The sequence below is a fragment of the Balaenoptera musculus genome, chromosome 16, assembly GCF_009873245.2.
Source record: "Balaenoptera musculus isolate JJ_BM4_2016_0621 chromosome 16, mBalMus1.pri.v3, whole genome shotgun sequence".
Lineage (NCBI taxonomy): Eukaryota > Metazoa > Chordata > Mammalia > Artiodactyla > Balaenopteridae > Balaenoptera > Balaenoptera musculus.
This window is the reverse complement of record NC_045800.1, coordinates 63,109,487-63,251,757: the sequence shown is the minus strand read 5'-3', so window position 1 is coordinate 63,251,757 and position 142,271 is coordinate 63,109,487. Positions and strand designations below refer to the sequence as shown.

Below are 142,271 nucleotides of genomic sequence, written 5' to 3'. Positions count from 1 at the left end.
ATGTTATAGCCTCCTGTGTTCATGGAACATCAGTGAGAAGGCATAGATATGACAGAAGGAGCCATCATTTTTAGATCTTTGGACACAGCAAAGTATCCCCAGAAGTTGGCTTTGAGAAGTCAGATTTATGTATCCCTCGCTACAGATGGATTACATGTCTAGTTAAGATTGTTGTAGCCCCTAGAATACCCAGGAAGTTCTTAAAGTTCAGAAACAAAAGCAAATACATAGCCCAAAGATGATATTTCAGAGAGGTCAGGGAAGCATAGATGTAATATTCTCGAGACTGTAGAGAACTCAGGAAAGTCTACAAGGTCACTGATGCCAATCTGAGGCCAGGAGATTGGAAGCCCAGCATTTGACCACAGCAGTGATTATGGTCAGGATAGAAGGAGTAATACCACCAGCAGTCGTTCTGCAAGTACAACTGCAGAAGTTAGAATTTCCCACTTTTATGTCTGTTCAAAATGTCTAAACTAAGTGTTAGAGTAGAAAAAGGGGTAATGTTCGACCTTGAGGGTAAGAAATCATTAATACCCAAATCACAAGTCATAATGGGATGAGACTAGAGAAGGACTGAGCAGAAATATTTAGGCTTGTTTTTTTCATATCAGAACTAGACTAGTGACTGGAAAAGAGATCAGCACTAGAAAGTGACAAGGGATATCTGTAAGACACAGAGAACTCCTACCAATGGGAGGAGAATGCCAATAGGAGATTAAATGCATCCATTGGTAGTTCAGGAAAGGGAGAGAATGATTTATACAGTTTTACTAACCAGAAATACAATGTTATAGTGATCATCTTTCACTATCAAGTTAAGTCTATGTTCTGATGGAGATGAGGTAGGAACACTGCCAGCTGTGAGGAGCAGTAGTACTTAGTAATGTGCAATGCACCTGTGTCCAGGGAGACCACCTAGACCCCAGACACGAGGCATTGAGAGGCCATTGGTTCTTCATAGCATAGACAAAGGTGTGATCAGCACTGGATGTCTGCTATGCCACTAGCACTGCCTCGACTCGCAGCAGGAGTGTGGCTAAGTCTCAGAAGTCTGACTGGGACAGGAGCGTAATGTCATTCACGTAGGTCAGCACACTAACCACCATTTCCCAGGGTAAGCTCCCTCTCCCTAGCATAGGAATTTCCCCCAGATGTGAGCTTCTAGTTCTATCCCCACCCTGCACCAGAATGGGGTGGGAATGCCTGCAGATCTCAAGTGCTGCTCCTGGGGTAGCCCATGAGCTAAACGCAAGCCAGACAGCCCTGCCCGGGGCCCACACCAGCCCCCCTCATCAACTCTGGGTAAGAGTTCTTCCAGGTTCACAGCACACACTGCAAACTCTGACCCAGCTTTCCAAAGCCACATGTTGTCTCAGATCAGTTTGGCATTTGATGTCCTTATGATGGCCACACATTCCTGAAGCTTCTATAGGAGTCTAGGAAGAGCTAGACATCAAGTTTTGACATAGCGGGACTAATCCAGATCAGGCCACTTAGTTTGTAGTAACAAGACCCCAAACCAAATTCATGTGTGCCACGGGCAAGAACTGGCCTTCTACATGTCCATGAACTCACCTGTCTATAAATTCAACTCGAGTCAGAGTCCCTGGAGTTACTAATTTGGTACCTTGCCTCATGTCTCGTCCAGAACTCAGGTAAACAGGGTCAGCAGGGAACACCAGGTCCTCTGAATAAATCGACCTGAGGCCAACTCTATCCAAGAGAGAGACGATCTTCCCTACACTGACCTGAGAGGTTTTAATCCCAAACAAAAGGTCATGGGCAAAAACATATCCAAAAGTTCTCTTAAAAGTAAGGGGAACAGGGCTTCCCTGGTGGCGCAGTGGTTGAGAGTCTGCCTGCTAATGCAGGGGACGCAGGTTCGAGCCCTGGTCTGGGAAGATCCCACATGCCACGGAGCGGCTGGGCCCGTGAGCCACAATTGCTGAGCCTGCGTGTCTGGATTCTGTGCTCCGCAACAGGAGAGGCCGCGATAGTGAGAGGCCCGCGCACAGCGGTGAGGAGTGGCCCCCGCTTGCCACAACTGGAGAAAGCCCTCGCACAGAGGCGAAGACCCAACATAGCCATAAATTAAAACTAAATAAATAAATAAAAATTAAAAAAAAAAAAAAAAGTAAGGGGAACAAAGGAGCCAGGTACTGTACAGAGTCAGGGTGGGGGAGGCTTTGGGGGGTGGACAGCTCGCCTACCCCAGTGGGGAGCCTCCACCTTAGGAACAAGCCAAGCACTGTTGGGGCTCCAATAGTCTTACTCTGGTGTTCCCAAGTTAGAGCCTGCAGTCTACACTGGGGCTGGGGAAGGAGGGAGCCCCACCTCTCCCGACTATCACACATACAATTACAGCTCTGTCTCAGGCTTGAAAGGGAGGCTCCACCCCCAAGAGGTCCAAAGACAGCCTGGAGCACTTAGGGTCCTTTATGCTACTTAAGGGTCCGTGCAATCCAGGGTGAGAACTGCAGCATGCAGGGATGTTCCATGACCAGCTGAAGAAAGTTATTCAGGTGAAAACCAGCTCTAGCATGTGAGGAGCTTAAGTCATTGCTTAACAGTCTGGAGAGAGAGAAAGCACCTGAATCAGATTCAGATTTTGGAATTACCAGATAGGAAATTTAAAATAACTAATTAATATGTCAAGGGCTCAAATGGAAAAAGGCAATATGCAGGAACAGAGGGGTAACATAAGATGGAAATTCTAGAAAGGTCTAAGAGGAAATGATAGAGATCAAACACACTAATAGAAGTTAAGAATGCCTTTGATGGGCTCATCAGTAGATCAGATACTGCTGAGGATAGGAATGAGAACTTGAAGAAATGTCAACATAAGCTTCTCAAATGCAAAGAGGAAAAAGAAAAATTGACTCAGATCCCTGACCAGCAGGTCTTCAGTTAGTCTTTTCCCCCATAGACCCAGAAGCAAGTATTCTGAGTAAGAAGCTTCCTGGACCAACTGTGCATCAGATTCTCTGTCCCTGAGGCATCCAAGTCCTGTCTGTGGACAATGGGCAGAACAGCAGAGCGTTCCCCTGTCCTCTAGAGATCACTACCTCTCTGGCTGCACCTGGGAACCAGCTGGGTTTACACTGCCAAGCCTTGGTTCTGGCTCAGGTCAGTGCTAGCCTCTTTGCCAGCCTTCTTTCTTGGCATAGGAGGTATGCAGGCCCTGGATCCCTGTCCTTGTCACTTTCCCCATAGTTGCAGCATGTTCTTGATTTCCTAGTGTCCTACGCTGCTGCCCAGTTTCCAGCATGTTCTGATACCCTAAGGGTTCTTGAAGGAGAGGAGCTGTGAGAAACACAGATCTGCTCCTCCCCCTCGTGAGAACTCTTACACGGGAGCATATTCTAGGTGGCCAGCCGCCCTAGCCTTGTCAGTCCCTTTTTGAATCTTCTTCCCCTGCAAGATGAAGTATGGAAGGCCCTGCTGCCTTTTAGAAAGCCATTCCAGTTACCCCCACATAAGCCAGGTAACTCTTCTGCTCCAAACCCTGCCTGTACAAGATGGACCCAGATAGACCTTATGCTACTACTTCCCATAGCCTCTTGTGGAAGCAAGAGCAGGCTAGACAGTCAAGAGTCACCAAGAGTGGTGCCAGAAGTCTTAGTTGGCAGAGTTTAACCTGGATTCCCTACCCAAATCAACACCCATGCTCCACGACAGGAATTTGCCCTTGTCAGTAGGGCAGCATCTTAGACTCATCTGTGATCTGACTTTTTTTTTTTTTTTTTTTGGTTACGCCAGGTGTTAGTTGTGGCAGGTGGGCTCCTTAGTTGCAGCATGCATGTGGGATCTAGTTCCCTGACCAGGTTGGAACCCGGACCCCCTGCATTGGGAGCTCGGAGTCTTAACCACTGCACCACCAGGGAAGTCCCTGATCTGACTTTAAAAGCTAGTAATCCTGAAGAGTCAGGAGAAACCAGGTGAGAATTCAGAATGAAAGTTTCAGCACCACTGGAAGTTAAAGCTCAGTCTTTTTACAAAAAACAAATGATTTTTCTCCCCCAGGCATTGAGAAGAGACAGAACTGGGAGAAGCTAAGGGACCAGGATCTGTTGAGTAGGCATCAAGATGCTGTGATGTGGGGTTCAGGAACAGGACCAGGAGGTCCAGGCAGTGCCTAGTATACATGTAAGCATGAGGGCTAGTGCCTAATGTAACCCGAGCCTAGAAGGGACTTGGGAATAGGAACATCTTCTGTGACAGGCACAGGTACCCACCAATAGGGACCAGGTATGTTCATACTGCTTGCAAACTTTTTCTATGAGTCTACCCTGACTTGATCTAGGATGTCTTTCTGATCTTATTCACTGATCATCTCTGCCCCCTTCCCCAGCAGCATCAGGAAAAAGCCCACAAGGTCTAGTTAAACTAGGCTTGACCTTCCTTCTCCATGGCAAGACTGACTCCTACTTGTTCCCTTGGAGTTGTTAGGTGGAGAAACAGGCAGATAGGGGATCAATCCTTCCATAGTCTCCAGAGACACTGGCACCTGCCCTAGACCCTACCCCTCTTCCTCCATGCTGTCCTACACTGGGAGACACCTGCTGGCTAACAGTCTCCTCCAATTCCCAAAGCAGCTCCCCCAGCTCACAGCCATGCTTCCTGTCTGTCCTCCCTAGTATTGTAGCCTCCAGCCCTGGAGGACATTGACCATCCTCCTTTCTCAGGGTAACAGGTTTAGCAAGATCCAGGGGTCATTAACTGCCTTCATGACTCAAGTCACTTCCTTTCATCCATATGGCAGGGACTTGTGGGATCGTGTCTAGCATAGTCAGACTCATGAGGAAGAGAGAAAGGGACAGCAGTTAAGGTGGCCAGGAATTTCCCAAATAAGACAAGCCCAGATATCTAAGAAGTACAAACTTCAAGCCAAGTAGATTAAGAATGTAGGCATGTCAATTTTGGCAATTGATATAAATCCCAAAAAAATCAGCCAAGAACCATACTGAGGATCATAGCTGACTTTCCCAGAGCAAGAAAAGCCAAGAGATAGTTGGAACATTTTGACAGTGTACAGGGCAGGAGTAAACCCAGAACTCTATACCTGGCAAAGACATCCTTCAAAACTTAAAGGTGAAATAAAGATATTAAGACAAAAGCTGGAAATGTCACCAGCAGACAGTAAATACTGAATTTGGCCAGAAGGCAAGTGGTTCCAGATGGAATCCCAAATACCTGGAAGGAGTGAAGTACCCAGGAAAGGTATAGTCAGAAAAGCCAAGATTCAGAGAAAGCAGTAGGAACATGTAAGCAAAGCTAGAAGAACCTAGTTGGAACACAGCAATCCCTGGGTGAGGTTAAGCTGCATATTCAAGTAGTCAGTTACTAGAACTACTTTCCACCCCAGGATTAAACACCATAACAAACCTCATGTCTTTTAACCCAGAGGACTGAAAGCCTGCCACAGCAGTAAAGGCAGTTTAGTCCTTTGGATCTCGCAAAAAGGACTTTGGATCTTCCAAAGAAGAGTTGTACAGGCAAGTCCATATACTGTGCTCTGGGTCTTGCCATTGGGCCATTACCTGTCATTGACCAGGAAATGATACCAGGAGTGGGTCTGGTTGTCCTCACAACTTCTCAAACACTCCAGTAACCTAAGACATCAGAAAAAGTAAAAAAAGAGAGCCAGGAAAAGACTGGCATTAAGATCAAGGGCAGAGAGCCTTCCCATTGAGGCAGGGAAAGCAAGCAGTACTTTCCAAAAACACCGTTAAGAGGGCAGTACAGGAAAACAAAGACCTAGGAACTCCACAGTGGACTTAGTACATTCATATTAATTATTTGTGTAGCTTCTATTTGCTAGGACTGCCAGAACCAGCGCAGTTAAATTCGTAATCAACTGATACCCTTTATTGAGCTCTTTGGGAAATACAGGGATTGGGTCAAGTTCCTGCTCTTACAGTGGTGTTCCCAGTGGCTAGCTCCCTCCATCAGGATCAGGCCCAGGAAGAATAAGCTAACTGAAGACCCGGGCAGCCACAGGGTGGGGGCTGATGTGACCTGGGGAGGGTGTGGCTCTTCCAGAATAGGAGGCAGCCTGGTGTCTGTGGAGGAGTTCGGAATCAAGGTAGTTGGAATCCTTTTCCTGCTTCTCCACTATTACTCTGGGAGGGAGCTTGCGTCATACCTGCAGCAACTCAATTTTCTAGGCCAGGTGTCTCCAGGAATAAAATCAGGACCTGGTAGAATCCATGGGCCAAGGAAGAATCGGTGGGGAACTGCTTGGCAAGGGACCATCCCCCCTCTGCTACTCTCTCCCCCATGGCTGGGGGTTTACAGTTTGACTGTTCTATTGCCCCTTATGCCTGGCGGGCAAGGGCAGGCTCTGCCCTAAGAAAGCCTTTTGTGGAGTCAAGAGTGATTAGCTGCTTTCTCAGCACCCAAGTGCTTCACCCTAGAGCTCATCTTCCCTCCCACCCTGAGCTCAGTGAGCCCTTTGAGGACTGGTGTCTGGCCTCCCTGCATAGGTATTGCTGGAAATAGCCAACACCCCCAGGGATAACGAGCTCAAGCCAAGTGAGACGTTAGGAATGCAGCTATTTCAAGACAGTTAACTGCATCAGACTGCAGAGATAGAAACAATACCCTTAAAGTCTTTGGTCTGTTCTATTAAGTATTCAACTAGGCATGAAGATAGTTAAAATGAAGAATATGTCTAAGAGACTGGACTTAGCTAAGGAACAAGCAAACTTATTTGGAGTCTGGATTGGAAAACCTCCCAGAAGGAAAGGTCAAAAGTAGGTTAAAAAAAAAGCCAAGATGTGGAAGCTGGACAAACCAATGGCTATGACGAAGGAGTCTTAGAGACAGTAATGTCTGAAGGGAACTCTCAAGGTCTAGAGATATTGAAGACAGAATGAAGAGGCCCATAGAGAAGGGAGAGGTAAGGAAACCAAGCTCTACGAGAGTCGGCTCTGATAGTCTTACACTTCAGAGTCTTCTTAGACTAGAGTCAGAAGCTAGAGGAAGCCATGTCACGTCAGACCAGAGTCACACTCACTCTACAGTGAGTGTGGGTAGAGGAGTGAGGCCAGGCTCTGAGGAGGTGGCCTTCCAGAGAAGGGAGCTAGGAGAGTGGCTCTCCAAGTACAGAGGGAAAGCTGGGGCCCCTGCCTCTGCAGCGGGGACAGCATCCAGACCCCTGAGCGAGGGCCCATCACAACCACACAATGGTCCGAGGAGCTTGTCCTGGGCTAAGATAGGAGCACCCCAGCTCCTTGTCACAGCTGCAGAGATGACAGGAGGTGGTGGCGCCAGAATTGCTTCCCTCCCGGCCCTCGGGGCCCTAGCTGCTGGCCGGAGACCTGGAAGGGACAGGGCAGCCCAACTGAGGCTGCTCCACAGCCAGCTGGGGAGGGGTGCCTGCACAACACCCCATGCTGTTTGACCAGCTGCTTCCACTTAGTTTGGTGGAAGCCCCGCTCCAGCCTGTCATGGTATCTTGTCCTTTACACGTATGGTCCACCCACTCTCGTAGCCCTTGGTTCTTGCTCAAGGGAGAGCGACTCCAGCCTCGTCAGCTTGACCTCAGCCCTCAGTCTCATATCTACCATGGCCTGACCTCTCCTCAAAGAGGGGGACAGTAACATCCTGCATTGCTGTGATGGAGAGAAGACCCTTTTCCCAGCTGCAGCCTGTATTCCTACTACTACCCACCTCCTCCCCACTTGGTGAGGCAGGGCCACATTGGCCCTCCCTCCCCCCAGGGATCAGCCAGTGTCTGGTCTCTCCTCACAGGAGCCTCTTATGCTAGGCTAAAGGCCTCAAGGCAGAGTAGGACCCATTCCGTCCATCCTTGGCACTGGCACCCGTCGTAGAGCCAGGATCCCACTACATGGATGAGGGAACCTTGGAGGCCCAGGTGGGTAGTGAGAAGGATGTGTTCCCCCCACACGGCTCACTGGTTGGAGGGGACCAGGTCACCTAAGTTCTGCTTAAGACCGTCAGCCCAGCTTGGGAGCTTTCCCAAGTCCTTTCCCACCCAGCCACAGCTGGTTCACATGTTATGCCCAGGGAATCTAGTAGCCATTTACAACTTCCCCAAAGTCAGAGGGCCTGCTCTGTGCTGAGACAATTGGGGTAGGGGACAGAGAACCCCACCTGGTGTTTGAGGGCTCTCCTGCCAAGGAGGCATGTACGAACAGCATGGCCCAGGGCAGTGACAGAACATTGCTAAGGCAACAGTAAGGCATCCGCAAGAGGGATCCTGTGGCCTGGCCTCCCCTCTACCAGGCCCTCTGGTTCTAGTTCCTTCACCGGGAGCCACAGCTTAATAACCTGTCTGAGCAGGTCTTGAGTGTATCCAGCTGAGGTGATGTTTCCTGGCTTCAGCCCAGACATAAGGAAATCCTCAGGCCACTAGTACAGGCTTCCAAGCTTCGGGGCCCCCCCTAGCCACAAGCTCGTTTTCCCCAGGTGGCACCTGAAGACAGAATAAGAAAGTTCTGCCTACCTGGATTTTGGAGTAGCAGGTTGTGCAAGACTGGGGGTCCTGCACAGGAGGCCTGCACTCAGGACCTGGGCCTCTGCAGGGCCCTTTGTGTCAAGCACACAGGCACCGAGCTTTCACCCGTTGGCTCCTTCCCGAGCCACAGACCAAGCCAGACTGATGCTAGGTTGAGATTCTCCCGACAGACCCCAGGGGTTCAGGTGAAACAGAGGCTGCTAGGGAATTTCACGGCCACCTGGCCATTGGCTCCCTAGCAAGGCAGGCAGTTATTTAGAGCCCCTTGTCTCCTTCCCAAAACCCAGCCCTGCTCAAAGAAGGCCCTCAGGTCTAACAGCCAGGCCCAAAGCATGTGCTCCAGGTGCGACAGTGTCCTCCTCTGGGATCCTGCCTGTTACATTACCTGGCCATCTGAAGCAGCAGCTCAAGGCAGCCCTCCCAAGAGCAGACATGCAGGACCTGGGGGCATCAGTCTCGTTTCACCCACTAAGGCAAAGACCCTGCCTCTTTCCCCAGCCCACCACCCAGGGTCTGCCCAGCTCAGGAACTCGACCCCAGGCCTCCGTAGGAGATTAGTCTTCCCCACACACCTGGAGTCCAGGGCTGACCAGGTACTGCACTCAGCAGCCACTCCCTCCGTCACGCGGGGTCTTTTCCAGCCACACTCCAATGCCAACATCAGGTTCCCGTCCAGCCCAGGCCACAGGTGCTGGCCCAAGCTTCAGCTTCCCTTCTCCTCCCGATTCCACTCTTCGTCAGGTGGGAACCCTGCACAGCTATGCCCCGAGGGCTTCTCATCCCACCAGTTCTTTCCACCTAAGTGTCAGGAGGCCCCTAACGAGGCTGCTGGGCTGAGCACCAGATCTGCGCTCTCTTCTCTAGTCAGGACTGCCCGGGAACTTCTTCCCCTGGGGAAGGTTGCCAGGCCCTGTCCAACTGAAGCAGGAAGGGGGTGGGGGCAGAGTGCTGGCAGAGGCAGGATCCAGGATGTATACCCAGGCCCGCAGCCTCCCACCCTGAGCACTGCCCACTAGATAACACCACGCTGAGGTCAGGCTGGCTCTGAGAGTTCCCACACAGCCCTTAACTCAAACCCAAGTCAGAGAGGCATAGCCAGTCACAGGCCAGTTACCTTCTCCCAGCCCAAAGCAAGCACATTACCTGGAGAGGCAACCTTCAGCCCTGCAGTCAGGATACCAAGTCCGGCGGTCCAAGCCTTCCATCAGACCTTCATCTTCGTCAGTCACCAGTGTGCATGTGTTCCCTAGATCACGGCTCTCCTAGAGTCAGGAGTCCCCTCCAGACCCCACCAGTTGTGGCCACCTCCCAGTCCAGGCAGTACCCTTTACCCATGGCCATGGGCCAAGGGGGTTACTAGCTCCACATAGATCTCTTTAACCCCTCACTGGAGGCCTGCTTTGGTCTGGAGTTGCGTGAGTGGAGATGTGTCCCCCAAGGGTTCTGCTAGGCCTTGAGGAAGCATGGCAGCAGTCAGCAGGCGCGTCTAGCAATCCAGCTAAGGCTCAGCGTGAAGGTTTTTATAGGGCCCTGATCTTGCTGCTGCTTCTAGAGCTGTGGTTCTCAAGCCTTTAACATACATTAGAATCACTTGGAAGGCTTGTTAAAACATGATTGCTGGACCCCATCCCCAGAGTTTCTGATTCAGTAGGTCTGGGGTAAGGCTGGAGAGTTTGCATTTTAAAGATGTTTCCAAGTGGTACCAATACTGCTAGTGTGAGGCCCACACATTGAGAACCACTGTTCTAGAGTTGTCAGAAATGAAAAGGGCCTGTGCCTCCCCCTTGAATGAAGACGCAGGTGGAGCTGGGTTTATCTGAATAGTTTTAGTGCTTTGGGGTTGATCCTCGGGATTGGATGAGGAGGGTGGCCTGCCTTGGTCTTGAAGGTCTTTGGGGCCCCTAGCGTTAGCAAACCTCAGGGTCCTGATGTCTCTTGGGAATGAACCTGTATCTTTCCTAATTCTGGGCTTCGTGGAGTGGATTCACAGCAGATGGGAGAAGATGGGGAGAAGAAGAGGGTATGGGGAGTGTGGGGAGCACGTCTGGGAATCAGAGCAGATGGGTCTCAGGCCCAGGTCTGCCACCAGCTCCCTCAAGGACACCGGTAAGTCACTTGCTGGGGTTGGACCACATCTGTCATTAGTTCAGCTTTATTGAGCGCCTGTTGTGTGGTGGGCACTTGCTGCGTGGTGGGAGGTGCAGTAAAAGATGCGACCTTTTGCCGGGAGGAGTTTGCAGCCTGGTGGGGGAATGACAGGAAAACAGGGGCGAACACTGGGAGCAGTAGGGAGGCCCCTCCTGTTGCCCACGGACCTGAAGAGAAGGAAAGGCAGCCAGAGGGGAAGGCCGGCCCAGTCATTTTGAGGCAAGCTGTCTCCCCATCTCTGGAAAACAAGCTCACCAGCTTTCAGGGTAAGAGGTGATACCTAAATTAGATGCAAAATCAAGCTTTTAAAACTTCCCCTCCCTGCCCTGGTGAGGTTCATTCTGAGGCAGATTGCGGGCGAAGTGTTTTATCGTTTATACAAACTTAGTTTACCAAGTGTCTTGGAGGTTAAGATACTGAGGCCCAGGCTCCATCCCAGACCAACTGAAGCGGACTCTCTGGGGGCAGGACCCAGGCATCAGGAGGTTTTCTGCTCAGAACCCTTGGTTGGTTGGAGAATCACTGGCCTAGATTAGGAGGAAAAGAGAGACCAGCAGGGACGGGGCAGTTCCGGTCAAGGGGAGGCAGTGCAGACAGGGGACCTGGAAAGGTGAGCCTCCCAGTATGACTACTGGAGTCGGGAGGAGGGAGAGAGGGTGGAAAGGTGGTTTTGCAAAGGGCCTTCCCTGAAAAACTGAAGGGTTCGGTGTTTACTTCGTGGCCAGTAGGGAGCCACTGAAAATCTCTGAGGAGGGGCACGATGTAATGAAAGCTGAGTAACCGGCCTCAGCTTCCTCCTGCCTCCTCTCTCCCCCCTAGACGTTACTGTTTCTATCATGTGAGAAAAAGGAAAGGGCTCGGGCCTCAGGAGCCTGTCCTGTTAGAGGATGCAGCTAACAGGATGCAGGGACACCCCACACCAAGAGATCAGAGGATGACAACCATCAGAGCTGACTCCTGCCCCTTCACCATCATTAAAGTTTTCTGTGTGGCCTTGGGCAAGTGGGTTAGCGTCTCTGAGCTTAGTGGTCAAAGATGGCTCTCCTGCCTGCCCGGAATATAAACAGCATGCAGAAGTGTGCTTTGAAAAGTTGAAAGCCGGGTCCAGAAGCAAGGTATCAATACATTTAGTATCCTTTGCTGAGCCCATCTGGGGCAGGGGGTGCTGGTGGGGGAGGGAGGGCAGGGAATCCAGATGACTGGGAGAACATTTGAACAAGATCACTTCCTGTTAAGGCCCAAACCTGGGAAAAAGCGGGTGGAGTGAACACATCTATTTTTCATGATCCCAAGCTCGAATATGAGAAGACAGTAGCAGGGGTGATATGGGATAGAAAGAAGATGAAACATTGATAAGAACCAGATGAATATTGCAGGAGGGGCCAGGCCGCAGGTGTGGAGACAGGACCCTAAGGTGCCCCTCTCAGACTCAGCTTACCTGGAAAAATACAATTGTACTTGTGGCTTTAAGAGGAACTAAGGGGCTGGGGCTGGAGCAGGGGGTTATGATGAAGAGTTTCATCTTCAGAATTCAAGCCTGTTTTGCTGTGTGACCTGGACACATGGTGTCACCTCTCTGGGCCTCATTAGAGCTACTTTACCTGTTCCCCTAATCTGGCTAGAACTGAGACCTTTGCTTGGGTTATTAACACATTACTTTGATCAAGTTGGCATCAATGTAGGTCTATGTGGTGTAAAGTGGGAAGATGAGTCTAAAATGAGTGATGAGAAATTAAAAAATTTTTTTTCCATTGCTTTTTTAAAATTGAGGTATAGTTGATGTACAGTATTATATGTTTCAGGTGTACAACATAGTGATTCACAATTTTTAAAGGTTATACTCCATTTATAGTTATTATAAAATATTGGCTATAGTCCCTGTGTTGTACAATACAGCCTTGTAGATTATTTATTTTATCTGTAGTAGTTTGTATCTCATAATCCCCTGCCCCTATCTTATCCCTCCCCCCTTTCCTCTCCCCAGTGGTAACTACTAGTTTGTTCTCTGTATCTGTGAGCCTGTTTCTTTTTTATTACATTCACTAGTTTGTTTTATTTTTTAGATTCTGCATATACGCGATATCATACAGTATTTCTTTCTCTGTCTGACTTATTTCACTTAGCATAATACACTCCAAGGTCATCCATGTTGTTGCAAATGGCAAAATTTCCTTCTTTTATATGGCTGAGTAGTATTCCATTGTGTGCGTGGTGTGTGCATGTGTGTGTATATATATATATATATATATATAAAATTTCACATCTTTATCCATTCATCTGTTGATGGACACTTAGGTTGCTTCTTGGCCATTATAAATAATACTGCTATAAACATTGGGGTGTGTATATCGTTTTGAATTTGTGCTTTTGTTGTTTTTTTCCCCTTCGGATACATAACCAGGAGTGGGATTGCTGGATCATATGGTAGTTCTATTTTCAGTTTTTTGAGGAACCTCCATACTGTTTTCCACAGTGGCTGCACCAATTTACATTCCCACCAACAGTGCACGAGGGTAACTTTTTCTCCACACCCTCTCCAGCATTCGTTATTTGTGTCCTTTTCGATGATAGCCATTTTGACAGGTATGAGGTGATATTTCATTGTAGTGTTTTAAAAAGAGCAATTTAAATAACCAGAGTCCTTCAAAGTGATTCATTTGACTCCCAGGCCCACTCAGCCTCAGGCCCTGAGACTCAGCCAGCAGGGCCCCTCCCCAGGCAGGCAGCCAGCCAGCCCCAGGGCAGCCCAGTTGCCTGTCCTGCCTGACTCTGGCTCCTGGTCTGGGTGAGTCATTTGAGCCCTAGCTCCAGGGACTGGCTGTCCCCAGAGAAAAGCCTGGTCCCGAGGATGGGCTCATGGTGACTGTACAGCCAGGGAGCAGGCCAGCAGCCCCACCAGAAGTGCCCTCCCCTGTAAGGCCTCAGTCTCCTCCAACCCTCCCCAACCCCACTGTTTCCCCACTGTCAATCCTACTGCTGAAGGTCTGGGAACCACAGTCTCACCTCAGATTTCTTTTTTCTTCTCTTTTCCTTTTCTTTTTTAAAAAATTGTGCTTTTAAACCAGTATGTCCCATCGAACAACCTAGTAGCATGCAGTGCAGGTCACCTTATTTTAAACACCACCATGTTTCTCTCCCCAACCAAGATACCAGGGAAATGGAAGAGTAAGTAAGATGTTTGCCTCCTCTTCCTATTTTCTTTTATACACAAATGCTTACTGAGTCCCTAATGTGAGCCAGGTGCCAGGTGCTTCCACATACGCCACTGGCGTATTCTCACAACACTGTGAATTCTCACAACAGTCCTCCCAAGGGTAGGGGGGGTGGCGGGGGGGCGGGGGAGGAAACCCCGGCTCTGAGAGTCACAGAGCTGGCAGATCTAGGATCCCAGTCCAGATTGACTACCCCCAGAGCTGTGCTCTTCCCCTGCAGTCTGACAGCTCTGCCACTATTAGGGCTAAGCTGCACTCTGGCCTCAACATCCCCCTCTGGTCAGTGGGTATGGTGTGCTCTGCTCTGCCCTGTCCCACTCCAGGCAACATGGGGAACCACATGCCAGAAACCTCAAACCTACTTGGGGGCAGAAAAATGTAGTGAGAGATTGAGATTTGCAACTGGACACACTTAAGTTTGAGTTAGGGTTCTCACATTCACTCTCTTTCACTGTGTGACCTTGGGTAAACTGCTTACCTTCTCTGGGCCTTAGTGGGTTTTTTGCATTTTTCTTTTTTTTTAATCTCTCCTAAATGGGGATCATGCTACCTCACAGGGTTGTTGTGAGGCTTTGGCATGATAGTGAAATAAGTTCAACAGGGAGAGGGCCCACCCCTGTTGTTACTGTTATCAGCAGCAATTTGCCAGAGACAGAATTCAGCTGTAGAGAGGTTGGCTTACACCCTACTTTGAGGGCCTAATTACCAAAGATCAAAGAGGCCCCATACCCAAGTGGTCTCACCTGTAAGGGACTTCCAAAGAGTGATCCAAGGGCTGTGGCCTGCAGACCCTGGTGAAGCCTGGGGGTGTGTGGTGTCACCCCCTCCTCTAGTCCTGGGGGCACCCCCAAGCCCTTTCCTCCCCCACCCCACACTGCCTGGCCTGTGACATCTGCTTAAAGGCAAGCCTCTAGACTCTGGCCACCCCACCTGGAAGTTTGGAACATTTCCACACTAGCCTTAGAGCTGGAAGGAGCCTCATCAACCATCCAGTCTGGCATTCTTTTATACAGAGGGGGAGACAAGGCTCAGAGAAGAAAAATCACACAATCCACGCAAGAGGCAGGGCCAGACCCAGGCTCCCTGACTCCCAGTCCGAAGCTCCTTCAGTTGCTCTGAACTGGCTGGAATTATTCTTTTGGTAGAAAAACACAGAGAATGCAACCAGTTTGTAGACCAAACTAGTAGCTGGGACTAGATTTGGTCCACTCGTGAATTTACTTTGCCGGTACCCCTCCTTTCAAATTTTCAACCCACATTTAAAACTCAGGAGATTTTTCATGAAAATCCACATTCCCAGTCCCCCTTGATAGGTAAGTGAACATGGTAACCCATGTGCCCACACGGCATTGTCTGCTGTTGCCGAGTAGTAGACACCTATTTTAGACAGGACGTGCATCTCCAATTCTCCACAGTCCCCGCCACTCCCTACAGCCTCACACCCAGCCAGCCGCATGCACTGTACATTACCTGCCTGTCCCCTCCAGGAAACACTCTGAGGGCAGGGTGTGTGTGCTTCTGTCTCACGCCGTTCCTATCCAGTCCCTGAATTGTCTGGACCAGGTGCTGCCTCCATGGCAATAATGACCACTTGAGGCATTCATCCCCTCAGTCTTGGCTTAGAAAGAGCTTTCCCAGATTTCCAAGGCGATATCATACCTGCTTCCCAAACCACTGTGAAGTGTGATGGGGAGAAGAGGGGAGAGAGGGTATTAGCAGCCTTATTTTACAGGTGAGAAAAGTGATTAGCAAGTGAGATTGTGGGATTAGAACTAAATAAACTGGTAGCTGCCTATGGGGGTGGGCTGTGGGGTGCTCCCTGCCTATTTGAGTATTAGAACTGAGAGGTAGGTCCTGCCTGGGATGAATGGAGGGGTGGGAGGCTGAGGCCTGGACTGACCACAGGACTTAGAACAGGCAGCTCTGGGAGGTGGGCAGAGCTGTCCTCCCAACCTGACACCCTCTTTCCTCTCCTCTGCCAGCCCGGCTCTTCTCATGAGCCCCTGGGGGTCCTGTTGGGGGAGGAACAGTGAGCAGGCTGAGGGCCAGGACCCAGCCCTGCATACATTAGGAGAAACACAATTGTGCAGAGAGCTGTAGAACATTATTGCCTGTGCATTATTGATAGTTATCGTAGCCTGCAAGCCATAAATTATTGACAGGACCGAGAGCATGGAGAGGAGGGGGCTGTGGCCTGGGCCAAGGGGAGAGGGCTGGGTGTGCAGGATGCAGGGACCAGGGAGAGGTGCAGCGGGTTTGGGCAGGAGGACCCAAGTGGGGAGAAAGGTACACCTATGCTCACCCCCAGGCAGGAGAGTGATACCAGTGTTTCTCTCTTTCTCTCGCTCCTCCTCCTCAATCTTTCCTTGAGATCCCCCTTCCAAGGGCCGTCATCTCTTCCCTCCTGCCCCTTCCTCCTCCTCCGCTTCCTCCTCCTGCTCTCTGACCCAGAAGAGGACCTCTGGTGGACTGGTTGACATTCAAAAGAGCTGTCAAGGACAACTCAAGTGCTGAACACCCAAGTGCTGGGGACACTATGTCCCGAGACAGGGCAAGCTAGGGGACAGACATTTGGGTGGGGTGGACCCAGCAGTCCTGCGTAAGTTTGAGAAAACTGTCAGCCATCCAAGTGGAGATGGGGAGGATGTTTGTTATCAAAACAGTGGCTAACACTTGGTGGGCACTCTCTGTGTGCCAAGAGCTTCAGGCATGTTCACATTGTCCTCACAGCAGTGCAAGGGGAGAACTACAGGGCAGTTAAGGCACTTGTCCAAGGTCACACAGCTAGTTTCATGGCAGAACCAGGATTCAAGCCCAGGTAGTTAGGCCCCAAACCTGGGCTCTTACCCATCACACTGGGTATGAGAGTGCCTGTCCCTGAATGGGGAGATTAGGAGGGGTTTTATTTGCTTTTTGCATTTATCTCTCTTTTCCAAATTTTCTACAATGAATATGCATTGCTTTTGTAATCAGAAAAAGCACACACAATAAATTACTTTTTTAATAGCATTTCTCCTCCTCCCAGGTCCCTAGATGCCTCTAACCTATCCCCCCCTTAGCAGCCCCAGAGCCATCCTCCAAGCTGGAGGGAGCAGGAGTGAGCAGACAGCCGACCCCACACATACATCCTCCTGCAGGTGCTGCCCCCGCCATCTATCTCGTCCACGTCCAGAGCTGTGACCACAGGCACTGGGTGTGGGGCTCCCTCCAGCCTCTATGCTCAGCCTGGCAGCTTCTCCTTTGGCCCCTCAGGGGCTGGGGGTCAACAGCAAACCACCCCCGCCGCAGCTCTATCTGCCCATAGCAGCTGGGCAGGCAGCTGGGCCCAGGGCCAGGCCAGCAGTGTGAAAGGGACCCTTCGTAAGCCATTCCCAGCCCTGCCTGTGCCCCCCAGAACACTGTCTCCACCTCTTGATAGCAAGTTCCCCTGGATTAATTAGCCTCCCAGACTGGGCCTGCAGGGACACTGCTTTACTTTCATCCTCACGGCTTCAGGTAACAGCTTCTCCCATGCCTCACCACTCCTGGCTCTCCCCTGCAAAGCCTGGGTGGGTCCAGGAGGGAGTCAGAGCCCATGATATGGGCAGAGTCTCAGGAGGAAGGCTGGGACGGCCGCCATTCTGCACACCCTGCCTTCCCACCTCCCCAGCAGTGGGCAGAAGGTGCTGCACCATCCACACTCCCACTCAGGCCCCCAGCGCCCCTGGGACTTAACAATATCCATTCACAGGGCTGGTGGCAGGGAAACCAAGTACAGCCAAGAGATGCCCATTCCTGTTTTGCGAGGTCAGTTGGCCTAGGTGGTCTTAAAGCATTGCTTTTTTAAAAAAATTTTATGTTATTGGAGTATAGTTGATTTACAATGGTTTTTTTAAAATAAATTTATTTATTTAATTAATTTATTTGGCTGCTTTGGGTCTTCGTTACGGTGTGCGGGCTTCTCACTGTGGTGACTTCTCTTGTTGCGGAGCACGGGCTCTAGGCACACAGGCTCAGGAATTGTGGCACACGGGCTAAGTAGTTGTGGCACATGGGCTCAGTAGTTGTGGCACATGGGCTTAGTTGCTCCACGGCATGTGGGATCTTCCCAAACTAGGGCTCGAACCCAAGTCCCCTGCAATGGCAGGCGGATTCTTAACCACTGTGCCACCAGGGAAGCCCCTACAATGTTGTGTTAATTTCTACTGTATAGCAAAATGATTCAGTTATACATATGTATACATTCTTTTTCATATTCTTTTCCATTACGGTTTATCACAGGATATTAAATATGGTTCCCTGTGCTATACAGTAGGACCTTGTTTTTAATCCATTCTATGTATAATAGTTTGCATCTGCTAATCCCAAACTCCCAGTCCTTCCCTTCCCCACCTCCCCTTCCCCTTGGCAACCACAAGTCTGTTCTCTCTATCTGTAAGTCTGTTTCTGTTTCATAAATAAGTTCATTTGTGTCATATTTTAGATTCCACATATAAGTAATATCATATGGTATTTGTCTTTCTCTTTCTGACTTACTTAGTATGATAATCTCTAGGTCCATCCATGTTGCTACAAATGGCATTATTTCATTCTTTTCTATGGCTGAGTAGTATTTCATGGTACATATGTACCACATCTTCTTTATCCATTCCTTTGTTGATGGACGTTTAGGTTGCTTCCATGTCTTGGCTATTGTGAATAGTGCTGCTATGAACATCGGGGTGCATGTCTTTTCGAATTATGGTTTTGTCTGAATATATGCCCTGGTATGGGATTGCAGGATGATATGGCAACTCTAGTTTTTTGAGAAACCTCCATACTGTTTTCCATAGTGGCTGCACCAATTTACATTCCCACCAACAGTGTAGGAGGGTTCCCTTTTCTCCACACCCTCTCCAGCATTTGTTATTTGTAGACTTTTAAAAAATTTTTATTTTATATTATAGTTGATTTACAGTGTTGGGTTAGTTTCAGGTGTACAGCAAAGTGATTCATCCATACCTATACATAAATCCATTCTTTTTCAGATTATTTTTCCTATATAGGTTATTACAGAATATTGAGTGGAGTTCCCTGTGCTATACAGTAGGTCACTGTTGACCATTTATTTCATATACAGTAGTGTGTATCTGTCAATCCCAAACTCCCAGTTTATCCTGCCTCCCACACACACACATTTCTCCTTGGGTAACAATAAGTTTGTTTTCAAAGTCTGTGAGTCTGTTTCTATTTTGTAAATAAGTTCATTTATGTCATTGTTTTTTAGATTCCACATATAAGTGATATCATATGATATTTGTCTTTCTCTGCCTGACTTACTTCACCTAGTATGGTAATCTCTAGGTCCATCCATGTTGTTGTAAATGGCATTATTTCATTCTTTTTTATGGCTGAGTAATTTTCCCTTGTATATATATACCACATCTTCTTTATCCACTCATCTGTCGATGGACATCTAGGTTGGTTGCATGTTTTGGCTATTGTAAGTAGTGCTGCTGTGTAGATTGGGGTGCATGTATCTTTTCAAATTATGGTTTTTTCCAAATATATACCCAGGAGTGGGATTGCTGGATCATATGGTACTTTTATTTTTAGTTTTTTAAGGAACCTCCATACTGTTCTCCATAATGGTTGTACGAATTTACATTCCCACCAACAGTGTAGGAGGTTTCCCTTTTCTCCACACCCTCTCCAGCATTTACTGTTTGTAGACTTTTTGATGTTGGCCATTCTGACCGGTGTGAAGTGATACCTCATTGTAGTTTTGATTTGCATTTCTCTGATAATTAGTAATGTTGAGCATCTTTTCATGTGCTTTTTGGCCATCTGTTTGTCTTCTTTGGAGAAGCGTTTCGTATGTACACACACACACACACACCTGAAAACAACTCTGTTGATGGATGGACAACTGGCCGACCAAATCATGATGCATCCATTCTATAAAACACCACGTAAACATTGAAAAGAGTGATGGAGATCTTTGTATGTTGACCTCCAATAACATCACTGTGACCATGTTAAGGGGAAAGGAAGTTGCACCCCAGTATAAAGCATATACCCATTTTTGCTTTTAAAATAGTTATTTTAATCATGCTGATATAAACTGACACGTCGTATAATCTTAGGACTTAATTGAGACATGCACCCGGAGACTGTTAACAGAGGTTAGGAGGCTGGTTGTCTGCAGTGACTGGATAAGGGCAGCCAGGAGGTAACAAACACATCTTGTTTTACATAGTCCAAAAATAGAAGTGATAATATACGGGTTATTTTTTCCTACCATGATAGATACAACTTTAAAAAGAACTAAGCATGTTGGGCCCATTCATGCCTCCAGACTCTAGCAAAAACTAGCAATCCCGTGGCTGGAGAATAAGTGCCCCAGTGTTCCTGCCTCAGAGCAGGGTCCCTCTCCAGGGAGTGTCAGGCACATCCTTGGTAACTGATGGCCAGCAGTCACCATGGACAAGTGACTCTGGGCTTCTTTGCAGAACTGGCCTTGGCTCTGGGAAGATCCAATCGTTTATTCAACAATTATGTCAGACACTTCCTATGTGCCCAGCTCCCTCCCTGGATCCTTGTATCACATTTCCACCCTGTGCCCTAAAGGATCCAGCTGACAAGAGGGACCTCTGACCCACTCATAGGGAACTAAGTCTATGTGTTCTTTCAACTCATCAAGGCCCTGAGATGTGCCAGGTATTATGCTAGGTGCCTCCATTTCCCTATCTTGACATGGTTGTGTAACTGTTGTCTGGGAAGAAGGATGGGACAGAGAAGAGAACAGCCAGGGATGCGGTGGACCCGTCCAGTTTGGAAATGCATATGTAACAAAACGACTGATTTTGTAAACCAACTGTAGAAAGTTAGATTCGAAGAAATCTTGGCTGGCAGGTGCCATGGGAGACAGAGGGAGAGTGTAAGTGCTTCCTTGAAAGGGTTGGAGACCCCAACCCATAGAATGTTTGGAGCTTGCAGGGCACCATCCAAGCTTATCGGCCAGAATGGGGCAAAAGGTCTCCCAAGGGGAAGAAACTAAGGGGCAGAGAGAGTTGGTCCTTTTTTGGATGCGTGTTGACAGGGGAAGAGCTGGTGGTGTTATGGGGGCCCATATGATGTAAGGCGGCCTCAGATCCCCTCTGGATTGAACGTGGCATCTATAGGAATAGGCCCAGGGAATGGCTGAGCAAAGCCTTGGGTGTTAATGGGGGCAGCCGCAGGTTTGTGCTGGATTTGGTGAGCCCACCCTGCTGTCCCCTCAGAGGTCACTGTCTTCAAAGAATGAGGAGATCCCATTGGGCAGAGGGAAAAACTGAGGCTCAGAGAGGCTGGGGGCCCACTTAGAATCAAGACAGGGGCTGCCCTGGGGTAACTACCCCTCCCTCTCTGGGTGAGCCTCAGTGTTCCCTGTGACCTCCTTCCCCAACATGCACTGCCCCTCTCCCTGTTCCCGAGTTCAGCCTTCTGAAGAAGGGGAGCAAGGCGGTGTGGGCCCTCTCCCTCCCCCAGGCAAGGCCTGGAAAGTCTCAGAGAAGGGAGTCAGTGAGGGCACAGAGCACCCGGCCTGTAGCCACCCCCCTGCAGGCCTGGGCCAGCTCCAGGAGGATGAGGGAGAACAGGCGTGGGAAGAGAGCTGGGGAAGGGGAAGGGCACGTCTCCGTCCCAGCCTTGCTGCCAGCTTTCCACAGGGTGACAGACGGCCCTCACAGGCTACGGGAACAGGGAAGGACAGGCCACAGTGAGAGTCAGGGTGAGGGTGCTCATCCCTGACACCCCCTGCGGGTGGGGGTGGACGAGGTGGGGTCTGGGGAAGGGGTGTGCGCAGGCGGAGAGGACCCCTGTGTGCAGGACAGAAAGGCGGGTAACCAGGTGTGTGCAGGAGAGGCTGGAGGGAAGGGGAGCATAAGCGTGAGGCTGGGGGAGAATTCAAGAGGTAGCCTGCATCTCTGCTGTCCAGTGTGGTAGCCACTGGCCACAAGTGCCTACTGAGCACTTGAAGTGTGGCTGGAGTGACTAAGAAACTGAAATTTCAGTTTTGATTTTTAAATTTTAATTCCTTTAAAAAGTTTTAATTTTAATTCCTTTAAATTTAAAATTGAAATTTTAATTTTAAAACTGGTACTTGAGGGACTTTCCTGGCTGTCCAGTGGTTAAGACTCTGCGCTTCCACTGCAGGGGGCACGGGTTCGATCCCTGGTCAGGGAACTAAGATCCCACATGCCGCATGGTGTGGCCAAAAAAACCCCAAAAAACTTATACTTGGTTCACTTACTGGAAAACTTTAGTATGTTTAGAACAACATGGATACTTTTCTGATGTAAATTTTATGAAATGTAAATACTGATCAAGTGTTTCTTTATATTTATTTATTTATTTATTTATTTATTTGGCTGCGTTGGGTCTTCGTTGCGGTGTGCGGGCTTCTCATTGCAGTGGCTTCTCTAGCTGCGGAGCACGGGCTCTAGGTGCGTGGGCTTCGGTAGTTGTGGCTCGCGGGCTCTAGAGCGCAGGCTCAGTAGTTGTGGCGCTCTGGCTTATTTGCTCCGTGGCATGTGGGATCTTCCCGGACCAGGGATCGAACCCATGTCCCCTGCATTGGCAGGTGGATTCTTAACCCCTCTGCCGCCAGGGAAGTCCTGATCGAGTGTTTCTGATGAAAATCTAGCACCCAAATTAGAGGAGCTTTAAGCATCAAATACACACCAGATTTTGAAGACTTAGTATTTTAAAAAAAGAATGTAATAACTATTAATAAATTTTATATTGATTACAGGGTTACATATTGAAATATTTGGGGCATATTCAGTTAAATATAGTATATCAAAATTAATTCCACTTTTTTTTTTTTACTTTTTTAATGTAGTCACTAGAAAATTTTAAATTACATATGTGACTTGAGTTATATTTCAACTAGACAGAGCTGAAGGTCTTGAATGCTGGCCTAAATTTAGCTTTAGAATATGCATTATCCATTAGGTGGCTCAGGTGGCCCTGGGAAGCCTTCCTTGCTGCCCAGGAGTGAGCAGGGCCCCTCTGTGTGCTTCCAGTGCACCCCGCGTTCATCTCAACGTAAAAAAATCACTGTGACTCTAAGGCTTTATAAGTGTATTTTATTCAAGATGCACCAACCCTGAGCTGTCAGCAGGCACGGGCCCAGAGTGTCCTAAATTCAGCCAGGCGTGAAAAGCAGGCATCACCAACCCCTCCCGCCTCCCTGCCCACGGCCTAATGGCAGAACAGACAGGCCCAGGGCAGGCATTGTCAGCCCAGGCCTCTGCGGGCTTCCTGTGGCCGGGTGCCGGCAGAGGGCTCCCAGAGGGAGCACATCGTGACACACGTCAGACCTGTCAGCTCTATGACCCCAGTTGCTGCCTTGCATTGTCAGGGCTTGGGCCACCAGCAAGCGGGGCCCTCCTAGGCTCCCAGGTCTGTCAGAAACTCCCTAGCGGGAAGGGAGAGGAGGCTAGGGCCATCCCCTCCCCAGGCCAAGGGAGGAACCAGATCAGCTGGCCTGGCCTGTTACTTTTCTCTCTCTCCTAAGTTTCTCTGGAACTTTTTCATAGGGCAGGTTTCACCCAGTCCTTGAAATCACCTTTGACCTGGTATTCGTCATAGGGAGAGAATTTGAGGCCAAGATTCTGGCCAAGGCAGTTTCTAGGGGCTGCTGTGCTAGACTGGAATTGCTGTGCTGCCTGGGGAGGGTCACTTTGCTTCTCTGTGCTTGTTTGCCCAAGTGGGAAGACTCTCCTGAAATTCCCTCTGATGTCCCACTTGTGACATCGACCAAACCTTTATGGAGGGACAGAAAGCTAGGATGAGTCCTGTGTGTGCAGGCATGCAGAGATAGGAGATCCAGTCACAGACCCAATACCCGAAAAGAAGTGGCTGCCCTTATGGAGAGCTGGCTTTGCAAGTCAGGTTGTTAAGTGCAGGCTGCAAACATCGTGCTTCCCATTTCTCTTTAAAGACTCCTCTCTCTCTGAACATTTAGGACACCTGCCTCTCTATACAGGAATAGGCCCATTTTGTTCATTTATTCAGTCAACAAACATCAATCTAATATCTCTTATGAAAAATGGCTGGCACAATGCCAAGAGCCCACTAAAATGTAGTATCATTATTATAATCACCCTCCTCATCTTCTTCTATGCCAGGTGCTGAGCATGCTCTTCCCCGTAGACCATGTTCTTCCCGGGGGACTATCACCTACTGAATATTCCCTCCCTGGACCAAACCATCCCAGGGATGATGCAGATGATGGCTGTACAATCTCACAAAGGGGTCATCCACTGCCTCCTCCATCTTTACAAACTCTCTACCCACTCATGCCCCTGGTTTCCAAACTGTTTTCTTTTAGTAGTTAAACCTTTTCTTTAAACAGACCCCAATGTGTAAACCAGCTACACTGAAGGAGGCGGGGGGGGGTTGTAGACTACTCCTACTCAGCCTCCCGTCCCTCCCAATCCCACTCTGTGGCAGCCTCTTAGATACCTATGCAGAACTCTGGGACTCCCTGGAACACAGATTGAAAATCACCAAGGTGGAGAAAAGACTGGGAGTCAGAAGAATTGGGCAATATAGCACAGGCGATTGTCTTGCCATGTGACTTCAGGCAAGTTACTACCCTCTCTGGGCTTCAGGTCCATTTTAGTTGAGAGAGAAGGGTGGGATGGGTGAGTCTGAAAAGATGGCCACAACCCTACGTGGGGAGAAGGGGGAGGGTTACCATGAGGATAGGTGAGGCAGTGCCTCACCCATCCTGAAACAGGCAACCTGGAAGCAGCCACATCTCTTCAGGTGGCAGTCCCCCTTTGCAGTGAGTCATGGCACACCAGGAAGGTTTTGAGATCCTGCAAAGACATGGCCCCAAAATATGTCACCTCTAGCCTTTCACAATGTCTAAAATTCCACCACTAGCACTGCATCCCTTTGTATCCCCAGTACTTTATGTTCCACTCAGATGTTGTGAAAGTACAGGGAGCTGTATGTGAGGGACCGAAGCAGCTCATCAGATAAGACCTTGGGGAAAATGAGCTGACATCTGGCAGAGTTGGGCTTGGGATGACAGTCAAGGAGGTCAGCCCAAGAACCAAAGATCAGCTTCACAAACGCCATCATTTTCACTAGCAGATACTCGGGCAGACAATCTCGAGATTTTAACCAGCCTCAGGACCAACCCAGCACAGGCAAGCTTCCCTGCAGACTCATCTCCCACGCTGCCCCATTCTTGCCTCCCAACCCAGCCACCATTATGTGCTGATTTAACTCCATCAGCAGCCACTGTCTGAGTGCCCAGTGTGCCCCAGGCAATGTTCTCTGTGCCAGGGATTCAGCCGTGAGAGGACAGACGAGGCCCTGCCCTCAGAGGAAGACACACAATAAACAAAAAGGTCCCCAGCAGATTGTGCAAGTGGTATGATCTGGTTTATGCTTTAAAGGATCACTGGGCTGCTGGATGGAGAAGGGATTTTTAAGGAGACAAGAATGGAGCCATTTGCCCAGGAAGCTGGAAAAGGGCCTAATAACCATCTGGTCCAACTGGGGAAACTGGGACCCAGAGAGGGAAGTGGCAGCAGTGTGGTGTAGTGAAGCCAATCTAGGCTGACTGGTCTCATCTTAAACCCCAGCCTTGACATTACTGTGGAGTTCCTCAGCCTCTCTGAGCCTCACCTCCCACATCTGGTAGTGCGGCCCCCATCCTGCCTCGTAAGGACCTATGAGTGTGGATGAGATGACTTGTGCAAAGAGCCCAGAGCATAGTAGGTGCTTAGTAAACAGTCATCATTATTGCCATCATCATCAGGGTGACCTGCCCCAGGTCACACAGGAAGCAAGCAGACAAGCCAAGACTGGACCCCAGGCCTCCCAGTGCCCTGTCCACCCCAACAGTCAGCTATCAATGAAGTTTCCAGGTCAGACGATGGAGGTTGGGAAAAAAATAATGGGATGTTATGCAACTGACTAAAATCAAGATAAGTGATTAAAAAAAAAGGGGGAAGGAAAGTGCCTAAGAGGACACACTGTCTTCACAAGCTGCTACTCTGTTTCCCAGCATGTTTTTTCCTGAAGTGAGCTCAGTGGGAGACACAGTAAGTTACTGTTGAACAGGGAAGATCATCCCAGCCTGGGGAAGCCCTCCCGCCCAACCAGAGCCATGAGGAAGGGAACTTGCTTGTCTAGCAAGAATCCCCAAAGACTGCAGGAGAGTCCTTCAGCCAGCCCAGGCTACGAGAGCCCCAGGGAGAATAGAGGCCCAGCGTGAGGCCAGCACACTGCACTGGAACCAGCCTGATGGTGGGGGTGAACGGGGTGGGGTCAGTAAACAGAGTCATTATTATAGCCGTCATCATCAGGGTGACCTGCCCCAGGTCACACAGGAAGCAAGCAGACAAGCCAAGACTGGACCCCAGGCAGTGCAAAGAGGAGGGCTTTGGAGTGACCACTGAGCCTGATTCCCGACATTCCCCTCCTGAGCCGGCTTTTTCCCAGTGGCTGTGAGCTTCAGTGTCTTCATAAAGCACTGGGCTGGCAGCATCTTTCTTGTGGGGGCAGGCCTGCAAGAATCCCAAGGGACCTCATGTTGCAGAGACCAGGAGCACAGGAGGGACTCAAGACTTGTTTGCCTCCCTGTGGGTGCAGGTCCCCGCTTTGGAGAGTGTGAGGGCAGAGGTGGTTTCTGGAAGGGAAGAGCAGGATGGAACTGGGGGAGCAGGGGCAAAAGGAGGAGGGTTGGGGGAACCAGTAGCTCCTTCTCTGCAGGGGCAGTGGCATCTCCACAGCCCCAACTAGGAGGGATTCGGGGAAGAAACTCAGATACTGAGGGAGCACAGAGAGGGGCATAAGGGACACACTTGGCTGTATATTAGGGTCAATAAAGTAACACTTTCTAAAGGGGCTTGTCTAGTTTCCTAGGGCTGCAACAACAAAGTGCCGCAAACAGGATGGCTTAAAACAATAGACATTTATTATCTCACAGTTCTGGAGGCTAGAGGTCTGAAATGAGGTGTCAGCAGGTCCGTGCTCCCTCTGAGACTGGGTAGAATCCCTCCTCGCCGCTTCTGAGCTTCTTGGTCGGCAGTCCTTGGAGTTTCTTGGCTTGCAGCTGCACCACTCCAGTCCTCCGTCTTCACGTGGCCTTCTCCCTGTGTGTCTTCATATCATCTTCTGTGCATGTCTCTGTCCAAATGTCCCTTTCTCGTAAGGACACCAGTCATACTGGATTAGGGCCCACCCATATCAAGCAATATTATTTTGGGTGATGGCTTGAGGAAGGACAGATAGCATCATGAGGGGACTAAAACCCCTGCCAGGCCCTGTTTGTTGTTGCCACTGGTAAGAGATGGAGCTAAAGTAGCCCCTCCAGGAGAGGTGAGTACTCTGACCTCAGACTGGAATAACTAACGCTGAAAAGGAGGGACTGGGCGTCAGGCACTGTACTAATACCACATAGCTCATCTCATTTCCTCCCAGTAACCCCATGAGGGCTCTTTCCCAGGAAGGAATCATGCCCATTTCCCAGGTAGGAAACTGAGGTTGAGACAAGCGAGGGGTCGTTCTCAAACACACACAACTGTCAAGGACAGGAGCTGAGATCCCAGTCCAAGCAGTCTGTCTCCACTGCCTTTGGGTTTCACCAGGAAGCTACGTTGCCTCTAACAGAGAGAATCACATGGTGCTATGCCTTCCTCTAGCCGTTGAATTCCAAGGTCCTGCCAGAATCAAATCCAAAGGTAAACCAAAAGACCATCTGAAACTGCAGCCAAACCCTTTCCCAGCTCAGTAACAAGACTGAAAAGCTGCTCACTGCACTTGAGGTTGCGGATAGAGCTAATCATAGGTGACCTGATCTAATTAAAGCTGAAGCCCAACACCAATCAACTCAACCCAGGAAGAATCTTATTGATCTGCTCCTCACCACAGACAGAGGAAAGTGTTTATACTCCCTGTGAAAGACATAAGCAAAGAAAGCAAAATTACATCTCAGTCCTCATATTTTTTCTAGATAGTATTCATTAAAAAAATTTTATACATATGAGGAAGTAAGAAAATATGCAGCGGTGTGCTGGAGCTAGCTCTGCTCATGAGAACCAAATGTGCACATCTTTTTATAACCTGTGTTCAGTTATGTTATTGGTATGTTGGTAACTTGAACTCAGCTTGAGTGGGAGTATTCACACAATGGAAATTGGCAAACACTACAAATCAGGGCCGCTGCTGTTGCTTCTTTTTCTTTCCCTTTCCCCTCCTCCTCTTCTTCCTCCTCTTCCTCCTTCTTCAGAGAGCTGGTTGTTAAACATTTATAACATATCACTGCAAATATGACCCATAACCGAGGAAAAAACAGTCACTAGAAGCAGATCCATAGATGACCTAGGTATTAGCATAAGCAGAATGGGATGTTAAAAAGAACTGTTATAGATGAACCAGTTTGCAAGGCAGAAATAGAGACACAGATGTAGAGAACAAATGTATGGACACCAAGGGGGGAAAGCGGGGTGTGGGGGGTGGTGGTGTGATGAATTGGGAAATTGGGATTGACATGTATACACTAATAAGTATAAAATAGATAACTAATAAAACCTGCTGTATAGCACAGGGAACTCTACTTCACTTTGCTGTACAGTAGAAACTAACACAACCTTGTAAAACAACTATACCCCATTAAAAAAAATATTAGAGGCTATATACAGGAAAAGATGTGCATCACGGGTGAATAGATGGCGTATTTCAGGAAAGAAATAGTAACTCTAAAACAAACTAAACAAATAATAGAAAAGAAAAAAGATTATATGAAATAAAGAATTCACTTATGGACTTAAACATTGCAAAAGAAGGGGTAAGTGAAACTTGAAGCTAGGTCAAGACAATTTTCCAAACAAGAGCAGAGAAATAAAATTGATATAAAAATAATGAATGGAGCATCAGTGACCTGTGGGATAATATTAAGCTGTCTGACATGTTTTTGGAGTCCCAGAAGGAAAGGATAGATAATGGGCCAAAAATTTTTTTTTGAAAAACTAATGATTAAATGATGAGAAATATTAACTCACAGGTCTAAGATGCTCAATGAATCCTAAGCAGAATAAGCAAACAAAACAAAAAACCAACCCAGCAAAAAAACTCACACAACCTAGATATATCATAGTCAAATTGATGAAAGTTAAAAATGAAAAGTACAGTAGTTTTATAACATGTCTACAAATTCTTTGATACCCTTCCCTTCAAGAGGTTATACCTAATTTCTCACCCCTTGAGTGTAAGCTGGACTTAGTGCCTCCCTTCTAATAAAGAATATGGCAGAAAGGACAGTGTGTCTGTCAAGACTAGGTCATAAGAGGTGGTGCTTACTCTTGAATCACTCACCCTGGGGGAAGTCAGATGCCATGCTCTGAGGACCAGAGCATGACCCATGGAGAGGTCCACATGTTTAGGAACTGGGGCCTCTTGCCAACAAGCAGCAAGGAACTGGCTCCTGATAGTGCCATGTGAGTGAAGCATCCTGGAAGTATATCCTATGATGTCAGTCAAACCTTTAGATGACTGTAGCTATAGCCTTGACTGCAATCTCATGAAAGATCTGAAGCAAAAAAACATGAAGTTGCTCCCAAATTCCTGGCCCACAGAAATTATGAAATAATTGATGTTCAATGTTGTAAAACACTAAGTTTTAGGGTAATTTGTTACATAGCAATAAATAACTAATGCAAAAAGAAAATCTTAAAGCAGATAGAGAAAAATGACACAGTATATTCAGAGGAACAGTAAGAACATTGACTTCTAAAAAGAAACAATGAAAGCTAGAGGATAATGGAACAAGATTTTTACCATGGTTGAAAAAAAAAGCCTGTCAACCTATAAGCCTATATTCAGCAAAAATAATCCTCAAAAATTACAACAAAATAAAGCATTTTTCAGATAAATAAAATCTTAAAGAATTTATAGTCATTATATGCACATTAAAGAAATAATAAGAGGATACTCTTCAGGTTAATGGAAATGATAGTAGAAGGAAAGGCATTTATATAAGAAATGCATCTATAAAAAGAAAGTTGTGAATAAATATAAAATACTGGTTTTCTTTTTTAATTAAAGAAATTAAGTCTGTAAATTCTATAAATTTATAAATTCATAAATTCTTTCTTAAGAGAAAATTGTAAATTCTACTCTTAGGATGAAGTAACAGGCGTTGCATATACCCTCCCATGTGAAATAACAATAAAAAAAGACAAAATACATGAAACATGGCTTTCAAGACACTGGACATGAAAATAATGAAGGACAGTGATTCTTTTTTTTTTTAAGTCATTATTTCTTTTATTTATTTATTTATTTATTTATTTATTTATTTATTTATTTATTTATTTATTTATTTATTTATTTATTTATTTATTTATGGCTGTGTTGGGTCTTAGTTCCTGTGCGAGGGCTTTCTCCAGTTTTGGCAAGCGGGGGCCACTCTTCATCGCAGTGCGCGGGCCTCTCACCATCGCAGCCTCTCCTGTTGCAGAGCACAGGCTCCAGACGCGCAGGCTCAGCAATTGTGGCTCACGGGCCCAGTTGCTCCGCGGCATGTGGGATCGTCCCAGACCAGGGCACGAACCCGTGTCCCCTGCATTGGCAGGCAGATTCTCAACCACTGTGCCACCAGGGAAGCCCAGGACAGTGATTCTTGAAATATGGGAAACAAATGAGGTATACCCAATGATTTCCCCAGCTTACTGCCTTGAAAAAATTTCTAGGCTACAGTGCAAGGAGGGGGATTTCAGGCAGAGCCTGGAAGATACCCTAAGTTGAGGACACAGAGCTGAGAGTCCAGGGAGATTGACTCATCTAGAATTCACAAGACCGAGCACTAGAAAGGAGAAGATGGTACAGAGAAAGAATTCCAGAGATCTGCAGAGATTGCCCCTTGAGTATTCAGCAGAGTACTGATCAGCAAATTCATTTGAGGAAACTACCTGAGGCCGGGGTTGGAACCAACCAACATGATTTGAAGGAACAGTGCCTAAATTTCACACAAGGCTGAGATCAGCAACAAGACAAGTGTGCTCACTCTCACCACTCTAATTCAACATAGTAGTGGAAGTCCTAACCAGAGCAATAAGGAAGACAGGGAGAAAGGGAGAAAGAAAGAAAGGGCATCCAAATCAGAAAGGAAGAAATAAAATTGTCTTTGTCTGCAGATAAATATGATCTTATATACAGAAAATCCTAAAGACTACACAAAAAAAACTGTTAAAAGTAAACAATGAATTCAGTAAAACTGCAGGTTATAAAATCAACATACAGAAAACAGTTGCATTTCTGTACACTAACAATGAAATATCTGAAAAAGAACTAAAGAAAACAATCCCATTCAACATAGCACCAAAATCAGTAAAATACTTAGGAATAAACTTAACCATGGAGTTAAAATCTGTACACTGGAAACTCCAAGACTTTGATGAAAGAAATTGAACAAGACACAAACAAATGGAAAGCTTTCCCATGTTCATGGTTTGGAAGAATTAATATTGTTAAAATGCCCATCTGTATATTTAATGCAATCCCTATCAAAATTCCAATAACATTTTTTCACAGAAATAAGGAAAAACAATCTAAAATTTGTATGAAATCACAAAAGACCCCAAATAGCCAAAGCAATCCTGAGAAAGAACAAAGCTGGAGGCATCACATTTCCTGATTTCAAAGAATACTACAAACCTCTAGTAATCAAAACAGTATAGGACAGACATAAAAATAGACACATAGACCAGTGGAACAGAACCCCAGAGACCAGAAATAAATCCTCACATATATGGTAAACTAAATCTGAAAAGGGAGCCAAGGATACTCAATGGGGAAAGGACAGTCTCTTCAATAAATGGTGTTGGGAAAACTAGATAACTGCGTGCAGAAGAATAAAATTGGACCCCTATTTATACCACTCACAAAAATTAACTCAAAATGGATTAAGACTTATACGTAAGAACCCAAACTGTAAAACTCCTAGAAGGAAACACAGGGGAAGAGCTCCTCGACATTGGTCTTGGCAATGATTTTTATGATATGAGACCAAAAGCACAAGCAACAAAAGCAAAAATTAATAAGTGAGACTACATTAGATACATCAAACTAAAAAGCTTCTGCATAGCAAAAGAAACAATCAACAAAATGAAAAGGCAACCTATGAGATGGGAGAAAATATTTGCAAATGATATATCTGACAAGGCGTTAATATCCAAAATTTTAAAAGAACTCATACAACTCAATAGCAAAAAAACAAACAAGCCAATTTTAAAATGGGCAGAGGAACTGAATAGACAGTTTTCTAAAGAAGACACACAAATGGCCAATAGGTACATAAAAAGGTGTTCAGCGTCACTAATTATCAAGGAAATGCAAATCAAAATCACAATGAGCTATCACCCTACACCTGTTAGAATGGCTATAACCAAAAAGGCAAGATAACAAGTGCTGGCAATGATGTGGAGAAAAGGGAACGCTTGTGCATATATATAATGTAATATTATTCAGTCATGAGAAAAAAAGGAAATCCTGCCATTTGTGACAATGTGGATGAGTCTTAAGGGTATTATGCTAAGTGAAATAAGTCAGACAAAGACAAATATTGTATGACCTCACTTATATGTGGAAATTAAAAAAGCCAAACTCACAGAAACAAAGTAGAGTGGTGGTTGCTAGGGGCTGCAGGGTGGAGGGAATGGAGAAATGTTGGTCAAAGGGTACAATCTTCCAATTATAAGATGAATAAGTTCTGGGGGTCTAATGTACAGCATGGTGATTACAGTTAATGATACAGTATTATATAATTGAAAATTGCTAAGTAGCTCTTAAATGTCCTCACTACAAAAAAGAAATGGTAATTATGTGACACGATGGAGGTGGTAATCATTTTGTAATATATAAGGGTATCAGATCAATATGTTGTATACCTTAAACTTATACAATGTTATATATCAATTATATCTCAATAAGGCTTGGGGGAAAAAAATATTATACAGGTTCTAACCAGTACAATTAGGCAAGAAGAAATAAAATGCAACCAAATCGGCAAGCAATAAACAAAACTGTTTATTTGCAGACAACATGATGGTCTATGTAAAAAATCTGATGGAATCTGCAAAAAAGCTAGAAGATTTAATGAGTTTAGCAAGGTTGCAGGATGTAAGGTCAATAATATATTTAGAAATCAGTTGTACTTCTATATATTGGCAATGAACAATTATAAATTGAAATTTTAAAAAATATTACTTACAATAGTATTAAAAAATAGTATAAAAATATAAAATACTCAGGGATAAATCTGATAAAATATGTGAACACCTGAACATTGAAAACTGTAAAATAATGCCAAGAGAAATTAAAGAAAGGCTAATATTGTTAAGTATAAATTCTCCCAAAATTGGTGTGTAGATTCAATGCAATTCTAATTAAAATCCCAGCAGGGTTTTTAGTTGAAATTCACAAGCTGATTCTAAAATTTATATGGAAATGCAAAGGAGTTAGAATAGTTAAAACTACTTTGAAAAAGAAGAACGAAGTTGAAGAGCTAACACTACCTGATTTCAAGACTTACTATAAAGCTAGGGCAATCAAAACAGTGTGGTATTGATATAAAGACAGACCAATAGATTAATGGAACAGAATAAAGAATCCAGAAATAAACCCACACATAGATGGTAACTGATATTTTACTAAGGTACAAAGGCAAATCAAGGGACACAAGTTAGTCTATTCAACAAATGGTGCTAGAAAAACTGGATGTCAATATGGAAAAAAAAAAAAGAAAAATGGAGTTGGATCCCTACCTTGTACCATGTACAAAAAAGTAACTCAAAATGAATCATAGACCTAAATGTAAAACCTAAAACTATAAAATTTCTAGAAGAAAACATAGAGAAAATTCTTTGCAAAAAAAAAAAAAGAGATATTTCTCAGATACACCACCGAAAACAATCCATAAATGAACAAATTGATAAACTGGATTTCATCAAGATGAAAAACTTCTGATCTTTAAAAGGCACTATTAAGAGACTGAAAAGTCAAGCCACAGACTGGGGGAAAAATTTTTCAAAGTTTATATCTGATAAAGGACTTAATACCCAGAATATCAAATCTCAATAATAAGAAAAGAAATAACCAACTGAAAAATGGACAAAAGATTTAAACAGATGCTTCATCAAAGAAGATGATACAAAAAGTACATGTAAAGATGCTCAACATCATTAGTCATTAGGGAAATACAAATTAAAACCACAATGACATATTACTACATACCTATTAGAATGGCTAAAATTCAAAAGACTGACCATGCCGATCATTGGCAAGAATGTGGAGGAACTGGAACCACCATGCACTACTGGTGGGAATGTAAAATGGTGCAACCACTTTGGAAAACTAACAGTTTGTCGGTATCTTAAAGGTTTAAATATACACCAATGGTATAATCCAGGTATTCCATTCCTAGATATTTACCCAAGAGAAACGAAAGCATATATCCATATGAAGACTTGGACACAAATGTTCATGGCAATTTTATTTGTAATAGCCCCAAACTGGAAACAACCCAAGTGCCCATCAACAGATGATTGGATAAATAAATTGTGGCAAATCCATACAACATATTACTACTCAGCAATAAAAAGGAATAAGCTATTGATATACTCAACAACATGGATGAATCTCAAAATAAGTGTGCAGAATGAAAGAAAACAGACAAAAGAAGAGTACATATTGTATGATTCCATGTTTATAAAGCTGTAGAAACTTCACACTAACGTGTAGTGACAGAAAGTAGATCAGTGTTTGCTTGGCAGGGATGGAGAGGACAGGGTGGGGAGGGTGGAAGAGATTACAAAGTCACAAGAGAAAACTTTTAGGAGTGATGGATATGGTCACAACCTTGATTGTAGTGAAGGTTTTACATATATATCTCCAAAATGAATGTTTTTACATGTTAAATATGTGCAGTTTTAAAAATGAAGTTTATTACTTGTCAATTATATTTCAATAAAGCTGTCTAAATTTTTTAGAGTATATGCTATGGTCCATATGTACAATGAATCTAAGTTCATATTGATTTATTTGATAGATTTGTTTGCCTTTTTTCTTATTGCTCAAATGTAACCATCTTTTTAATTATCAATTTTGTACTGTAAAATGTAAAACAAGCTTTTCTTAACGTATAAGAAAAAATTGTTGTTGCTATATTAATATCAGACAGTAGCCTTCAAAACAAAAACTATTACCAGCAATAAAGAGAGAGATTGCATCATGATAAATGGTCAATTCATCAAGAAGACATAATGCTACTAAATGTTTATGTTCTTAATAATGGAGCTTCAAGACACACGAAGCAAATATTCACAAAATTAAAGGAAGAAGTAAAGAATATTCCAACACTAGTCTTTCAGCATTTGATAGAATAAGTGGATTAAAAATTTTCTAAGGATAGATTGGAACAAAACTATCAATTTGTTAGTCGTTTTCAACTAACAAACTACCTAATTGACATTTGTAGAATATTACAGTTAACAATTACAGAATGCACATTATTTATGTGTATTTATTATTTACAAATGCACACAGCATATTCATCAAGATAGACCATATATGTTCATCCAGAAAACAAATTCTAATAAATTTTAAAGGATTGAAATCATGAAAAGTTTGCTCTGTGCCCACACTTGAGTAAATTAATTATCAATGACAAAAAGGTATCTGGAAAACACAACATATTTGGAAATTAAACAGCACATTTATAAATAATTCAAGGGTCAAAGAATAATCCCATAGGAAATTAGACAATTTTTTTAACTAAATGAAATTGATTTGAGATCCTTTTCTCTTTTCCAGTGCAAGAATTCAGTGTTATAAATTTCCCTCTCACCGCTGTTTAAGCTGCATTTCAGAAAATTTGATATATTGTATTTTCATTATCACCCAATTCTAAGCATTTTTAAAATTTCTTTTGAAACTTCCTGATTGACCCACATATTATGTAATTATTTAATTTCCAAGTGTTAGGAGATTTTCCTGGTTTTTTTTGTTTTGTTATTGATTTCCAGTTTGATTCCATTGTGGTCAGAGTACAGACTTTTTATGATTTCAGTTCTTTTAATTGAGATTAATTTTATAGTCTAGGGTATGGTATATTTTTGTGACTTTTCCATGAACACTTGAAAGAATGTGTATTTTACTGTTTGGGATGGGGCATTTTATGAATATCAGATCCTATTGTCTGAATGGCATTGCTCTGTTTCTCCATAACCTTGTTGATTTTCTGTCTAATAGTTCCACCAGTTGTTGCAAAAGGGATGTTCAAGTGTCCAACTATAATTGCAGATTTGTCTATTTCTATTTCTCCTTTCAGTTTTATCAGTTTTTGCTGCATATATTTTGAAGTTCTGTTGTTTGGTTCATACACATTTAGGATTTCTGTGTTTTCTTGACATTTTGTCTCTTTTATCAATATTTAATGTTCCTCTTTGTCCATGGTAATTTTCTCTGCTCTGAAGTCTACTTTATCTGGTATTAATATAGCCACTCCTGCTTTCTTAAAATTAGTGTTTGCATGGCATATTCCAGCCCCCTTTTTACTTTCAATCTACCTGTATTGCTATATGTGAAATTAGTTTCTTGTAGGCAGCCTATAGTCATTTTTTATCCACTATGCTAATCTCTGTCTTTTAATTGATGTATTTAGATTATTTTTATTTAAAGTAATTATTGATATGGTTTAAGTCTGCCATTTTATTGTTTGTTTATTCTGCTTCTCATTCCTTTGTTTCCTTTTTTTTTTTTTTTTTTGCCTTCTTGTAGGTTACTTGAACAAACTAAATGAAATTAAAAACAAAACATATCAAAATTTATGAAATGCAACTAAAGTGCTACTAAAAAGAAAATACAATTTTAAATGCTTATGTTAGATAGGAATAAAGACTTAACATCAATGATCCAAGCATCTACATTAAGAAGTAAGAAAAAGAAGAGCAAGTTAACTCCATACTAAGTAGAAGGAAAGAATTAATAAAGAGTGGAAAACAATGTAGAAAATGGAGAGATAATAGAAAAATTCATCAAAGACAAATTTGGTTGTTTGAAAGATTGATAAAATTGATAAACCCTTAGCTGGATTAAATAAAAAGAGAGAGAGAGCAAGAGGGAACTCAAATTACCAGTATCAGAAACAAAAGAAGGGCTATTACTATAAGTTCCACAGACATATTAAAACCATATACAAATATGACAACTTAGACAAAATGGATAAATCCCATCAAAGTACAACTTCCCAAAACTGGCCCAAGAAAAAATAGAAAATATTAAAAGCCCTAAGTGTGTTAAAGAATTGATAATTAAAACCTTCCAACAAAGAAAACATTAGTCCCAAGCAACTTCACTTGTAAATTCCATCAAATTGTAAGAAAGAAATAATACCAATTTTACACAAACTCTTTTCAAAACTGGAAAACGAGATAACATTCCCTACTCATTTTGTGATATCCGCAGAACCCTACATCTAAACCTCACAAAAATATTACGAAAATTAAAGTTATAAACTAATATCCCTCATGAACATCATTGCAAGCATCCTTAACAAAACGTTGGCAAATCAAATCCAGAAATATATAAAAAAGATATCATGACTAAGTATTGTTTGTTTCAAGAATAAAGGCTAGTTTCACACTTGAAAATAAATCAACATAATTCACCACATTAAGAGAAAAAGAAGAAAAAAAGTATGATCATCTCCACAGATGCAGAAAAAGCATTTGATGAAATCCAATACCCACTCATGATATTAAAAAACAAACAAACAAACAAACAAAAAACACCTCAGCAAAGTAGGAATAGGAGGGAGTTTCCTCAATATGATAACAGATAACTATGAAAATCTGACTGTTAACATTATACTTAAGGGTGAAATATGAATGCTTTCCCCCTAAGATCCAGAAAATGGGAAGAATGTCCATCTCACCACTTCTGTTCAACATTGTACTGTAGATTTTAGCCAGTACAATAAGGCAAGAGAAATAAATACACTTCATAACAATTGGAAAGGAATGAGTAAAATGTTTTTTATTCATAGATAATATGTTTGTGTATGTATAGAATCCAAAGGAATTGAAAATAAAACAACTAGTACTAATGAGTGAATTTAGTAAGTCACAAGGTCAGTATACAAAGTCAATGATATTTTTATCCAAACAATTAGAAAGTGAGCTAAAAATATTTTAATTGCACAAAAACCTATAAAATGTATAGAAAGACATTTAATAAAAATGTACAAAGCCTCTACACTGAAAACTACAAAACGGTGCTGAAGGAAATTAAGAAAATGGAGAGGTATGCCTGTTTGTGGGTTGGAAAAAATATCAAGACATCAATTCTCCCTAAATTGATCTATATATTCAATGCTCTCTTATCAAAATCCCAATGGTTTTTGTATGGAAATTAACAAGATGATTCTAAAAGCAATGGAAATGCTAATGATCTAGAAGAGCCAAAATCATATTGAAAAAGATGAACAGGGGTAGATGGCTTAAAAATTAACTATAAACCTATAGTAATAAAGATGGCGTGGTATTGGGGTGAGGATAGACAAATAGATTAATGAAACAGAATAGAGGATCCAGAAATAGATCCACACTTACACAGTCCGTTGATTTTGATAAAGGGGGCAAAGCAATTCAGTGAGAAATGGAAAGTCTTTTCAAAAAGATGGTGCTAGAAAACTGGATAATCATATGGGAAAAAAATGAACCTCAACCTCTACCTCACATTATACATTTTAAAAAATTGGAGACTAAATAAAAAGGCTAATTACTGTAAAACTTCTGGAAGGAAACAGACTATCTTTATGACAGAAAATGCAGTAACCATAAAAGAAAAAGTATAGAAATGTCTTGATCAGTGTAAAACATTGGCTCTTTGAAACACGCTTAACAAAATGAAAAAGCAAACTATAGACAGGGAAAAAGTATTCACAACACATATGTCTGACAAAGGATGTGTATTGAGAATGTTTACGGAACTCCTACAATCAATAATAAAACGACAAACATCTCAATAAAAATTGGACAATAGGTTTGAACAGATCCTTCATGAAAGAAGATATACAAATAGTTAATAAGCACATGAAAAAGTGATTAGCACCGCTAGTCATCAGGGAAGTGCCAATTAAAACTAAATTGAAATACCACTTCACACCCACTGGCTAACACTAAAAAGACAATATCAAATGTTGGTGAGGAACAACTGGAACGCTCATCCTTTGAAGGTAGGAATATAAAATGTTATAATAACTTTGGAAGACAACTTTGGCAGTCTTGTATAAAATTAAACATATAATTACCTGATGATCCAACGTTTCACTCCTATACATTTCCTGCTGAAAAATGAAAACATATGTCCACAAAAAAAAATTGCTCAAAAATATTTTCAGCAGCTTTATTCATACTAGACTAAAATGGGAAACAATCCAAATGTCCAACATAAGTGAAGGGATAAACAAATTACCCAGTGTTCAAATAATTAATCCTCCCAACAATCTCAAGGAATGAACTTCCATTTTACCACAACAACACAGCACCCTGGTATGAACCTCAGCCATTATGCTGTGAGAAAGAAGCCAGACACAGAAGACTACATGTTATTTGATTCCATGTATGAGGCATTCAAGAATAAGAAAAACTAGTCTCCAGTGTTAGAAATCAGACCAGTGGTTGCCCCTGCAGGGTGAGGACTGACTGGGAAGGAACAGGAGGGAATTTTCTAAGATGATGGAACTGTTCGAATCTTGATTGGGATCACGGTTACTAGGTGTTTTCCCTTACCAAATGTCATGGAATTTTACACTTAAGACCTATGCACTTTGCTGTATGTAAATTACACCTCAATCAAATTTTTTTAAAGAGAGAGAGAAGAGGACGCACTGGGCAGGAGCATGGGTGTGCTAGTTCTTAACTTCCTTTCCTCAGACTTGACCTTCTTCACCATTGGGCTTTCCTGGTTCCAGCAGATGACGCCAACCAGGTGACAGCAGTCTTAAGTCCTGATTACTGCACATCTTTGGGTGATGATGTTCTGGGTAGCAGCCACTGGAATTTTTAATAGCTCTCTTAATTTGGAACTGAAGTTTTCACTTGTTTAAAAATCTCTCACCTGGGCTTCCCTGGTGGTGCAGTGGTTAAGAATCCGCCTGCCAATGCAGGGGACATGGGTTCGAGCCCTGGTCCGGGAAGATCCCACATGCCGCAGAGCAGCTAAGCCCGTGCGCCACAACTACTGAGCCTGCACTCTAGAGCCCGCGAGCCGCAACTAGTGAGCCTGCATGCCACAGCTACTGAAGCCCGCATGCCTAGAGCCCGTGCACCGCAATGAAGAGTAGCCCCCACTCGTCGCACCTAGAAAAAGCCTATGCACAGCAACGAAGACCCAATGCAGACAAAAATAAATAAAATAAATACATTTATTTAAAAAAATCACCATACAACTTAACCAAACTACTTGAAAGAAAAAGTAAAACTCTCAAAAAGCTTAGCCATGTTAAGACAGAATATGTATATCTATGTAGGCATTCACACTGACAGCCTCAAGTCCTGCTTAAAAGATGCCAGCAATGATAGAATCATCACATATATACACTAATATGTATAAAGTAGATAACTAATGAGAACCTGCTGTATAGCACAGAGAACTCTACTCAGTGCTCTGTGGTGACTAAAATAGGAAGGAAATCCAAAAAAGGGGATATATGTATACACATAGCTGATTCACCTCACTGTACAGCAGAAACTAACACAACATTGTAGAGCAACTATACCCCAATTAAAAAAAAATGATAGAGTCATCAGGAACAGCAGCTCTAGAAGCAAACAATGAAAGCTAAATAGGTCCATCTTCGTAGTTCAGAGTGGGGTCGATTTTATAGCAAAAATGCAGAACAAAGAGAACCAGATGAGTTGATGGCTGATATTGCAAGAAAGAGCAGAGCATCAGAGGACCTGACAAGGAATGCTCCCTGTAAGGAAAGGTTTTCACTACCCCTCCCCTTATACACACCCTCTCCTTTCCTATGGGGTTTCTTTCCTTTGCTTCTTCCTCAATTCTATTAAGATCTTTCTTGCTGATGCATCCCAGGGGACAGAGTTCACAGCTCAAGGACCTCTTCTTCCTCCTGGTCCTGTGGAAAGCTTGTATGCTCAACCTCAAGAATCCTTTTCACTGTAGGGTTTCTTTGGTGTGTATCCTGAAAACAGTGAGTTATCTTCAGTGTTGACTCAGGCTTCAAAAGAAGCTGCTCCTAAAAGTCCACAACCACAAAAGAAACGCGGGAATTTTGCCTCTCTTCCAAATTAATTTTGAATTCTCCCTCAGTCTTAGTTTAAGGAACTGCTGTAACTAAAGTGGTCATACTTTTGCCCAAAAGAAAGCTTTACAGAATTATAATTATCAAGATAGTGTTTTGTAAATAAAGTTGATTTAAGTATTTATCTCAGTGAGTGAATTATTTACATTATCTTGTAGTCTCTGGATAGTTTAAATATTGTGTTTAATTTGATTAACCGCCCTTATTATATGAACAATACTGGAAATGTCACATGAGCAATTCTGAAATTAGACATATTTGGGTTTTTTTATTTTTTAAATTTTTATTGAAGTATAGTTGATTTACAATGTTGTGTTAATTTCTTCTGTACAGCAAAGTGATTCAGTTATACATATATACATTCTTTTTCATGTTCTTTTCCATTATGGTTTATCACAGGATATTGAATATAGTTCCCTATGCTATATATAGTAGGGTCTTGTTTATCCATCCTATATATAATAGTTTGCATCTGCTAATCCAAACTCCCAATCCTCCCCTCCCCTAACCCCCTCCCCCTTGGCAACCACAAGTCTGTTCTCTATGTCTATGAGTCTGTTTCTGTTTTGTAGATATGTTCATTAGTGTCGTATTTTAGATTCCACATATAAGTGATATCATATGGCATTTATCTTTCTCTTTCTAACTTACATCACTTAATATAATAATCTCTAGGTCCATCCATGTTCCTGCAAATGGCATTATTTCATTCTTTTTTATAGCTGCATAATATCCATTGTATATATATATTCCACATCTTCTTTATCCATTCATCTGTTGTTGGATATTTAGGTTGTTTCCTTGTCTTGGCTATTGTAAATAGTGCTGCTATGAACATAAGGATGCATGTATCTTTTTGAATTATAGTTTTGTCTGGATATATGCCCAGGAGTGGGATTGCTGGATCATATGGCAACTCTATTTTTAGTTTTTTAAAGGAACCTCCATACTGTTTTCCATAGTGGCTGCACCAATTTACATGGCTACCAACAGTGTAGGAGGGTTCCCTTTTCTCCACACCCTCTCCAGCATTTGTTATTTGTAGACTTTTTGATGATGGCCATTCTGACTAGTGTGAGGTGATACCTCATTGTAGTTTTGATTTGCATTTCTCTGATAATTAGCGATGTTAAGCATCTTTTCATGTGCCTATTGGCCATCTGTATGTGAAATTAGACATATTTGAAATGGCAAAAGGCATTTCTATATGCCAAGGGCTGTATTCTATAGTTTTAAAACAAATGTGAAGTGCCTTGATGTTTTTATTAGACAAAGTAACTTGATGTTTACCAGAATACATTTAAATTGGAACATTTATAACAACAGAGTATGAGAAAGTTTAAAAGGTCCATCTTGCTATTTTATAGTCTCCCTATTAGATTGTACCCTCTCCTCTTCCTCTTCCCTCTACATCAATAATTTCCCACTGAATTCCAGAGAGGATCTGGAAGAGGCTGGTAGTGTGGACTGGTCATAAAAATGTGGGTTTAAAGCTCAGAGTCAGTACTTACCAGCTGACCTTAGGCATGTCCCTTTCCCTCTCCGAGCCCCAGTTTCCATTTTAATGGGCCCATGATTAACGCCTACCTCCAAGAAAAATGGAAATGAACAAAGGGAAATCACATTGTTATGATAAAAAAAAAAAACTACACCCAGGGGATTTGTTGGATGTGTAGGCTCTGGAACCAGGCTGCCTGGGTTTGAATCTGGGCTCTGTCTCACTAAGTGGGGAAACCTCAGTCACAGTTTTCCCATTAAGATGGGGATAATCATAGCATCAATCTCACTGGTTACCACAGATTGAAGGAGCTAATTCATGCAGAGCCCTTGGCACAGTATCTGGCTTGCTGTAATTGCTTTAGTATACGTTAGCTGGCTTTGTTATTTTTCAAGATGGCGACCACTCCTGTAATCACTGGTCGGTGCTGCAGTCACAGCTGTGTGCTGGGAAAGTCCATAGGCACCTCTGACTCACCACGTCAGGACCTGGACCCGGCTACCCCCAATCACACCATCCACATTCCTGACCCTAGGCCTTCCTCACAAATGTTCCCTCTGCCTGGAATGCAGTCTTCTTTCATGTTTACAGTTTCCTTCTCACTCCTCTGTCTAGCCCCCAGCGCTTCCCCTTTAGAGCACTAAGTAAGCTCCCTCCACCAACGCAGGCAGGACCAAGCCATGGTGGCCACAGTCTGTGGCCTGTTCCAGCTCTGGCTTCACCTGCCTTTTCTGTGCCCCATAACCCACAAGCAGAACCTACTGCATAATTTATGGGATCCAGTGCAAAATTATTTTGAACAGGGCTCCTTGTTCAGAAATTATTAAGAACTTTAAGATATACAAATCCCAACTGAGGGGTATTCTACAAAATACCTGATGAATAATACTCAAAACTGTCAAGATCATCAAAAACAAAGAGAGTCTAAGAAACTGTCACAGCCAAGAGAAGCCCTTAGTGTCCTGACTACTATGTGTAATGTGGGATCCTGGAACAGAAAAAGGATGTTAGGTAAAAACTAAGGAAATCTAAATGAATTTTAGTTCATAATAATATTTCAATATTGGTCCATTAATTGTAGCAAATCCACCATACTAATGTAAGTTATTAATAATAAGGGAAACAGGGGTGAGGGGCATATGGGAACTTTCTGTACTATGTAATTTTTTCATAAATCTAAGACAGCTCTAAAATTAAATTTTTAAAAAAAATTAACAACAGCAAAGAATTTTGAGAAGACAACAGCAGAGTAAATTGTCCAAGACAGAGCCAGGATTTGAACCCGGATCTGCCTGACCCCAGAGCTTTTGTGAATGACTGCTTACACTGCTTGAATTCCAGGGAGAAGGCCCTCCCCTGGAGGTAAGAGAAAAGATGTGTATGGGGTGGGGGAGGAGGTGGAAGGTTGTCACGTTATTTAGTAGAGAGGTTAAGAGCCCAATCTTGATGACTCAGGCCACATAGTGTGTGATTCCATTTATATGAAATTCCCAGAATAGGCAAATCCATAGAGACAGAAAGTAGATTCCTGGTTGCCAGGGGGAGGGGGAGGGGAGGGGAGAATGGGGAGTGACTGCTTAATGGTATGTGGTTCCTTTTTGGGGTGATGAAATGTTATTGAATTTATAGTAGTGATGGTTGCATAATCATGTGAAGATACTAAAAAAACACTACATTGTACACTTTAAAATAGTTAAAATTGTAAATTTTATGTTACCTCGATTTAAAAAAAAAAAAAGAGTACAAGCTTGAGATCCGTTCTGCCTGGATTTTAATCTCCAGGGTACCCTTTACTAGCTGTATGCGACCTTGGGCAAGCTACCTCTCTCTGCCTCAGTTCCCTCATCTGGTAAATGGGGTAGTAACAGTAGCCGTCTCATAAGGTTGTTGTCAGCAAGGTCCAGGCGTTTGGGGTCCATCCTGGCCTTGATGGGTCAGGGGAGGGATTATGAACTCATCCCCAAACCTTCCCACCCAAGACCTTGCAAACCGAGTGGTCTGAGAGCCCCCTCCCCTGTCAACCTGAAGTGGAGATCCACTCCTGGGCGGCCCCAAGGTGGAAGCCGGAGCGAATCTCCCTTCCAGACCCACTGCTTTGGGACGCAGGCTGAAGCGGCCGCGGAGGAGGTGTGCGCTGCAGCGCGCCGCCTAGTGGCACCTTCGAGCATACCAGTACCGGCCGCAGCGGGAAGCGCCAGCCAAAGGCGCCAGCCACGCCTGCAGGGCACCCCGACAGCTGCTCCTTATTATAAAATAAGTGGCTTGTATTCTGCCAGATTAGGGGCATTCTGTATATTCTTTTTAATCTCACGAGCTAGTTATTGTTCCCATTTTATAACTGATGGAAGTGATGCTTGGAAATGCTCAGCAGCCAGCCCAAGTTCTCTTAGCAGGTAAGAGCAGCCCCACTTCTGGTTTTCCATCAGCTCAGCTCCAGATTCCAGAACTCTGTCTCCGACGCTCACCTGTGATTTGGGATAAATGAGGGTAGCGCATGGAAGCACTACAGCCCCCACTAAGTGTCAGAACTAGCTCTGAGACTGATTTCAAAGCTGCTGTATTGCACAAAGGCTGCCCCACTTCCAGCCTCAGGCCCCATAAACCCCCTAGGAAATGGAGGGGAGGTGGGAGGCTCCTTCCAGGGCCCCTTTTGGCAAGGCTGTAGGCCCTTTAACCAGTAACCCCTCTTTCCCCAGCCTCACTGATGCATCCACTCAACCAATATTTATGTATGCTAACTATGTGCGGGACAGTCTGAGGTGCTGGATATATCATGGTGAGCAAGAAGGGGGAGGCCCGGCCTCCAAGCAGCTCACTGCCTCATCCTCATTCATTCATTCATTCATTTTAAATTAATTTATTTTTTGGCTGTGCAATGCGGCATGTGAGAGAGATCTTAGTTCCCTGACCAGGGATGGAACCCACACCCCCTGCGTTGGACCACCAGGGAAGTCCCTCATCCTCCTTCTTAACTCACAGCAGGACCTCTTTGCTGTGAGTCTGATGGCACTGGGTTTGGGAACACCCTGGTAAGTCTTACTCCAGCTACTCCAGTGTGTCATCCCAGGGCCAGGGCCTTGCCCATTCTTCACCCATACTGGGGAAAGGTGTGGGCTCAGGGCAGTCTGACTCCCTCTGAAGTCCTTTCCCTGGCCCCAGCTGAGGGCCAGCACTTGGAGATGCCCAGGCTGGGAAGCAGCCACACCCGCAGTGGTTGCTTAGCTGCAGGTGACTGGGGAAGGGGCGTTCTGGACACTGGAACACTGGAACAGCAGGGGAGGGGGTGCCGGGGAGTTATGGAAGGATCCCAATGTGGTAAGTCCCCTACCCCGGTATGGGAGCCCTGGAGCGAAAGCAGGGTCTAGGACCTCCCATGGACATATTTCTAGGCTGCAGCTTGGGGGAAATGGGACGGGGGCCAGCAGAAGACAGGGAAATGACCACTCTCCTTTTGCCTGCACCCCCCGCCCTGGTCCCCCTTCTCTCTAGTTAGGAATTAAAGTCATGAAACCTGACATTAGGACTAGAAGGGCCTGCCTGGTGCAATTACTGTCTGAACAGCAAAGTTCTGAGCACTGGAACTTTTTTGAAAAATCTCCAATAACCCACTGTCCTTCTGGTTAAGAGAGAGAATGAGAGAGAGAGAGAGAGTGAGCGTGCCTGCCCTGTGGTCCCTGCCTGCCGAGGTTCTACTGAGGTCCCTGCTAAGTTGTCCAGCATAAAGCCCTTGACCTTGTGCCTGTGCCAGGTGTTGACAGTCAGATGCTGGGCCTCGGACGTGTCCCTATATGTGTTGCCTGGTGAAAGTTAAGCATCTAAGTATCTATTTGTCTTTAGTGTCATCTGCCCAAGAGTATATTTGTGCTTTTGGGTGTGCGTGCCTGTGTGTGTGTTTGTGTCTGTGATGAGGTGTATGTGTGTGCTTTTTAAAATCCTGTGTCTTAAGTATGTGGCTGTCTCTGCAGTTGGGTGCCCTTGTAATGTTTCTGGGAGGGTCATTTTGCACCTGTATATGTTTGTTGTATGTTTGCTTGTGTGTACCTTTGTAGGTGTGCCTGTAACTGTCTAGGGCTGGGTGTGCGTATGTGTGCTTGTGCTTCTGTGGCTGGGTGGGGCTGGCTGGGTGTGATGCGCTGTTGACTCCTTCACCCACTGCCCTTGCCTGGGCCAAGCTAAAAATAACCCACCTATCTTTGCCCACGGGGACCTTTCTCAATTGGCCTAAGTTCTTCCCAGGGAGTCCCGCTCACCCATATCCACGCTCCTGGTCCTGGGTGCCTGGCCAGGGAGGGCTAAGGAGGTGGATTGACCACATGCACACTCCCCCACATGTTCCAGACCCCAACCTGTGGGGGGAGTGTGTGTGGAGGGGGGTCCTGGGCAGTCCTGCCTTTCTCTCTTCTCTGGGGAAACAGCTGGGGCAGGCCCTTGTTGCTTCTCTGCCCCCTCCAGCAACCCTTCCAACCTGCAGTTCTGGCCCCCAAGTCCTTTCTCCTCCAGTCTAGGAAGCGCCCCTGCGGACACTGACCCTATTCCAGCCTACCCCCCTACTGACTCCTGGGCCTGGCTGGACCTCTCTCTGCCTTCCTTTACCCCTTCCTGAAGCAGCCACTGCCTCTGTATTTGAGGAATGATTCCAGATCCCAATTCTGGAAAAATCCCAAGTAGTGAACAGATCAGGGCTCGGGGAGGAGGCATTCCTGCTGCCTGCCAGTCATTTCTCACCTGCCAGCCCCAGAAGAGGTGTAAGCGTCGAGGATCCCCAGCTCAGAGGGTTCCTTTCCAATCCTATCTCTCCTGCCCTTTTCAGTCACCCACTCATTCACTCAAAGCTGTGTGATCTTGGGCAAATGACTTTACATCTCTGTGCCTCAGTTTCTTCATCCATAAAAGGGGGATACAAATGGTACTCACCTCAGAGAGTTGTGAGGATTAACTGAAGTGATGCATATAAAGTGTTTAAAAGTGCTTAACCCCATGCCTGGCACATACAAGGACCCTGCCAGTGTTAGCTGATCCACCCCTTCTAATGTCAGTGGAAGATATCGCCCACCGCCCAAACTCCACCTGACTCCACATGCCCTTTGGCTCACCCTTGGGTGGTCAGGATTTTCCACCAGGAATCAGATTGGCTGAGAGGGGAGATCTTGGAAAGAGAGATTACTGACATTTGTGCTGTAGTTTCTATATATATATTTAAAAATTCAGTTCTACATTCCCTTATAAAATTGTTATTATCATTTTTCTCCATTTTGGAGATGATGAAGGAAGCATCAGAATGGTTAAGTAACTTGTTCAGGGTCACACAGCAGGTAAGGGGCAGAGCCCAAATTTACACCCACCCGAGCCAAAAATGGCTTCCCTATGCCCCATTGTCACTTGCGGGGGGGTGGGGGTGGGGGGGGTGGGGGGAGTAACATCCTAGGCCCTGGGTGCTACAGGAGGTTCAGAGGGGTCTAGTCAAACAGTTCTGCCCAAGGTCATACCCACAAGTAGGGCCAAACAGGATGATCCAAATCCATACCCAAGTCCACATAGCTGTAAGCCCCTGCTTAACACGGACTTGAGTGTTTGAGATTTCCTCATTTAAGGAGCTTTTTTGGGAAAGACCCCCCCCCCCCACCGCGCCCCCTGTAGAAGGCATAGATTCTACGTAGTACAGACCAGGGAGCCAAAAACGACAGAGTCCTGAGTTTAATCAGAGGAGAAAGCTGACACAGCCAACCAAGTCAGAGGAAAGCGCCAAGATACATTTCTTTAGTTTCTGGAAACAAAAATTGGGCAGACTCCGCTTTCAGCTACGATCTAGCGGCCGGGATTTCCAGCACTCCGGGCCCAGCGTTTCGCGAGGACCCCCCTGAAGGGCCCCCAGCTCCGCCGAGGCCGCGCCCAAGGGGCCGTCGTTACCCCCTAGAAAGGCCCTCCGCCGGCTCCGCCCGTGCCCGCCCAGGCCCCGCCCCGGCCGCGCGCTGTTCCTCTCAGCTCGCGGACTTACTTGGGCGAGCGAGCGGCGGCGCTCGGCCTTGTGGCAGGCGGCGAGGGCCGGCGAGGGCCGGCGAGGGCGCCGGAGCCGCGGGCAGCGGCGGGGCGCAGGGAGGCGCGCACGGGGGCTCGGACGGCGCGGTGTTGGCCGCTGCGGGAGCCGCTGAGCGCTCTCACCTTCAGTCGCGCAACTTCGAAGCCAGGGCGCGGGAGCCAAGGGAGCGCTCGAGCCCCGGAGCCTGAGGAGCGCAGAGAGGGGCGCGCCGGAGCCTGGCCGGAGAGCGGGCGCCGGGTACCCATCGCGCTCCGAGCGCCGGGCAGCCCTCTGCGAAGCGTGGCTGCCTCTGCCCCCACGGAGGGCACGGGCTGGCGCGGCCGGGCGCCGGGGAGGACGGCGAGGAGGAGGCGGCGGCGGCGGAGACGGCGGCGGCGAGGCTGGGGCCAGGGAGAGAGCCCCGGGGGAGAGGCGCCCGAGCCGGGCCGCGGGAGCATGTGGGCCCGGAGCGGAGCGCGGGGCGCGCTACTGCTGACACTCCTGCTCTGCTGGGACCTGAGGCTGAGCCAAGCAGGTAGGGAGCGATCGGGCATGGGGGAGGGGAGCGAAGGGACCCTGGCGCCTCACTCTGCCCTGAAGTTGAGGTGGTCCATCGCTCCGTCAGTGCGCACAGGGAACGCGGTAAGGGCGCCCAAGTTAAAAGGTAGATTTCTCTGCCCCAGCAAAGTGGGCGATGGCGCAGCCATCTCGCGGGGCGGGGCGGGGCGGGGGTGTTGCTCAGGCCCTCCAGCTCCCGCCTGGAAGGGAGAGATCGCTTCTTTTCCCTGGAACGGTATCCAAGTCGGGGTCTGCGCCTCCCGGAGTACCGGCCTCCGGGGGACTCCTGGTTTCGCGCGCTCCTGGCAGCGGCGCCGAAAAAACACAGTCGCTGCACAGGCCAGGTGTGCGCTCGCTTGCCGTTCGCCGGCAACTTCCTAGTCCAGGTCCCGGCTCGCCCAGACTCCTAGCGTGGCACAGACCCGAATCCGCAGATGAGAAGGAGGGAGCAAGAAACCTGGGGAGCACGGGAAGCGCGGGTCCGCTCCGCCAGCCAGATGAGGCCAGCTTGCAGGGTTTTGTTATCGAAGGGAATAGGGCTGTCTTGTACGTACAGCTTTCCTCGAGATCTTGGGATCCGCAGGCCTGGAAGAATTTTTTTTCTGGGTGTTGGTGTTGTGTGTTGGGGGGAGGAGTACGTAGTGATCCTGACGAGTTTCCTTTTAAATGAGTCACTGACACTCTCCCCGTCTGGGAAGCCGACAAGGTGCGCTCTCCACGCTCCTACTTCAGACCCAGCAAGATGCCTTAAGGGAGTCGGTGGGCTCCTAAAATAAAGTCCCTATTCCGCCTCTCCCGCCGTGGTTGTGCACACGTCTCGCTGGTCTGTAGCTGGGCCGGGCGTAGCTGACTGGGCTGCGTCTTCCTGGGGAGCGGGTGGACACACGGGAGCCAACCCATCTCTGTCTCTGTCTGTGTCTCTGTCTCTGTCTCTCTCTCCCTCTCCCCCTCCCTCCCTCCCCCCCCCGCCCCCCGCCTCTGTCTCTCTCACTCTCTCCCCCCAGAAACCAAGCACCGGGCTTCCGAGGTTGGGTGGGCGTGGGCCGCATCCTGCATTGACTCCGAAAACTGGTGCACAAAGTGGACAGATGACGCAGCCCTCCCCCCTCTACCTTCCGCTTGGATGTTGACGTCCGCCGCCCTCCTCCCCTCCGCCCCGAACGTCCCACGCCCGCCTCTCCCACTTATAGTCAGCTATTCCTCACTCTGGAATTAATGATTCCCATGGCCCAGGAGTGAGGGCTTGGTTTTAGCACATACCCCACTTTTTTTTTTTTTTTTTTTTGCCAACCCTGTGTTGTAAAGTTACGACACCATCATTTGATCCACGTTAATGATGATTTGGGCAGACTCTGGTATTTAAAGCAGTGTTTTGAAGTTGGAAGGTAATGATGGGGGAGGAAGCAGGCTGCTGAGTGACCAGCTTTGAAAGAGTGCAGTTGGGTGCGGGAGGTGCTGGGTTGGGGTGTTGGTTTCTGGCTTGGGGGTGTTTGAGGGGAGGTGATTGAAGGGTTGGGTGAAGTCTCTGTAAATGGCACATGGGCAGGATTGGGTCTTGGGAAGCTGTGTTTGGACCGGCAGGGCAAGGGTATCAGAAATAAATACTGGGGTTACTGAGGGTGGGGAGCTGGGGAGGCAGGAGAAAGACAAGACTGGTTGGCCTAGAGCTCTCCAGAGCTGCAGAGTAGGCTCTGCTGGGGAGGCTGGGGGTGGCCTGCCTTGCCTGCTTAACAAAGCCTCTGGTCCCCACCTTCCCCAGAAGAAACCCCAGGCCCAGGGCTTTGATGGATTTGAGCATGATTGGTGCCCAGCCAGAAATGGGTGGCTAATACCGGGCTTTGATTTCTCACTAGCGAGCAGAACTGGCCTTGGAATTGTGCTCATTATTTAGCGCAGCAGGGGTTGCCTGTCCACCAGCCTTGAGAGGGGCCAACTGGTGGGGTCAGCCTGCCGCCTTCCCTTTGCCCTCAGAAACCTGCCTTCAGGAGAGAGAACATGCCCCTTCCTCCTACACAGCCCTTGTACTCTAATGCCACAGGCACAGAACATTTTTCAGAATGTTCTTTAGGTTTTCCCAGTGATTCCTCGTGAGCTCCATTGCACAGATGGGGAAAATGAAGTCCAGGATGTAGCCTTTCCTCAAATCTTGCCTTCAAGTGACCGCAGATCACAGATTTGTATCCAGGGCTCCTGTCCAATAGTGGGCTGATTCAGGCCACTTTGGACTCCTCCTTGTGGTCCCATCCATGGGAGGGGGAAGCTCCTTCTTGGGCGTGTGCAGGCTCTCCTCAAGGGGCAGGCACCCCTCTCTCCTTCCCCCACCCCCATTCCCAGTGAATATGGGAATGAGTTCCCTTTCCAGCACTGAGAATTTTTTTTTAAGCCATAAAGTTTGACGGTGGAGAAATCAAACCTGGAACCATAAACCCGAGACTCTTAGAAGATTTCAGCAAGTGACTGGCCAGGAGAATCCACTTCAAAAGCCCAGGCTGGCCCTGGGAATCTCCTCCCACCCGCTCCTCAGCCTTTCCTGGAGCTTTTAATGAGCCTTTCCTTGGCCTCTGGCTGGGATGGTTGAGAAGGAACCAAGGTGTCATGATAGCACTTCTTTTTAAGGTGCAATTAAAATTTCCTAGTGTCTTTCTAAGTTTTCCTAGTGTCTCTGCTGTGTGTGTGTGTGTGTGTGTGTGTGTGTGTGTGTATGTGTGGTGGTGGCCTGTCCTTGTCTTCCTCTACTCTGTACCAAATGCCCATTTCACTTAAACAAATGGAAAATCAAGAGCGTCTTACTGGGTTTTCTCATTAAAGTGAAAGTACCACTGCAGGGGAGGAATTTTGTATGTAATTTCTCTCCCCAGCCCCCAAACTGGGAATTCATAGGATGAAACAATTCCTCTCTCTTCCAATCCACTTATTTAACTGCTGAAGCTTTGGGACGGGCCCTGACTTGCCCAGGACTACACTGGGACTCAGGGATAGAGCTGAGATTTGAACTCAGGCCTCATAAACCTCATTCTAGTTGTGGCTCCTTTATTCCACCTGGGCTGCAGACTGGCCGCATGGGTCTGGGATTGAGATTCTGAAATCAAGGCCCAGCTAAGGCAGGCAGCTAAAGATGAAGTAGGTTTGGTAGCTGAGTTAGACTGGGACTTGCTGGGGGATGGTGGAAAGAAGTTGGGAGCAGGGACCTGGGAGAGGTGGAACAGGGCTGGGCCAAAGGTCAAGGTGAGACCCTGAGACCAGGCAAGTGCCCAAGGGTAGCCTTCCAACACTGATCCTCTCAGCAAAAGCCCCACCTGCCCCAGGTGAGATAAATCACAAGCCAGCCTCAGAGCTCTGTACCCATTTGTATAGTTGGGGGCAAAATAGGTTTTTACTTTTTTATTTTGAAGCTCTGGGGGCTCATCTCCTGCACTCACTTTGTTGTTGAGTTTCTCCTGGACTGAGGTACTATGACCTGTTCCTGGCTGTCAGACCACGTCATCAGGTCTGCCTACCACTTCCCCTTCCTTTTTACCAACAATGTCTTCTAAGGAGGGTCTGGGCTGCCTAGGACTTTGGGGATGAGGCTGGAGGGGAGGTGGATCTCTTACATTCCAAGTGCTTGGTTAGTGATTCTCATTGGCCCATCCTGGAGCCTCCTCCCGGGCCTGCTGGTCAAACATATGGTCATTTGAACCTTATCGCTGGGGTTGGAGTAGCAAGGAGGCACCTTGGAGCACCCTGAGGCCTGGAGGAAAGGGAGGAGAGGCAGGGGTCATAGGTTGGGGTTTAGGGGTTGCCCTCGTGGGGCTAGGAAGTAGAGAGAAACTGCTACCTAGGCAGGCTGGCACCCAGGGACAGAGAGGAGGAAGTTGGCCGCTGAGGCCAGAGCTGGTGATTCTGGCCTCTTCCTCCTCCTCCTCCTCCTCCTCCCCAGTTTTCTAAACAGCTTCCACAAATGGAATCATTAAAGCTGTGAAGGCAAAATGAAACCAAACAAGTGTGTTCTGTGCTTTTCTGTTTCTTTCCTTTTTTTAAAGGAAAATTTAGAATACCATAATTAGAATAATATGAGGAAGGGCAGTTTCAGAAGGGTGGAGGGAATGTGTGCCCTCCATCCTTTTGATTTGCTTCTGAAGTTGGGCCTGGGCCACCACCTCCTGCCCCCCTTGGGCCTGCGCTCAGCCGGGTGCTGCTGGAGCCCGGGGAGTTTCTCCCCCACCCGACCTAGTGCATTTTGGTGATAGTGCATTTTGGTGAGCCGGGGCCAGGTGAGACCCCGTCCTCCGTCCTCCGGGCTTTTTGGGAGAAGCCTGGCTCCTTGCTGGGAGTTGCGTGGGCGGCTAGATTGTGCTGGATTCGAACTCGGGTCAGCCGCTGCCCTCCACGACCCCGCAGGGCAGGCAAGCCCTGGCGAGGCCCAACCACCGGTACCCCGTGGCGCCCCTTTCTCTCCTGTCCTAAGCTTCGGCGAGGCTAATGGCAGCGAAAACATTTGCTGAAGTGCTGGCATACATCAGCCACCTCCCCGCTCCCCCCACCCTACCCCTTTTGTTTCCTCTTCCTTCTCTCCCAAAGCCCTGGGTTGCTGGAAGCTCCCGAATTTACCCTTGCGGACACAGCGGCCCGGTTAGCATCTCCGCCTGGTGGGCTGATTCAGCGCGGGTACCTGGGGGTTGCGCGCACCTCGGCACCGCCCGCTCCCCCTTCCCTTCCTATCCTGAGCCACCCTGATCCCCCTCGGCCCCCTGGCCAGTCCCCTCCACCCCCTCCTCTGTGGAGCTAAATCAGTCTGTGAGAGCCCGCAGCTCTCAGGGCACGGTTGGTTAGGGAGTGAGCTCGCAGCAGAGCCTCCCTCCTTCTCACCTCCCAGAACAGGCTGCCCCCAGTGCCTCACAACTTCCCCGCCACTGGGCGGCTCTTTTCTCGAGGAAGGCAGGATGTGGGTGTGAGAGCATGCATGGAGGAGTGAGCGTGGTGAGAATGTGTATGGAGGAGGTGGGCGGGGGCGGGAGTGTGCAGTGGGAGGTGAGGGTAGGTGTGGTGCTGCATTGGGTGCTGGGCGTGGAGGTGAAGTGTGCAGGGGGAATGAGTGTGTGTGCTGAGTTGTGCCTTTTGCATATGGGATGTGTGATGTAGGTGGCTGTGTGTGTGTTTGGGTGGGGGAGGTATGCAGTGTACATATGGGTGCAGCTGTGGTGTGTTTGTGTGTAAATAGGAATGTGTTGTGTGGGGAGGGTGAGTCACCACCAGGCTTGGGAAGCTCCTCTCTTGTATTCTTAGGGATGCCTGTTTGAGGTGGGACCCAGGTGAGCAGGATTTGGTCCATTTGGTCTGAATGCCAGGTTGTGGAGTTGGAAGGGAGGAAGCTGGCTTCCCCCACTGAGGGCAGGTGGGACAGATTGGCCACAGACAACCCCTAAAGCCAGTCCAGGAGCTTCAGTGCCTACCCCCAGGAGGACAGGGGTCCGAGTCCTGGGGTCTCCTGCAGTCAGCTCCCAGCTTCCCTAGAACAGTGACAGGGGCTGTGGTTTGAAGATCTGCTCTGACCTGGGTCAGGTTTATGCTTCAGCCCTCCAGGGGGAGTGGGGTGTCCACTGAAATTTGCCGGAGAAGAGGGCTTCCCTGGTGGCGCAGTGGTTGAGAATCTGCCTGCTAATGCAGGGAACACAGGTTCGAGCCCTGGTCTGGGAGGATCCCACATGCTGCGGAGCGGCTGGGCCCGTGAGCCACAATTACTGAGCCTGCGTGTCTGGAGCCTGTGCTCCGCAACAAGAGAGGCCGCGATAGTGAGAGGCCCGCGCACAGCGATGAAGAGTGGCCCCCCCTTGCCACAACTAGTGAAAGCCCTCGCACAGAAACGAAGACCCAACATAGCCATAAATTAAAAATAAATAAATTAATTAAAAAATTAAAAAAAAAAAAAAAAAGAAATTTGCCGGAGAAGAGGCAAGCAGAGCTTGGGTGAGTGGCATCCCTCATGGAGAGCAACATGGGCAGGCACGGCTGGGCCTGGGACTCTCGTGGATGCAATTAAGAGGACACGTGCACACATGGACACATACATGAGCCCTGGACTCCACTGTTCCTCATTTCCGTGGTCACAAAGTGCTCTCCTGCTTTCCCAGTTGCCCTGCCATCCTTAACTCTAGGATAAGGTGTGCTGTTGTGGACCAGAGAGACCTATAGGAAAATCACAGCTCCACCGATATACATATTGTTTTACAGATTATAAAACCCTCATATGTAAGACCTCAGTTTGTCCTTGTAAGAACCCCACTGGGGAGGTGGGTGCCACTTAGGAAGCCCACCTCAGACCTGGGTCAGAGCCAGAGCAGCCCTGGCCCCAGCCCTCAAGGTGGTCACTGTGTGTGAGGGATGCTGATGTCCACTCCAAAAAATGGTAAATGACATTCCGAGAGCCCCTGTATGTAGCAAATGAGAGCAATGGCACTACAGCTGACCTTTGAACAGCTCGGGGTTAGGGGCGCTGACTCCCCAGCAGTTAAAAATCCTCTGTCTACTACCTCAGCCTCAAAAATAAAGGAATTGATAAGTGACTCACCCAAAGGCAGGAAGCTGAAATGGTTTGGATAGAATCAGGACTCAAACCCTAGTTCTTTTGATTCCACATATTGTAATCTCTAATTGAACATAAACTCATCCCCACAGTTAATTTTTTTTAAACAGTTTTGTTTTTTTTTTAATTAATTAATTTATTATATTTATTTTTGGCTGTGTTGGGTCTTCATTTCTGCGCAAGGGCTTTCTCCAGTTGCGGCGAGCGGGGGGCCACTCTTCATCGCGGTGCGCGGGCCTCTCAGTGTCGCGGCCTCTCCCGTTGCGGAGCACAGGCTCCAGACGCGCAGGCTCAGTAGTTGTGGCTCACGGGCCCAGTTGCTCCGCGGCATGTGGGATCTTCTGAGACCAGGGCTCGAAGCCGTGTCCCCTGCATTGGCAGGCAGATTCTTAACCACTGCGCCACCAGGGAAACCCCCCACAGTTAATTTAAAGATCTGTAAAATGAAAATACAGGTACTATGTTTATTGAAAAAAGATCTGCCTATAAGTGGACCCACACAGTTCAAGCCCGTATTGTTCAAGGGTCAACTGTCTATTCAGGGAAGAGAGCCTTGGGGCTTCCTGGAGGAGGTGATGTGAGCTAGACCTTGACTCTCTTTTTTGGGTCTTTCTAAGAGCATTTCTGAAGAGGAGACAAGATGGGGGCAGGGGTGAAGAAGGCCCGAGACTTCTCCCACTCTTGAGAAGTTGGCCCTGTCAGCATCTGCAAGGCCTCTATCCTGCGTGGACACCAATCCTTGGTGAGCCAACCTTCGGCCATATTTCCATCCTGGCCTTCCCAGGCCCAACTGAAGGGATGTGCCTTGGGGGACCCACCCCTCTCAGCTACCTCTTGCACTGGAGATGAAAAGATTTCTTATTCTTTGATTTGCTCTCTGTGGTTCTTGAAGATGGAGTGCGCCCAGAAAACGCTTTTTAAGAAATGGTAGGGATTATGTTGGGGATGGAGGCATGGGGAGGTATACTTCTTTGCCTTCTGCCAGGCGCCCACCAGAGAACACAGAGTGGGTAAGAAGGGAAGCACAGAATCCTCAGCCCAGCTACTTCCATGAGCCAGTTGGAGGGGGCAAGCTCACTTCTCTTCACCTCCAGGAAGCCCCAGCCCCTCTACCTACCCCTCCTCACAGAGGCCCCTCCCCAGGGCCTCAGCTGTGGGTGCATGGTGTGGCCAACTGGGATTCTGAGGAGTTTAGCATAGCCCCCCAACATTGCCACTTACTAACTCTGTGGCCTTGGGCAGTTCATGTAATTGTGCTCCGCCTCAGTTTCCTCATCTGTAAAAGGGGGATGATAATAATATTGTCCTCACAGGGTTGTTTTGAGGATCACATGACCTGATATATTATAAAGCACTTAGTACAGGGCCTGGCACACAGTGAGCTCAGGGAGCGCTCAGGCACAGCCTCCTCAGGAGAGAGCCGTGCGATGCCAGAGACGTCCTCCTCCAGGGGAGTTGGGGGAGGAGAAAGCAGGGAGGCTCAGGGCCTAGAGGCCCAGCAGCTCCTGGCCTGCGAGTTAGGGGACTCTGGTTTTTGCTCTTTCTCTGCTGTGTGACCTTAGGCGAGTGCCTTTCCCTCTCTGGGTCCCATCTGTAAATTTGGGATGGGGGAAAGGTGGAAGGATGATCCTTAGGGGCTCTGGGGTTTTTGTCTGGTTCCGTCTGAAGAGGCCCGAGCAACCAACAAGAGACAGAGGTAACCATGGCCCAGAACCACTGTGTTTACAGAGGCCCCTCCAGAAGGTCAATATATCGACTAGAATGCCCTTGTGAGCATTAGGCGGCCCTGGGTCTCTCTCTCCAAAGCTATAAATCACCCTCTGGGACCTCGGTCCCTTTTTCTTGTTTCATAAGCAACTCCTGCCTCACAGACTGAGAGCCCCAGATGCCAAGCAGGGCCCGGGAGGCAGAGAAGGACCCCATCGCCAAAGGCATCCTGGGCATGTGAGCAGAGAGGCACTTGCTGCCCTACCCTGCCACCGCCACAAGGCTCAAGGGGGCCCTCTGGAGGCTGTGGCAGGAACACACTGTCCAGACCTGGCCATCCCATCCACTGTTTCATTTCTCAGGGGTGGAGGGTGGCTGAGCGCAGGGATGGGGAATGAGGACTCCTGTCACCACATCGGGTGTTGGAACACACCGAGCCCTAAAACTTGGTGCACATGGATATTAATTCAATCTGAGCATGTGCTGGGCTCTGGGGTCAGAGGTGGGCAAAGTACTGGCCTGACCCTTGAATTGATTTGTGTCTCTTCTTGAAGCATGAGCCACGTGCCAGGCCTGTAATGCTGGGGTGCAACAGGAGTGTATGATGGGGCAACAGAGAGGAGCCCTTTTGAGGACGAGCCGAGATGTGTGTGTAGTGGGAGGGATCTGGCGTGGTGCTTAGAGGGAGGGCTGTGCAGTCAGACTACCTGGGTTCAGATCGTGGCTATTCCAGCATCTGGCTTTGTGTCCTAGAGCAAGTTGTCTACCCTCTCTGAGCTTTAGTTTCTTCATTTGTAAAGGGGGAGTGGTAATAGCACCAATCTCATCAGCTCCTTGTGGGGATGAATGAGATAATGTATGCAAATGCTTTGCACATTCTAAATCGCTCAGTAAAACTCACTGTCCACCTTCTCCTCCTCCTCATTGTTATTGGTGCCAAGTATTGGGTGATAACAATAGGAAATCCTTCAGCTGTTGAGAGAAGCTCCTGTGGGTCCGAGTGGTTGGTCAGGGAAGGCTTCCTGGAGGAGGGGAGGATGGTGCTTGACTGGCTTTGGAAGGATGAGCAGAGCTTGGGTGAACCGAAAGGGCCTTCTTGGTAGGGGGTGTGTATGTGAAGGTGTGGGGTGGGAATGTCTGCCACATCCACCCAGGAAACGGATTCTGAATTCAGCCATCTGATCATCTGGTAAAACAAGACTTCTGGAGCCAGGGGTCCCTTCTTAGTGGAAAGAGCCAAGGTTTTGGAATTAAAAGGATTTGACTCTTACTGAGTTCCTGGGCCAGGTGGCTCAACCTCTGTGTACCCCAGCGTCCCCATCTGTGGGGTGGGGATGACCCCGCTGACTTCACTGGATGGTGATGTGATGTGAGATGCAGTCCTGGCACAGAGTAGGTTCCATTGATTCCCCTTGGCCTCCCTCCTCCCTGCCTTTCCCTGCCCCCAGTCTGGCTGCCCCCTTGGCTGGGCCTGGGCCCTGCTTCTCTCCCTCTACATCTCTGGGCAGGAAAGCAGGGGGACAGAGAGTTCCTGGTGGCAGTTTCCTCGTTGACCAGAGAGCCAGGGAGAGGGGCAAGAAGAAGGAGGCTGCCTTTTCTGGTCCCTGATGCCCACCTGGGCCTGGTGGCTATCAGGAGGCATCCCTAGGGTCTGGGAGGAACGTCTTCTGCTGAGATCACCCAGGAGACTGCAACCCCCAGAGGCCCTGAGTGGTGTCTGGAGGCATTACTGGTGTCAGGAGACAGAGCCGAAGGCAAGCAGCTCTGTAATGCAATCAGAGGCGCCCGCCTGCCCAGCCTGGGCCTGGACACCCATGGAGGATGCAGAGCTTATAAGAAGTTGAGTCGGGATTCCAGGAATGTTGTTCCTGGCTCCCCTCCTCCATCCCACCTTTGGTCATTCTGTGACACAGCAGGACAGAGGTTCAGAGACAGAGGAGTGACCTGGGGTAGGGTGGGGTATGTCTTATGGGGCAGGTTCCCATCCTTCTCTTTCCTGTCACCCAAGCCAGGGCCCTGGGCACAAGGAGGCAGGGTCAGCGGGTGGAGACAGGATGGGGTTAAAACAACTAGATGACAGGAGAGCAACTGTGACATTAGGTACCTAGGGAGCCTGGGTCTGATTTGTCTGATTTTGCTTGCTCGCATGTCCCTGGCACCCAGCACAGTTCCTGGAACACAAAGAGTGCTTGATAAACACTTGTAGAACAGATGAATGAGGAACTCACGCAAGCCTTCCTCACCCAAGAGGTTGCTGTGACTCACTCCCTGCCATGCTTTGGACTTGCTACTGTAGATGCGCACCCGAAGAATTAGAAGATTCTCGTTGCTTTGCTTACAACCCCACCCCTCCCCCTCTCTGCCTACCTCTCTCCCTTCATTCTCTCCTGCTTTCCATCTTTGGTCACTTACTATGCACAAGGTACCATGGATGTCAGAGCCAAGTCTTCAGTGGTCAGAGCCCCTAGGTAGCAAAGAATTTACTCACTGAATCCAGTGGAACCACAAAGAATTAATCGAGGACTGCCGTCAAGTGCCCTCTGCCCCTTTGTGTGGAGATAGCAGACAAGCAGACATTTGCTGGGCTGGTAAACTTTGTACTTATCTGCAAGGTGGCCTTCACAAGCCATGGCTGGCTGGTCCAGGCCGTTTAAAGATGTTTGTTTCCTGGGAATTCCCTGGGGGTCCAGTGGTTAGGACTCTGTGCTCTCACTGCTGAGGGCTCTGGTTCGATCCCTGCTTATGAAACTAAAATCCCACAGGCGACACGGCCAAAGAAACAAACACAAACAGACAAAAAAAGATGTTTGTTTCCTATTTGCAGTCCCAAGCCCATTGATCATTCCCCTCCACCTTGCCTTCTAGTGGCTCAAGAGAATGTCCATTGCAGGGACACTGGCCCTGGGGCCTGGGAGCAAGTGTGGGCTGAGACAGTATATCTGAAGGTTCATGGGCAGGGTCTGACTGGAGGCCTCAGCCCTCCAGAGCAACTGCCAGCAGCGTCTTGGCAGGAGCTGGGTTTGATACAGGGGAGCAGTTTTGGCTGCAGAGTCTGGCTAAGCCAGGCTCCCCCTGGCACTGCGTCCAGTGTTAACATTCAGGGAGCATCCCTGGGAGATTAAACACCCCCAGGCCCTTAGCCGAGGCAGCAGTAGTCCTGGGCCCACTGCCACGCTCACAGCTGGGCACCCGCCGGCCCTTGCCAGGAGCCCCTAACACAGGTTCATCTGGAACTCCTGCCTGGCAGCCCGAGATAGCCAGAGCTGATGGACACAGCAACCCCTGCTGCGAATCTGATCTAGCCCCACATTTTCCTGCTGGTGCATCCCACTCTGTACAGACGCACACATACAGAAAGAGTCCTAAACTGAGGAGTGGGAAACCTGGATTCTAATCCTAGCCGGCAGCTAATCTGCTGTGTGGCATTGAGCTAGTCCCTTTCCCTCTCTGGGCTTCGGTGTCCTCATCTGTCCAGTGCAAGAAGGTCTGCCCTAGAATCAGTAAACTGGGTTCAAGTCCTGGCTCCGACACTAGCTGTAATTCCCCTAGCCTGCATCGCCTCACTGTGAAATGGGGGTCCTGATTGGTTGTTGGGGAGATGAAAACGAGATGAGGCATGGTCAGTAAAGGTCAGCTCCCTTTTCTTTCTACCTGGGAGGAAATCAACCTGCAAATCGCTGGTTACACCCCTCCTTTCTTTCCAATATTCCCCTCTTGACGTGGGGAGTATTAGACATAAGGTTCGGGATGGCCCACAGGGTGACTTGGTGAGCCGCCTGAGGAGAAGCCTGCATTGTCATAGCATTTGGAAAGAGCACTGGACTAGGAGTCTGGAATCTTCAGCCCTAAGGCCAGCTGTGTCTGTACAGAGTGGGATGCACCAGCAGGAAAATGTAGGGCCAGATCTGTCTTTGTGTGACAGGCAAATCACTCACCCTCTCTGAGCCTCAGTTTACCCATCAGCAAAAGGAATAAAAGAAGCTGAACGCTAGGCAGGGCCCAGGGAGAAAATGCCTGGACAGGTGCTTTGGAAACTTCTCCAAACCCCAGGGGCCACTCATCTGAGGTGGAAGGAGGCCGACACAGCAGGCTCTGTTCCCCGAGGGGCTGTGCAGAGAGCTGTTCGCTGTGGGGCAGGCAGGAGAGGGCCTGCGTTTCCACTTCCCTGGCTGGAACCTCCCGCTGGCGGGTGGGCCCTGACTTCTTCCCGTGGCCTAGGTGGCCACGGCTATTGAGGTAGATGACAAGAGTTTGGGTCGCTTCCCATCCCTCTCTGCTCCACACCCCAGAGTAGGGGAGGCCAGGGTGCCACGTCAGGGAAGGTTAGTGTCAGTGCTGGGTTTGAGGTGTCCAAGCCAGCACGCCATCTGCCATGCCCACCAGAAGTTACATAATCCCTCGGCCGGCTGCCTGTTCTTAGAAAACAGGACAGTCAGGACCAGCAGGGAGTGGAGGTTAGGGTTTTCTTCCCTCTGCTTTGTTCCCTCACAGCCCAGCACCTCCCTGGACCCGTCTTCATTCTCCGAGTTGTTCCCACACTGCCTGGAGCCTGACACATAAATGCTGGGACCGATCAAGGCTGAGATTGGAAGGGGACATGGCAGGCCTTGAAGGCTGCTTGCTGCCTGGCCTTGGGGCAGCCCGCATGGTCGGCAGCCCTCACAGCGCATCACAACCTTCCTCTGCTGACCTCTGGCAGGATGGGCTAAGGAGGGCAGCTCAGGGTTCTGGGAAGTAGGGGCAGGCCCTCCCCCCAGTTCCTACAGAGGTGTACCCCTTCCAACACCTTATCAAATAATAAGCATTTTTAATATATCCAAGTAACAGCTAAATAATGCTGCCCATGTAGTACTAAGGCCTTTGGAATCAATGAGACCCAAGATCCAGCCCTGTCTCTTTTATTTGCTAGCTGTGTGATGTTGGCCAGGCTACTTCACCATTGTTAATCTCAGTTCCCTCATCTGTGAAATGGGGATGATAAAGCCTGCTTCACGTAGGTATCTTGAGGATTGAATCAGACAATAATGCATACAGAGGACAGAGAAATTGTTCAGTAAATCGTAGCTGTCATCATTGGTATCCAATTCCATCCCCCCTTTTTTTGAAGAAAATAATATATAATGACTAAATCTTATTTATTCTATTTTTTAAATTAATTAATTAATTTATTTTTGGCTGCGTTGGTATCTTTGTTCCTGCGCGCGGGCTTTCTCTGGTCGCAGCAAGCGGGGGCTACTCTTTGTTGCGGTGTGGGCTTCTCATTGCGGTGGCTTCTCTTGTTGCGGAGCACAGGCTCTAGGCGCACGGGCTTCAGTAGTTGTGGCACGTGGGTTCAGTAGTTGTGGCTCACGGGCTCTAGAGCACAGGCTCAGTAGTTATGGCGCACAGGCTTAGTTGTTCCACAGCACGTGGGATCTTCCCGGAACAGGGCTCAAGCCCATGTCCCCTGCATTAGCAGGCAGATTCTTAACCATTACACCACCAGGAAAGTCCCCTTATTTATTCTAGAAAAAAAAAGTTGGTTCAAAATTAATCTATTAATATTAATAGCGTGTGCCAAATTAATATCATATACCATATTAATGAATCTAAAGAAACAAAATCATATGATTATATCTATAAATGCTGAAAAAACCTTGGACAAAATTCAACACCTATTCATGATATAAGCATTCAAGGAAATAGGGATTAAGGGATACTTTTTAGTATGATAAAATACACACACACACACACACACACACACGTATATTTATATATATATATATATATATATATATATATATACACCCTAGTGCTAAAGCCAGTATCTTATTTAATGAGGAAACGCTAAAGGCACTTCCATTAAAATCAGTAATAAAGTACGGATGCTCACTGTCTCTTTTACCATCCAACACTGTGCTGGAAGTATTAGCCAATGTAATTAAACAAGAGAGATCAATTAGAGGCACAAGAATGGGTAAAGAAGAAGTAAAACTATCCCTACCAGATATTAAAACATACTATAACGCCTCTATAATTAAAATAATGTGGAGCTGGTGCCTGAATTGGCAGATAGGCCCCTCGAAGATAAGAGAAAGCCCAGAATTAGACCCCAATGCATGTGGAAATGTGGTATATGCAAGGGTGGTATCCCAGATCACTGGGATAAAGATAGACTTTTAAATAAATGGTGCTGGCCATTGCGTCCCTCTCACCTGCTTCTTAGAATACAGCTACCCTTAGTTATAACTTGTTGATTAACCAATCACAAAAGCGTTGGGAACAAGATATTGCCCACTCTGTATTCTGCATGATATTAAAATAAATAACACTAGAAAACTAAAAAAAAAAAAAAAAAAAAAAAAGGTGCTGGGACAACTGAGTAGCCATTTAGAAAACGATAAACTTTGATTCATATTTCACACCAAACAGAAAAATAAACTTTAAATGGATTAGGGATCTAAATGTAAACAGTTATACCATACAGGTAGTACTAGATGGAAACTCAGGTGAATTTCTCTTTAATTTTGGGACAGGGAAAGGCATTCTAACTGTGGCTCAAAATCCAGGATGATAAAATTAAAAATTGATAAATTTTATTACATAAAATTAAAAAAAATTTTTACAATAAAGCACCCTAAGGAAAGTCAAAGGACAAAATATTTGACAAACTAAGAGAAAATGTTCATAACATATGCCACAGACAAAAGACTAATATCCCTAATACATAAGGCACTCTCAAATATTGAGGGACAGAGAACCAAAAAATCTGATTAAAAAGTGGGAAAAACACATGAACAGACAATTCACAAAATAAGATGTAACAGTGACCCTCAAACACATGAAAAAAATGTTACAACTCACTCATAATTAGAAAGACGCAAATTAAAACAACTCTGAGACACCACTTCTTACGTACAAGACTGGAAAAAATTAAAAATTGTGACCACACATTCCATTGGGGAGGCTATGCGGGAACAGGCACTTCCAGACACTGCTGGAGGAAGTGCAAATTGGTAGAATCCTTTGGAGAACTAATATGGCAATACTTAACAAAACTGCATGTACACTTTATTTTCTGGCCCAACAATCCTACTTCTAGAAATCTACCCTTAGGATGTACCTTTATCAATACAAAAACGCTTATGCGCATGGTGATTCATTACAGCGTTATTTGTAATGGCAAAATATTGGAAACAACCGAACACCCCAGTAGAGGAGCTGAATAAACTATTGGACAACCACACACTGGAGTGCTATGCAGCTCTAAAAAATGATGCTGGAACTCTTCAAGAACTGATATGGAGAGATTCGTAGGACATACTGACAAGTAAAAGAAGCAAAGCACAAAATAGTATCTATAGGATGCAACCTTTCATGTAAGAAAGAAATGGATATAAGACCAGGCCAGACCCAGACCTCTCTTCTCATTCTTTTTTCATGGCCTCTTGAATACATTCTGCTTCCTCATCAGATGCCCCTTCCCACTCTGCTTATAGATCCAAGCAGTGAGCCCTGTGTGGGGAGACAGATTCCCTGTGCTGCCCCCGAGGAAGATGGAGAGGAGAGGGACAGGACCCCAAGTGCCATCCCTGCCCTGGCTTAAATTGTGACTCCTGGCTTTGTGTGGTCCTACAGCCCTCTGGGCCTTGCTTTCCTCTTCTGTCAAATGGGGGATAATGAATCCTACACCACTGGCCACACAGACAAAAGGTGGGACCAACATCATAATTAGTTCATGTGGGCAAATGGCGTTGCATGATGTGGAATATGTTATTTATTATTTACTTACAGGCTCTGCATGTTGCTCCTTGGGACTCAGATGGGTCTTGGATCCTCTTTTCCAGTCCCTTGCAACACACACATGCGTGCACACACATATAAACACACACACACACACACACACACACACACACACTCCATTCTATACAGAACTGTGGAAGATGCTGAGGTGGTTGCTTTATTTGCTATTTCCTTTACCTGTGAGGTTCCCATCCACATATACTCCGTCTGCCCGCCAGGTGTGTTTCAGGCCCTCTGAGCCCCTGGCCTCCCTCCCGCTTTGGGCCTGCTCTCGTGCCCACATTGGCCAGTTCGAACACACTGTGTCATTTAGGCTTTGTAATGACTCTAGGAGGAAGGTCCTAGCAGAGGAGCAAAATGGGGCTCAGGGAAAGTGAAGTGACCCCCCCGCCAGCCTCCCAGCTTTTGGGTCAGAGTCTAGTCTAGGTCTAACCCTAGCCTCTGGACTCCAAATTCAGTGCTCTTTCCAGGAGTCCACTCTGCATCCACTCTCCAGGGCCGGAATCAGGGCTTATCCCCTGTGTACCTCCCTGGATGTCCCCGTGAGCGCTAGCTGCTTGGTGATAACTGGTGGAGTGATTGGGTGGTGAGTGAACAGAACTCGGAGCTGCTTTGTAAAATACAGAATCCCCCACTGATGTGATTCTGGCCTCAATAAAGTGCTGTGGATTTTTGGGCAGAACTGGGCTTTTCCCACAGGCTGGTCACAGCCAGCATGCTCAGCCGGCCCCTCTCTCCACAGCCTGCGCCATTTTAAGGATTGGTCCAAGAGGGTGTGTGTTTGTGTGGGCGCCTGGGGAGGAACATTAGCAGCTGCAGGGGGTTGTCTGCACCCCTCAGGCCCCTGCAGGTCCAGTGGTCTGGGAGGAAGGGGCCGAGCCAGACCTGCGTCTCCACAGAGCAGGAGGGGCCTTGGGCAGGCGGTGGAGGGCATAATTGCCGGAAGGTCATGCTCCGAGCCCTGAGAACTCTGCTTGCCAGTCAATAAGTCATTTATTACACCCTTGACAGCATCCTCCTCTGCCCCACCCTGGGTCCTTGCAGTTTGCAGAAGGAAGGGCAGGGCCAGCTGAGGGTCTGGACTCTCCAGGGAGAGAGGCCACTGGGAGCCTGAAGTAAGCCAACCTCCCCACCTCCCCATCACGGCCCACTGGACCAGACCGATTGCCCAAGCCCCCAGGGGCCCTGATCACTGATGTAAAGAGCTGGCTACACAGAAGTTCCCAGGTGCTTGGGCGTCTCCATCACACTGCCCTGGACTTCCTTTCCAAGGCTCCTTCCGGGGAATTGTAGTGCTTGCCAGGGAGGGTGCAGTCCTTAGAAGGCAGGTAGCGACAAAGCAAGTCCAGAGATGATGTGGGCAAGTCAGTCCCCTCCCTCTGCCTCAGAAGCCTGGCAGACCTTATAACGGGGCACATGAGGGCCCAACGTCCTCTTTGCTTGAGCAAGAGCTGGTCGTGAGAATCAGCTGCGTGCTGTCTTTGGAGCCCCACCCACCATGCGTCCAGCTGGTGCCCATCGCTCACAGGTGTGGAGCACTTCGTGCAAAAAGCACCTTCACAAGTGAAGCTGAGCTTCTTAACAACCACAGGACATTGTCCGGGTGAGTGCTTGCACCACCACCACCCCGGCCCCTGCTTACAGCTGGGGAGACTGAGGCAGAGGGAGGGGGTTGACTTGCCCACATCATCTCTGGACTTGCTTTGTCGCTACTGGATTTTCCCCACTTACCGGCCCCTCTCCACTCTTAACGTGGCTGAGAAAGATCAAGAAGATTGTCCTTCCAGGGCACCCTGTCTTACCTACAGGTTTTACCCAGGAAACTCAGAGGGAGATTGAGAGGAGCTATCAGGGCTTTAGCTGTGGTTGGTCCGAGAGGGTAGCGGGTACAGCTGTACAGGGAACAGGAGCTCTCCTCACTCCGTGGCCCTGCGAGGGAAGGTGCTGACGCAGCCCCTGGCCTCGCCCTCCTGTCGACATGACATTCATGGTGGAAATAAGGGCTGAGCAAGAACAAGCAGTGGCCTCTTTCAGTGGTCTGTCCGCAGAGTGACCTGGTGACCCAGCTTGCCTCTCCTGGGCAGGGTTGTTCCAGAGACAGACGGCCACCTTCTCTCTGCCCACCCTGCCCTCCCCTCGACGTCAGCCCTCTGACCCTGAGTGCCTGGGCCACCCGCCCCCTCCCCGGAATATGCCATACCCTTCCCTTGTATGCTCACCAGGGGTGGACAGCGGGACCAGCCTTCCACATAGGGAAATTCCAGCTCCCACCAAGTTCCAAATTCCATGGCCTTATCGCACACCATTTTTTCTGACCTTTGATGGGCTTCCCAGTGTGGGAGGAAGGACCTCCCCACCCTCAGAGAGACAATGGGAGGAGGCCCCACTTTCCCACCACCCAAGCCCCCTGGGTGTATCAGGGCCTTGTACCTGGAACACACAGGTTGTTGACACAGAGAGAAAGAGCAGCAGGGACTTTGGGGGAAGGGTGGACACTGGGCCTGACAGTGACTCATGGTGGAGTCATGGTCCCGTTGAACCCTTTCAGTACTGAGATGCCACACCAAAGTAAATCACTGCCTCTTGCTGAGCCTCCGTTTCCCCATCTGTTAACTGAGGAAGCTGGACCAGGGAACTCTGAGGTCCCTGACAGATGTACATTTTCTAAAATCCCTTTATTCCAGCCACTGTTGAATTTCCTGAGAGCCAAAGAGGGCAATTGTGACACCACTGACCTCTCCTCAGCATTTCCTGTGTAGCCAGGACCTGTAAACAGGGGTTTTGATGAGAGTGTGGGTCTGCAGCTGACAGGAGGCTGCAGCTTCCACGTCAGTAAACATGCCTCTGCACGGGGTGCTCTCACCACTGACCTTGACGTGGCCTGCTCCTTCCTGCCATCTGGGTCCCAGCCTGGACGACCCTTGCTCGGAGAGCCCTTCCCCGATCCCCCTGCCTCGTTAGTTTTTCTTCTAGCGCTTATTACCATCGGGAATTATGATGTGTGTGTACGGACTGACATGCTTGCTGGCTTATCGTCGGTCGCCCCTCTAGCATGTCACCTCCACGAGGACGGGGCCATGTCATTCAGTACTGTACCCCCCAGGTCCGGGACAGCGCCCGGCACAGACTGGGCCCTCCATGACCAGGTGCTCCGTGAACAAATAACTAGGGTTGTACCTAAGAATCTCCTAGAGTTTTTTGGTTTTTGGTTTTTTCCAAAATTCACATGCCTGATCTTTGCCCCTCGCGGCTCTGGTTTAGGAAGTCTGGGCGTATGAATTTTGACAGAGTACCCCAGGTGACTCAGATGCACACCTCTTGTTAAAAAGAAAAGGGCTTGCTGGTTCTTAGCCTTGGCTGATCAATGGGATCACCTCTGCCTGGTTCCCGCCCAGAGATTCTAACTTAACTGGGCTTAGCGTCTGACCTGGCCATTGGGAGCTTTAAAAGTGACTCAAGTGGTTCTGTCGTGCTGCTAATGTAGAGGCCCCAGGATCCAATCATCGCCAAGGCCTCTCTGGTCCAAAGGTCTGCCATTCTTGCAAAGCCCTGCAAAGTTAAGCCACTGTTTCTTCCAAACCTCCAATGGGGGTCAGCTCCTTGCACAGATAAAGAAAGTGACACCCTGCTTGACCCTCATAGGTGAGTCGGGAGCGTTGCCCAGGGCCCCATCGCCCTTCTCCAGTGACTTCCCAGGAGCGACTGGTGGCTCTCTGCTCTATCCAACCTCCTTTTCCCGGCAAGACGGCTGAGCTGTGTTGGAACCTGTCTCTTCCTCTCCCCTGATAGCGCACAGTTTTAAATAAGATCTTCATTTACCAGAAGTTCACACCACAGCTTATGTGTTATATGAGAAGCCGCAGTCTTGTGTTCGTGGGGGAAATGCTCTGGGACGTGATCAGGGGGCTGGAGGAGAAGCGACGGCAGAGGGGTTGCAGGAGGAAGGAGGAACCTGGGGAATCCGAGCTGGCGCCTGCCCTGGCCCTGGCAGTGCCATGCTCCTCTGGGCTCTGCATGGTGGCTGGGGGGAGGTGCTACCACTCTGCAAGCTGACCTCACAGCTGCTAGAAGGCTGGGAGCTGGGGGGTGGGGAGGGAATGTGATGTCCACGCCAGCTCTGCCAACTGGTGCCCGCAGTGCTGTTCCGGGTCATTTATGCATCTTCAGTTGGTTAAGCGGGTGCTATTGCTGTTGACGTGTCAGCTGCCTCCCGCCTTGCCTTGGAGGCTAGGATTAGGAAGGGATTTGGTGGCCAGGGACAGACACCACTCCTCCCCCATGGCCATCCTGCCTCACTTCTTCCCAGCCCAGCCTGTGCAGCATCTAAATCAATAAACAAATTCCAGTTGGACAGCACTTTACCATTTCCAGTTTTTTTTCCATGCAATCCTCCCAGCCACTCTGTGAGGTGGGTGTGATCACCTTGCTTGTACAGAGGAAGAAACTGAGGCCAGGGGGTGGGGGTTTGAGTACCTCGTAAAAGACTCCTGTGGCAAAGCTGACCTTGTGCCAAGATTCCTCTCTGCTCTACCTGCACCTGGCGGGGGACTGGAGGGCAAGGCGCTGTCCTATCTTGCCGTGTGGTCTGTGGTATTTTTACTGCAGCAGTGTTTGTTCTGGGGGCCTGAAAGCCGAGAGATCAGGGATCAGGTACCAGAGTGCCCTGTGACCTTGAGCAAGGCTGCTTCTCCCTCTGGGCCTCAGTTTCCTGAAAGGTGAACCAGAAGAATTGGATTAGGTAGTCTTTTGGGAAGGTGCTGCCCTGCAGCTCTTCTTTGCAGGTGTTCAAGCGCCCTGGCAGGGAGGAGATGTGGGGAGAGGGTCCTGCGGTGGACCCGTCATGGGCTCCGTGGTACAAGGCCAATGTGCTTGTAATAAATATTGAGCTGACAGATGCTAAGCCGCATCCCCAGCCTCTGAATAAATAAAAAGTTGCCCAGAATAACAGCCCGGAAAATGCTGGGGCTCCAGCCAGCTCTTACCTTCGCCCCTCCCACTGACCATTCCTCTGTGCCTCCTCCTCCCACTCCCATCCCCCTCCCCATCCCCTGTCCATCATTCACTCCAGCCCCAAAGGTGGGCGCTGTCCCAGACTGGCTTTAATTCACAGCCTGCCCCCAAACCCACATCCCCCCCCCCCACCCCAGCTGCCACAGCAGCTAATGAGAACCAGGCCCTGCCGATGACAGCTGGGGGACAAGCCAGCCAGGCCCTCATGGGGCTGGGGATGGGTGGGGCACAGGGGAGCATGCCTTTAATCCCGAGTGCCTGCCAGAAGCCTTTCTTCATGGACACTCCCTGGCGTTTTTGGCTTCTACCCTGGGAGATGAACTAGCCGAAATCCAACAGGAAGCTGACCCACTCTGACTGCTCCTGGCTGAGGCCACCAGGAAATTAGGACCAGGGTGCACATAGGTGGCCCCAGGGTGTTCCCAGATACATGGCTCACACTTAGTTTGATGTTTCTCTGATATGTGTATGAGTATGTGTTTCCTGTCCCCCAGCTGCTGGGTCAAGTGTAAAGTCACAGAACGTTAGAGTGAAAGAGACATCTCCCTCATTTTACAGAGGAGGAAACCGAGGCCCCAGGGTGGGGATTGGGGGGTGAGGACACCTGCCCAGGGTCACATAGCCAGACAAGTGACAGAGCCTGGATATGAAGCCAAATCTAGGGCCTGTGCCCTTAACCCCCACTGACATTGCCCTTCTCCAGGGGCCTTTGTTAGGGCCCCACAAAGATGACGCCTCATCCTTGGGGTTTAGCCCAGCCCCAGAGGAGAATGTCCAGGCCAGGGGATCATGGCTCCTTGATCCTATTCTTGGTTTATGGAGCACCCTGGGAAAACATTGCGCCATCAGAAAACCTGCTTTCTGCTTTGTGAGAGGGACCACTGCATGTGGGGGAGCCAATGCCGAGAAGCAGAACCCCCTGCATGGCCTTCTTTTGGGCTCCCAAGCTGTGTGAGAACCGGCAGGGAAGGCTCCTGGGTGGGGAGCACCAGGCAGAGCACAGCCCCCCTTTGCACGGCCCTTGCTGGTTTCCACAGACATCTCTGTGGAGGATCCCAGTAGTGCAGTGCAAGAGGCAACGGGGGTTTTAATCCCCATTCTACACGTGAGAGCGCTGAGGCATGGCCAGTCAGGAACTTGGCCGGAGTCTTGTGGCCCAGCCAGTTTTGGGCCGCAGTGTCTGGGGACTCACCTCAACCCACCTCCCTGGTTCTCTTGGGGAGGTTCCAGGGCCAGTCTGAACAAGTAGGGCCTGAGAGCTGGGCTGGAGAGGGGAAGATTTGGTGTCTAGACCCCCTCCTAGGCAAGGCCAGATTCCCTTTGGTCCTCAGGCTCTGCTGGCCCAGAACAGACCATGCCGGCCCCCTCCCTCCCCAGTGCCCAGGGCGGGTCCCCCCTCCCCCTCCCCGGCTGCAGCTGCAGGGCCTCCTCTGCTGCAGGACTCCTGCCCTGCTGCTGCTGCCTCTGACATTCCGCCCCAGAAGATAAGGATCCTGTCTGGCGCCTGAGTGCTTTTTTTCCTCCTACTTTCCGAATCTGTTCCCTGATTATCTGCAGACAACCCCTCAGTAGGGGGGCCACCTGGGAGGGGGCTCAGAGCACAGAGAAAGGCGTGGGGGAGGGGGACCAGGAGGCATGCAGCCACCCACCTGGGGTCTTGACGGCCATTTACTAAGCCCCCACTGCAGCCTGAGCCCCCAGCTCAGCAGAGAGCCGAGGACTGGTTTCCCTGGGTGGACTGACCCACTTCAGTGGGAAGAAGAGGTATGTGGGCTGGGGGCTGGGATGGGGACAGAGGATGGGGTCAATTCCGTGGTCAGCGTTCCTCAGCAGTGGGCCTGGACAATGCCCAGAGGGGATGTGGTGGAGGCTGCCGCCAGCCAGACGGCCACATCCTGTGGGAGATGCTGGCCCTTCCCAGGCCAGACAGGGTCTGAGGACACTTAGGGACAGGGGAGGGAGGGTGCTGGAGGGCTCCCAGCGTCCAGCCTCCAGCTCTGGGGACTGGTCTCAGAGAACGGCCAGGGCTCGCATGGCCTCCTGGCCTCAGCCTGAAAAGGAGGGGCAGCCCCATCCCCTGGGCCTAGGCACCATCAGAGAAGCCCAGCCTTAGCAGGCCCGGGCTCCCCCTGGAGCACATCTGGTCACATTCAGGCAGCGTACGGACAAGGAGACCCGTTCAGATTGAGAAGGGATCATGCCCACCTCACCCCCCTGGCAGGTCAGATGCTCTTCTGTCTTCCAGGGGTCAGGAGTTTGCATCATGGGCTCCACTTACTGGGAGTTGGGAGTCCACGCCTTACCACTAACATACTGTGCGATCTTGGGCAAGTTCCTTTCCCTCTCTGGGCCTTACATTCTTCAGCTGTACATTGGGGGGTGGGGGGAGGGCAGCCTGTGTGAATGAGGGCACACAGCCTTCTCTCAGTGGGGGCGGGAGGTGACAGCAGAGACCCGAGCCCACAGATACCACCTCTCCAAACCTTGTCAGACCTCCCAGGGTTGTTGTGAAGATTAAATGAGATGTAGGAGGTGATACCCTGGCTTGGAGTCGGTGCTCCATAAATACAAGTATGGCCAGCTGTTAGCAGCACAGGCTGGGGACCCCAGGACTGGCAAAGCTGCTGCAGGAGCCTGGGCCATGGGGTGTCAGGAGGCTGAGGGGCCAGCCCTCTCTCTCCATGAGTATTTGCTTGTGCAGGCTTTGGAAAAGGCCCTACACCTTCCCTGCCCCCCAACCTCTGCTCACCGTCCCCTCCCCCACACCCCTAAAACCATTTGGGGGAAGGGAAGCTATGCAACATCATTTTTTATGGCTTCCTGGCCCCGGAGCCAGAGGGCTGAGGATGGGGTGGTGTGGGCTGGATTCCTGAGCCTCCCCCTCAGAGCCTTCAGCTCGTAAATATGAAGCGAAGCCGGGGCTGGGAGGAGCTGGCCGTTAAGCTGTCAGCAGAGCGCCCACTTAGAAAGTCGTAAAGTGTTTCTCGGAGCTCCTCGGAGCTGGGCCCAGGCTCTCCCACCCCACCCGGATGGACAGCGACCTCCTCTTCCATGTGTGCTGGGCTCCCTCTGCCTGAGCCCCCATTTAAACCCACCAGCCACTCGTGCTTCCTCCCCATTCCCACCACTAGCTGTGCCTTGGTTTCTCCTCTGTGCAAAGGAAGTATGGGGGGATGGATGGGGAGGCTTAGGCTCAGGGGTCCCTGGAGCTCTTTGAAGGCCAGTGGAGATTTCAAGAGGCTGTAGAGGGATCTGCTCCTGGATTTCTCCTCCTGAGAACATTGAAGCCCCCATTATTTCTAATTCCCTTCTCTGTGCCTAGCCTAAGGGGACCCAGAACCTGCCCCAAGGAGCTCTCAAAATTGCGGTTAAGGAGAGAGCTCACGTTTTCTGTAGCTCAGAGGAAGAGGGGTCTCCATGGCTGGGATAGAGGAAGACTTCCTGGAGGAAGCAGGAATGTAGGGGCAAATGGGCCTGCCTGGGGTGGATCACAGCTCAGAGCCCAGGGTGGGTATGGAGTGGCAGAGGCCAAGTAGCCAGGACCTGAACTTTGGGGCTGTGAGAGCCATGGAGCTTTGTGAACACATCCCCCGAGGACCCCCTGTCTCTTGGTCACCTAGACTCGTGCTTATGTGGACAGGCTCTGGCAACAGACTAGGTTCAAATGCCACCTTCCCCACTCCTTAGCCATGTGTCCTGGGACAAGTTAGCTTATCTGAGACTCATCTTCAACCTCGAAATGGAATTAATAGCAATCCAACCCATAACGTCCATTGTCATAAAATTTAAATGAGAGCATGTGAAGGGGGAATATTGCTCAGTGGTCAGGGAACTTTGGAGTCTGGTAGCCTGGATCCCAAACTCAGTTCTACCTCTTAACCAACCGTGTCACCCTGGGTAGTTATTTCACCTCTCAAGGCCCCAGTTCTCCCATCTGTAAAACGGGGTTAAGAGTAGTGAAGATTCAATGTGAGCTGTTACCATGTGCAGCGCGTACACTGTGGCTGGTACAGAGTAGGCGTAGGGTCAAGTGTGCGTTGGGAGCCCCTGCCTCCGTCCTCACTCAGCCTGCTGCCTCTGTAGGTTTGGGAAGGAACAGCTTTATTGAGAGCAGGAATGATCTTTACCAGGGCTCCTTAAGTCCTTTTTTATGTCTTAAGAAACATTTAATGCTTACCCTAAGGCAAGTAAAAACAGTAAAACACCAGCCAGTCCATTTTCCTTGTTCATGGAGAGGGAGTTGGGAGAGGGGGGGTGGTAACCTGAGCTGGGAAGGCTGGGGAGGGTGGGGAGAGGCCCCTGTCGGGCAGGTAATTGGGGATGGAGGGGCCTCCTCTGTCTTCCCACAGGGGGGTGGGAGAGAAGTGGCTTCCACTGCATCGCCTCATTAACTTCACCACAAATAGCCCGACTGCCTGTAACTCCCTCAGGCGGAAATCAGGGACCGTTCAGAAACTAAATAAATAGGAGTGTGATCATTAAAAATAAGATGGCGCTGGTGGCCCCTGCCCCAGGTGGAAAGCTTGCTTCCTGTTGGAAACACCAGTCTCCATTTGGAGTCCTGGGAAGGGACTGCTCAGGGAACCCAGGGGTAGACTGTTCTGGAGGGTTCTGACGGCTACTGAAGGGGGCGGACACCCTCCAGACAGCCTTGGTCCATGCCCAGGGAGCAGGGAGGCAAAACTGTTGGGGGATCACTTCTGCAGAGTTGGTGTTGTCTTCTCCAGCCTTCCGGTGACCCCAAGCTTTGCAGCTCCACTCACTCTTGTCCTGAGTCCTCCCCACCTGCCTCGACCTTGCCAGCATGTGAGGCCCCGGCTCCATGCGTCTCCCCTCCCCACGGCATCTGCAGTCTCCCACTGGGCCTCTTCCAGCTCAGACTTGGAAACTGAAGCCTGGTAACTTATTTCCCTGCCCTTGAGCCACCCTAGATGGTCGATGGTGGGGGAGAGGGTGGGTTCAGGTTTGAGTGGCCTGTCCTCCAGCCACCCCAAACCCACACTGCCTATTCCTGGGGTGCCTGTGACCCAGGAGAGGCTGACTTACCACCTCCTCTCACCTCGCAGACACCTAGCAGTCTGGGGTTCACACAGCAGTGATGACTTTCGGGGTAGTAGGGTGGGTTTTAGCAGCAGCCTGGGAAGGGGAACCATCTTCCATAATCTAGGGTCAACAGAGACCCCCTCCCCCAGGAAAGCCTAGTAAAGGGGAAGGGGCGCTGAAGCGGCAGCAGGTGCAGGGAATGAATGAGACTGACAGTAGCCATCTCATCAGTGGGGTGGGTGGGACAAGGGAAGGCAGGCTGTGCGTCCCTATCCTGCCGAGCAGTTAGGAGCTCCCCCCATCCCCCGTGAGTCACCCGGATGCCCGATCACTTCACCTGCGCCCCATTTCCTCCCATCACCCCTGTCGCTACCGCCTAGGAGCCTGGGAGGGTCTATTGAGGATCCCAGAGAAGTGTCTGGCTCAGGGCTGGTAAATTGTTACTGCTCGGAAGTGTATGCTGTGCCTCTCCTGATGCTAATACTAGTATTTGGTGCTAAGCTGGACTCCACCTCCACCCCACCCCACCCCGTTCTCTGTTCATCAGTGCAAGAGCAGGGCTCCCCAGGTGGGCGGTGGGCAGCAGGCTCCTGGGCCTTGAGTGATAGCGAGTGCCAGAGGGTTCCTGGGTGAGCCTGAAGCCCAGATTTCTCAGGTCAGCTTCGCAGGGTTCTGCCCTGTTTCTGCAGGTACACCCTGTACATAGAAACCACCAGGCCTGCCCTATGGAAGCTGCTTGCTCCAAGGGGGAGACTGGCCTCCGGCTCCTGAAGAAATAAACAGGTGTCCTATGTGGGGTGCTTGGAGGTGGGAATGGAGGGGCTCTGGGGGCTTCAGACAGGGCGAGAGGGTGGCACGTTAGATGCTGCCCCTGCTGAGCCTGCCTCCCTGTCCCCACCTCCTACCCCATGGTCTCTCCTCCTCCCCCAGAAGCTCTGCCCCACAAAGAGCCCCAGAGCCTGTAAGCCATGCTTCTCACATGCCAACCTCTGCTCCTCACCCCGAGTGGCACTGTCACTCTTCCTGCCGGCGGCCTGCTCCATTTGGGGATGACTTGAACAGAACAAGCCTAAATCTGCCTCCTCTGGCTTCCACTCGCTGGAAGCGGGCCAGGCACTTGCCACTAAGGAAACAACAATTCCTCTGCTGACGTAACCTCCTGAGTCTTAATTTCACCTTCCCCGAGGACCCCAATAACCTCAGAAAGGAATGAAGGCTCTCAGGGCATGGGCAGTGCCCGCAAGAACCAGTGTCCCAGATGTGGAGGTGACGGTGATGCCTGCCTCTGCTAGGCTCCAGCGTGGGCACAGGGCCAGCAGGGTTGGCGTGGGCGGCAAGGTTTGGAAGGTCCAGTCTCCATCCCTCGTCCTGCATTCTCTTCCCTCAGGGTCCAGCCTTCCAAGGGGCCCACGCAGTCGCTTCCTGTTAGGGTCACAGCTAAGCAGAGGCCAGCAGCAGCGATTTCCTCCCTGCCTGGTGGACGCCTGTCTCCTCTCTGACCAAGATAGAGACCCAGCCCCTCCTGTCCCCCCATCCATCCCCCACTACTCCTCCAGGGGCAGGGGAAAGCAGAAGGCATATTTGATATTTCTGGCCACTCTTCTAGCCTGAGGACACCTGTGGCTGAGGAAACTGAAGGAGGTTCCTTTGCCAGCCCTTAGAAGTAAGAGGAGGCCGCTAGCTCCTCAGTACCAGTCCCCAAGGGCCAAAGAAGACTTTGGCGGGAATTCCTGCCTGGAGGGGAGTTCAGGATGGCCTGCTTCGCTTCTTTTCACTTAACAGCCTGGGAGTCCAGGACTCTATGATGTTTTTGCTTCAGGGCTTGATGCTTCTAAGAGTCTGTCATCTTGGTAGCTTCCATGTATGGCAGGGACAGCTCTGTGCTCTGTTTAGATTGACTCCATTACTCCTGAAAGCCTCCGTAGGTGGAAACCCTATCTCCATCTTCCAGAGAAGCCAAGCATCTAGCTGGGGTCTCATACTTTGGCAGCACACCTGCAGACCCCACACCTGTAATCACAGCACTACCACCGTTGCCTTCGTGATGCCTGGCTGCCTTCTACAGCTCTCAGAGCCTGTATCTTGAGGCTCTGGGGAGAGGTTGCCCAGGCAACCCTGAGAAGCCTGAGGCCTCACAGATGCCCAAGGGGCCCCCTAGAGAGACTAATAACCGCATGGCTGCAGCAAGAGCTCCCCACACATGTCCTCGCCATTGCCTTGGCTCGTCGCAAGGACGTTTGAAGGGTTCCTCAAACACTCCACGTCTGTACTGCAGCTCAGCCCTCTGGAGTCAGAGGACCTGCGTCATGGAACCTGGTGGCTGACCATGTCCAAGGTTAGTGTGGGCCCCAGTGGCCCTGGTCTGCTCAGGGAATGAGCCAGAGGCCACAGTGAGCACGTGAGCCCTAGAGCCAAGAGACGCCCTTGGGAATGGCCTTGTTGTCCTTCCCCACCCCCGCCGCCCCCTGCTGAGCACTGCGCAGGTAGCCCCATATTATCTGAGTAGGCAGAGGGCTGGGAGGGAGGGGAAATGTGCTTATCGGGCATATCTAGCTTTGTCCCTGGGAGCATGGGCTGGACTTGAACAATAACAGTAGTAACTGGGCCCAAGACAGAGGCCCGTCTTCTTCTTGGCCTGGCACCTCCCCAGGAGATCTCTATCTTTAAATCATATGCTGTCAGAGCTGGAAGGAGCCTCCCATTACCATTGCCCAAGTCCAGGCCCATAGCCTCTAAGTGCCGCCCAAGGACACAAGATCATCATGGTGCTCCCGGGCCCATTAGAGTGGGTTAAGGCCAGGTTAATCTTAATAATAAACTTCTAGCAATGAGGCCAATCACAGCCCAGGCCACTGCCCTGTTATCCTGTACATCACCTCCGATGAGGTTACAACCCAGAGAGGATGTGGGGCTGGCCTGGAGTCACAGAGCAAGGAGGCGAGGATTGCCCCGGAGTCCCTGGCACTAGTGAAATGCTCACACGTGGCCTGGTGCTCCTAGAGGCTGCAGAGAAGCCCATCTTGCTGATCTGCTTTGCTGAGGCCTCAAACGCTTCTTCCTGGGCTAACCACAGCCAGCGCCCGCCGGCCGCCATAGAATAGAGCGGGGAGGGGGCAGGGAAACGGGGTGGGGTTCAGGGGGCCACTTCGCTTTCAGCCCTCCCTCTCTCCCTTCCTGTGTAGCCTCCCTGACTGTGTGCCAGGCCCTGTGCTTGGTGCTCACACACATGAGCTCACCTGATCCTGCCGCAGGCGAGATGATCGCCTTTTGTGCCGCTGAGGGAGCAGAGGCTGTGGGTGCCCCACACGACAAGGCCAGAGAGTAGTGAAATTGATGGAGAGGTGCTGTGAGGTCCCCCAATCTAGTGCAGCCAGAAGAGGAAGCCGCCGAGGGAGAGGGGACACTGCCCTGGGCTCCTGAGGGGCAGCAGCATCTTCATCTGGTTCCTGCAGCATCCAGTCAGGACTCCCCTCTTCTGCCTGGAGGGCCGGGGGTGAGTGCAGGGGGGCTACTGTCTGCCTGGCCATCCCTCTGAGAGTGACAGACACAGCGTGTGGGCACCAACCTTCCAGGAGGAACGCTTTGCAGCTGGGATGTGGCAAGGCCACCTCTCAGGCCCTCGTGTGACCGTTATCTCCTGTGAGACCTGACTGCCCCCCGGCGGAGGGTGGGAGCTCTAACCTGCAGGCCAAGGGTGCCCACTGCCCCCTCATGCCATGTAGACCCCTGGGTCTGAGCTCTTAGGGGCTCCCAGAATCTCACACACACACACATGCACGCATAGGAGGCACCTCGGTGAGACCTGGGGGATGGGGAGCGAGCCATGTGTGCCACCTGCTCTGTCCTGGGCTTGGCCCTGCCAGCAGCAGAGCAGCAGGTGGGATCCTGTCCAGGACGGTAGCAGTGCTCCATGTGGCTATTGAGCGCTGGAATTACAGCTGTGCAACTAAGGAACTGGATTTTTCATTTTAATTAATTCAAGATTCAACAGCCACATGTGGCAACTGTCTTAGATAGCACAGCTCTGAAGGTCCTGGGACGATGCCATCCATCATGTGTCCGGCACCACAGTAGGCACTCAGCCAGGGCTAGTCCCCTTCCCTGCTCCCCCGAGGGGCTCCTCACAGACCACCCCTCCAGGCCGCCACACCTGAATAGCCAAGGCAAGAGGACCAGAGAGTCCAGGGTGGGCTGGAAGGCTCTCTGCTTGTCTCAAAGCCTTCTGCAACATAGAGGAAAGTAATGACTATGGCAATGTTGATCACACACAGTGGCAACTTATGTGCCTTGTAATAACAACATTTGTTGAGTGCTAATCGGGCACCAGTCACTGTGTGAAGAGCCTGACATGTCATGCTCCTTAACCCTTGCAGCTAAGAGTTGTTCTCCCCAGTTTGTAGTTGAGGACACCGAGGCCCAGAGAGGTGAAGCAACTTGCCCAAGGTCACACAGCTAGTGTGACCAGGATCTGCACCTGGGTGTGTCTGTCTCCAGAGTCTGTGCCCTTTTCACAACTCCATGTTTATTTACTGTCCACCTATTCTGCTGTGGCCAGTATTAGGCCAGGTATCTTTGGGGACACAAAATTGCATAGGCAAGGTCCCCACCCTCCAAGTCTCCTTCATATATCACTCCCTGAACAGAAATGGTAAAGGGGGCTCCAGTGCCCCATCAGCAGGAGTCTCTGAGCCCCAGCCTTCACAGGGTGTGGCAGGTCTGTCCCTGCAGCCTAGCTTCCTGCCCTGGGACCACTCAGGCACTATGGCTACACCCTAAACCTGAATGCTGAGATTTGAATCATAATCTCTTAAAATGACACCCAGCACCCGGCAGTTTTCTGGCTCGCAATAAATATCAGCTGGATGGATGTTCTCTAGTGTTCTGTCTCTGGTGAGCCAGGCAGGAGAATAACATCTCTCATTTTTCAGAGGAAACTGAGACCTGGAGGAGCCTCGAGACTCACCCTTGGTCACGCCACTGCTCAGGGCAGAGCAGGGTGGCCCCCCATTCTCCTGATGCCTGCTCCAGGGTTCTCTCTGCCTCCCGCGGCTGCTTTTGTAGGATAACCAGGGAGCAGGTGGAAGGAAAACACTCAGCTTGCATACTCAGAGGGGCAAGTCATAAATATAACAGCATCCAAGGAGGGGAGGAGGGGAGGCGGATGCTGAGAGCAAGGATGTCCGCTTCCGAGAACCTGTGTTCTCAGCCCCACTGTGAGCAAGGGTCCTGGCAGTCACTGGGACTGCCCCGTGTGCGCGTGTGCATGTGCGTGTGTGCGTGCATGTATGTGCTCCACGTTGGCCGGCAGGCGCAGGGCTTGCTGCCGTGTCAGCATGTGTCTGTGGGTGACCACGGCACACAGACCGTCTCCAGCTCCCTCTGGCCCTCCCCAACCCTCTTCCCTGTTCTCCGGCAGCCAGATGTCTCCCAGATGTTTCTCACTTCCTGCATGGCTCCGTGCAGTGTGTGTGTGTGTTTATTTTGGACAGCCCACTAAATAATAACCATTTTAAGAAAAGCTTTTCATAACCCCGTTCCCACGAGGAGTCAGAGTTCAGGAAATAATCCCAACTCTATTCACTATTGTCCCCAGGCTCTCTTCTTTCTGACCTCTACTCCCCCCACCCTCAGGGACCATTTTTGAAAAGATTTCTTTTTATTCTGCATGACGTGTCCTCTCTCTGTGATGCTGGCTCTCTGGGAAGCTGAGGCTGTGTGTTTTTGAAGAGAGGGGTGAAGCTGGAGCAGAACAGGGAGCCCATTAGAGTTCTGCTACTCAAAGTGTGGTCCCCGGACCAGCATCCCCTGGGAGCTTGTTAGAAAAGTAAAGTCTCAGCCCTACCCCAGACCTCCTTCATCAGAGTCTACATTTCCACAAGGTCTCAGCTGATTCATACCTACTTCAAGTTTGAGAAGTGCTGATCTGGGCCCAGGTCTGCCTTGTTGATGAGGAATGGGGGCTGACTCTGTGGGTGGAGGGCCCTGCCGTCAGGCCTTCCTTAGCAGAACCGAGGTAGGGTCTGGTGGTACAGACTAAGAGGCTCTGAGCTCCCAGAGGTTGGAGCCTGGGTGGGCCGAGGGAAGAAGCAGCCCAGCGAGCCCCTGGTGGTGGGAGCCAAGGAGGTATATTCGTCCCCCGAATGTCATCCCAGCCCTGGCGGCCAGGAGGGCAGCAGGCTAAGTGCTGCTCGGGCCTGGCCACACATCATGGTAAAGTGGTTTCCAGCCAGCCCAACCCTCTGCTTCTTGGGCTCTGTTAGTCCCTGCTCTGTACCCAGGTGACCTGGGCTCTCAGGTGGGGTGCCACAGAGTTTGTGTTCTCCTGTCCCTGTGTGACCCAGCTTGTGGTCCTGCCTTCTGTGAAAACAGAGCAAATAAGGTCGGCTCTGCTCGCCTCAGGGGGACCTGAGGAGGCTGGGGCTGTGACTGCCCCGTAAACTGTCAGACCCGACACCTGCCCCGCGTTTCTGTCTTCCCTCCACTCCTTCTCTCATTGAGGGTTTGTGGAAGGCGTGGCACGCCTGGCTCAGGGTGGACGCAGTAGATGCCCGGAGAGGCCTGAGACCCAGGCTTGGGCTTGACCTCAGCTGGTTAAGCTGGTAGCTTAACCAGGGAAATAAGACTCCCCACCTTTGGAAGGTTAAGGAAAAATCAGACCCCAGTGCAGGAGACCACCAGCGAGCAGAGGCTGCCTCTCAAGCAAGGATAGAGCTGACAGGTGTTCCTTCGTGGATAAGGTGGGGAGGGGGTGCTACAGGCTTGGAGGAGAGAGATTCTGAGGGGAGTGAGGGAACGTGGAAGGGTCCCAGCAAGGTGGAGACCCCAGGGGAAGAGGATCCCAGAGGGCTCCTTCCAGAGAAATGGCTTTGTGGGATCTCCAAGCCTGGGAAGGCAAGGTCCTCACGGGGTGGGTGTCAGGATGGTAGAGGAGTCCTCCCTGAGGGAAGTGGGGACCAGACAGGGAATGCCCTTGTGTGCACTCTGAGCTCCTTCGCTACAGAAGGTGACCAAGTCACATGTCAGAGTAGGTACACATTAAATATTTCTTCATAAGAAACAGTAGATGAGTGATTAGGTGAGTGACGGGATGGAGAGAGGAATGAATGGAGGGAAGGAAGGGAGGGAGGGAGGAAGGGAGGAAGGGAGGGAGGGAGGAAGGGAGGGAGGAAGGGAGGAAGGAAGGGAGGAAAGAAGAATATAACCATCCTAACATACTGCATTTGTCAAAACCCTTTCACATCCACCATGCTTTTGATCCCACTTGCCCTCTGAGGGAAAAAAAGCCACAGTATTTCTCCATAGACAGGATCTGTAAGACCAGGACCCAGACCCAGGGAGCAGCCGACCGAGCGGGCAGCCTCCCGTGAAGAGTGCCTCTTTCCTCATGCTCCCTGCAGTGGGGCGGGCTTGGCACCGACGCATCCACACTCCCCTGCCCGTTCCCTCTGCGATCAGGGACCCACCCTGCAGGCTGTCCAGGACCCGTCTGATCATGCTTGGAGCACGCCGATGCCAGCCTTTCCCCAGGTGCCAGCGCAAACCCAGTGAAAAAGTCGATGGCCCTGATTGTCCACCAAAGACATGTCCAGGCCCATCAGGGCTGTCCAGGAAGCTTGTCACTGAACATTTATTGAGCACCAGCTGTTTGGTGGTGGTTCCTTGAGACAGTAAAGACAGTAAAGGTGTGTTCCTGCTGCAAAGGTGCGCACGGTATCTGGGAACAGAGAGGTCACACAGAGGTGGCAGCAGTTCAGGCTGTGGCGTGAACATCCCGGGCACATTGGAAAGGCTTCCGGGGCAGGTGCCCTTGGAGCTGGGCCTGAGGGAGGGTGTGGGCCCATGGAGAAGGCGCTGTCCCATCTGGCCAGCCTGTCCAGTGGTTCCCTACCACTCCGACCAGGTACCACGCCAGAGAGGAGAGGAGAGGGGGGCGAATTAACAGGTCTGGCTTGTTTCTCTTTCGCCCACTGAGGGCTCTGCTCTTAGACGAGCTGCCAGACGTTGCCGACACTGTCAGCTGGGGGCCTTGCCCTCTGTGCGCCCACCAGACCCGACCTCTACACTTCTAACCTGATGCTCACTCCCCAGCCCAACGGACCTGTTTCAAGGACCTGAGCCTGGGCCTCTCCTCTGCACCCCCAGCTCCCAGGCCCTGGATAGTGTGAGCAATACCTATATTCCCCTAACTGGAGCCAGTGCAATGTTGGGAGTTCTGTGCCACAGGGGTCTATGGCAAACCAGGCAGCAGGTTCAATAGACATCAGACAGAGGGCCTGAGGAAAGATATGCTTCCTTTGGTTTGCCCTGGGGTCTGATGCCAGGGGAAGTAAGGCTCTCTAGTGATTTGGGGACCGACTTGTATCTGGGAGACCCCTCTCGAGACCTCAGGGAATGGAAGAGGGGACACGGAACACCACACATGCTATTGGCTAGCTATGATCACCCTCCTCCTATGTGCCTTTATCTTCTTCCTCTGTGAGATGAGGGATGGACTCAGCGGCCCCCGCCCCGAGCCCCTCTTCCAGGGCTGCCTTGCCATGTGTGTGATGTCTCAGGGATGAAGATGCCCTTCACACTGGGGACCTGTCCAAGGGCCCTGGGCCCCTGGACCAGCTCGCATTCTCCTGATGGCAGAGCCTTTGAGAAGCAGAAGACAGGCTCCCCTGGCCACCCTCCCTGGGCAGGCAGCCTTGCTTCTTGCCTCAGCAGTGCTTACCCAGGCAGGAATGCCCTGGGAGGCTGCAGCTGGAGGGGAGGAAGGAAGAGAGGGAGGCAGACAGTACAGACAGAGCCCAGGGAGAGGAGTCGTGGAGCAGGAGGGGCCCTCCCTTCCCTGGGCTCCACCTGGGGCTGGCACATCCTCACCCCCATCCAGGAGGGCTGAACTGGTGGAGGCCTACCCTTCCCTTCTTCCCCTGAATTGGCACTTTTTCCTCTGGGTGTTAAACTCAGCTCTTCCTCCCTTTTTCTCCCATTCCTGACTGCCTGTTAAATAATTTAAATATTTGGGCCTAAAGGGCTTCAATTATGCTTTAATTTACATTAGTAATTTATGTATTAGGCAGAATGGATACGCAGTTAGTGTAACAGCCCCCAGTAGACTGGCTAGTATCTGCTGCACTCGCTGTTCTTAAGAATCTCATCATTTTCCTTTGCAGCCCAGGGTCTTTGTTTTAAAAGTGGCTCCTACACATGCACATTTACACAGACCTGCACACATGTTCCTGTGTGCACACAGGAGGATGCCTGAACTCACAGTGAACATGGACATGCACCCTCTTACACGCACGCACGCACACTGAGGCAGAGGACACACACACACACGCACACGCACAAGCACACACAGAAAGATATAAAGCACATGCCTCGTTGACCTACCTTCTCCACTCCCACCTGTATATTCTTCCTTATTCCTCCAGGCAGTGGTGTACACATAGGCCTGTATGTGCATCGGTCGGCCAGGTGGTCCCAAACATAGCTCCTTCTGGCAAAGAGGCTGGGGGGCCCCAGATGGTGTTCAGGTGGGCCATTCTGTGTGCTGGTTTTCTGTCCCTCCTTGTGTAGCCCCACATGGGCGCCTGAGTGACCCCAGGGTGGGATGCACACATGAGAACATGATCTCGGCCACGTCTCCAGCCTGCTCACATGCCAAGGGCTGGCACCAGCTCCAAAGTCCTCCTGGGTGTCTGCGGCGTGCTACCCACCTGGCCTTGGCACCAGAGCCTTGCAGCCTGGGCACCAGCAGCCTGAGCTCTTGCTCCGACACAGCCAGGCTGCCAAGGGGAGCCCATTCGGGATTGCCAACTCCTGGCTGCCCTCGAATCCTGGCCCAGTTGCCCCAGCGCCAGCTTGCAAGGGCTGGGGGCTTCCCAGGAAGTGGGGACCGTAGTGACAGAGAGTGATGTTCCGACGTGTGAGCGTATGTTTCTGAGCTCAGTGGCAGCTGAGATGGGCCCTTAGCCCTGTGGGAAGGCATCTTATAGCTCTGTGCTGAGACCATGCTCTCCAGCAAGGCTCTTAGGATCTAGAGCTGTCCTTGAGGGTGGCTTCCCAGCTGTCATTCCTAACTCCAGGAGAGCCCCCTGGCATGGTTTCTGGCCCCTCCCTCATATCACCCCTCATGCCTCCCCCATGGCCCCCAAAGCACAAGGTGGCTAAGGAGGCAAGTAGCCCAGTGGGCATTGCAGACATATGGTTGGTGGGATAGCCCATCATACAGAGGCAAAAACCAAGGCCACAGGACAGAGTACTTAGGCCTCTAGAAAGGTCCCTTGTAGGATACTGGCCACATATCCTGGTGTCTGTGGGGCCTTTTGGAGCCCAGATTTCTTGCTTCCCACTCTGGTACCCAGGCTGTGGCCTTGCTGCTTTGGATGGGGTAGGAAGGTGGTTCCTTCGCCAAGCACATGCCCAGGCCCAGGAGAGCCAGGCGGAAAATGTGTGAGCCACAGGTGCCCATCTCCCTGCCCCCTCAGGGGTCTACCATGGCACAAGTACCTACCACTCCTGAGCAGGGCAGGCCCACTGGGAGCCCGTGGTACACCCCACTGGGTCCAGGCTTCCTGGCTGCTGAAGGTCTTTTACCCTGTGGGGGCCCCAGGCCCTGCTCCCCAGGATGCCTTTATCACATGTTGGTATGATAGAAACACTCTGTAATCAGGGGGCAGTGCCAGTGGGGCAGATTTCAGAGCCCCTTTTACCTGGTCTCCAGGGATGACCCTGACCCTCCAGCTCTAGTGCTGGATCCAAACAGGACGCCTCTGCCTTGGTTGGCATGTTCTTGGGTCCTACTGGGAATCCCTGCCATGGCCCCTCCCCAGCCCCAGCCTCTCTCTCTTCCTCATCTGTCTGGTCTTGCTTGGGTGTTTGGGTGCTTCCTCAAGTCCCAGTTTAATTCCTGCCTCTCCCAAGAAGTTTTCCCTGATAACCCCAGCTTCCCCAGGCCTGTATAGCCTGTTTCTCAAAATCTAGGGCAGCAGTGGCAAAAAAAAAAACCCAAAAAACAAAAAGAAAAAAAACGGTTCATCTTAGGTGGCTGTTTTTAAAGCCTGAGGGTGACTACGTGGTGTGTTATGTTGAGAAGAATTCTAGGGCCACATCATCTGCTCTGGGCACGGGATTGGAATATGGTAGCGCTGACGCCAGGTATTTGCCATCGCTGATCCAGGGCTAAATCCCAAAGTTTTGTTATTACTCTCTAGTGCTTTCATGAAGGATTATCCCCCTTCTGACTCCCAGCACCCTGATATAGATTATAATTTTTCATGTGAGCAGAATCTGTTTCCCATAGATTCTAACATAAGTCCAGATACATGTAGAAACTGAAGAGGGGAATACTTACAGCATTCTAGAGGTGGAAGGAACTCTAGAGACCATCGAGTTCAGGGTTGGCAAATAGGTTTCCTCTTGCCTACCAACTCTGAACAAGCAATAATGATTTCCAGGAGCTGTGCTGGTTCTGAGACTAAGATCAGGCTCCATCAGAAAGAGTGCCACAGTTGATTAGTGATGCCTGTCATGGGCTCAGCCATGACAGCAATCATACCACAGTATTGCTATCTCTGTTTTATTTCAGTCTTCCAAATATATTGATGTGGAAACTAGGACACAGGGAGAGGTAATCTGTCAGAGGTCATTCCATTGCTTGGTTGAACTAGAGAATCCTGGCTCCTGCTAAGGGAGTCAAGGTAAGGAAAGCAGGAGATTTTCCAACACGTGCTCATAAATTTCCACCTGTGCTTACATACTCGCACACTCTGGAAACACATATACTCATGTACACACATACTCCCAAACATATACACATACACACACATACATAAACACATACAGACACACACACTCTCTGCCTTGTCACCTGGCAAGCCTCGTCCTTTCTCAGCTGGTGAGCGGGACACAGCGACAGGTCAAGGAAGCCTGGACAGATACACCGATGATGTGTCTGTCTAAGGCTGATCCCTACAGCTGCAGTCTTCATAAGTCTTCATGCAGTTTTTTTTTTTTTTAAAGATTTTATTTTTATTGATTGATTGATTGATTGCTATGTTGGGTCTTCATTTCTGTGCTAGGGCTTTCTCTAGTTGCGACAAGCGAGGGCCACTCTTCATCGCGGTGCTTGGGCCTCTCACTATCGTGGCCTCTCTTGTTGCGGAGCACAGGCTCCAGATGCGCAGGCTCAGTAGTTGTGGCTCACGGGCCCAGTTGCTCTGCGGCATGTGGGATCCTCCCAGACCAGGGCTGGAACCCGTGTCCCCTGCATCAGCAGGCAGACCCTCAACCACTGCGCCACCTTCATGCAGTTTTTAAACTTTTACTTTTTCCCCTTTAATATTGTGGGTGGTTGGTGTGATAGAAACACTCTGTAAATGACATTTAAAGATGAATTGGATTTTCTTCTGGCAACTGCCCTGGACTTCAGACTCACAGGCCACAGAGCCCTTCCCCATGGGTGAGAGCGATTTTCCATTTGCCCTTCAAAGGGAAATGAGAATCCATCATGTGCTGGTACATGGCGAGGGTGGCCTGCACTTTAATAAGTTTGCTTTTAAATACTGTGTCTCCAGATTGTTTCGCTTGTGCCTGCAAAGTGATGGAAGCTGCAGAGTGTACACAGTCCCTACATCAGCTCCATCCCCATCTGAACCCCCTGCCCCACAGTCAGTCCTGGGCAGATAAAGGAATGAATGAACCAAGAAATAACTCCTGTCCTGGGAGAGTCTCACAGCTGCAGAGTGGTACACAGGCAGGGAAGAAATGGGGATTATTTGTTTTTCTTTAAGTTTTTCTTTTCTTTTCTGAAAAAATCCACAGGCTGGGGATGTATATTTCAAGCCAGCCATTTCATTTGTTCTCATATCGACCTTACTTTTCTGGGACTTTGCATCTTTAAGTATACCAGGTGTGCCAGTTTTATAAGTAAACAAAGTGAGATGTAGTGCTTTTTTTTTTTTTTTTTACTGCCTTAACAAAAAAGTAACTTGAGATCTGGGTTAAAATAATTATCGTATATATTACAGTATTTTCCCAGTGTCTGCACTCTCTGTCCAGTGCTCTCTTCAGTGGTGTCTGAATCTTGAGTTTCATCTCTCTGGGTCTAGTTGCTTCAGAGTTGTGCACTCACTGTGCTGTGTGACTGTAGGCTGATCTGTTGCCCTCTCTGGGCCTCAGTTTTTTCATCCATCAGATGGGATGACTTAGGGCCAGGGCAGCAGACATGGTGATAGAGCACTAGGCTACAGCAGGCGGCTCCCTTTGTGGCTCTGTATCAGGGCGGGGCAAGGTTTGACCTGCTGCCTGCAGGGGGCCCAGCATCAGTCCCAGAGTGCTGATAACAGCAGCCTCACGCCCGCAGCCTCACCCACTTCTGTTTACAGAGTACATTCATGTCTCTCATCCCTTTCTAATCTCACAATCACCCTGTGAAGGTAGGACTTGTATCGCATTGTACGAAAGAGGAAACTAAGGCTCCAAGAGGTTGCTAATAATAAAACCCACTAGCGTTTTCCAGCTCTTATTATGTGCCAGACACTGTGCTGAGCTTGCATTAAATTGCCTCCATTTAGTCCTCGGAACAATGCAAGGGGTGGGCGCATCTTTCCCATTTTGCAGTGGAGGAAACAGGCTCAGAGTGGTGAAGGGACTTGCCCAAGACTGGACCCCTTCATGGGGACTTGCCTCAGTAGACAGCACCTGTGGGTGCTAGAGGCATTAAAGTACACCCAGAGTGGGGAGGAGATGGCTGAGAGCTCCGGAGACAACCAGGGCCTGAGTTAGACCCTAGCAATCTATTCTGCCAAGGGAGTAGAGTGCAGGCAGGGAAGGGGGTGGGGGGCAGGGGAGCAGAGAGGGTTTTCCTGGAGAAGTCAAAGGGTGGGAGGAGGGCAGGGCGTGAGCGCCAGGGCCCCAGGGTCTAAGGGCAGCCCACCCTGTCCCTCTTAGCTCTTTGGCTCTTCGAAGCTCAGAGCTCTAACTCCTCCCCCTCCCCCATCCATTCCCTCATCAACTGTGGGCTCTGGGCCTGTGCCCTCTGCTCCCCACACTTGCTCACTGTAGACCCCAGCCTTAGGGGACCCCCAAAGGCTGAGTATCAGAAGGGCCACACCCCCACCCCAGTACGACCATACTGGGCACCCCAGCGCACAAGGTGCAGGTGCCAGAATAGACAGTTCCCTGAGTTTTGGCGTCCTGCCCTTCCCCTAACACTGTGCCCCAGAGATCCTGATGCAAGGAGAAGCAACAGCTGAGCTTCCCAGGAATGAGGGTTTTTTTCACCTCCTCCTTTTCCATTGCCCAGGAAATACCTGCAGAAGGTGGTCAGGCTCTCGGGGAAGGCCAGGATGGCAGATGTCGGGACACTGGACACTGTTTTGGTCCAGGCTACAGTGGTGGCGGTGGTGTGTGTGTGTGTGTGTGTGTGTGTGTGTGTGTGTGCGCACGCGCGCGCGCGCAGCAAGTCCTCTCAATCCCTGGATAGCCAGGGGCTTTGCCTCCCTCTTCCTGGGGCCCTGCCAAGCTCCCTGGCCCTTGGTTCAATGCATTTCCAGGGTGTCAGAGCTGTTGCGTTCCCAAAGGCTGCCAAGCGGGGGAGGGCCAGGGGAGCTGGGCAGGGCCATGAGCACTCTCCCTTCCCAGGGACCCATCAGCCTGGGGATGGTCCGGGGGCGGCCCAGGAGGCCAGAGCATTGGCTCAGGGATGTCTTTCAGGAGGTGTTCAGAGAGGACCTGTCCTAGGTAGGGGTCCCTACCTGGGAGGGGGAGGTCCCAGGGACCACCTGCTTGCTCCATGTGTGTCCTTACTGCCCACCATGCCATGCCAACTTACAGACCTGCGGTGCCATCCCCAGTTCAACATATGGGAGACTGATGCCTAGAGAGGACAGGATTTGCTCAAGGTCACATTGAGCCAGTAGTAGTGTTGGGACTAGACTCCAGGGTTTCTGACTCTTGGTTCAATGCTCTTTCCACTATAGCAGGTTGTTATGCAAATTAATGTAAATCATATGCAAATGTCCATGGCTCTCTGCACCTAGCATGGGGGGTGCGTTTCCTAGGGGGGCTGATGGGGATCTCCTCCCTTCACAGACTATCAGATCTGATAAGGCCCATGGAGATCATCTTACCCGTCCCAAGGCCTGGGTCCCAGCAGGCTGTGGGGATGGGGGAGGAGTGCAAGTCGGCTCTGAACTGTGGGTGCCCGGCATTCACCGGCTGTGGGGTTGACAACGCCAGGAAACAGCCAGAGGAAGCCTCCAGGATGGGCCCCCAGAGTCTACAAGACGCTGTGGGCTCAGCACAGGGAAGTTTTCTCACGCATCCTGGGAAGGCAGCTCGCTCTCCCCAGACCCCCTGGGTCTCCATCAATAAGCTGGCCTGAATGGAGAGGCCGGGTTGGGGGAGAAGATTTATTTCCTGGCTTTGGAGCCAGCCATTCTCCCTGCCCCCCACCTTCTTCCTGGCCAGAGAACAACGGGACATCCCCAGAGAGGCCTTCTTGGGGCGACAGGTGCACAGAGCAGGGTAGATGGCCACTGGCCTCCACAAGCTCCCAGCCCCAAGGCTATTAGGCATTTGATGAGCCTAGACTGTTCGATCTGCTTCCAGAACTGCAGCCTGAAGGTCACTTGCCCTGAGGCTCTTTGAAAGAACACCAGGCTCTGGCCCTCTCCCCAGTACCTCTGAGTACTGAGAAGCATTTGTTTGTTTGTTTATAAAGGCCAAATAATGTTGCCATATTGCCCCAAATAATGGAAAACAAAGGTCTGAAAAATAATCAGCCATCATCCCACCACCCAGACCCAACTACTGCTTACATATTAGTATGTTTCCTTTTAGGCTCAGGCCCAGGTTTGTTTCATGGTGTAATCCAAGTTAATGCTTCCCTTCACACTCTGGTCTCCTTACTTAACATGGTTACATGGACCTTTCTCTTGCGATTACATAGACTTCATACACAGCACTGTTGATACTTGAGAATCATCCACACTGGGGATATACTTTAATTTATTCAACCCATTCCTCCCCCTCTATTTACCCTGGTAAAAAACACCACAGTGAACATTTCCACGCACACAGCTTGGTTGAGCTCCTCGGGAGAGCATCCCAGAAGTAGAATGCTAGGTGAGAAGACATGCCCTCCTTGACACATGTGTCTGTATTGTGGATTTGGAGCAAAGTTATTTTCAGTTCATCCTAAGTCCCGGCAGATATGCATGGGCATCGGAGGTGGTAACAAGTGTTTCCCAGACAGTGCAGGCTCGCATTCACCAATGCCCCTAATTATGGGGGCAGGGAATGTGAATTGGAGACAAAAGGAGCTCAGGGCTCCTGCTTCCAGAGTCCCTAACACGGGGCCCCCAGAGACCTGTCTTACGGAGGGGGCCACTCCTTGTTGGTAATTAGCGCCATCCATCTGCAGGGAGATCTGCAGCCAGCGGAAGCCCTTTAAAGCAATTTACTCTTTTAATATCACCCCTGTGATCTCATTTAATTTTCTCAACCAAACTTTGTTTACTGAGGATGCCAAAGACTCCTGTGCTCTACCAGCCCGGGCTGAGTTCTCACCCTTTCCAAACGGTGGGTCTGACTCCAGCAGCTCTGCTGAGAATTGTTTTGCCTCTGGCAGTTTGGATTCCAAGCAAAAGAGCTGTCCCTGTCCAGCTTCAAAAGGGAAGAGTATAGTGTAAGAGATGTGGCTTTAAAGGTATGCAAACAGGCCACCACGGCTCCCAACTCTGAGCCCACACAGGGGGGAAGGCAAGTGATTATTTACTGAGTCATACTCTGTGGCATTTTGTGTATATGTCGGCAGGTCCCAGGTAATCCTCCCATGAACTCTGTCGGGTTGGTGTATGACCACCCCATTTTACAGAGCAGGAAACTGAGGCTCTGCGTCACGATGACTTGCCAAGGAAGGTCCCTACCATGTCCCCTTCCTTGAGTGACCACCAGGTGACACTCTGTAGGGACCTGGGGTGCTGCTATCACAATGTAATACACCAGAGGTGATGGGGTAAGTGGCTGTGTGCCTGCCATACGTTTGTGCCACTGTCCCTCACAGAGCCACTCCAGGCCTGGCCCCAACTCCTCTAGGAAGGGAGACTCAGCTGAGCCAGCGAGCTTCCAGGCTGTCAGCAGCCAGGCTGGGAGGGAGGGAGCCACTGTGATTTGTGGCCACCTCATCCCCCAGTGCCCTGCCTGGGCTGTTGTACGTACTGACTAATGGAAGCCCAGCACAGAGGGAAATAATTCTGCCAGGAGCAGGCTCCAGTGACGGGGCAACCACCATTGCCATGGGGTGAGGACTGAATAGGGAGCAGAGGGAACTGAGGCAGAGGCCAGAGACAGAGGCACATTGAAGGCTCTGAGAAAACAGATGGAGCCAGGCAGGGACTCAGGGGTGCAGAGGGTGGTACCGCCTGGCAGCCCAGTCCCTGGACCAGCTTCTCCAGGGCCCCAGTGGGGAGCCGAGAGGCGAGCCAGGAGCCCAAGGTCCCAGATGCCCACCAGCACGCCAATCTGAACATTTGGTAGGGTTTTTTTTCCCCTATGTATCTATCTATCTATTTATTTTTGGCTGTGTTGAGTCTTCGTTGCTGCGTGCAGGCTTTCTTTAGTTGCGGTGAGCAGGGCTACTCTTCTTTGCGGTGCCCGAGCTTTTCATTGTGGTGGCTTCTCTTGTTGCAGAGCACGGGCTCTAGGTGCGTGGGCTTCAGTAGTTGTGGCACGTGGGCTCTAGAGCGCAGGCTCAGTAGTTGTGGTGCACGGGCTTAGCTGCTCTGCAGCATGTGGGATCTTCTCGGACCAGGGCTTGAACCCGTGTCCCCTGCGTTGGCAGGCAGATTCTTAACCACTGCACCACCAGGGAAGTCCCATTTGGTAGGTTTTGATATTCACAGAACCTCAGAACTTCTCACCTAACCTCTCAATGACAGATGGGCAAGCAGGGGCCCAGAGAGAGTCAGGGACTTGTCCAAGGTCACACAGCAGTCAATTACTGAGCTGAGACAAGAGCCCAGGTTCCCTGCCTCCTTGGGATGTCACAAGAACGGTCCAGCCAGTGTGGAGCCTAGTGGAGTGGAAAGGAAGACCACAAAGAAGGCAGAGAGGTTGAGGCAAAGTAGAGAATGTGGAGTTGGTGGCTGGGGGGCAGTGAGGGTCCAGGGAGAAGGAAGGGCAGGGGGATTAAGGAAGTTTACTAAGAAGGAGGATTGAGACAGCCCCAGGAGCGGGAAGGGAAGGGGGTCTAGTGTCCTCTATCCTGGCAGGGGCAGGTTAAGGAGGGACCCTGGAAGACCACACCCTGATGGAGCCCTCTGTTAATTAGCAGGTGCTCCTTGAGGTTCTTTGCCTAGCACTGAGGGGCGAGCAGGTGGAGAGGCACCCGTAGATCTCGCCTTGTTCTTCTCCACTGGCATCTGCCAGCTGATGTGCCTGGCCTCACGGTGGGAAGAGAAAAGCCCTGGGGTTGAACCCCAGCTTTGCCACCAGCTCAGCCACCAGCTCACCAGGCCCACCATTCACCTCTGTTTCCTTATCTGTTAAATGGGATCACTCTGCCCAAAGAGAAAGTGAATCGGGCAATTTGGGCTGAGAGGAAATCTAGGTGAAGAGGAGGTGCTGGCCTCAGGTCAGGGGTCTAAGGACCCCCGGTGCCCCTCTTGGACCCTTCCCCACTCCGGGCTCACCCAGACCAGTCACGTAGGTAGCTAGTGCCTCCGTGATGGGTCCCATCTGTGAAATGGGCAGAATCAGGCCATGTCCCCGGGCTCCCGGCTCCCTGCCAGCCCCTGGCAGGAAGGCATCCCCAGCTGGGCGGTGAGCTCCCGCCTCCTCATGCCAGGTGCTGCACAGAGGGGCTATGTGGGTTTGGAAGGTGTTGCCCTTGGCTGGGGGCCCAGCAGCTGTCTGGGGCCTGACAACCAGGGCTGAGAAAACAACGCGCACGTGTTGCAGGGCTGAGATGAGGCTTGGTCCCCTCCCTGGAACCAGGGTGGGCTGTGGCCAGGTGTGTGGGGGAGTCTGCCAGGTCACCTGGCTGCAGCGGCTTCCACAGACACCTAGCAAGCCTGCTACGCACCAGGCCTGTGCCGAAGCCTCTCATACATGTGATCTGTCGGAGGTAAGTGAGGTCCTGATGCCCACTTTACAGACAAGAAAACAGAGGCCCAGGGACTTGAAGCAACATGTCCAAGAACAGCACTGCTTTACTGGGGAACTGTCGTTGTACTAAGTATTCCACACATGGTCCCACTCATTCTTCCCAGTTATCCTCTAGGCTAGGGGCTGATACAGGTGAAGAAACCAAGGCCCAAAGAGGTAAAGCCTCACGCCTAAAATCCCACAGCTGTTGATGCTGAGTCTCTCCTGGGTGCATGGGGCTCTTTCCACCGAGAGCGAGGGCCTCACCCTCCTGATGCCTCAGCTCCAGCCAGGGCTCCCCGGGTCTGGGTCTAGGCTGGAGGAATCTGTGCGTTGCCTCATGCTGACCTCTGGCCGCCAGCAGGGCCAGGGTGCAGCCCTCGTGGTCTCAACCACTTTTGCTTCTAGAGTGTCCAGAGGCCACCCCACGTCCCTCCAGACCAGCCCTGCGGCCCCTCCAGGATACCTGGCCTCTCACTGAGCTGTGTGGAGGGGCTGGCTTCCCTTTGCCTTTCCCAGAACCCTCCACTCCCGCCAAGCCAAGAGCAGCAGGATAAGCCATGTGCTTAAAGAGTGTCATTTCAGAGGAAGAAGTACTTCCAAAGAGAGGAGGGGACTCTTCCAAGGTTACACAGCTGGGGGCATCCCAGGGAACCTTGCTGGAGTACCCTCAGAGAAAGGGCAGGAGGAACCAAGGATGGGCTTTGCCCAGCCGGCTCCCACCCATGCCCGTCTGTCCCCAGGGTCCCCTGGGTCCCCACCCCAACATTGCCTTTTCTCTTGGGGTTGATGCCCAGCAGAGGATTCACCTAATAGGTAAAGACTTCTTCCCCAGAGAACTAAGCATCCATAGCCCCCCTTTGTCCTCCCTGCCCAAGGACCCTGTCCAAGAGGCAGCTGGCAGATAACAAAGAATAGGCTGAACCTCAGGGCAGGCGGCCGCATGGCGCCACGTGAGCCAGATGTCACCAGATTCACACAAGTGAGCTGGGTTAGAAATGGGCCAGCCTCACCTCATAGACAGGGTGGAAGAAGGGTAAGTGTAGCTGTTCATTAGAAAAATCACAATGACTAATCTTAGACTTGGACAGCCCTTTATAGGTTATAAAACACTTTCACATCTTTAAGAAGAATGCACTGTTCACCCACCTGAGTATTAAGAAACTGAGGCCCAGAGAGATGAATTTAGTATATGGGCAGGTCTTCAACCCTAACCAAGTCCAGCATGAGTTTTCTGAGCAGCCCAGCCAGGCCCTGTGCTGATTACTTTCACATTTGTGACTCTGTTTATCTGAACAACAGGCCTGGGAGATTCACATGGGTCTCCCCATTTTATAGAGAAGGAACTCAGGGCACAGAGAAAACCTGTGGGCACAGGGCCTCAGCCACAGCCAAACTCAGCCAGGTCAGTGGGCCTGGGCCCTCTGCCCCACTCCTGACATTTAGGGGCAGACAGCCCTGGGCAGCTCCAAGGCTGCCCATCTTAGGTGTGGGAGAACACTGTCTGCTGGGGAGAACGCCTGGAACAACAGCATGGTTTGGGTTTAAGCCAGAGCCTCTAGGAGACAAGCAGACCTTTGTCATTGTCCCTACTGGTGGACAGAGGTGGGGGCACACAGGGTCGGGGTGGAGTCTCCGGTGCCCAGTCCCTTTCGTGGCCCAGCATAGGGGTGGCCACTGCTCCTGCCTCCTGCCTGAGCATGGCTTCTCCAATTTTGCCAGCCGTCTTCAGCACCCTTGTTTCCATGCCTGAGAGCCACACCTCAGCTCAAGCAACCACACCTGAGACATCCAGTGTTCCTTTCTAGGGGCCCCACCATGGGGGCAGCGAACAGGGCTGTTAAGGGATCTCCCGTCCCCACAGTCCCAGGGAGGAGGTGGTAGTAGGTGGAGGCTAGAGAGGAAGGCTGGGCCTGGGAGTTTAGAGGCCTCTGACGGCTCCGGGTGTGGCCTATAATCCCGCTGGCTGGCCTCCCTGTTCCCTAATTAAAGTGTCCTTTTGAAAATGCCCTCCGGTCCAGGCCTGGCACTGCTGGGTGAGGCAGAGGCACCTCCCAGAAAGCTCAGCGGCTCTCACAGCTTCCCTGGAGGGCCGCTGAGCTCAGGACCTTTGGTCATCCTGGTGAGGCTAGGGGTGGGGGATTGGGGGGCCATGAGAAGGTGAGGACCTCAGGGTTGTGCCTGTCCTGTCATGGCCACCGTCCTCCCACACCCACCTCTTTCCAACACCCCTTGCTGACGGCAGAAGGCCGTCCTTGTTTAAGAGGCTGGAGAGCCTGGATCAAAGGCGCTATTGAAGAGGCTTGTCAGAGCGGGGGACGCCGGGGGCAGAAGACGTGGGGAGGAGGAGGAGGAGAGGTAACAAGGAGACTGAGTCACTACAGGCCAATTGTGGTGAGTGGGCAGCGGGGGGTGGCTGGAGCCAGCTTTTTGGGCTGGGAGGAGAGCCCAGCCAAGGGGCCCAGGAAGGGGCATGTGGGCAGCTCAGGGCCATGTGGAGAGGTTTCCACTGCTGCATCTGGGGCACCTCCACCAGTGAGCAAGCCTGTTCCCCCACAGTCCCTTATGAAAGCCACCTTCTGGTCAGAGCAGCAGATCAGCCAGCTGGGTGAGTACTGCAGGGCCTGGAGGGAGCCTTAAGGGAGTCTTTCCCACACAGGAAGCCCCGAGTTGACAAGGCTGGGCTGAGAGTGCAGTGGGAAGTGGCAGGTTGGCATCCACAGAGGATGGGTCATTAAGGAACAAGAGTCACCCCATTACTGGGGCAAGTCACCCCAACTCTCTGGGCTCCATTTTCCCCTCGAGTAACTGAGGGTGAATGGGAACTAATTAGATCAGGGATGGTGGAATCTTCTTCATTGCTTGATTGGTATGGCTGTGTGGTCCTGGGCTGAGAAGGAATCTGAGGCCGTGTCCAGGCCTGCCATGATGGATGATCAATTAGTGATGTCTATCACAGCCTTGGGATGGGCCAGGCTGCTGTGTATTTGCCCCTGAAATAGATTTTCTCTATAGCCCTTACATATTAATATCCTGAGATTCTGAGACCAACAAGGTCACCCACATCCTAGCTCTGCCTCTGGATCCTGAGACACCAGTGGAAATCAGAGTCTCTATTTCTCCATCTCTAAAAGGGAGAGGACTCAGCTAGACCTCTCAAATGATGTGCAAAACTCATCATTCTCAGGACTCACTGAGCCCTTCCTTGTGCCCCACCCCATGCCCAGTGCAGTGAGGGGGCTCAAGATGAAATGTACCTACCCTCTAGAACCTTCTCCCTGTGTGGGCCTGGCTCAAGCCCTGGGTCTGCCTCTTACCGGCTGTGTGATCTGGGGCAAGTTAGTTAAGCACCGAACCTTGGTTAGTAACACAGGGGTGATGTTGGCTGTGCCCATGAAATACGACTGTGCGGGGAGCCATTAGCCTGGCCTGGCAGAGAGCTCAGCCCCAAGATGGGGGCGAGGATGAACGCACTGCAAGAGCAGCCTCAGCTGGTTTCTTTGCTCATTCCCAACCTCGGCTTTGGAAGGGCATTTTTGATGAGGGTGGGGCCGGGGGAGGTGCAAGGACAGTTTCAAAGCAACACAGGCCAGACTTTGGGCTCTCCTCGGCTTTCCACTCTTCCGAAACCGCAGCTCCAGCCTGAGCTGGCTTCTCTGTCAACTCCCCGGTCCCTCCCTGTAACCAGCCCCATAAAAAGGGAGCGGGGCAGGAGGGAGTCCGGCTGCAGACTTTGTAATTTGGCTTGGGGGCGGCTCCTGTTCGCTTTAACCAGGCTGTAATTACGGCTGGCACCCAACACCCCTCATTACTGGAGCCTGGAAGGAGGACTCTAATTATAGCATGCTGGGTCCTGGCTGGGGCAGTGGGGGGCCAGGCAGAGCTGGGGGCTGCAAGGCCAGCAAACAGCCCTCGGGGGTGGGGCCACCCTGGGCCGTGGGTGCCTTCCCCAAGGCGCCTCATTTCTCTTGCTTCCAGAGCCTTCCATGGGAAGGGTGGGGCATAGGTCGAATCGGGGCTCCTCCCTCAGGGAGAGGAGGAACCAGAGGAGCCCAGAAGTTTCATTCATTCATGCGAGAAGCGTTTATTGAACATCTGCTGTGTGCCAAGCTGGCACTGGGGGTCAGCCGTGGGCATACACATGTCATCCAGCCAGGGGTGGTGTCCAGGCAGAAAGTGCCAGTTAGGCCATCCTGCTGCTGAAAACGGCTGAATACGTCGACTGTTCTGAGCCTTGAGTGCCCCCAGCTACTCCCCCAGGACCCCCAGTCTCCCCTGGCACAGTGGAGCTCCAGGACCCTGCCCTAGGGCCCACACAGGTGGTTAAATGTTGTATCTGCCCCTGGGACCCCAGAATCTGGTGGGGACTTGGCATTAAATAAGGAAATACACAATGAGTGCGTAACTAAGAAAAGGTGATGAGGGCAGAAAGGAAAAGAAATACCGGAGGAAGAGCGAGGGCCGCAGTATAGTTGGGAGGGTGCAGTCAGGGCCGGGCTCCCTGAGGAGGTGACCTTCAAGGTGAGACCTGAGGACGGAGGGATTCAGCCAGGTGAGGGGGGTGGGGGAAGGGCAGGTGTCTCCACTGGAGGCCAAGAGAATGGGAGGCCTGCAGTCTGGGGTCTCACACTCTGAGGTGTCCCCGTGCTGGGTGGAAGCTTAGACAGCGGCGGGATTTCTCCTGCACCTGGTGCCAAGAGCACCGGGCTGTGCTTAGGTCGGTCACACCATCTCTGCACCTTGGCTTCCCCATCTGTCCACAGGAGGCCCCTTCAGGCCACAAGCCCTCCTTCTCTGCCCCCACCCCTGGCGAGGTGAGGAGGGTGAGCAGCAAGTCCTGTTTCAGTGCCGCATTTTGAGATGCCCTGACTATGAAGCCAGGGGCCCTGTAGCCAGGGTGGGGGCAGGGGCCTGAGAGCTCAGGCTGTCCCCACGAGTTATTAAGAGTCACCCGGAAGCAGACACAAAGGGAATTGTCCTGAGCTGGAGTCAGCCCCTCGCCCCCCGGCCGAGAACAATCGGGGAGGAAAACCTAGGCCATTTGTCCAGCACACAGTGCGGCAGTGACGGCAGCTGGGAAAATGCCGAGTATTTCTCAGCTAAAATTAGCCACCTACTGAACCTTTACATCAAGGGCGCCCTGAAGCCTCCATTGTTTTGAACTGGGGATCCCGTGAGGGGGGGGGGATGGGGGCAGGGAGTCTCAGGAGAAACAAGTGACCGTCCCCTCTCCCAGGACCTGGACCAGCCAATGCCAAGCCAACCCTCGCACCTCGAGGGTGCCCAGTAAGGAGGAGCAAGCAGGGGATAGATGGACAGACACAGAGGGCAGGGGTCTGGCCGCCCAAGGTCACTGAGTGTGGGTGGCTGACACAGCCTCTGGTTCCCTACTGGAGACATTCTCCCTTCACGGGTGACACTGACAGAACCCTGGGCTAAGCTTAGGGGTTTAGAAGGAAGCACAGGAAACATAAGTAAGAAAATAACTCTTCATCCTTTCCAGAGGAAGCAGCCAGAGTGGGCTTCGCTCTTTGCTCGTGGTAGACAGTTTCTACCACTGGAGTCCCAAACCCGGCTCAGAATCTTCCCTCTGCTGCTTAGCGACTGTGTGACTTGGGCCAGTTACTTATCCCCTGAGTGACTGTAGGTAAACAGTGGAGGTGGATAGACATTGTTGGAAAGATGATATAGATGAAGTAGATAGTAACAATGGTAATAATAATAAAAAAAAGTAATGCAGCTTATACTCAATAAGCCCTTTTGATGTGCCAGGCACTGCTCTAAGCAACTTGTGTGTATAGTGTGTTTCCTAGAAATATTATTACTCCCGTTTTGCAGATAAGGAAACTGAGGCCCAGAGAGGCTAAGTAATTTGCAAGAACACAGGTGCAGGTGATGGGTATCATGATCTTGATTACCACACACGGGGGCCTGATTCAAGCTAAAGCAACCGGCACCAATGCTGCCATGTAATTCCTCTAGTTCCTCTTGAAAGGTCTCCAGCTGAATCATAGAAGTGCTCAGGGAAAGGAGCTGACCTGCATTAAGCACCATTATGTGTGCTAAGTGTTTTATATTTCTGTTGGGAGGCACAGGAGTGTCGAGCAGTGGACCAGCGGCAGCACCTGGGAACTTGTTAGACATGTACATTCTCAAGCCCCGCCACAGACCTGCTAGGTGGAAACTTCTGGGTGGAGGCGGAGGTTTTACCAAGCCTCCAGCTAATCCTGGGACATGCTGCAGTTTCAGAACCACTGGCATAGAGGTTAATGAGTATGGTCTTCGAGTCAGGGAGATCCAGATTGAAGCGCTGACAGCCCTGTTCTGTGACCTTAGGCAAGTTACTTAACCTCTCTGTTTCTCAGTTTCCTTACCTGCAAATTGGGGATCAGAATAAGATACCTGCCTCGAAGGCTGTTGGGAGGATTCAGGTAGGTGATGTACTCCTAGTGATCTGCGCAGTGCCTGGGAGTGGGTTAGCCTATAAACAGTAGCTGTGGTTGGCTAAAGGGAAAGATGGGTCTTTGTGGCCAGGGAAGCTCACGAATCCCAGCTGGAGTGCAGCTCCCCATCCAGTGCAACCAAGTAGAACTGAGGGCCCAGTTAGGAAAGGTAACCCCTCTCTCCCAGGCTGAGGAGTTGGGCACGGCTGAGGTGGACGTCTCCTCCCCACCTGGCTGGTTCCTGTCTTTTTGCCTTCAGTGTCAACCAAAAAGACACATGAACTATGTGAGGCTGTTTCCTCCCCCACCCTTTCTCAGTGAAAGAGCAAAGGCATCGCCAGGGAAACCAGATTTGAGAATTATAGTCTAGAGACAGGGCAATCCCCAGCCCCTGGGCTCGTGGGGCAGGGAGCCCTCGACTGCATGCAGGTGGCCTTGCAGTTTCCAGGAGTGGGTCCTGGCTCTTGTCCTTGTCACCTGTGTGTTTTTGACGATTCCTTGGAGGCCTCTGGGGAGGTGTGTGCTGCTCTCCGTGCCTTTCTCCCCGAGGGGAGGCTCCTGAGGCCAGGCGAGGCAGAGTGCAGAGCTGACAGCCCCACCTCCCTTACCCAGCCTCTGGGAGCCCCAGGTTCCTGGCAAGAACCTCTCCCCAACTGTCCCCAAGTCCCCTGAGATATCCACATGCTTTAGTGTCACGTCACACTTTCACACCTCCGGCCCCAACTCTGTAAGGTGGCCTACAGAGATGTTGTGCCCATTTTACGGATCAACAAGCTTGAGGCCCCAGGAAGTGAGCTGGTGGCCGGCCCAGGACTATTCTGGTGTTTTCTTTCCACAGAACCACGCCTCCATCCTTTCTCTTTTCCTCTCTCAGACTTCCTTATCCACCTTGAGACATCCCTAGAAGACAGTGACAAGTTGAGTGCTTGTTATGTTGAGGCTCAGAGACATGGGACTAGTCCCCTGAAGTGGCACAGTGGCAGAGCTGGGGTTGACCCAGGTCCTACTTACTTCTGAGCCGTGCTCTTATTCATGCTTTTTTTCTGGCTCTTTCCTCCCCTCTGCCCTCACTGGGGCCCAGTAACCACCCCTGAGAGAAGAGCCCTTTCGTGGTGCACGCAGCCGTGACCTCACACCCTTCCTCTGGTTCTGAAGGCCGAGGTGAGCAGGCCTGGCCCTGAGCCAAGGAGACCCAGCGATTACATCAGCAGGTGCAAACAAGCAGTCAGGGGCCGGGCCCGGCGTCCCACGGGTCTGGGGGTGGAGCTCCATCCGCCCCACTCAAGTCTGTTTCATTCCCTTCTTCCAGCTTGCATCAGCCTTTTGCAGCTCCGTGTCATCACAGAGTGGGCTGGGCAGCAGCTGGAAGGCCGGGGCAGGGCGGGGGATGGGGAGTGGGGCACCTGGCAGGCACCTCAAACCCGGAGGGAGACCCTGGAGCTGTTGGTCGAGATGTCAGCCAGCGCCCCTGCCAGCCCAGCGAAAGTACGCCTACTATTTCTCACTGCGAAAAGCAATAATAAAAATTAGCAAATGCACAGGGCAGCCCAGCTGGCAAAACAATTTCACACTTCTGACCTTGATGTTCCCAACAACCCTGGAGGGTGAAGCAAATCAAAGTGGCCCCATTTCCCAGACGGGAAGATTGAGGTCCAGGGGGAAGTGGCTTACCTAAGGTCACCTCATGAGCTAGTGGCAGCACCAGTGTGCTTCAGCCTAAGAAATACGAGGGATTTTAGGAGCCGGAGAATGAGAAATCCCTACAGTCGTCAAGGCAGAAGTAGTCAAAGCCTACTTCCTGGAGGAGGTGGACTGACTCCTTGATGGAGAAGGAGGGAGCTACAGACAAAGCTGTAGATTTATTTCTGCACTGATGGTGGCTCAGCAGGCAGAAGGACCATCACATGGCTGTGGGGCTAGGCTGGAAGCAGACTGAGCATGAGTCTGGGTCCTTAACCTTGAACCTTTGTTGTGAGCTTCTTGTTGGTGGAACTGAAGCTTGGTTGTTGCTCTCCAGATCCTGCTATAGGCATGATCAAGGGGAAGCACTCAGAAAATGTTTGATGAATGAATGAAGGAATGGGGGTGAGTCCCTGCCCTGTCTCCCTCAAGGTGCACCTGCGCGGCCACCTAGGCCTTCCCCTGGGCCAGTGCCACCTGTCTCCCCACATCTCCACCCCTGACAGCTCAGCTGCTCACCCAAGCTCAGGGCTAGGGTCTTCCCCACTGTTGGAACCAGAGAGAGGCAAGGGCAAGAGCATTGGGCTGAGTGCCCGGATGCCCACATTCCAGTCCTAGCTTTGCTTCCAACCCTCTGTGTGACCTGAGACCAGTTACTCCCTACCTCTGGTCCGCAGGGTATTCCTGGGAGCCGAATCTGCAAGGTCTGCCTTCCCTGGGGCCCACGGAGCCTTAGGGCTGGTGCCGGCCTTGTGGAAGAGGCAGAGCTGAGTGTGGAGGAAGGCCAGAGATAGATGTCACCTTTTTCGCTTGCCTCCAGGGCCCCAAGCAGGAACCCAAGTGGGTTCCAGGTTCAGAAAAGTACAAGAGACCCCAACAGAGCCCCTCTCACCCCACGCCACTGCCAGGTGCTCTCAGATTTCTCTTTCTCTGTCCTTCTTGCTGTGACTCTCCACCTCTCTGTTCACCTCTCCCGGTTTGTCCCATGCCCCATTTCACAGGTTGACAAAGGCCAGAGTCTGGGCACCCCTCTTCCTCTCTCCCTGTTGTGATTCTCTTTATGCCAATGTGATGCCAAGATACCAGGGGTGCTGCAGCCACTGACCGGCTGTTTGCACTGGAACAAGGCATTGCTCCTCTCTGGCTTCAGGATCCCCCTCTGGAAGTGAAGGGCTTGGACTTAGTTCTAAGGGCCCCGCAGCCCAGGGTCTGAGCCACCTCCTGGTGCCTGCCAGGGGGCCCACACCAGCGCTGGGGTGGGGTCTGGCCAGGTGTGGTGACGGTGCTGACGGCAGCTCGCAACGATCGCACAGGTTTTCCACTGTGCAATGTGTTGGCAGCCAGCTCCCCTTTGCGAGGAGGGGTGGCTCAACCCTAGAGCATGACGCTGGGAAGGCAGGGGAAGTTTATGCCTCGGGGCGCTCTAAGAACAGCCCTGACCCTGAACTTTCCAGGGCGGCCTGGGGATACCTCACCTGGAAGGGCAGCGGGGATGTAACCCGTCAGGCAGCCCCTGGGCCAGAGGCTGTACCCATGGGCATTTTGACTTTTCTGGGAGACAGGGACAGGACACCGACATCTTTCTGCCCAGCGCCCAAATGTGCAAAGAGATCCTGATGTCATTGCCTAGCAGCTCCCACACCAGCTCTGCATCCTGCGGCTCCTCCAACAACCCGGAATGCCACGCAGGAGCAGTCAGCCCAGCTGGCGTGGGCCCCTGTGACGTGTGTGACTGTGAGAGAGGGAGAGGAGATGCCTGGTGCACTTCGCTTGTGGTTTAAAAGTCCTCAGTTAACAGCCTTGAAAGAAAGGATAGGATACACAGACTGTGTCTGGCAAGACCCAGTAAGTAACAAAATATGTGCGCATCTGAAAAAAGTCAGGACCAATGTCCAGTGTTAATTCTGGTCACCTGGGGGTGGGAATGGGTGATTTTTATCGTCATCCTCATTTTTTCCTAAATTGTAATCAGAAGAGGTCAAGAAAAAACGTAGTTTCACTAGAAAGAAAAGGAGGATTTTTAAAATAAAGTCCTCACTGCCCCTGGAGTCTAGAGGCCAGTTTCTTTTACTGGCTCTGCTGCTCAGGTGCTTTGTGATCTAAGGCTAGCCCACCCCTTCTCTGGTCTCCATCCTAGAGGACAGTAATTAGATGGTCCCTGAGGTTCCATCAGTTGGTGGCATCCTACAGGATGGGGTTTCCAAAGTGACTGGTTCCCATGGCCCAGGTCAGCCCAACCTATGCCCACCTCCTCTGGCTGCTCCCTCCCACCCCCACCTGCCACCCCAGGTGTTTCCAGAGAGGCTGGGCGGCACAGATGGAGAAAGTCTTGTGTCCTCAGTGGACCCAGCTAAACGAGCGAACAGGATTTCCAGGCTCTCAAGGAGCTTGCCTTCCAGAGAGTAGACCTGTCCAGACAGACATCAAACAATCAAGTACATGGAGATGGTAATTCCAGAGAGAGATGAACGCTGTCAAGAAAAACAAACAAACTAGGACAATGTGAAGATAGCATCAAGGATGGTGAATTTACACTGGGTGGTCAGGGAGGGCCTCACGGGGGAGGTGGCACTGGTATTTGCGCTGAGATCTCAGTGACAGAGAGTCAGCCCAGGAATATCAGGAGACGGGCGGGGAGAGGTGTATTTCAGAAGGAGAGAGCAGCGAAGGCCATGATGTGAGAATAAACCAGGCATGTACAAGGGCAGGAAACACGCCTGGGTGGCCTGGAGCCTCTGAAGTCTGGGGGTTTGGTGGTGGCTCGGACTTCATTCCAGGTGCAAATGGAAGCCATTGGAGGGTGTGAGCAGGGGAGTGATTTTTTGTATTTTACAAGATTACCCCAGCTGTTGTGAGGAGAGTGCATTTGAGGGGGCAAGAGGGGAAGAAGGGAGCACAGTGAAGGGATTCTGGGCCGGGCAACGTGGGCTTGGAGACGGTAGGAGGTGGTGGTGGGCAGTCGTGGAGTTTGAAGCACATCTTGAAGGTTTACCTGGTAGCATCAGGGTTTGGCAGCATCATGGGTTGGATGCAGGGGAGGGAAAGGGGGGTCTCCCCATGTGGGGACCTAAGCTATTGGGTGTTTGGTGGAGTCTGATATTGCAACTCAAGCTCACCCCATCCCAACTCTGGATGGGGGAGAGATGACCAAATAAAATAGCAGGTCCCCCACAGGCCAGAGTCACTGCCATTGCCTTGAAGTTGACATCAGCAGCCCTAAGAAAGGAGCCACTGTCCCAGCCTGGTTGGGGCTCTCTGGGTGTCCAGGGGAGTTGGTTGTGGATTGTGACCTTGAGCAGGGCGTGGGTGGGTCTGCTGGTGTGAGCATGTGTGTCTGAGTGTGACGTCTTAGGGGCTGCACCAGGCTACCAGCGGGCCTTTCCCAGGCTAGGATGAATCTCTGTTTGGCTGGGGCATCCCATACAAGGCCAAGACTTGTCAGGCCCACAGAGGAAGGGGGGCCAAGTGCTGGGGTCAGGAAGCTGAGACCCTCTTCCCCTTCAGCAATCTAGCGAACTCTGGAGAGACTTCATTTGTTCATCTGCAAAATGGGCAAAACAATAGCTGCCGCCTGCTGGTCCCTCAGGGGCATCGTGGGCCAAAGGAGGCCTTGTGCTTTGATGGGAAGAGCTTTGTTTCTTGGTAGCTGAGAGCCTGAGCATGTCTTTTCACTTCTTTGAGCCCCAGGTTCCTCATCTGTGAAGTGGAACGCCTACTTCACAGGATTATTATATTGTCGATGTTTATTATCACATTGTGTGCTGGATAAATGGTTATTATCTGGAGGGTGGTGGATGAGGGGGTTTTGCGTTCCTTGTCTCAGAGAAGAAGGGGAAGCAGAATGCCCCCTTCTCAGGGCCCAGACCTCCAGGCACAGTGAATAGGACTTGGAAGGGGAACTAAAAATTGGCCCTAGAGGGACTGAGGCCCAGGCCGAGGGAACCCAGTGGCCAGAGGAAGGGTCTGAAGGGAGGGTCTGGGCCGGTGGGAATACAGCTTCCCCAGGTACCACTGAGAGTCTGCGGATAGACCAATGACCCAGGAGCTGTAGTGTCCTCTCTCTGTTTTGTGAGCCATGTGACCCCTAGAAAATGGGGCCCGGGCTTCATGCCAGGGCTCTGCACCTGCCCTGGGGCCTCGTCCCCAGACTCCCATCAGATCCTTCACTTGTCCCAAGTCCTTCCAGGGGAAAGATTTCTCAGGATCAGCCAGAGACCCCTTCAGGATGCAGGCTCCTGCCCCAGCTGGCCATCTTGGTGAGGCTGCTTCCTGTGGCCAGCAGAGGAAGTGACCTCATGGGCATGGGCAGGTCTGCAGAGGGTATGGGAAAAGGGCTGTGCAAGGGGCCTCCTTTGTTAGGAAGAACTCGGCGCCCCCCCAAGCCCACCAGCCCCCATTTGTCACCAGTAACGGCCATTGTAACCATCTCTGAGGGGGCCCCAGCCTGAACTCCACAGCCGCCAGAAGCCAGGGCCAGATGGAAGAAGGGCTTTGTGTCCAGGGAGGGGTCCTTCCATGTGGGGTTTGTGTGTTTTTAAAACATAATAATAAGTGGGCTCCTCTCCCCGCTCTCTCCCCACTCCCCACTGAGCACATCCACCTCACAGTGAATGGAAGAGATTTTCCATGCAGTGGGAGGTCAAGTCTGGCGAGAATTAGCCGGTGTCCAGGGGCTAGACTGTGATTGCTGATGATAAATGTGCCCAGCGTGGGGCGTTTCTCTCTCCCTCACCTCCCGCCTGCCCCCCATTCTCCCCTCCCAGTCCTGCTCCTCAGTGTGGGCACCGCCTCGCACCAGCCAGCCCTGCTCAGCTACAGATGCCCACCCCCTGCAGTTGAGCCCGGGATGGGGGGTGTCCCAGGCCTGGCCTTGTCACCCACCTGGGGACAAAAACCAGGGGACAGGGGTATCGAGGCCTTCTCTACTAAACCACTGCAGCCTCTGAGGTCTCTGCCCTATTGGCCAGGGGTGGACCTGGCTGAGATGGATGGTAGTGAGTTTCCATCCCAGGCATGGGAAAATACAGAGCCCAAGCTTTTACCCATAGCCATGCCATGCTGTGCTGTCTCCCGCCTCAGCCGTGAACCAGAAATGGGGCTCTGGTCCAGCTTGGCTGTTAGTTTGCTGTGTGATGTTGCATTGGTCACTTCTCCTCTCTGAGCTGGTAGAACAGGGCTCCGGGTGCCTCTGCACTCGACTTGCTGTGCTTCTGGCCTACAGGGGCTCAGGTGTCTATAGGCTGAGGAGGCTGCCGGTGCGGGGTTTCAGGACTCCCCACACACGGCTCAGCCGGAGAAGCTTTCCTGTCTGGTGCCTCTCCCTGGGGCATGGGCTCTACCCAGTTAACAGAGCACATTTGCATCTGTTTTCTCAGCTGACTTCACAACAACACCTCAAAATTGACAGGGCAGTACCTATTAGCCCCTTTTTCATAGATGGGGAAACTGAGGCCCTCTCAAGGTCTCAGTGGCAGAGTGAGGATTTGAGTTGGAGCTGGTCTGCTGGCTCTCAGGCCAGCCCGTTCCACCACGCGCCAGTCCCATCTGGGCCCCAGGCTCAGGGTCACCGTAAGGGAAGCACAACCCCTCTGGCCTCCCCTAGCAACTAGTGACAGTCTCCCATCCAGGGATGTCTGAGCGCTGTAGTTTTAGTCTCCCCCTCCTCTCAGGGGTAGTTCTGGGAAATATGGTTTCTTTACCTTTGTCCTGAACCCACTTCTTTCATCTCCAAGGCCCCTGGCTTCTGCTTATTCTAGTGGTTTAGATTCTGGTACCTCTTAAATAAGCCCGTGGCCTTGACTTCCACCCCATCAGGACCTCCCACCTGCCAGGTGTGTCTCCACACTTGGCACTGCCCAGGCCCAGCCCTTGGGAAGGAGCATGCGGCCTGGCACGGGTCCTGCTGTCGGGTGGAGACCGGGCTCAGACTCCTCACTCTGTCCTGCAAGCGCCACTCCTGTCCCAGGGGACGGGTACCCTGTCCTGGACCCCATGGGGGACACCAAGAACCGTGTGGTGTGCTCCCTGCTTTCTAGAAGCAGCCACCCACAACTGCCAAGGAGCCTTCGAGCTGCCAGAAGCAGGGAGGCGCCACCAGACCCCCATCCTGGTCACCTCCCCTCCCTACATTTTAAGTGGATTGTGAGCAAAATGGAACTTGCCCATGAGGAAGCCAGGTGGTGAGGAGATGCAAAATGGTGTCTTGTGAATATTTGAAAGAAAGGCTAGACGGCCAGGGCGGGCAGGCCGCAACCTTCAGAGGCTGGTACGCTGTCGTGGGGAAGAGGAAGCTCACTGTTTTGTGTAACCTCAGAGGCTGAAATTATAGCGATGGCTGGAGCCTCTGACAGCAAATTTCAGCAGAAAGTAAGGAAAGCTTTTCTGTTAGATCTGTCTAAAGGAGAGCCTGGCTGAGAAAGGCAGTGGTGAGCTCCCTATCCCTGGAGGTATGTGAGTCAAGGTTGGATACGGAGTTGATGGGCAGGGGGATGTCGTATGAGATGGCCCTTGCAGTAACCTTTATCCCTGTGATTCAGTGCATCCAAGTGAGCCCCACTGACAAGACACCCCATACAGGCAGGAATAGGTAAATGAGAAGCGAGGGTTTGAATGGTGCCCACCAGAGAGACTCCAATGGTCATTTTCATCCGAGGCCAGGGTGGGTGGGCTGTGTCACGGTTGGCAGAGCCCAGCAGCAAATAGTTCCTCCTCCTCCCTCCCAGCCTCCCCCCGACACTGTGTCTTAGGATCCCAGTAGGTGCTGGGTCTTTGCGCCAGGAATAACACTGGCAAGAAAGGTGACCCCACTTTAAGCAAATTCGCTTCGTGAAGAAAAACTTTACCCAACAGTGCCCTGTCCTACATTAACAGATTCCCCATCAGGCATCTTCAAATCTCAAAGTGTGGGAACCAGAGTGGGGCTCAAGAGATTGGCTCTACCAACTTCCCGATTTGACAGATAGAGGCCCCGAGGCCTGAGAGGAAGGCCACACAGCAGTGCCAATCCCCAGCTGGGGTGAAAACCCAGGGCTCCTGACTTCAGTGGTTCTTTTCCTATGTTTGACCATCTTTGGTTACATCTGTGCAGGGATGCGTTCTATTTCATACCTTCATTTTGGATTAGCTAGGCCATTCGTGTATGCAGCTGTAAAGGCAGGTTGCATTTTTGCAACTATAGGTTCAAATGAATTCTGCTATTGGAAAAAACCACACTTTATGTGGGCCATTTTCCCACCAGGGGGAAATTCATATCTGGCCTGGCAGTGGCAAAGACTCCTCCTCCTAGGGAACCTTTTCCTAGGTGTTTTATCCTCCTCTGTGAAGACGGGGCAGTCGGGAGAGCAGTAGTGAAGCCAGGGAGACAGGTGACCGAGGGATACGGCTCCAAGCCTGGCTTCCTCCCGCTGATCAGGTGACCTCAGGCAAGTCCCTTGATGCCCCATGTCTTCATCTGTAACATGGGAAGATAATGCTCACCTTGGGGGGTGTGAGGAGTAAATTAGATGAACTATTTGAAGCATCTGGCAAATAGTGGACATAAATGCCAATTCCCAGTTCAGAAGTCAGATTCAGGTGTCTACCTGTCTGGATGTGCTCCCCAGCTCTGCTACATACTAGCTTTATAGCCCTGTATCAGCTACTTAAACTCTCTTGGTCTCAGTTTCCTCATCTGTAGTATGGGGTTAATAATAGTACCTAACTTATAGAGATGTGGTTCCCAAAGGGATGTGGTTCCCAAACTGTGTGCCCAGGCACCCTAGGATGCTACAGGGGGTGCTGTGGGATATTTTTAATCTCCATGGAAACACAGCAATACCGGACAGCTGCCAGATACCACAACAACTACTAGCTCAAGATAGCTTACAATTTCAGCGTCACACACACTTCTTTCCTTTAGATGGCACCATACCTTTGCAAAGCTGGGAATTTGGCATTTGGGAGTACTCTGAGACAAACTGTGAGGGTAGCAATGTCCACTATGATTCCAAGATATCCCCATTATAAGTTATTGTGGCTATATAGGAATGGAATACAAATATTACCTTTCTTTCAATTTACGTGTATTATTTTTCCTAATGGATACTAAGTTGTTAGGATATACACACACACACCTACACACACGTAAGCTGGTTGGACCTAACTACTTAATAAACAAAACCACTAGCAATTTCTTTTGGCCTTGGGGTAAAATTACTGGGTAAAAATTACCAAGACATTAAAGACCAAAAAAGTTTGGGAACCTCTGTCAAGGATTGCCGCAGGACTCAGTGAGTTAATATAAAATACCCTCTGAAGGCCTCTGGCAGAGGGAGTACCCAGGAAGTACCCCAACTTCATGATTCTTCCTCCTCCAAGCTGGAGAGGGAAGGCTCAGGTGGCCCCCCTCCAGGACACCTGCAGACCTTCCTCAGCCGCTAAGGCCCAAGCCAGGGCCAAGGAGGAGGGGACGTGTCCACTGGTCAGGACAGGGGCCCAATTCAGTCACTACCCAGGCCCTGGCAGCACCTCCCACACACCTTTAATTTGTGTTCACTGAGCACCTACTGTGTGCCGGCCAGCACGTAGTCCATGGTGGTCCCTGTGGGGAAGAATCTCAGGTCGGCTCTTGCTGCTGCTTCCTTGTTTCCTGCAGGACGTCTGGGGGATGGGGATGTGGGCAAGTGGGCAGTGGCTGCATAGAGAGCCACCCAGCACTGCCCTGAATGACAGGGAGGCAGTGATGAGACGCCCAGCCGTCTTCCTGCCAAGACCAGGGCTGAGTCTTCGTGCCAGGGCTGAGAGGAGGGGTGGGGTGGCAGGGTGGGGCACGGGGCCGCCAGACTCGGGCCTCCTGCCCTAATGGATGTCTAATGTTGACTTTCCTCAGTCAAGTCTCCGCCTGCTTTGTAAATGAGCCACATTAGGGTTATAAAACAAAGTCATAAATGCAGCCCACAGTGCCACAGAGAGCCAAGGCGGCCGTCACCTGGAGGCTGGGGGCTGTGTGGTTAGAAGGTAGGGCAAGCCTGCAGCTGCATCCATGGGTTCCCATATACCTGCTCTCATGGCCGCCATCCCCAGAGGGGGGTCCAGTCCCCCCATTTCACAGATGAGGTGCCTGAGGCCAGTCAGGACTGGTTCAGACCCTGGGGTGTCTGAGTCTGAAGCCTGAGCCCTGGCCTACACTCCTCAGGCCTGAGACTGAAGCAGGGATGCTGGTGGCGGGAGGTGGGCATGGAGTCCTCTTGGCTCCACCCTGCTCTCCCTAGAACTGCCCGCCTGGCGGGAGGGCCACAGTGAGCAGCTCTCAGGCCGCCGGGAGACCCATGTCCAGCTCCCTGGGCACTGTGTCATCTCGCCATCAACTGCCCACATTCCCAGACCCTAGGGGCTGCCAGTTTACCTACAGAGAAGGTGTCTCCCTGTCTGGCAGAGGAAAGCAGGTGTTTGGGAGCCCTGGCCTGGCCTTGGGAATCCTCGGTGCTGTTCTTAGTTTGGATGCCCACTAACCAGGTGACCTTGCATCAGTTTGATGGACTTCAATTTCCCCAGCTTTGAAACACGAAAAACAGTCCCGGCCTTGCTGGCCCTTTGATGAGAGAGCCCCCGTAATTGCAGAGACCCGGCCAGTGTCAGGGTGTATTAGGAATCTCAGGTATGGGGACACCCACAGTGTTATGGAGCTACTCCAAAGATAGGCAGTGTGGAGCCCGGGGCAACGCTGAGGTCTGGTTTCTTGGGTTCAAACCTTGGTTCTGCCTCTTGCTAGCTGTGTGATCTTGGGCAAGTTGCTTAACTGCTCTGAGCCTCAGCTTCCCCATCAGTAAACTGGGGACCAATATAATATACCTTACAAAGTTGTTGCAAGAATTAGTTAAGTTAACTATGTAACTGAAAACATAGCAGTTAATTCCAGGGAAGCATTAGTTGCTATTTTGATGCAGCAATTTGTACCTAGGCTCCTCCTAGGCACTCATGCATGTTTATCTCATATGATCCTCAAAAGATCCCAGAGAGAGGAAGAGTGCTCATTTTCCTGCCCTCGTCATAGACAAAGTAACGAGGTCGGAGTTAAGGGCTCTCCATGGGTCACAGGGAACATGCTGGATTCATCCTCTCTCTTGCTGGCTTCCCCTTCGGTCCCCCAGGCCACGCACACATACCCCACCCACAGCCCAGAACTTGGAGCCAGTGACAACCCATGCATTTTCTCAGAGCCCCCGTCTTAGCAGGAGCTCGTGATCCACAAGGAGATGACACTGAGAAAGCATGTTAGGCACGTTTTGTTCATTCTGCTCTTGAAGAACCATGTGTCCCTTTGGCCCCTCTGCCCATAGGGGGACTCCCGAGCGCTGAGCGTGTCTAACCCATGGCCTCCTGGGGCCCCAGCTCCACTTGATGGACTGGAGCGCTGGGACAGTGACAGGACTGCGGCAGGCTGGCGAGGGGCTGGGCAGACACATGCACCCCTGCAGCTTAATTCGTTGTTTCCTCGGGAGCAGTTAGCAGAGGAGGACAAGCCCCCTGCCGCTTGTCCCCAGCCACCTGATTGTTTGGGGCTTGGCATTGGAAAGTCAATTTTCCTACGTGGATTGTAAACCAGTAGCCTGGCCCGGCCTGGTTTCCCTCCCTCCCCACACTGGTGGTGGCCAGGCCCCTCTCCCTTCCTGTTTGTCTCACCTCCCGAGGTGCTGTTCTTTCCAGGGAGCCGGACGGGGCCAGGGGTTCCATCTGGCCCCTTTGCGGGAGGAGATGGCCGCCGGCACAGCCTCACTGCCTTCCCAGCCTCCCAAGTGCCCTCATCCATAGGGCTGAGGGTGTGGATTTGGCTGAAGCAGGAAAGGCAAAGGGGGTGGATCAGAGCCACAGACCAGAGGAAGGGAGGGTCTGGGGGGAGGCTGCAGGGAAGGTGGTCTCCCCTGCATGCTGCTGCCTGCCGTGGGCTTCCTGGAGGTGGCGGCACTCTGGGAACAAGCACCAGGGAGCCCAGGCCTGGTGCTGCCACCCCACCTCAGCCCACCCTCGCCCCTGTGGGCCCTGACTTGTCTCCCTGCTTCCATCAACCTGGCTGGCTGGGGCTGCACAGGGCAGCTGTGGCTTCGGGGCAGAGCCGGCCTGGTTTGAGCTCCAGCCTCAGGCCCATTTCCAGCTCTTCACATTCTGTGGCATCGCCGTGGGAAACTGGAGGGAGGCTGGGGAGGGCCGGTGGTGAGGGCTGGAGAGGGGTGTCCTTGCCCTGATGGGTCACCTCACCTCCCTGGTCCACCCTGACTCCTCCATCTGTAAAAAAGTAGAATCACACAGCATCACAGGGCTGGGACTGGCTCCAAAATACAGCCTCTTAAAAGCAGGTCACAGTGGGGAAACGGAGGCCACAGGAGTGTCAGACCTCGCCCAGGCCACAGAGGGCGTCCCAGCAGGTCTCCTCAGCTGCCTACCCCTCCTCCTCCCCCAGCCTCCTCTCTCTGCCAGGGCCCCCAGGGGATGGAGGGGACCCAGGCCTCCCAGCCTGTGACCTCATGGAGCCCTCCCACCCTCCACCCTCTGCAGGCACTGATTCTGGCAGCGAGGTGCTCCCAGACTCCTTCCCGTCGGCGCCAGCAGAGCCGCTGCCCCACTTCCTGCGGGAGCCGCAGGACGCCTACATCGTGAAGAACAAGCCCGTGGAGCTGCGCTGCCGTGCCTTCCCCGCCACACAGATCTACTTCAAGTGCAACGGCGAGTGGGTCAGCCAGAACAACCACGTCACGCAGGAGAGCCTGGACGAGGCCACCGGTGAGCCCACCCCGCTCGCTGGGCACCCCTGGATCACCCCAGGCCCAGAGGGTCCTGGGCCTGGCTCCACCCTGGCTCCATGTGAGACCTCATAGAGCCACGGTGCCCCCGGGCCTCAGTGTCCCCTCTGAAGTTCACCCTGGACCAGTATTTCCCCAAGGCTTGGCCGCTTGCCCTGTCTGACTGGGTGACCAGGTGAAACAGCACCAAATCCCTTGCTGAGAGCTAGCTCCCTTTTCCAGTTTCCTTCCGTCCTGTGCTTACATCAGAGAGCAGGTCCAGTCGGGGACTAGGGTTCTTCCCTGCTCCCCCAGCACCTGCTGTGCTTGCTGTTTAAGGAAGAGGAGCCTGCTCTGTATCGCAGCCCTGCCCCCAACACCCAACCAGAATTCTAGACCATCGCTAGTTTCACAGGTCCTCTGTGTTGGTGAGAAGTGATACTGTTTTTGTTCACAGTAATGACGCAACGCTTCCTTCATAGAAATCAATTGGCTTAGGTTTTTAAAAAAAGGCCAGAAATATTAAGTAAATAATCATAGAGGTGGTGCTAGGATGTAGCCCAAGTCCTGCAGGAGAGGAGAGTGGCAGAAGCGTGGGAAACTAGGAGGAAGCGTGGGATGTGTGCAGGTCCCTGAGGGCCCCCCACCCCAGGCAGGAGGCAGAGCCTGGGGCTCCTCACATCTCCCAGAGCCCAGCCCCTGTTTACAGTACAAGACCTTCGGGGGTGGAAATCCTTTCCCCAACTCAGGCCAGGGAGGGGGGCCACCCAGTGCAGGTCACCTGCGGGCGGCCAGCTTTGGGCAGCCCCAACCGACCCCAGGCTCGGGGTGGCTCCTTTGCCCCAGAGCCTGCCTTGGCTTTGATTTCGTTTTTACCATCTCTTCCCTGACCTTTTCTTTCTCCTCCTTTTTCAGCCCTCTCTTCTTTCCTTCTGTCTCTCCTGCTTCTCCCTTCTCATCTCTGTCTCCTTTTGTGTCCGTCTTTTTTCCCTTATGTCTCTCTCTTTCTCTGCCTCAGTCTCATTCTCGTGTCTCTCCCCTGACATACTCTCTTTCACTCTCTCTCCTTCTTTCTTCCTCCTTCAACTTATATTTTTCTGTGAAAAGCTGACAGATTTCAGAACCACTCAGGCTAAAATTATACCCCAGAATGTACTTAATGTCATTCAACACTGTCCCATAAAAATTGGTTAAAATGGTAAGTTGTAGGTTATGTATATTTTACCAAAAATTTTAAAGAATTTCAAGAATTTTAAAAGTTAGAGTTGGAGTCTCATTCTCACTCAAAATCTAAAAATAAAAAAACGATTTTTTAAAAAATTATTTATTTATTTATTTTTGGCTGCATCGGGTCTTGGATGCAGTGTGTGGGCTCTTCGTTGCCGTGCGCAGGCTTCTCTCTGGTTGTGGTGCACGGGCTTAGTTGCCCCGTGGCATGTGGGATCTCAGTTCCCTGACCAGGGATCAAACCTGTGTCCCCTGCATTGCAAGACGGATTCTTAACCACTGGACCACCAGGGAAGTCCCAAGAAAAGGATTTTTTATCTGATTTTTTTTTCTTTTTTTTGGCCACGCCACACAGCTTGTGGGATCTTAGTTCCCCACCCAGGGATTGAACCTGCGCCCTCGGCAGTGAAAGCATGGAGTCCTAACCACTGGACTACCAGGGAATTCTCCAAAAAAGAAACTTTTAAAAGGAAAAAAAACCCATATCCCAGCTGCCCCCATGCTCTGGCTGTGTGACCCTGAGGAAGTCACTCAACCTCTCTGAGCCCCAGTTTCTCTCTTTGTAAACTGGGATATTAACAGGTCTTGGTGAGGATGGAACAAGGTGGTACCTGTACAGCGTTGAGCACAGTGCCAGGACCCAGCAGGTGCTCAATAAACACCTGTTTCCTCCATCTTCTTTCTGGGTTTTTGTTGGCTTCTTTCCTCTTGAAACCTATTCTTAACTTCTCTATCCCCCTGAGCCCCTGTGGCCCTTCAGGGCAAGGGAACAGTGTATCCTGCTAGGGCCCCTCACAGACCCTGTGATTATTAGTAACAGGGTGGCTCTTACTTCCCTGCTACCAGGCACACAAGTCCTGCCAGCCCTAGAAATCAAGACACTGTTGTCCCCATTAGCTACAAAGAATGGACAGTGGTCCAGCAGGCCACACCCTTGGCAGCAGTGTGGCTGGTTCCTCCTTCTCCCCACCGCTAGCCCTCCCTGGCACTCTCTGAAGCCCTGAAAACAGGATGGGGGCCAAAAGAGGCGGGACGAGCCCACCCACTAGCTCATGCCAGGTCAAGGCAGGCAGCCCAACTCTGGGTGTCCTGATCCAGGCACTGCCTGCCACTTGGCCATCATGCTGAGGGGGACACCTAGTCTGGGGCCCAAGTCTGGGAGACCAAAGGCCCCTGTCCTCCTCTTTGCCTGCTGGTGACCATTGCCACGGTGTCAAGCCCTGCTGGGTGGTAGTTTATCTGTCCAGCTGTTGGGTGCTCCTGAAACATTCTGGATGGATGACCCCCTTGAGAGGGGCCACTCCTCCAGGCTCCCAGCCTGGTGGATAAAGGGCAGGGCCCCACTCTCCTGCCCCAGGCCATGCAGCATTGCTTGTAGAGCAAGCAGTCCAGGCAGCCACTGCCAGCAGGCAGGGCCGCTGTCCCCCAAGAAGCCTCTTCTCTCCTGGTGCTCCACCCACAGCAAACACCAGCCCCCTCCAATTTAGATCCCTGGCCACCAGGAGGGGTTCCTCACTGTCTGGGCTCCCAGTGCAAGGGCCCCCCTCCCTCAGGATGCAGGAGAGTTAAGGCAATGATTTCACTGGGAGAGGTCCAGAGAGGTGTCATTCATCACTGGGCAGAGCTCTAACTGGGGCAGGACGCCAGATAGCTGATCTCAGCTCTGCTGGCAACTTGCTCTGGGACTTTGGGCCTGCCACCTACCCTCTCCAAGCCTCAGTTTCTCCAGATGTAAAAGGAAGGGGCTGGATGAGATCCAGATGAGCTGCCAGATTAGATTTGTGTCCAGCCTGGGCTGGGTGCTGTAATTGCCATGATTCATTTAGAATTTACCGTGAGTGTTTTACTCTGATGAGGGAACCGAGGCTCAAAGAGGCTAAGTAACTTAGCTAAGGTCACACAGTTGGGGAGTGAAGGTAGGGCCAGGATTCAAACCTGTCAAGAAGCAGTCCAGCCCTCCACCTAACCACCATGCCACAGGACTACAATGTGTACACTCAACAGTCCCGCCCTTGAGGGGCTTATCAGAATCCACAAGCAACCATGAGAGGATGAGCTCAGATACATGATGGCGAGGAGGAATAGCTTTAGGAATTCCGAGACCACGGGGGTAGTCAGGGAGGGCTTCCTGGTGGAGGAGGCCTTACAGTTCTCCCACAAGCTTTGGGGAGGAGCTTCGGATGGGTGCCCTCATCCAGGAGGGTTCATCCCTTTCCAGAACGTAGAGGGTTTTGTCAAGGGAGGATTGGCAAAGAGTGAGTGATTCCTTCTCTGTGGGCTGGTGGATCCAGTCGTTCAAGGAGGCCCTTGGGCCCTAGCAGGGAATCATTGAGAGGTTTGGGGTTCCCAGGAAGAGGGGCCTTCCCTCAACTCCAGCCCCACAGGCTCCTGAGCCATGACCAGAGAGAGGCCACATGCTTGCCTCATATTTGTTGAGCCCATTGTCTGTGCCAGGCCCTGGGCCACAGCAGTGAACAGGACAAAGCCCCACCTCATTCTCCTGCAGGAGATACAGTTAACACATGAACACGTCAATAAATAATACAGTTCCAGGTAATGGTCAGTGCCATGAGGGAATCAGGCTGGGTGGGGAATGATAACTGCACAGACCAATGTCCAGTGCAGCTGTGGGAGTGCTGAGCGGTACTTTGACAGCTGGTGGGGGTGGGCCAGCATCAGGGGGCTTCCCTCCGAAGTGAGGCCCAGCCCAAAACTGACGGTGACTGGGAGTTCACTGGACACAGAAAGGACAGAAGAGAGTTCCAGGCAGGGGACTGGATGTGCAAAGGCCCTGTGGCTAGAGAGGCCAGGAAAACATGAGGGCCTGGAAGACACCCGGTGAGGCTGCAGTGGGTAGATCGTGCAGGGCCTGGAGGCCACGTGGAAGGTCTGGGTCTTTACACTGGGATGACTGGAGACATAGCAGGGGAATGACATGCCATTTGTGCCTTTTGAAGAGCTATCTGCAGGGTGGAAAGTCGATTGGATGGGGGCAGAGGGCTTGGGTTAGCCATTGAGTTTCCAGGTGAGCTGCAATGGTGGCTTGGGCCAGGCTCAAGGCAGATGAGATGAGAAAAATGGAAACGTGAGGCACTTGGGAGAGGAGCCCACAGGACTCGGGGGGGTTGGAAAGGAGAGAGATATTATGGTCCCATGTCCAGTGTCTTCTGTCCTCAGACCTGCCCCCTGATGGCGTGTCTCTCCTCCTCCCAGGCCTGCAGGTGCGAGAGGTGCAGATCGAGGTGTCGCGGCAGCAGGTGGAGGAGCTGTTTGGGCTGGAGGATTACTGGTGCCAGTGCGTGGCCTGGAGCTCTGCGGGCACCACCAAGAGTCGCCGGGCCTATGTCCGCATTGCATGTACGCCACCCTGACACCCTCACCCCATTCTCCTGGGCCCTTTTCCCTTCCCTGTGGATCCTGGGGAGAGAATTCCACACGCAGACATCAGGGCACAGGGATGCCAGCTCAGAAGGCTCCATGACCCAGAACCTGTGCCACCTTTGGCCCCAGGATTTCTAACGGCCCTTTTTTGCCTACTTTTATATAAGGAAGCTGCCAGCTTCCTCACCATCCCCGGTCACCATGTGCATAGGATCCCAGAGTCAGGGAGGGAAGCTTGTTCCCGCGAGTCCACCTGGTGAGGCCCCCATCTTGGAAAAGTTCTCCAGGTAAAGGCCGGGTGTCTCCGTGAACATTCTCTTGGTGTGCACTGCCACCTAGTGGCTAGAATGGGGCCCTTCAGGATCCAGCTCTGCCTGACTGGCCTCCTCCCTGCACCGCCTGACTGTGCCTTGGAACACTTTTCCTTCCTTCTCCCAGACCTGCGCAAGAACTTCGATCAGGAGCCTCTGGGCAAGGAAGTGCCCCTGGACCATGAAGTTCTCCTGCAATGCCGCCCACCAGAGGGGGTGCCTGTGGCTGAGGTGAGTGGGGACATGGGGGACTTTGGGCATGGCAGAGGCCAGCCAGGCATGATATTTACCACCAGCCACAATGCCTCAGCCTTCCAGAGCCCTCCCATTTCACAGATGGGGATATCAAGGCTAGAGACAGAGAAAGGAACTGCAACCTCTGTAGAACTTGGCGCATGCCAGACCCCAGCTGGGCCCTCCATAGGCATAACTCCACAGGATGGGGCAGAGCTGGGGCAGGAACCCCTAGGGCTCCTTGGGTTGACCCCAGGCTCAATCTCCTACAAGAGAAGTGGCCATATACACCATTTTCCCCCACCCCACCCAGAACCCAAGGCCCCAGCTTTATGTGTATCATAATACGTGCGTCTGAGCACAAACTCAGCCCACAAACTGATCACCCCTTCCTGCACCACATGGCCTGTGCATCCCTGGGTGATGCCCACCTGTCCTCTTACTGCCCTGCTTGTGTTCCAGACCTGCTTCCTCTCTCCCGCTCCCTGCACTGGTGGTCCTCTAGTCAGAGCAGGGCATGGGGAAACGTCTCAGCTTTGTTGCCAGGGACCTCAGAACAGGATTGGGGAAGATGGAACCCTGGGGTTCCAGCTCAGAACCTTTGCTCTAATCACTTAGCTTCCCCCCAGCCCAGGCCCCCATCTGGAAATGAGCTCAGACAGACACCTTCTGTAATAGCTACCCCTCATGGCTCCCACATGTGCCTGGCACTCGGCACGCTGGTCTTCGTAGCAACCCTTCAAGGTGGGTATTGTCATCCCATCTTATGGCTGCGAACACAGCACTGGGACAGGTGAAGCGGTCACCCAGGGTGACCCAGCTAGTGAGTGGCAGAGCTGGCATTTGCACACCCAGGTCTGCCAGACCAGGAACCATGTTTTTAATCACCTGCCAGGCCTCTCACCCTGGCTAAGGGAGTCGGTTTGCAGAGTTAATGATGACGACATGTTCTTATTTAGTATCAATACTTAACGTGAGCCAGGCATGGCCTCCACACTTTCCATATACTGATTCATTTCATCCTCACAGTAGTCCTATGGGTAGTGCTATTAAATATCATCTTACAGTTGATGAAATTGAGGCCAAGTGGAAGTCCCTTCCCAAGGCCACTCAGCTGGTGGGTGGTCATCTTAACCACTGTGTTCTGTAGTGTCCAGCACAGTGCCTGGCCCGTGGAGGCCCTGCCCCCTGTGTCACCACCGTGGGTGGACATGGCTAGAACTGCAGTCCTGTTTATGGTCAGGCCTCCCTTCCCCCCAAGAGAGGGCCCACTCCCAGGGTGCAGGGGATCGGGCCCTGGGCCCTCACAGCTGCAACCCTGCCCCTGCAGGTGGAATGGCTCAAGAACGAGGACATCATTGACCCCACCCAGGACACCAACTTCCTGCTCACCATCGACCACAACCTCATCATCCGCCAGGCTCGCCTGTCAGATACGGCCAACTACACCTGCGTGGCCAAGAACATCGTGGCCAAGCGCCGCAGCACCACCGCCACCATCATTGTCTATGGTGCGGCCCAGAGTGGGCTGGGGGTGGGCGGGGGAGGACACAGCCGACGGAGGGGGAGAGCCTGGGGCTATACAGCTGACCCTTCCCTACCCGGAAGCCAGCAGGACCTTGGTGAACAGGTGGGGAGGAAGAGGAGGCCCAGAGAGGGAAGGTGCCTTCACAAGGTCACACAGCAAAGCTAGTGGCGAAATCAGGGACTCCTGGGTCCCCAGCCAGGAGCACTTGCCCCTTCTCAGGCCCTTTGCTTATCCCTGAAAGGGAAGACCCAGTTCTCTGAGAGTCAGGGCTAAGGCAGGGCCCAGTCGGTATCCCCATCCCCAAGCCTGTTGTTCTAGCAGTTAGGGACCACTGCTCAGGCCTGTCAGCTGTTCCTTGCTGTCCCCTTGGGCGGGAGGGCCAGAGCCATGGCTGAAATGAGTGTTGTAGAAAGAGCCCTGTACTGGGTTCCAGTTCCAAGCCCCCCATTACTCATGGGGAGACCTTGTGTAAGTGTCAGCCCTCTCTGAACCTTTGTTTGCCATTGGACAATGGGGTGGGGAATAGACAATGACCTCCTGGGTCGCCTCTGGTGCTGACAGATGCAGCCCAGGTCTGCCCGCTGGTATCTGAGTCACCAGCCCTGGAGGCAGGAGGGGTCCAACTAGGAAGGACCAGGCCTCAGCAGAGGCGCCTCATCATGGCTGGAGGATGGGGCTTGGGGGGCCCACGGGGCGAAGAGCCAGGCCAACCTGCTGACAACTGCTACCCCTGCAGTGAACGGCGGCTGGTCCAGCTGGGCTGAGTGGTCACCCTGCTCCAACCGCTGTGGCCGCGGCTGGCAGAAGCGCACACGGACCTGCACCAACCCCGCCCCACTCAATGGAGGCGCCTTCTGTGAGGGCCAGGCCTTCCAGAAGACTGCCTGCACCACCGTGTGCCCAGGTAAGGCCACCGGCCAGGTGGCAGTCCACCCACGCCCAGCCCCACGCCAGCCCCAGCCCCGCCTTCTGTGCTCTGGTGTCTGCCAGTCAGGACAGCCGATCTCTCCCTGTCGGGGTGGGGTGGGGGCAGAAGGTGCTTGTCCCGGGCCCCCCAGCTGGCTGACCAGGCTGGACTGGATGCTCTGACCGCTGACCTCCTGTTCTGCCCTGGGCTGCGGGAGAGACAGAGGCAGAGGCTCTGAGCTGCGGTCTGAGGGGTGGGCGGTCTGCTCTCCAGGCCAAGGGTTCTCAGCGTCAGCCCCCAGGCCGGGGCCCCAGAGGCTCCTGGGGTCAGAGAGCCTGTGCTCCTGCCCTTGACTGCTAGACACACCTGGCCGCTGACCCTACCTTGCTGCAGTCCTCTCTTCCTTCTGTGTTACTCTGTGGCCCCATCGGTTGGTCTGTGTTCTCTCTCTTTGGTGACATGTTTGTGTGACTGATGTGGTGTTTTTCACCCTGGGTTTGTACCTCTTTGTGTACACTTGTGCCCTGGGCTGTATCTGCGTCAGTGACCTTATGTGTCTATTTGGGCTGTCTTTGCCCACTTGGTGCTCCTGTCTCTGCACTGGCATGAGGCATGGATTTCTCTGGATGGCATGTGTGTGTCTTGGGTTCCTCTTTCCCTGCTGCACTGTGTGTGTGTGTGTGTGTGTGCATGCACTGCTGTGTTGTGCACACATAACTGTGTGTGCATTCTGTGCATGCACGTGTCCCCATGCACCACGTGCTGTGTCCCCACAGTCGATGGCGCGTGGACGGAGTGGAGCAAGTGGTCGGCCTGTAGCACCGAGTGTGCGCACTGGCGCAGCCGCGAGTGCATGGCGCCCCCTCCCCAGAACGGAGGCCGGGACTGCAGCGGGACCCTCCTTGACTCCAAGAATTGCACCGACGGGCTGTGCGTGCAGAGTGAGTCCTTGGAAGGCAGGGCCCAGGGTGGGGGCTCTGGAGCCAGATAAGGGCCCCCCGGCCCCCCCCTCCCAGCCTGCAGTGGAGCAGCCCCTCGGGGCCCCTGCCCGCCTGCCACTCTGTCATCTCATCCATGCATCTCCCCATCACCTCCTCTACCACCCTTTCCCTGCCATCTGTGTCATTGTCTTTCCCTTTATTTCCCTCAACAGATAAGAAAACTCTAAGTGACCCCAAAAGCCGCCGTAAGTCCCATTTCATGGCTGTTCTCTTTCCTCTGGGGGGATCCCTGGTTTTCCTCGGCTGGCTTTTCCAGGGGGTGGGGTGCAGGGCAGGGCGAGGGGCAGGGAGAGCTGAAGGTGCCCACTACCAGCCCTCCACGGGGTTCCCAGCACCTGACGCTGCATGTGGCATGGTCTTCATCACAGTCAGACAGGCAGACCCTCGGCTGACAGAAAGGCCCTAGGATGCCATCCTGACCCCTCCCATTATAGGAGGAGAAGCTGATACCCAAGGATCCAGCCAGGATTCGAACCTAAGTATTTGGCCAGAGCTGGTGCTCCGAGCCCCACCCCTTGGTTGTCCTCTGTGGGAGGGGGCCAGCAAGCAGGCCCACACCTGCCCCTCCTGGTGCCCCTCACTGTGCCCCCAGCAGCCGACTGGAGCCTCCTAGGTCCTTGGGATGCCCGCTGCTCTGCGTCAGACCCTGGGGGCTCATCATCCATCCCCCAGGGGCTATGCTCCGCTGTAGTAAAGCTGCTTGGGCAGATTGGCGTGTGGTAATTAAACCACAATTTCCAAATAATTCTGGAATTATCAAATCAGTAGTGAGGCCTTCAGTGCAACTCACAGGGGGGCCAGACTGGTGACTGATTAGATATTGTAAATCACCAGGCAAGTGACCCCCATGATTAGTGACGATGTCATGAGGCAAAGCCCCCAGAGAGGTGGGAGCCCAGCCCTGGGGACCTTCTCCGGCAGCTCTCCTGGGGAGCCCAAGAATGAGGAGAGATGGGGGTCCAGAAGGTGATAGAAGCAGGCAAAAATGAGGGCTGAGAGCCCTGCCCTACTTTGCTGAAGCTCAGGCCTCCGCCAGGAAGGAAAGCGGGCCTTCCTCTCCGAGGGTCCCTGGGGAGGGGAGGGAGTGGACAGGGGCTTCCCGGAGCTCCCAAAGGAAACAAGGGGGAAGAGCAGCCGTCTTGGCTAGGCTGTGCTGTCCGGTGTAGTAGCCACTAGCCACGTGTGGCTTGAAAATTGTATTTATCTTAGCTGAAAATAAATATATTTAAAAACTCATTTCCTCAGTCAAGCCAGCCACATTTTAATTGTTTAATAACCACCCGTGGCTAGTGGCTGTCATGGGGGACAGTGCAGACACGGGATGTGCCATCATCATAGAAAGTTCTGTCGGACAGCCCTGCTTCGGACCCTGCCTCTGGACCCCGACACTTCCTTGCCTAGCTATGTGGGGTTACTTCTAGCTGAGCAGCCGCCTGACCTGCCCCTCACCGAGAGCTGGGCCTTCTCCAGCCCAGCAGCCTGTCTGGGGGCGGGGAGTGTCGACATGGGTTGCCTCCCTGAGCCCCTTCCTTCCTCCTCTCCATCCCATTGCCACGCATCTCATTCCCCTCCTCCTGCTCCCCCTCCATCCCCCACCCCCCACCTCCTGCCCTCAGCACAGAATGGAAGGTGAGCTCAGAGCGGCTACTTGCAGAGATTTCTGGGAACCAGGGCCTTGGGTCCTATAGGGATTGCTGCAGGCTGCTAGTGAGGCCCTAGGTCTTAATCCCAGCTCTGAGAGGACACTTAGTGGTCCCGTGACTCTGAGCCACAGGCGCCTTGTCACCTCCTGGGCAGAGAGCAATGAGTTAACTCTTGGGAGTGTTAACTCCAGGAGTCCCTTTGCCTCTCCTTGCCACACGGGGAGGGAAGCAGGGCAGGGGGGCAGGGACATTTAGACCATTTTACTTATAGAGACTGATGCTCAGAGAGTTTCAAGGCTTGCCTGAGGTCACCAGCCTGTCTGGCAGGGCTCAGATTAGAACCTAGCACAGCACCAGTCTGTCCCAGGCCCTGCCTCTCCCCGGGGACCAAGGGAATCTCTGGCTCCCTCAGGGCCAGGGTCTCTGCCCCCTGGCCCTCACTCAGCCCTCCTGTCCCCGCAGTTCTGGAGTCCTCGGGGGATGTGGCGCTGTACGCAGGCCTTGTGGTGTCCATCTTCGTGGTGGTGGTCGTCCTCGTGGTGGTAGGGGTGGTCGTATACCGCCGCAACTGCCGGGACTTCGACACCGACATCACCGACTCGTCCGCCGCCCTCACTGGCGGCTTCCACCCAGTCAACTTTAAGACTGCGAGGCCCAGTAAGGACCTGGGAACGCCTGGGGTGGCGGGTGCAGGCAGGGTTCCCAGGGGGTGTGGCAGCCAGCCAGACCAGCCAGACCAGAGCAGAGGCTCCTGACTCCCTCACGAGGTTTTCCTAGAGTTTTCTCTAAAGATCACTGGATGAGTTTGGTTAGAGAGATGCAGGAAAGAAGTAACCCAGGTGGTGAGTCCCTAAGCTTCCTGCCGCAGGTGGCAATGGAACCTTTCAGAGCTGGATGTTTGGGTAGGATTTTGTAAAAGAAGGCCTCCCGGCAGGTGCAGAGGGTGGGACGGGCCCAGCGAGGCACGGCTGGTCTGACTGCAGCCCCCGGCCCTGCAGACAACCCGCAGCTCCTGCACCCATCTGTGCCTCCGGACCTCACTGCCAGTGCGGGCATCTACCGCGGGCCCATGTACGCCCTGCAGGACTCGGCCGACAAGATCCCAATGACCAACTCACCCCTGCTGGACCCCCTGCCCAACCTCAAGATCAAGGTCTACAACTCTAGCACCACCAGCTCTGGGCCGGGCCTGGCAGACGGGGCTGACCTGCTGGGAGTCCTGCCACCTGGCACGTACCCTGGTGATTTTGCCCGGGATGCCCACTTCCTGCACCTGCGCAGTGCCAGCCACGGCTCCCAGCAGCTCCTGGGCATGCCCCGTGACCCGGGGAGCAGTGTCAGCGGCACCTTTGGCTGCCTGGGCGGGAGGCTCAGCATCCCCGACACAGGTGGGTCCCTGCTCTGCTCGCCCATCAGTCTGGCCTCAGCATGTCCCCTCTAGACAGTCCCAACACTCACCCAGCAGAAGATAGGGCTTCCCTGGTCCCATTTCACAGATGGGGAAAGTGAGGCCCAAGGGGAAGAAGTGATTATAAAATAGAAGACCTGGAGTGCAGTCCTGCCTCTGCCTCACAAGGGCAGGGGAACTCTCTAAACCTCAGTTTCACCATCTGGTGAGTGGGAAAGAATACCCCGATGTAGTCAACAAACCTACAGAGTGCTGTTGAAAAGGCAGGGCTGCCCAGCTCAGGTTGCAGAGCCAGAGTTGACAGTTTCCCAGCGTCATACACTGAGCTAGGCTGGGGCTGGCACTGCACCTTCAGACTCCAGGTCTTTGCCCCATCTCTACACCCCGTCGCAATGCCAGCGGCCCCTGTGCTGCTACTTGACAGCCCCTCTGCAGTCAGTGACCTGGCCTTTCCTTGCACCCAGTCCCCTCTCCCCACTCCTTGCTGGTGACCACCAGGAGCTCAGATGTCTTTCTCTCCCTGCTCCAAGATGGGGGCCAACTCCCAATCCCCTGTTCTAAGCTCCTGGACTCCCTCCAGCCCCTCCCTACTGACCTCCCTCTCCCCCTAGGGGTCAGCCTGCTGGTGCCCAATGGAGCCATTCCCCAGGGCAAGTTCTACGAGATGTACCTCCTCATCAACAAGGCAGAAAACACCCTGTGAGTATAGAGACCCCAGCCCCAGCCCGGCTGCCCCCTCCTCGGCCTCTCTTTCCCTGCTGCTTGCCCACCTTGGGCTCAAATGTCACCATTTCCCCTTCCAAGTCCAATCCTAAGGCCAGAGGTTGTTCTCCAAGGAAGACATTGCTATATCTTATTATGTTCACATTTAAACCATGCAAAACCAGCACAACAAACCATAAAACTGAAAGCCAGTTGACCAGCTGGCTACAGTATGACAAAGGGCTACTATCCTAACTATGTAAAGAGCTCTGGGAGACCAATAAGAAAAACTGAACATCTCAGTACAAAAATGGACAAAGGATATGAACAAGTGATTCACACACACTCTCTCTTATACACACACACACACACACACACACACATAGCGGCCAATAGGTTATGAGAAAATCTTTGACCTAATTTGTAGTCACAGAAACAGTCATTCAGACAGCCATAAGATACTGGAAGTCTTTTTGCTTCATCAACTTGCAAAGATATTTTCAGATGTCGTAATACCTTCACACTGGTGAGAGAATGGGAACACAGCCCTCCCACGGTGCATCGGTGGGAGCGTGGATGGGTACCAGCTTTCCAGAGGGCACTTTAGCAGCACCTATCCACAACATCCCTGGAGTGCAGAACCTTTGAAAATGGGAGCAAAGATTTGGCTATGAGAATATTGCAGAGTAATAGCAAAAATTTAGAAACGATCTCAAGGCCGGTGCCATTTTTCCTTAACCCGTGGCCTCTGGGAGCCCCCAGGGTGCAGTCCTGCCTTCTCCCATCCCAGGAGCTGGGGCAGAGTGGGGGGCCCAGCACCGCTCCCTCACTGCCTCCCTCCTGCCCTCCACCCCACCCCAGCCCGCTTTCGGAAGGGACCCAGACAGTATTGAGCCCTTCGGTGACCTGCGGGCCCACGGGCCTCCTGCTGTGCCGCCCCGTCATCCTCACGCTGCCACACTGCGCTGAAGTCAGTGCCGGTGACTGGATCTTCCAACTCAAGACCCAGGCCCACCAGGGCCACTGGGAGGTGAGGAGCCAAGGCCGGGGGGCCAGGTCCCCTAACCCAACCTGCCCCAGGAGGTGTCGGGAGCTGAGAGGAAGCCCCTTTCTTCCTGGCCTAACCTGCTTGGACCCCCTCCAGGGCCTTGGCTGATGCAGCCACCTCACCCCCACTGTCACCCTGCAGGAGGTGGTCACCCTGGATGAGGAGACCCTTAATACCCCCTGCTACTGCCAGCTGGAGGCCAGGTCCTGCCACATCCTGTTGGACCAGCTGGGCACCTACGTCTTCACGGGTGAGTCCTACTCCCGCTCGGCAGTCAAGCGGCTCCAGCTGGCCATCTTCGCCCCCGCCCTCTGCACCTCGCTGGAGTACAGCCTCAGGGTCTACTGCCTGGAGGACACGCCCGTAGCACTGAAGGTAAGGCCAGGCCATGGGTACCCACACAGGCCTGCACACTGCGGGTACCTCACCCACAGCCGGCCGGCTGCATGGTACCTTCCAGTATCCCCCTCCTCAGGATCATGGTACCTGCCAGGCACCCTCTGCCACCATCATCCTTATTCAGTCATTCATTTGTTCCTCAAACATTGAAATCGCATCAGATCCTCGAGATACAGAGATGAGTTGGGCGCAGTTCTGCCCTCACCAAGCTGCGGGCTAGAGGTGGGAGACAGACCAGGGGATCACTGATGCAGGGCTAAGGGAACATCAGCCTGGGAGGGGCTGGCAGGTCCTGGTTGTTGGGGAGGGGGTCTGAGAAGGCTTCACAGCGGGGCTGACCTTAGACCTAAGCTCCAAGGGACAGGTGGGAGTTCTGGGCAGAGAAGGAAGAAGCGCATTCCAGGAGACAGAGCGGCTTATGCAGAGGCAGGTGTGTTGTTCTGTGTGCCAAAGCGTGCAGGGGTGTGAGAGGTGGGGCTGGAGAGACAGGCAGGGCTCAGCCTCCCAACAGCCTTAGGGTCATGGCAAGGAATTTGGAACCTATCCAGTGGGCGGGGGCAGAGACCCGGTGGACACCTGTTCATGGGTGCTCTTTTGAAAGCTACGCAGTGGGGATGGGTAGACACGAGGCAGGGAGACCAATTGGGAGGCTGCAGCTGGACCTTGGACAACAGACAGTGACAACAGCTGGAGAGGGGCCTGGAGTCTGTTTAGTCAGTAGAATGGACAGAAACAGTGACTGATGGGAGGAACAGGGGGAGGGGGAGGGGGGCGGCTGACAGCCAAGCTCCTAGTGTGTGCAAAAGAACGGACAGTGCCCTTAAACGAGGGGAGCGCACGGCAGATGAGAAGGGGTTCGGGGCAGGAAGAGAGAGAAAGTGAAGGGACCAGATTTTAGAACCTAGAACCTGATAACGGCAGGTGTTAGTACCACCCTGTCCCCCCAGCCTCTGAGACCCTGTCCATTCTCTGCCCAGCCCTCCCACCAGTTCCCAGGATCTCAGTCTCATCCTGACAAACAGTGGAAGAGCACAGAGCCTTGGCCCTATTTAAACCCCTTTTCCTTCTCCATCCTTCCATCCCCTGCTGCTATGAAGCCTTCTCCTTTCCTGTAGCTCCAGGCCTCCTCCCGCCCACGATCTGTGGGCCTTTCTATCTCCTTTGCCTCTCAGTCTCATGTGACTTGTCTCAAACTCCAAGTTGCCGACTGATGCAACACAGGTTAAAAGGCCTTGTGGGAGAGTGAGTATCTTCTGCTGGGACCAGGCTGACCTGAACTTGCAGGAGGCCCATAATAGGTTAGAGGCTCCTGGGAAATGCTCTTGCAGCCTGGATCCCTTGGTATTAGGGCATTGGCTAACATCTAGTTATAGTCAGAGAATGGAATGGAGATCAAGAGGGAAGTTGCCACATATTGGCTTGATGGCATTGGCTAACATCTTTATTTATTCAATCCCCATCCATCCGTCTGTCCATCCATTCATCCATTCACCCATCTATCCATTCACCCATCTATCCATGCATCCATCCATCCATCCAACTTTCTGCCCATCTGTCTGTGTATTCATTTAGTCCATAATCTATCTGTCCATCCAGCCCTCACTCATCCACGCATTTATCTTTTCTTCCATCTGTTCTTCTGTTTCTATACCCATCCATTTGTATATTCATCTGCACATCATTTTGTCTGTCTGTCTGTTGATCTGTCTATCCATCCATTTGTCAACCCATCTATTTATCCATCTACTTATCCATTCATCCATCAGTCCATCTATTCAGTCATCTGTAAAGCCATTCATCCATCCACCTGTCCCACCATCTGTCCATTCATCCATCTATTTTTCCCTCCATCCATTCATCCATGCATCTATCCACACAGTAAGTCTTCTATGAGCATTTACCAAATCCCAGCCCTGTGGCTCAGATGGTTCCCTGCCTTCAATGTTACAGCCTAGTTCCCTCTGCCCACGTGTGTCCCCAAGCCCCAAACTTGCAGCAGGAAAGGGCCCTTTGGCCAAATGTGATGGGCTCCCCCTTCTCATTGCTCCCTGGCCCACAGGAGGTGCTGGAGCTGGAGCGAACCCTGGGTGGCTACCTAGTGGAGGAGCCAAAACCCCTGCTGTTTAAGGACAGTTACCATAACCTGCGCCTCTCCCTCCACGACATGCCCCACGCCCACTGGAGAAGCAAGCTACTGGCCAAGTACCAGGTGAGTGCTGGGCCGCAGGAGTGGGAGGGATGGAGCTGGGGAGGGGCGCACTTGGGGGGCTGCCCAGAGAAGTCCAACTCCCCTCCCTGCCTCCTCCCTCGGTCCTGCAGCCTTGGTCCCCACTCCCATCCCTGTGTCTCTCTCTGTCTCCCTCCCCCTGCCACCCCTGTCACATACTCCCCCACACAAATGTCTGTACCCGTCATCTTTAAAGAGACCTTACCATCTCTGAGAGCGTTCATGGCTGGCAGATTGTCCAAACTAATCTCTGATGGTCACATCCCTCTGCACGCGCCCATCTGTGTGACACCATTGAGTCCACGAGGCTTGCCAGACCCAGGCACATGCACACACACAGTCACATATTCAGACTCGTGCCTTCTCACCCATATACTCCCTTTCTCAACTGAAGGGCCCTTGCCCAGCTCCTCTTCCTCTGCCCACCTGGATGGAGAGGTCCCAACCCTCCCTGAGACTGGCCCCCTTACCTGCCTCTGCCTCCATTCCCCAAGGGCAGGGCAGGCTGGCCTCGCCTCCTTGACCCTGCCCCTCCTCCCCCAGGAGATCCCCTTCTATCACATTTGGAGTGGCAGCCAGAAGGCCCTGCACTGCACCTTCACCCTGGAGAGGCATAGCCTGGCCTCCACGGAGCTCACCTGCAAGATCTGCGTGCGGCAGGTGGAGGGGGAGGGCCAGATATTCCAGCTGCACACCACGCTGGCAGAGGTGAGGGCTGGAGAGCGGACACCCCACGGGGCTGGGCGCTGCAGCGTGCAGACCCCAGGCTCCCCCTCATCTGGGGGAAAGGCCACCTCCCACAGAGCTGTGCCCCTCACCTCCCAAGTCTGAGCTGGGACTTGGTCACTCTTTGCTAACAGCTGTGACTTACTGAGTGCCGAGCCTGGGCTTGGCCTGTACCAAATCTCACCAAATCTTTACAACCACCAGGGAGACAGATACGAGGATCCCCACCTGGGAGGTGAGAAAGAAGGTTTTAGGGAGGGCAGGTATCATGGACCTTGTATCAAGCCAACGCTTGGCCCAAGCCTGTGGCTCTCCACCACTATAATCCGGATTGAGGTTTATAAAACCTAGGCCACCCAGGGAGCAGTGCTAGGCCCTCCTTGCAGTGCAGTGTAAAGATCACTGGATATAGTCTAGACCAGCGGTCCCCAACCATTTTGGCACCAGGGACCGGTTTCATGGAAGACAGGTTTTCCACGTATGGATGGGGGTTGGTGCGGGGGATGGTTCAGGAGGTAATGCGAGCAATGGGAAGCGGCAGATGAAGCTTCGCTCGCCCACCCGCCACTCACTTCCTGCTGTGTGGCCTGGTTCCTAACAGACTGCGGACCGGTTGGGGACCCCTGGTCTAGACCTAGCTCTACCACTAACGTGGCATGTGACCATGGATTAGTCACTTCTCCTTTCCAGACTTCATTTGCGTTTGTGTAAAAGTGGGTCCACATGGATTAGACTGGGGCTGAGGCCCCCTGTGGCTTTGTAATCACGAGATGGCATCAGCACTGGCCCAGGCAGTGCGTTAGCATGTGCACCCCGAGGGCGGGGAGGGGGGTGTGCAGCCCTGGCCCTGGAGAGCTGACCTTCCAGGGGAGGAGCCCTTTGAGCAGCCGGAGCCTCCAAGAGCTCACAGTCCCCAGGCAGGAAGGCCGGAGGGGCAGATGCCCAGTGAGCCATGCACAGGGAGCCCTCTGCCCCTCTCACCCTTGCCCCCTGCTCTTCCAGACGCCTGCTGGCTCCCTGGACACCCTCTGCTCCGCCCCCAGCAGCGCAGTCACCACCCAGCTGGGACCCTACGCCTTCAAGATCCCCCTTTCCATCCGCCAGAAGATATGCAACAGCCTGGACGCCCCCAACTCGCGCGGCAATGACTGGCGGTTGTTGGCGCAGAAGCTCTCCATGGACCGGTGAGTGTCGGGACAGCCCACCCGGCCTGGACCACAGCCGCCCCCCTCCCTCTGTCCCCATGGGGCAGGTGGGGCAGGCAGCCTGACGGTCCAGGAGCGGATCCGCCATTTGCGGTCGACCAGGAGCTCAGGCTTGGGTGTGCTAAGGCTGAGAAGCTGGTTCCTTGAGGAGCATCGCGCTCAGGGTGCTGGCCCTTGAGAATCAGGTAAAGCCAGGATACCAGCCAAGTGTGATCACCGTCAGCAGTCCTGTGTCCAGGACAGAGCAGGTGTTTTGGAAATGCTTGCTGGGTGACAGAATGCATCCTGGTGTCAAAACTCTTCTGGAGAACTTAAAATGCTGGATAAATATAATGGCAATTAGTCATCATTATTGTCAGGGTACACTTACTGAGAAACCATTTAATAAACCTGCATTGAGCAGATGCCATGTAGAAGACATCTTACTAAAAATGGGTGGGATCTATAAGGATGTCAAAGGCTTTGTTCCTGCTTTCAGGGGAGTGCATGGGGCGGGTGAGAGCAGGCAGAGAACGAATGTGGGATGGAGAGAGAGAATGGAGTGCTAGGTTTGGACAGCCTCTCCTGGGACCAGTGTCTTTCAATGATAGTAATAACGATGATGATGACCGATGATGAGCAGGACAGTTTCCATTTTAGAGATGAGACTGGGGCTCAGAGAGGAGCAGTGACTTGCCCAGGGCCACACAGCCTGCAAGCAGAGGGGCTGGAATTCAGACCCAGGATTGTGGGAGCCCAGAGCCCACCGTCCCGGTGCTCCTGGGATGTACTCCCAGTGCTCCCTCCACCCCAGGCTCCTGGGAGGGGCTGAGCATTTTGGGAGCCCAGTGTCCTTCTCCTTCCCTCCATCAGGTACCTGAACTACTTTGCCACAAAAGCGAGCCCCACGGGTGTGATCCTCGACCTCTGGGAAGCTCTGCAGCAGGACGATGGGGACCTCAACAGCCTGGCGAGTGCCTTGGAGGAGATGGGCAAGAGTGAGATGCTGGTGGCCATGGCCACCGACGGGGACTGCTGAGCTGCCCCAAACCCGCGGGCTGTTAGGGACCAGCAGGTGGCTGGCACAGGCAGGCCCAGGGCAACCTCCTGTGGGGCAGTTGGGCCTCCTCTGCTCCCGAGCTCACAGCCAGAATCGCCCTTCCTCCTCCTCCTCCCCTTGCCCCACCCCCAGACCACGACCAGCCTTAGGAAATCCATGGACGTTGTTGTTGGGAGGACCCAGCGGTCCTTCTCCACCTCCTGCTGTCTCCTGACCTCAGACCGCTGTGCAGGAACCAGGATGGAGATGGGGCCTCTGGAGGCAGCTAGGGGAGCAAGGAGGTGGCCCTTCCACCCTCTGCCCCAGGGTCTCTTGGGGGCGTCTGTTTTAGTTGTGCTCTTCATTTTCTTCCTCAGTTATTGATTTCTCCCTCCTCCCTAAGCCCCTTTCTCCTTTCACACTGTTTTCCTCTTCGAAGAGTCAAGTACAGTTCAGACAAACTGCTTTCTCCTGTCCACAAGCAAAAAGGAAGAGGAAAGAAAGAAGGAAAGAAAGAAAGCTTCAGACTTCTAGTAAGGCTCAAAACAAGAAGAAAAAACACCAAAACCACAAGGGAAAAGAAAACCCAGTTTCTTAGGAAACGCAAATGATTATTATCCAGATATTTGGATAAGTCCTTTTTAAGAAAAAAAAGAAAAGAAAATGAAAAAACAACACAAAAAAATAGAAAACGCTTTTCTTGAGTATGGGTGAGTGTGGGCATGCTCGTGGTTCTGGCCAGGAGCGTGTGTGTGTGTGTGTGTGTGTGTGTGTGTGTGTGTGTGTGTGAATCAGGGAGAGAGAGACTGAATAGGGAACACTTTGCTGCTAATGATTTTATCTTAGACTAAATTCTAACAAGGCCTCAGCTTCCACAGTTCTACAGGGTCAGATGAGGTTTGAGCTGTGGTCGCATGTTTCTTTCTAAAATCTTAAGCAGATGCTGAATCAGTAAAGCCAAGGAGCCCTGAGATCTGGCTTGGGGTGGAGTCCTGCCTCCCTCTCACAGCCCCAGGCAGGTGCTCCAAGTCTCGTCTGGGCTCCCAGGAATCCAGATTAAGAGGCCCTGGGATGGAAAATGTTGGCGGGCCAGCCCAGCTGTGAGCCAGGGAGAATTTCCAGTACTGTGGTCTGGTGGCTTCTGGAGAGGGGGCATGGCCCAGAAGGGGAGCCCTAACAGAGAGAGAGAAGTCAGGGATGAGAATGCCCCATGGACACATCTGTCTCCCAGGGTGAGGCCAGTGAGGACACGCCCACCCAGCAGCCTCTAGACCAGGTGGGCTGGAGCAGGTGGGCGTTCTCCTAATGCCCAGGATCTGCCCTTTCCCAGGCTTGGTTACTTCTGTAAAACGGAAGGGGTGGATAAGAGGGCCTCTCTAGCTGCCGAAGCCTGAGCTTCTGGGGTCGGTGTGGCTTTGAGGAACGTGTTAGCAGCCATCCCTGCGGGTGGCATGGGAGGCTGGGAGGTGGCTGCTTGGCTGTGCTTTACACACTGGCCCGGAGTGGAGGAGGAAGGGTGGAGGGCTATTTTCCCAGCTCTGATCTCCACAGGCACCTCCCTGCAACCCTACTGTCACCCTCCCTCCGCAGTCTGACAGAGTTTGAAGGAAGCTTGACAGGCAGCGTTGCCAGGGTGGAGAGCCTGGCATCCCTTCGCCAGCCTGTTCCAAGGGGCCATCAGGGTCCCTTTTGGGCCATCTGGTGATGGCTGGAACCAGAATCTTGAGCTGGCACAGAGGCCACGTCAAAGGCCTCTCCTCCTTGGCACCCAAGCCAAAGCAAGTGCCAGCTCTGGGCATTGACCCCAGGGCTTGCCCCAGCAGGTCCATGAGCATCCTGGCCTTTGAAAGTCTGGTCTCCTGGGAGAGGAAAGCAGGTTTTGGGGGCTGTAGTCCCAACCATTGTCCCCAACCTGGCTTCCCTGCCATGCACTAGGGGGCTTATGTATCATAGTGGGATTCTCACCACCCACCAGCCCCCCTGGGGAATGGGTTGGCTGTGGGCAGTCAAGGGCCTGCTGGGTTTGAGAGAGGGTTCCTTTTTATCAGGGCTGCTGAAGGGGCCAGGCCTGCATCGGGCTTGGGCCCCTGAGGCTGAGACCATGGCTCTTCATTACCCCAGTGCCTGTGTGGACGTTGCCTCAGACAAAGGCAGTGAGCCTTCCCTGCCAAGGGTGCCTGTCCGCTACAGGCTCAGCATCCCGGCTCGCTCCTAGTCTGAGCTGTGTGGGCCTGTGTGGTAGCTTGAGGGCAGCCTGGAGTCCAAAGGCCAGCGTTCAAGCTCCAGCTTTGCCATTAAACCTCTGTGTGACTTCAGGCATATGACTGCCTTCTTGGGGCCTCTTTTCCTTTTTCTACCAAGGCCCCACAGCTGCTGTCTGAGGACTTTTGGGCTCTGATACGTCATTCTAGTCTCCTGATGGGAACACTAGTGGGTAGAAGTTGACAGTGGTCTGCCATGTCCCTCCTCCGTGCCCCACCCTCAGAAGCATGCTGCTTCCTTCAGTGCCCAGGACGGGAGCTCTTGGTGGATGAGGCCAGGCCAGCCCCCCAGGTGCCATTTCTAATCGGATTCCCAGAAATTGTGTACCAGGGTCTGGAGCACAGAACCAATTGGCTGAAGCCTCCTGGGAGGGTTCAAACTGTCCAGCTTTATAATAAAAGCCTGGAAAGGATTTGCTGGCTCCATCAATCTGCCACGGCTGCTGTGACTACGTCTGCAGACTGCCTGCCTCAGGGTGGGATGGACATTTCTCCGCTTATTCAGGCCTGAGAGGTAGCCCCACGCAGCCGAGTACCTTGAGAACTGCAGATTAAGTGCCGCTGCAGGAATGCAGGGCCCTCGCGCGCTGTTGACGTCTCTCTCATCTCTGGGGTGTGTTTGTGCGTGTGTGCGTGTGTGCGTGGGCTTTTATCCACGGGCACATCAGCGATCCTCTCCGGGAACGTGACCCCACCTGTGTGTGCATGTGTGACCTCCTCGCGTCCAGGCTGGGCCATCTGGAGGTTGGCGTGCCTGGTTTTGCCCTCTCTGAGTCCACAGGGTCAGTCGGTGTATCTTCTATGTGCCTCTCCCTCGGCCTTCCCTCGCAGTGCCCTGGGCTGCAGAGGGACCCTCCCCACTCCTGGATGATCAGGACCCTCTGGTCCCTTTTCCCCAAGCAACAGGCAGCTGAGCCAGGTCCCTTAGCAGGCCCTCTGAGGAGAGGTGACCAAGAGCCTGGGTGCAGGGAGCAGCTGTCATGTGGGCCAGGGGCTGGACCACTCGCCTGGGCCATGGACATGGTTCTGTGCTTGGGGCTGCAGGGCTGCAGGGATGGCCCCAATCCCACCTCTGTTTATTCTGTAAACTACAACCTGTAAATAACATTTTAGCATTCCTATTGTAACAAAATTAATTTTTATGAAATAAATTATATTCCTAGTCTAATAAAAAATTCAGGTTGTATTCTGTCTTTTCTTTTTTTTTTTTTAGATTTTTTTGGTATGGACTTTTTTTTTTTTTAACGTCTTTATTGGAGTATAACTGCTTTACAATGTTGTGTTAGTTGATGCTGTATAACAAAGTGAATCAGCTATATGTATATATACATCCCCATATCTCCTCCCTCTTGCGTCTCCCTCCCTCCCCACCCTCCCTATCCCACCCCTTTAGGTGGACACAGAGCACCCAGCTGATCTCCCTGTGCTATGCAGCTGCTTCCCACTAGCTAGCTATTTTACATTTGGTAGTGTATATATGTCCAGGCCACTCTCTCACTTCGTCCCAGCTTACCCTTCCCCCTCCCCGTGTCCTCAAATCCATTCTCTACATCTACGTCTTTATTCCTGTGCTTCCCCTAGGTTCTTCAGAACCAATTTTTGTTTTTTCAGATTCCATATATATGTGTTAGCATACAGTATTTGTTTTTCTCTTTCTGACTTACTTCACTCTGTATGACAGTCTCTAGGTCCATCCACCTCACTACAAATAACTCAATTTTGTTTCTTTTTATGGTTGAGTAATATTCCATTGTATATATGTGCCACATCTTCTTTATCCATTCATCGGGTGATGGACACTTAGGTTGCTTCCATGTCCTGGCTATTGTAAATAGAGCTGCAATGAACATTGTGGTACATTACTCTTTTTTTTTAATACATTTATTTATTTATTTATTTATTTATTTTTGGCTGCATTGGGTCTTCATTGCTGTGCACGGGCCTCCTCCAGTTGTGGCGAGCGGGGGCCACTCTTCACTGCACTGAGCGGGCTTTTCACCACGGTGGCCTCTCCTGTTGCGGAGTGCAGGCTCTAGGCACGTGGGCCTCAGCAGTTGCAGCACGCGGGCTCAGTAGTTGCTGCTCATGGGCTCCAGAGCACAGGATCAGGAGCTGTGGCGCACGGGCCTAGTTGCTCTGCAGCATGTAGGATCCTCCCGGACCAGGGCTCAAACCTGTGTCCCCTACATTGGGAGGCGGATTCTTAACCACTGCACCACCAGGGAAGTCCCACATGACTCTTTGAATTATGGTTTTCTAAGGATATAAGCCCAGTAGTGGGATTGCTGGGTCGTATGGTAGTTCAATTTTTAGTTTTTTAAGGAAACTCCATACTGTTCTCCATAGTGGCTGTACCAATTTAACTTCCCACCAACAGGGCAAGAGGGTTCCCTTTTCTCCACACCCTCTCCAGCATTTATTGTTTGTAGATTTTTTGATGATGGCCATTCTGACTGGTGTGAGGTGATACCTCATTGTAGTTTTGATTTGCATTTCTCTCATGATTAGTGATGTTGAACATCCTTTCATGTGTTTGTTGGCAATCTGTATATCTTCTTTGGAGAAATGTCTATTTAGGTCTTCTGCCCATTTCTGGATTGGGTTGTTTGTTTTCTTGATATTAAGCTGCATGAGCTGCTTGTACATTTTGGAGATTAATCCTTTGTCAGTTGCTTCATTGGCAAATATTTTCTCCCATTCTGAGGGTTGTCTTCTTGTCTTGTTTATTGTTTCCTTTGCTGTACAAAAGCTTTTAAGTTTCATTAGGTCCCATTTGTTTATTTTTGTTTTTATTTCCATTTCTCTAGGAGGTGGGTCAAAAAGGATCTTGCTGTGATGTATGTCATAGAGTGTTCTGCCTGTGTTTTCCTGTAAGAGTATTATAGTGTCTGGCCTTACATTTAGGTCTTTAATCCATTTTGAGTTTATTTTTGTGTGTGGTGTTAGGAGTGTTCTAATTTCATTCTTTTCCATGTAGCTGTCCAGTTTTCCCAGCACCACTTATCAAAGAGGCTGGTCTTTTCTCCATTGTATATTCTTGCCTCCTTTATCAAAGATAAGGTGACCATATGTGCACGGGTTTACCTCTGGGCTTTCTATCCTGTTCCGTTAATCTATATTTCTGTTTTTGTGCCAGTACCATACTGTCTTGATTACTTTAGCTTGTAGTATAGTCTGAAGTCAGGGACCTGATTCCTCCAGCTCCATTTTTCTTCTCAAGATTGCTTTAGCTATTCGGGGTCTTTTATGTTTCCATACAAATTGTGAAATTTTTTGTTCTAGTTCTGTGAAAAATGCCATTGGTAGTTTGATAGGGATTGCATTCAATCTGTAGATTGCTTTGGGTGTATAGTCATTTTCATAATGTTGATTCTTCTAATCCAAGAACATGGTATATCTCTCCATCTGTTTGTATCATCTTTAATTTCTTTCAGCAGTGTCTCATGGTTTTCTGCATATAGGTCTTTTATCTCCTTAGGTAGGTTTATTCCTAGGTATTTTATTCTTTTTGTTGCAAGTGGTAAAACCAGAGTGTTTCCTTAATTTCTCTTTCAGAATTTTCATCATTAGTGTATAGGAATGCAAGAGATTTCTGTGCATTAATTTTGTATCCTGCAACCTTACCAACTTCATTGATTAGCTCTAGTAGTTTTCTGGTAGCATCTTTAGGATTCTCTATGTATAGTATCATGTCATCTGCAAACAGTGACAGCTTTACTTCTTCTTTTCTGATTTGGATTCCTTTTATATCTTTTTCTTCTCTGATTGCTGTGGCTAACACTTCCAAAACTATGTTGAATAATAGTGGTGAGAGTGGACAACCTTGTCTTATTCCTGATCTTAGAGGAAATGGTTACAGTTTTTCACCAGTGAGAATGATGTTGGCTGTGGATTTGTCATATATGACCTTTATTTTGTTGAGGCAAGTTCCCTATATACCTACTTTCTGGAGGGTTTTTATCATAAATCGGTGTTGAATTTTGTTGAAAGCTTTTTCTGCATCATATGATTTTTATCCTTCAGTTTCTTAATATGGTGTATCACATTGATTGATTTGCGGATATTGAAGAATCCTTGCATTCCTGGGATAAACCCCACTTGATCGTGGTGTATGATCCTTTCAATGTGCTGTTGGATTCTGTTTGCTAGTATTTTGTTGAGGATTTTTGCATCTATGTTCATCAGTGACATTGGCCTGTAGTTTTATATTTTTGTGACATCTTTGTCTGCTTTTGGTATCAGGGTGATGGTGGCCTCGTAGAATGAATTTGGAAGTGTTCCTCCCTCTGCTATATTTGGAAGAGTTTGAGGATAGGTGTTAGCTCGTCTCTAAATGTTTGATAGAATTCACCTGTGAAGCCATCTGGTCCTGGCCTTTTGTTTGTTGGAAGATATTTAATCACAGATTCAATTTCAGTGCTTGTGATTTGTCTGTTTATATTTTCTATTTCTTCCTGGTTCAGTCTTGGAAGGTTGTGCTTTTCTAAGAATTTGTCCATTTCTTCCAGGTTGTCCATTTTATTGGCATATAGTTGTTTGTAGTAATCTCTCATGATCCTTTGTATTTCTGCAGTGTCAGTTGTTACTTCTCCTTTTTCATTTCTAATTCTGTTGATTTTGAGTCTTCTCCCTTTTTTTCTTGATGAGTCTGGCTAATGGTTTATCAATTTTGTTTATCTTCTCAAGAACCAGCTGTTAGTTTCATTGATCTTTGCTGTTGTTTCCATCATTTCTTTTTCATTTATTTCTGATCTGATCTTTATGATTTTCTTTCCTTCTGCTAACTTTGGGGGTTTTTTGTCTTCTTTCTCTAATTGCTTTAGGTGTAAGGTTTAGGTCTTTATTGAGATGTTTCTTGTTTCTTGAAGTAAGGATTGTATTGCTATAAACTCCCTCTTAGACTGCTTTTGCTGCATCCCATAGGTTTTGGATCATCGTGTTTTCATTGTCATTTGTTTTCTAGGTATTTTTGATTTCCTCTTTGATTTCTTCAGTGATCTCTTGGTTATTTATTAGTGTATTGTTTAGCCTCCATGTGTTTGTATTTTTTACAGATTTTTTCCTGTAATTGATATCTAGTCTCATAGCATTGTGGTCAGAAAAGATACTTGATACGATTTCAATTTTCTTAATTTACCAAGGCTTGATTGTGACCCAAGATATGATCTGTCCTGGAGAATGTTCCATGAGCACTTGAGAAGAAAGTGTATTCTGTTGTTTTTGGATGGAATGTCCTATAAATATCAATTAAGTCCATCTTGTTTAATGTATCATTTAAATCTTGTGTTTCCTTATTTATTTTCATTTTGGTTGATCTGTCCATTTGTGAAAGTGGGGTGTTAAAGTCCCCTACTATGATTGTGTTACTATCAATTTCCCCTTTTATGGCTGTTAGCATTTGCCTTACGTATTGAGGTGCTCCTATGTTGGGTGCATAAATATATACAATTGTTACATCTTCTTCTTGGATTGATCCCTTGATCATCATGTAGTGTCCTTCTTTGTCTCTTGTAATAGTCTTTATTTTAAAGTCTATTTTGTCTGATATGAGAATTGCAACTCCAGCTTTCTTTTGATTTCCATTTGCATGGAATATCTTTTCCATCCTCTTACTTTCAGTCTGTATGTGTCCCTATGTCTGAAGTGGGTCTCTCGTAGACCACATACCTACTGGTCGTGCTTTTGGATCCATTCAGCCAGTCTATGTCTTTTGGTGGGAGCATTTAATCCATTTACATTTAAGGTAATTATTGATGTGTATGTTCTTATTACCATTTTCTTAATTGTTTTGGGTTTCTTGTTGTAAGTCTTTCCTTCTCTTGTGTTTCCTGCCTAGAGAAGTTCCTTTAGCATTGTTGTAAAGTTGGTTTGGTGGTGCTGAATTCTTTTAACTTTTGCTTGTCTGTAAAGCTTTTAATTTCTCCATCGAATCTGAATGAGATCCTTGCTGGGTAGAGTAATCTTCGTTGTAGGTTTTTCCCTTTCATCACTTTAAATATGTCCTGCCATACCCTTCTGGCTTGCAGAGTTTTCTGCTGAAAGGTCAGCTGTTAACCTTATGGGAATTCCTTGTATGTTATTTGTTGCTTTTCCCTTGCTGCTTTTAATATTTTTCTTTGTATTTAATTTTGATAGTTTGAATTAATATGTGTCTCGTGTGTTTCTATTTGGGTTTATCCTGTATGGGGACTGTCTGCGCTTCCTGGACTTGATTGACTACTTCCTTTCCCATTGTGGTTTTGATTTGCATTTCTCTAGTGATTAGTGATGTTGAGCTCCTCATGTGTTGGCAATCTGTATATCTTTGGAGAAGTGTCTATTTAGTGGTTTGGACAATTTTTAAAGTCTTATTGAATTTGTTGCAATATTGCTTCTGTTTATGTTTTGGTTTTTTTGGGCCTTGATGGCACTGTGGGATCTTAGCTCCCTGACCAGGAATTGAACCCGCACCCCTCCATTGGTAGGCGAAGTCTTACCCACTGGACTGCCCGGTAAGTCCCATCGGCTGTCTTCTTGAATGTCTTTCTATCAGCAATTGGGAATGACCTTTCCTGCTTTTCTCAAAATTCCACAAGTTAGGGGCCAGGAGGTCATTGCCAGAGCTCTCTGAGCTCCTGGAAGTGATCAAGTTCAACTGCCTAATTTTACAGAAGGGAAGA

At 51.1% G+C, this 142,271-nt stretch overlaps 1 protein-coding gene across 8 annotated transcripts; it reads left to right on the top strand.

Moving 5' to 3' along the window:
• The first annotated feature begins 48,415 nt into the window (after positions 1 to 48,415).
• UNC5B (unc-5 netrin receptor B) lies at positions 48,416 to 136,778 on the top strand. Of its 8 annotated transcripts, none has more exons than XM_036828683.1 (17): positions 48,418 to 49,246; positions 114,163 to 114,387; positions 118,827 to 118,970; positions 119,433 to 119,536; positions 120,870 to 121,050; positions 121,804 to 121,971; positions 122,751 to 122,915; positions 123,128 to 123,160; positions 125,081 to 125,275; positions 125,617 to 125,847; positions 126,638 to 126,725; positions 127,590 to 127,758; positions 127,918 to 128,151; positions 130,235 to 130,384; positions 130,946 to 131,110; positions 132,131 to 132,312; positions 133,186 to 136,777. In XM_036828683.1, the coding sequence occupies exons 1-17, from the start codon at positions 49,168 to 49,170 to the stop codon at positions 133,349 to 133,351; spliced, it is 2,679 nt and encodes an 892-aa protein (XP_036684578.1). In that variant the 5' UTR covers positions 48,418 to 49,167; the 3' UTR covers positions 133,352 to 136,777. The 8 variants fall into 8 exon arrangements, 7 of the variants coding, with proteins under 7 accessions (XP_036684581.1, XP_036684579.1, XP_036684575.1 ...); XM_036828682.1 differs by having other exon boundaries at positions 125,617 to 125,859; XM_036828679.1 differs by having other exon boundaries at positions 125,617 to 126,006; positions 133,186 to 133,891.
• Positions 136,779 to 142,271: the final 5,493 nt, after the last annotated feature.

Bases quoted from the DNA above. Each gene is read 5' to 3' on its own strand.
- UNC5B (XM_036828679.1), top strand. From the start codon at position 49,168: ATGTGGGCCCGGAGCGGAGCGCGGGGCGCGCTACTGCTGACACTCCTG. The intron at 123,161-125,080 runs GTAAGTCCCATT...CTGTCCCCGCAG, and splicing joins AAGTGACCCCAAAAGCCGCC to TTCTGGAGTCCTCGGGGGAT. The intron at 130,385-130,945 runs GTGAGTGCTGGG...CTCCTCCCCCAG, and splicing joins AGCTACTGGCCAAGTACCAG to GAGATCCCCTTCTATCACAT.